This window comes from Coregonus clupeaformis, unplaced genomic scaffold, assembly GCF_020615455.1.
Source record: "Coregonus clupeaformis isolate EN_2021a unplaced genomic scaffold, ASM2061545v1 scaf0336, whole genome shotgun sequence".
Lineage (NCBI taxonomy): Eukaryota > Metazoa > Chordata > Actinopteri > Salmoniformes > Salmonidae > Coregonus > Coregonus clupeaformis.
The window spans coordinates 99,577-230,000 of record NW_025533791.1 but is presented as its reverse complement, the minus strand read 5'-3'; the positions used below and the strand labels follow the sequence as shown (position 1 = coordinate 230,000).

The 130,424-nt window shown below is 42.7% G+C and overlaps 6 protein-coding genes across 8 annotated transcripts; 4 read left to right on the top strand and 2 right to left on the bottom strand.

Moving 5' to 3' along the window:
- Positions 1-19,947: 19,947 nt before the first annotated feature.
- On the top strand, positions 19,948-70,894 carry LOC121574684 (chromodomain Y-like protein 2). Its single transcript, XM_045214912.1, has 7 exons — positions 19,948-20,657; positions 33,790-34,468; positions 43,661-43,878; positions 65,001-65,173; positions 66,632-66,842; positions 66,984-67,127; positions 69,576-70,894. Exons 1-7 carry the CDS (start codon positions 20,634-20,636, stop codon positions 69,732-69,734), a joined length of 1,608 nt encoding a protein of 535 aa, XP_045070847.1. The 5' UTR covers positions 19,948-20,633; the 3' UTR covers positions 69,735-70,894.
- A 3,342-nt stretch (positions 70,895-74,236) lies between these two features.
- Positions 74,237-79,248, bottom strand: LOC121575682 (COX assembly mitochondrial protein 2 homolog). Of its 2 annotated transcripts, XM_041888946.2 has the most exons (5): positions 78,898-79,248; positions 78,256-78,322; positions 78,044-78,114; positions 74,883-74,954; positions 74,237-74,749 (listed from the first exon to the last, which is right to left on the bottom strand). In XM_041888946.2, exons 2-5 carry the CDS (start codon positions 78,290-78,292, stop codon positions 74,666-74,668), a joined length of 264 nt encoding a protein of 87 aa, XP_041744880.1. In that variant the 5' UTR covers positions 78,293-78,322; positions 78,898-79,248; the 3' UTR covers positions 74,237-74,665. The 2 variants fall into 2 exon arrangements, with proteins under 2 accessions (XP_041744880.1, XP_041744881.1); XM_041888947.2 differs by lacking the exon at positions 78,256-78,322 and having other exon boundaries at positions 78,044-78,155; positions 78,898-79,245.
- A 480-nt stretch (positions 79,249-79,728) lies between these two features.
- On the top strand, positions 79,729-83,986 carry LOC121575681 (centromere protein N-like). 2 transcript variants are annotated; one of them, XM_041888945.1, is made up of 10 exons: positions 79,729-79,991; positions 80,798-80,843; positions 80,947-81,006; positions 81,174-81,247; positions 81,402-81,575; positions 81,692-81,793; positions 81,933-81,987; positions 82,127-82,236; positions 82,327-82,450; positions 83,746-83,986. In XM_041888945.1, exons 1-10 carry the CDS (start codon positions 79,821-79,823, stop codon positions 83,832-83,834), a joined length of 1,005 nt encoding a protein of 334 aa, XP_041744879.1. In that variant the 5' UTR covers positions 79,729-79,820; the 3' UTR covers positions 83,835-83,986. The 2 variants fall into 2 exon arrangements, with proteins under 2 accessions (XP_041744879.1, XP_041744877.1); XM_041888943.1 differs by having other exon boundaries at positions 79,729-79,997.
- A 335-nt stretch (positions 83,987-84,321) lies between these two features.
- On the top strand, positions 84,322-93,726 carry LOC121575679 (ATM interactor-like). Its single transcript, XM_041888941.2, has 4 exons — positions 84,322-84,698; positions 89,261-89,389; positions 89,733-89,932; positions 90,948-93,726. The coding sequence occupies exons 1-4, from the start codon at positions 84,468-84,470 to the stop codon at positions 92,731-92,733; spliced, it is 2,346 nt and encodes a 781-aa protein (XP_041744875.1). The 5' UTR covers positions 84,322-84,467; the 3' UTR covers positions 92,734-93,726.
- A 3,598-nt stretch (positions 93,727-97,324) lies between these two features.
- On the bottom strand, positions 97,325-99,614 carry si:ch73-103b9.2 (uncharacterized protein LOC100150067 homolog). The gene is made up of 3 exons (XM_045214913.1): positions 99,333-99,614; positions 98,729-98,959; positions 97,325-98,457 (listed from the first exon to the last, which is right to left on the bottom strand). The coding sequence occupies exons 2-3, from the start codon at positions 98,930-98,932 to the stop codon at positions 97,477-97,479; spliced, it is 1,185 nt and encodes a 394-aa protein (XP_045070848.1). The 5' UTR covers positions 98,933-98,959; positions 99,333-99,614; the 3' UTR covers positions 97,325-97,476.
- Positions 99,615-100,978: 1,364 nt separating this feature from the next.
- LOC121574683 (protein phosphatase 1 regulatory subunit 3E) lies at positions 100,979-101,902 on the top strand. Its single transcript, XM_041887221.2, has one exon. It carries the CDS (start codon positions 100,979-100,981, stop codon positions 101,900-101,902), a length of 924 nt encoding a protein of 307 aa, XP_041743155.2.
- The last annotated feature ends 28,522 nt before the right edge of the window (positions 101,903-130,424 follow it).

Here is a 130,424-nt window from a genome sequence, read left to right as displayed (position 1 = left end):
TCGCACCCTTTTCAGGAAACAGGTAGTACCCGCTCTACATAAGCAAGATAAAGCCGAAGTTGTCAATGAATTGCCCAATGCATCCTGTGTTGTGCTTACTACAGATATAGTTATCCAGGGCTACAGAGAGCTACTTAACAGTGACAGCTCATCACATCACCCCGGAGTGGGAAATTAGATGTACCACGCTACTGACACGCCCCATTTTAGAGAGTCACACAAGCGCACATCTTTTTCTCTTTGTAAGAAAACATTATAGAATAGGCCTATACAATGTCTGAGCCATGTTTACATATTGATTTCACACGGATATTGCATTTTATCTTAGTGTTGTTGTTGATGAGTCATTGTGTGTTTTCATGTATGAAAATCCAAAGTGTTGTTATCCCCGATTGTGCTCTCATCAGGCATTATATGACTCATGATCATATATGGAATCAGGAATACCAACACTTAGAATGTTCTTAAATAAACAAAAATTAACTACAGTAACCTTTAAAAGGATTTGTCTTGCATTCAATATGAAATAAAGAGCATTATAGAAGGTTACATGAGTCTATTATGGTAAGGCCTAGCCCTCTTCCATAAAGCCATATCAGACAAGTGGATCATGTTCTTATATAATACGTCTTTAAAGAAGACGTCTCTCCAGTGCCAGGGTCTGGACACTCTTGGATCTCAGGGAGGAAATGGAACTTTACAAAAAAAAATACTGAATGGCCGCAGCAGAACAGGTCCAAAGCCAGACTCTCCACAACACAATGAGCTGAAACCCAACCTATCACACCACAGGATGGAGAGAAGGAGTGATGGAGAGTTCCACTATATGTAAGGGAAACATCAGTACATCATGGTAAGTTTTTATTCGGCCTCAACATTTGTTCTCTACATGCTATATTTTGAGGGAGACAACATTAACCAATGGGAGCTTCATATTCCATCCCATGACACTGAAGTTACCCCAGTTGAATTGGAGTTCATGGTGTTGTCATGAGAAATTGAGACCTATGGTTTGTAATCAGCAGAGTCTACAAAGGCCCTGTCCCCTTCAGAGGTGAACTCTAGTCCCACTCCTCCTCCTGTTCTCTCCATCCTCCTCTCCTCCTTAGGCTTCACAACCTCCACCCTTTATCTACCACGTCCTCTCTCTTTCTCTCTAACTCACACACACACACACACACACACCTGCCATCCTGTGTAGTTTTCCACCCCACTGCTCTGATTACTGGTTACACTGTCTAGCCTATTTCTACTTACAGCACCTTGTCTTCCCTTCTCTTTATGATATTATTAGATCTCTTTATCACCGCCATCAATACTCCTCCACCACCCAGTGTGTGTGTGTGTGTGTGTGTGTGTGTGTGTGTGTGTGTGTTGTGTTACACCATATGATAGTGCTAGTTGGACAAAGCCCTAAAGCGTTATTTAGGATTGTGTAAATACAGCATATGTTACAATCCAGCTTGTAGTTTATGTATTCTCTATCCCACATCGTCACCACTTCAGTTATGTGGAGAAGATAATCAGTATTGATCACTGGGCTTGGATGTAATTTTCTTGCATGTTAATACTGGTTGGCTGCTCAGTGCTGTCCTCTGCGGAACGCAGACTAACCAAGCATGTGGAGGGTTTGTTATAGGCCTGATAAACAAATTAATCAAAAGGAGATTAAATAGACATCATCGAGAAACCCAACTCCATTTCTCAAACTGTTACCTTACACAGACAAGACAGGGACAGGAATAATGACAGGGAATCACAAGAAGAAGAGATGAAAGAAGAAACCAGGAAGAAAGAAAGGGAAAATGTGTTCCATCATTTCCATACCACTCCTCTCACACAGTATGTGTGTAAATCATATCACATGTTTTACACACATTTAAAAGCGGACACTTTAGAAACACACATCTCTCCTCTAGTCATTTAATATCGTCACCACAAATCAATCTGCCATTTCCTTCCTCTTAGTCCAAGTCAGTCTTTCCAAGTCCAGACCCAGAGTTTTCAACCAAATACAAAACCCATATTGAATGCAGATCATGTTTTTGGAGTCTGGAACATTTCCAGGTGTCGGCCAAAGGGGAGTGGGCCGATGAGGGATGGAGGAGGGGTAAGAGGGGATGGGGGGTGTCCTGAAAAAATTCCAATTAAATCTTGAATAAATCAAACCGGCACACAACCTAGCAAATAACTCAAATAGTACAGAGATGTTCACAGGCAATACTGTATACTGGGTCTCAGTGCTGAGTCTATGAACATTGTTTCGAAATGGTTTACAAAGACGTTCAATATCAATTGATATGGTAAAGCTATATTGTCAAAATAAACCTTTTATTATTGATATTTTATTGCTTATCTATTTCAAACACTTCTAAAACATGTGACTGAAATGGGTAAAAAGTGGGAGAATATTTTCACTATAATGATGGTTATCTGACCAGGAGCGTGGAGACACCAGTAGGTTGCCTGTTGAGGCATCAAACCACAGGAGATGAGGCTGTTGTCCATGACAGAGGGACAAAGTAGAACAAATGAGCTCCTATTCTGGACTACCTTAACAGACAGAGATCGATTGAGGTGAGGAGATAAATAGAGCTGGTTTATAAATACACACAGGCCTACCATGAAATGGAATAGTCACATGTACATACGCAGAGGTCATCATACATCATACTGTTGGCTGTGTTGCACACACAGAGGCACATTCAGTGGAAGCTCAAACACAACTTTAACTTCACACACCATGCAGTACATGTGTAAGTCTAAAGTCTGTGTACAAAAGGCATAATTCAAGTACATAGTTCCATAGTCTTATCAAACCAAGGTCTCTCAGTAGCAGACACTACTCCATCCTTATCATACAGAACATTATGAGGAAAACCACAGCGCAGGCCCAGGCTTCCAGCTCTGTAAATAACAGTTAGGCCAATGGAAGGGAATTATGGACGAAGGGACGACAGAGGCAGGTAAGTAACAGTCACTTAGGCCAATGTAAAGGAATTAGGGGTGAGGAGAAGACACAGGATCACTAATGGGGATGAATGGTAGACATCAGCCAGAGAGAGAGAGAGAGAGAGAGAGAGCGAGAGAGAGAGAGAGAGAGAGAGAGAGAGAGAGAGAGAGAGAGAGAGAGAGAGAGAGAGAGAGAGAGAGAGAGAGAGAGAGAGAGAGAGAGAGAGAGAGAGAGAGAGAGAGAGAGAGAGAGAGAGAAAGGGCTGGATCTGCCAGTAAACTGCAGAAGAAGCGGGTAGGGGTGGAACTGCCAGTAAATACCACAGAAGAAATAATGCAGCAGGAAATGCTTCCTTGGATTATTTCCCTGTTAGATAATGTTAGATTTTTTCTATCTTTCATCTAATACTGTAGATCTGCTTGTTCTCTCACAAATGCAGTGTGGGCGTGCAGGGCGTGCATGCGTTGTGTGTCTGTCTGTCTCTCTTTCTGTGTGTGTGTGTGTCTGTCTGTCCCTCTTTCTGTGTGTGTCTGTCTGTCTCTCTTTCTCTCTCTCTGTGTGTGTGTGTGTGTGTATGTGTGTGTGTGTGTGTGTGTGTGTGTGTGTGTGTGTGTGTGTGTGTGTGTGTGTGTGTGTGTAAATCCCCAAACGTCCCCACAAGGATAGTAAAACAAAGAACATTCTCCCTCGTGGGGATATTTCCCATGTCCTTACGAGGACAAAGGCTATTTTAAGCTTAGGGGTCAGGTTTAGGGTTACAATTAGGGTTAGGGTTAGAATTAGAGTTAGGGGTTAGGTTTAGGGTTAGGCATTAGGGTTAGGGTTAGGTTTAGGGTAAGGGTTAGGCATTAGGGAAAATAGGATCTTGAATGGAAATCAATTTTAGGTCCCCACGAGGATAGAAAAACAAGTGTGTGTGTACACAGTAGCGTGCCTTGATTAAAACCGGGTGAGATTAGCATGTGCGAAGCGTAAGCACGGTTTCACAATAATGCCGTTTGAATGTCAGAGGAGCAGTGCACTCGTGGCAATTACTATTGACATCTTGCTAATTGTAGCTGAATAATTAATATTTAGTGTTGTGGAGAGGAGGGGCCAGGAAAGGTGAGGTGGATACAGCAGCCCTGAACCCTGGTGCAATAGCAGTGACGCCAGTCGCTAATTGGAAATAGAATGATAATATTGTTTTATTGTATTATTTTACTGTTCCCCAACTCAGTTCAGGTCGTAGTTCATGGTTAAGGAGGCGAGACATTATCCACATTTAAATCAGGAGGCTGTTGCTGCTGCATACAGATGACCAACAAATACAGAATGTGTTCAAATTATTCAAATATTCCCATGCTCTTAAGTGCTCGTAAACAAATTCACCAGTCACAATGTACTAAATTCCTTAGATGGAAACAGTGTGTGTACAGTATGTTAGCACGGATGTAGATATAGTGACACATTTTTCTCCATAAATTATTTGTGAAGGACTTGTCTGCCCTCTGCAGGGTGAGAAGAGACACAGTCATCTCATTCATCAAACTCCTATGATGATGGGACCACCAAACACCTCATTTTTACTACGTTATGAAATAGAAAAAAAATTGTTACATTCTAATATCTAGATGTCATTGCATTGCAAGTTTAGCTACAAGTTTAATTACAAGCTGAAAAGGGATTTTCATCTTCATAACAGATTAGAGTGGCTTGTGAGAGGAGTGACTGGAAAAACACACATCACTCTTTAGGTCTAATTTCTCCTATCTACAAGCTAATTCACACAACTGCAAATAAGATGTAATGGGATTTCCAATTCGAACATGACACTGCCAATCATTCAGTCAAATGTGGTGGAGGGGATGCATCTGTCTAAAGACCATTAGATGAGAAGCATGTGATGATGCTATCTGTTCTGATGAACAATGACATCACCTGATTCAGCTGGGCTAATGACGCTCTATTCATTCCTGGTACTGCATTAACATGTCATTAAGAATGTTGAGCATCCATCATTGAAATGCTGATCTGTGAGAGAAATGATTGAGAGCGTATAGTAGTAGGATGGAGTTGTACTTCTTCACTGATCTAAGGTTACATTTCTACCCCCTATAGTTATGGTTAAGATTGGGGATGGCTAGCTGATCCTAAATCTGTGCATGAAGCCAAGGCAACATCTACCAACAGTTTTATGTGGTGGTCTGTAGGAGAAGTAGCAGTGTAGCAACGTTTTTTTCTATGATACAACATCGCCATCTAGTGAGTGATCAACTGAACTGTGCCGTGCTGTTCCGTCTCAGTCAATCTGTCCTCAAATAAACAGATCATGTAGAGTAGACTACATTAAGACCAGGGACTGGTTAACAATTAGAGGTGATTTTGTTCTTTACCTTGATGTATTCAGGTGGTTCCTTGATGTCCTCCTCTCATTCCCCTCCTGTACGGCCTCAGTTCTTCATGTAGAGCCAAGCAATACAGCTCTGCTCCCTCTCTCTCTCTGAAAGTCCTGTTGTGGGATTTGCATGTTTGCATAGTGTTAGACTTTACAGCACCGAGGACGAAAATATAGCCAAGAACAGTGGTGGGAAAAGTACCCAATTATCGTACTTGAGTAAAAGTAAAGAAACAGTACCTTAATAGAAAATGGCTCAAGTAAAAGTGAAAGTCACACAGTAAAATACTACTTGAGTAAAAGTCTAAAAGTATCTGGTTTTAAATATACTTAAGTATCAAAGTAAATGTAATTGCTAAAATATACTTAAGTATCAAAATTAAAAGTAGAAATCATTTCACATTACTTATATTAAGCAAACCACACGGCACCATTTTCTTGTTTTTAAAGTTTACAGATAGCCAGGGGCACACTCCAACACTTAGAGATCATTTACAAACAAAGCATTTTTGTTTAGTGTCTGCCAGATCAGAGGCAGTAGGGATGACCAGGGATATTCTCTTGAGAAGTGTGTGAATTGGACCATTGTCATGTCCTGCTAAGCATTTGAAATGTAATGAGTAATTTTGGGTGACAGGGAAAATGTATGAAGTAAAAGTACATTATTGTCTTTAGGAACAAAGTGAAGTAAAAATAAAAGTAGTCAAAAATGTAAATAGTAAAGTAAAATACAGATACCCAAAGAAATCACTTAAGTAGTACTTTAAAGTATTTTTACACCACTGTCCAAGAACATAAATATTCAAATGAATATAAAAGTTGTAGACTCTCAGACATAATATAATTATTATTAAATCGAAATTGTACATCCTACTCATATGTTTAATAACCCTTTCAACCAGGTGTACTTAGAGTATATCTTTTTAAGGCTGTACAACAGCTAAGTACCATGATTTAACATATACAGATATTGATGATGAATTGGTTTAGTGTGGCAGTGCTAGACTGGGACAAAAGCCCACACACACTGCAGCTCTCCATGATCAGGAGTGAAGCACACTGGCCTCGATAATTCAAACAAGCCTGGAGGTAGAAAGTCCTGCGGTTTAAGTTGGTTATTACTGCGTCTATGTGTTATTCCTGTCAGACCAGGGAAAAGTGTTTGGTAAGGCCTTGTTACGGCTGTGTTTGGTAACACTGTTGCTAGGGGAAATTGTTTGGTAAGGCCTTTTTACGGCTGTGTTTGGTAACACTGTTGCCAGGGGAAAATGTTTGAGGTGATGTGTTTATGGGGGTTCATTTTCTTAGCCTCAGCACTGGAGATGAATAAGAAATGGCCCTGGCTGGCAGGACCTCTGCACTACAGAATATATGAAAGACATTATTGGCCTTAAATTAATTACACGCCTACATAACTTTTCGTTGACCTGCAGCTTTTGGCAGACATCTGGAGACATTTGCATACAAAATGTATTTTGGCAGAAATGTGCTACCTGGATCAGCAGGTGATTAAAGCTTGATTGGGAATATACTGTATGGTTCTGATTGGAACAGCCGCTCAATCCGTTTGTTGCCTTCTATTATTTGAGTGCTGGCTGATTTAGTACCAGAACAAAAACCTGCAGGCCCATGACACCTCTCGGCCAATCAGATTGCATGACCGGAACTAACTGTTTTATAAGCTTTTTGGGTGAAACCTTTTTATATGAAAAGTACAGACCATTAAACAGTTGATTCACTATTAAAATATGTATTATTATCATAATGATACAATCTTAATTAATTAATTGGGTTATGTGCATCACAGCACCAGGGTTTTGTAAGATATCTCCTACAATGAAAAGCTTGTGAAAAGTTAGGTGAGTACTGGTATAATGTGGCCAGTCTGTTTTATTTACTGGTCAATGGAGTCTGTAAAGTCCTTTTATTTGAAGCGCTAGATGAGGACTCTGACAGGGAATTCATGCATCATGTACTGGCCATTCATTGCCTTCTAGATGAACTAGAGATGAAGACAAACAGCCGTAAAACCCTGAATGTTTCATGACATCTAAGGTTTCCTGCCCTCCTCTCCTCCTCTTATATGTCCTCTCTTCCTCCTTACTTCCCTATCCTCTCTCTCTTCTCTCAAACTATCCTCTCCCTTAGTGTTGTCAGGCTTCTCTAGCCTCCATCCAACCTTTCAAATCGTATTTTCCGTCTGTGCTCTAGGATCCTCTCATCTCCTCTAGGTATCCTCCCCTCCCCTCTCCTCTCCATCTGTATATCCATATCTATCCTCTCCTCTCATCTATTGCCACAGGCCCTCTTTAAATACCTAAAATATAAAGAGGGGGTTCTTATGTTTTTGAACAGGGCCCATGTTTTGAAAGCACCACCGAAGAGAACACCCAGTGAGATTTCTCAGGGCATAGATGTTTTTATCTAAGGTGATGTGTGATATTGTTCATGGACATGAATAGCAAAATTAGATTAGGAGTTTAATCAGCCATGCAAATGTTTACACAATTAAATGCAAATCAGGCACACATTTGAGATGAAGGACATTGTCTGCCTAAAGTCACATTCTATTCAGCAAGTAGTATCCTTGGGGTAAAATGAATGTTCACTGGTATTGCTTAAATATTTTATATTGTCCAAAGATAGAACACGGGGTGCAAAACGTTGATTGCAGCATGTCTAAAAGTGATATGGCCTGCATTTGACCAGCACTGCAGGACAAGCCCTCTCTTACAATTGCCTCTGCTAACATTAGCCCTAACTATAGGCCTTCTCATGAGTCATTCCACATCCCTTTTGATTAGCTGAGATGATTTGGTCAAGTGTGAAATGCATATCTAGAAAGAATTGATCCTTGATTGCGATTGGAAACCTTGAACACTCAACTTAATTTTCATCCAAAAATAAATGTACAAATACAAAATATACACTTATTGTTTTTTCCAGAGTTTTTTTTTTTGTAACAGCTTCGAGCCAAAGTATTTTTTACAATGCAAAACACCTCAGTGGGAATATGTGTTAAAACAGTACACAGTAAGTGCATCTTTTGTATTTATAAAATTATTTGGGGGTGATATGAAAGTAGAGGTTCTAAGGTTTCCAAAACCATATATATTAAGTGATCAGGGCCAGTCCTAGCCTTTTGGGGGCCCTAAGCAACATTTTGTTGGAGGGGGCCCCCACCTCCAGGGCAAAACATTTTAGTGGCCCCTTTCTTGATGGTGGATACTTGATGGTGGATACTTTGCTGCAATTCTACACATTTCACCATGGGACGGAAATAAGATTTTGCAATTGTATAACAGATTTCAGGCAATTCTACACATTTTGTCATGGGCGGAAATATATTTTTTTGCAGTTTTAAAGCTAATTACCTGCAATTCTACACATTTTGTCATGACTTATGCCATGTTAATATGATATGAGTGACTAACGAAATCTATGTGGGCCCCCTGGAGGTCAGGGCCCCTGGGCAAGTGCTCTGCGTGCCCGGCCGGTAATTCGACCATGATTATGTTGACAAGTTTAGATAGCTGGCTAGACTAACTTACCAACCTACAAAAAATTTATAACATGTTTACATAACATAACAAGAGAAAAAGTAATGATGCACAACCTCATTTTTAAATAGCACATTGTGTATTCTAGTATTCTAACTCTCAACATTAAAGTTAAGACATTCAATTATATTATTGGGGTGGGGGGCCCCTTAGCGACCACGGGGCCCTAAGCGGTCGCTTATGTCATATAGTGGCTAGCAGCTAGATAGAGGACTCAAAAGCCAGTTTTATCATGGGCAGCGCCATTGGGGACTTTCACCATTTTTAAGTAGTATTCTGGGTGGGACTTCCTATGGGTTAAGGAAGGCTCAAATAATTCCTTCCAGGTCATCAGGAGGAATCAGCCAATGAATTATGCTCATGAGCAAACATTCAATAACTGCATGTGGCATTAAATCGCCAACCTTGGCTTTATTCCTGTTCAAAAACACACTCCAGGTGGCATTATATTTCCCACGGGGGTCCAGTATGAAAATGTATGCACTCACTAACTGTAAGTCGCTCTGGATGACTAAAATGTAAATGTAATGTATGCACCCTTTCAGTTAATTTACCAACTCATAGAAGTAGTAGAAGAAGAGATGGCCTCAATAGCGCTGCCTGTCCAGGGAAAGAGAGCGTGAACAGGACGGGACTAAAGTTGGGGAAAGCTGTACTTCATGCAAATGCACAGCAATATCGCGGCGTGATTGACCAATCAAAGCTCACCATAGCTTCCAGATCCTACTGGATTGGCTGTTGATACCTAGCACGACGTGCCATGCTGTCGGCGTGCTAGCACCCACATGACGGGCGAAACTAGTGTGGCTAGGCGAGGTATCGCTGTATAGGGTTCTCCAGAGCTACCTTAACTACAGCAGAGCAACCATACAGAAGTCATGAAGCCAGTCCGCTTACATATCAAGGTGAAGACACGAGCAATAAAATAAATAAATAAGGAGATTAATTATTGATTTCGTATTTATTCAGTTAAAGGGAGAATATTCTTTCTATTTTGTATTCAGCAATATACTGTGTTTGTTAAAGGGCAGACATGCCAAGTCTCTATCTGTGTCTTATTGTGGCCAAGCCATTGAACAGCTGCCGATGACAGTGTGTAGGCCGATGTCAGAGAACTCAAAATACAAAGACAATATTTTCTACGTTTCTACTCTGACGTAGTCATTCAATTGGTTTTGGCGCCAAACATTTGTTTGTTGCTCCGCTAGGTTAATTTCTCTTATCATGCATTTTGTTAATTTAAATGTTATCACCACATGATTTGGGGTAATGAGATCACGATTTTTATATTGAGAAGTGTTTAGAACTTAGGCCTACCTGCCTTCTTCGTAGCTGAAGTGGTGAAATTTGGGGAATTTCTTTCTGTCTTGTTTGTGGGTAGGTGAATCAAACAGAGCGGCGTTCAGAATTGTTCAGAAGCTCCAATTATCACGTGGTTTGTGTGATAATAGGCCTTGTTGCTAACCCTAGGGGAGAGTGTAATGTGTCGCAGGCAGGTGCACAGATAGGGCTCTATGCACATGCCCTTTTCCCTTCCAGTCTCCAAAGTGCCCTTTTAGGTGGCTTTTGGGTAGTGGTATAATTCCACCCCCCCCCCCCACACACAACTATTATTGTTTTTATAAACATTTTGTCATTGTTGTTCGGAACCAACTACCCGCATGGCATCATCAAGTTTGTCACTCCCACCCTTCTGTTGGTTCCACCTGTTGACCTGCCCTGTAGCCTACAGAGCTTGTGTGCGCCCAGTTGCGCCTTTTTCCAAGTCTGGAAAACATGCGACTGGTATCCAAACATGCATGGCTTGAGAGATGTGGTTACCGGTCGAGTGTGTGTAGCTAGCTAGCTACCTAGTTTAAATATCAACAATACTGCCACAGCAGCATAACATTTCATTAACAATTGACAACACTTGATTTAGCCTATACCATCATCAATGTTCGGTCTGGTTGGCTGATACGCAGCAGAGAGAGGCAAAAAGACAGAGAGGTAGGCCTAAATCACAATCAGTAAAATAAATGGCACTAGCTAACTAGCAGATTTACATCAATTATCATCATCAATGATCAGCTGATAGCCCACCCTCTTTTCCTTATGTCAATCATGTCTTTAGGAGGCACTCTTACTAGCTTGCTTACAATTTGTGATTATGAGTGAGTGTGTTGTTGCAGAAATAAATAGGCCTATGCAACAAACAAACAAAAAATATGTTATGAATTTCGAGATATGATTTATGAAAGTATTTCATTTTTATTTTGAGGACCTGTCCCCTGAAAGGTCTGCACAGCCCTGTACCCCTGTCACGCCCTGGCCTTGAGAGACCGGTTTTCTTTAGTTGGTTTGGTCAGGGTGTGTATTTCTATGTGTACATTCTATGTTTGTAGATCTATGTTGGCCGGGTGTGGTTCCCAATCAGAGGCAGCTGTCAATCGTTGTCTCTGATTGGGGATCATACTTAGGCAGCCATGTTGCCTACCTATGTTGTGGGATCTTGACTCTTGTTTGGCTTGTTTGTGTGTAGCCATTGTGAGCTTCACGTTACGTTGCTTTTGTTGTTTTGTCGTGTGTTAACTTAGTTAATAAACATGTATACGTTCTACGCTGCACCTTGGTCCAATCCTGTACTCAACAAACATGACAGAAGATCCCACCACCAACGGACCAAGCAGCGTGCCCAGGAGGAGCAAACTCCCTGGACACAGGTGGGGAAGATGTGGTCTTGGGAGGAGATCTTTGCGGGTAAAGGACCCTGGGCGAAGGTAGAAGCCCAGGTAGGAGAGGATCAATGGCGACGCCAACGGTGCCGACGACGAATGAAGCCCGAGAGACAGCCCCAAGAAAATGTTGGGGGGGGGCACACAGGGTGGTTGGCTAAGCAGCCGGAGGCTCGGAGAGACCTGCAGATTAGCACTCTGAAAGAAGAGGCAACCACCTTACGGGGGCTGCTCGCTAAGATTGAGCAGGAGAGCTCCCTTCAAGAGGAGGCGCTGCAGGAGGCCCTTAGGGAGAGGGAGTCAATGGTTGCACGGAGAGAGGAGCTGGCCAGGCAACAAGAGAAGCTGAGAGAGGAAATAACCCTCCAGCAGCAGAGAGCTTAGTCGTTAGAGCAGAGGTTAGCAGAGCCAGCTACCCGCACTCGCTGTAAGGAGCGTGTGTTCATTGTGGAACCAGGTTATGCGGAGTGTCGCCAGTACGCCTTCGTCCTGAAAGTGGGCATCCAGCCAGGACGGGTTGTGCCAGATTTACACTCCAGACTTCCAGTGCGCCTCCACGGTCCAGTACGGCCCGTACCTGCTCCCCGCACCAAACCAGTGGTGCGTGTATCCAGTCCGGTACAGCCCATACCTGCTCCCCACACCAAACCAGTGGTGCGTGTCGCCAGCCCGGTACGCCCCGTACCTGCTCTCCGCACCAAACCAGTGGTGCATGTATCCAGTCCGGTACGGCCTGTACCTGCTCTCCGCACCAAACCAGTGGTGCGTGTATCCAGTCCGGTACGGCCCGTACCTGCCCCTCGCACCAAACCAGTGGTGCGTGTCTCCAGTCCGGCACGCCCCGTACCTGCTCCCCGCACCAAAGCAGTGGTGTGTGTCTCCAGTCCGGCACGGCCCGTGCCTGTTCCTCGCACCAAACCAGTGGTGTGTGTCTCCAGTCCGGCCCGTGCCTGTTCCTCGCACCAAACCAGTGGTGCGTGTCTCCAGTCCGGTACGGCCCGTGCCCGCTCCTCACACCAAACCAGTGGTGCGTGTCTCCAGTCCGGTGCGGCCCGTGCCTGCTCCTCGCACCAGACCAGTGGTGCGTGACTCCAGTCCGGCGCGGCTCGTGCCTGCTCCTCGCACCAGACCAGTGGTGCGTGTCCCCAGCCCGGTATGGCTGGTGCCAGAGCAATCCACTCTAGCGGTGCCTAGTCCAGCTCCGGTCAGCTGCTCCACTCCAGTGCCAGAGCAGTCCGTTCCACCGGTGCCCAGTCCAGCTCCGGTCAGCTGCTCTACTCCAGTGCCAGAGCAGTCCGCACCACTGGTGCCTAGTCCAGCTCCGGTCAGCTGCTCCACTCCAGTGCCAGAGCAGTCCGCTCCACCGGTGTCCAGTCCAGCTCTGGTCAGCTGCTCCAGTCCAGAGCCAGAGCAGTCCGCTCCACCGGTGCCCAGTCCAGCTCTGGTCAGCTGCTCCAGTCCAGAGCCAGAGCAGTCCGCTCCACCGGGGTCCAGTTCAGCTCCGGTCAGCGGCTCCACTCCAGTGCCAGAGAAGTCCGCTCTACCGGTGCCTAGTCCAGTCCCGGTCGGCTGCTCCAGTCCAGAGCCAGAGTAGTCCGATCCACCGGGGTCCAGTTCAGCTCCGGTCGGCGGCTCCACTCCAGAACCAGACGTCAACCCATCTCCAGGGTCGGGGCCTCCCACACCAGGGTCCAGACAAGGCTTGGTGCATCGCGGGGGGATTGCCGGTCCAGGCCCAGACGTCAGCCCCTCTCCAGGGTCGGGGCCTCCCACACATTTCCTACCATACATCTATACACATTTCAAATAGATTCTGGAGTTCCTCTGAACGCCTTAGAACTGATGTAATATTTTTCTAATGGTCCATCCAGCTAGATGCTCTTGTGGTCTCTTTCTGTTCCTGCACATGATCCTCCCCTGGCTAAAGATCACAGCATCAGCTCCAGAGTGTGCAGTGCTGAGTGTGTTGTGCTCTGGGCTGTGATAAATATTGTATTTCTGCACCAAGGGGACCAAAGGGGTTGTATTTCTATGTTGCACAATAGGATCAATACGTTAGCCATCTAACCATTATCAACTTTGAATAGAGACTCTCCACAAAGGCTGGGGTTTTTTTTGTCCAGGTGTTGGCTTCATCTGGGTCCATGAAACTGGATTTTAATTCCCAGATAATTGTTGAATAAAAGGTTGGATAAAAAGGTTTGAATATGGGACATTTAGAGAATCTAGATAATCAGATATATAAAGTTGTTAAAGCTGGCTAATCCATTGATGCTGCTTTGTGACACCCCCTATACTGTTCAGAGCCTGTGTGTACACAGCACACACCCCTGCACTCAATGAGGAAGTGGGCATTTCCTGGTAGTGTTTACATAACTCCAGCTAGATGTTGCCCTTAGGAACTGATGTAGTATCTAGTTCAGCTTACACTCTTTGAATCGTAACCTTTGAGGAAAGGGGAAAATACAAACACTGACCTAAGATCAGTGTTAGGGACTAGTTTATCCTATTGTGGTTACATGGTGTTGTAGGGCTCCTGTCATGACTCCAGCTAACCTGATCCTAAACACACAGAGCATATTTGGCAATGCTAACAAGAATGTGTGTGACCATCTAGGTTTGAAACCATGTTGTATATTTACCATATGACTGTGTTAGCATGCTAGCTAAAGTCTGGGCATTTGCTAATGCAAGTCTGCAGGTCTCAAACAAGGGTGATCACTATGCGAGCGTTGCTCACCCAATCCAGTTCATTTTGCCCTCCCAATGCATTGCTTTAGAGAACATGAGAACATGCCTACCCCAGACAATGGCAATGATGAATAAAAGTAATTCACTTTTTCCCCAGCAAAGGCTGCTCCAGAACGAACAGCCACTTGAGGAGCAAAATAAATCAAAGTTCTGGGGAGTCTCACAGAAGGCGATAAAGCCTGAAGTTGTGTATTACTTTTGTCTGATGCCTAATGGCTGTTTTTGACTGAATCCTTTGTGGGCCACCAGGAGAGAAATTGATAAGCTATGTGGAGCATGGGGCTGCTGTGAAGAGGAATGGCTGCTGTGATAGACTGGGATGGTTCCTGTTTCCTTGGTTAAGGATTCACAAACTGTTACTGTGTGACCGCATTCTGCCTGTTCCGTGATGCAGAGAGGAATATTCAGCTCTCTAGAAAACATTTGGTGTGGTGCATGTTCCATTTCTCACACAATTGATGATATCGACTCACCATCAGGATGTTGTTTAACCCCAATTCTGGAACACTGCTCATGGCAGCAATTTTTCATTTGTGCTCAAATTATTTTTCTCACTCTTTCTGTCTTTCTCCGTCTATTTCTTTCTATTTCTCCCTAACTATCTGTCATTGTCTCTATTGCTTACTCTCTCTGTCTTTCTCTTCTCCTCACTATCTCTGTTGTTTCTCTTCTCCTCACTAACTCACACTCTTCCTCTCTCTCTAGAAGGCTTTATTTATTCATATGCAGTGCTCCCTGCTTCTCTCTCCTGGCTACCTGCCACATGATTATGGTTTAACCCTGTTTGAGCTGAAACACATTACCCCGTGTCAGGGCCGGCCCTAGCCATAAGAAACTGCTTAGGGCCCCGTGGCCGCTAGAGAGCCCCCGACCTCAAAAAATTAATCATTTTTTAGGAACTCAGTCTGGGTCTCCACTTACTGTTGGGAGTTAGAATAGTAGAATACTCCAGGTGCAATTTCAAAATGTGGTTGTGCATCAGCAGTTTTTCTCTTGTTATGTCAGTTACTGACAGTCACTCAATTATCCCTTGTCAGCTATTTTTGGGGGGATTGGTAAATTAGTCTACCCAGCTGTCTAAACCTGTAGTAATCATGGTCAAATTACCGACCGGGCACGCAGGGCACGTGCCCAGGGGCCCTGACATCCAGGGGGCCCCCAATGATTTTGTTAGTCACTCTCACTCAGATATCATATTAACATGGCATAAGTCTTGGAAAAATCTTTAGAATTGCATGAAATTAGCTTTAAAACTGCAATATCTTCTCTCCGCCCGATGGAAAAATGTGTAGAATTGCAGCAAACTTGCTTTTAACCCTTTCCACTTGTGGGAATTGGGCTATATGTATAGGGCTAAATGTAAATGTTTCTTACAGAATAAATATGAAAAGCAAATGCATAAGCATGGTAGCAATTGAAAGGGAACCGTTTGGAGATGATGGGAATATTATTAGACCAAAGTTGAGAACACAACAGTTCACCTGACACAAGACCGAATCCCAACATTACACTGTTGATTACATTGTGCATTTTACATTTACTGTACAATTTTTTTTTGTGCCACATTTGTATGATAACGAAATCTGAAAATACTCTGGATACATTCAGTAACATGATAAGAATATTCTTGAAAAATGTGGCGTAGGTGCAACATAAGACAAAAAAGTGACAAGGGTTTGAGTAAGAAGACACTGGTGTCTCCAAGTGGCCACACACCTCTCCAAAGTGTTGACAGTTCCTAAGTCATTTCAATGCACTTTTATGACTCAAAGAAGAGTCTTCAAGGTGGTTTTTTGAGCTCTCCTAGCTGTGCCATTGAGGAACTAGAGCAAGTACACTTGTAGTTATTTTGTTTGGAACACAGCCTTGCATCCCCGCCAAGACACAATTTCTGTTGTTTACGCAATCCAAAAACAGTCCATCATAAATCATAATCTGGGTCAGGTGGGCATCAATTGAAAGCTTGTTCTATTGCCAACATGACTAGCTGAGTTATAAAATATGATCTTACAACGTTAGGCTTTCACAAGGCAATTTAGAGAAACAGATTGTAATTTTGGTGCGCATAGAAAGGAGTTATGCGTGCTATGTTTGTCTATTTTCTTCACAATCGACAAACATAGGCTCATTCTGTTCAGAACAACCCAGGGTATGACGCTATGTCATCTTGTAACTGTACATCAAACATAGTAATTATAAATGTTGACACTGTATATGACATGAGTTTTATGATGACGAAATGTGAAGTGCACATTTGGCTTGCTTGTATGACATCAAAGCGGGATTTATTATAATCTTCAATGTCTCATGTTTCAAAATACATTGAGTCCTCTTAATATACAGCATTTCCCTCACTCAGACAACAGAACATTTGCAAAAGTAGCCCAATTACCGGGAAGGATGGGGGCAACTTCTTAACGCATGCTGTGTGCAAGTTCAGAACAGCTGTCAGTCAAAACCCATACAGCACTGTGAAGCACAGAGCCTGAGCTCTGACGTAGTATATAGCATGTTACTGTGCAGCCACTATGTTCCAATTTAGCCGCTTAACAGTGCCCAAATCTGCCATTTTCCACCTGTCTACGGATGTGAGTGTAAAGAGTTAAACTGCAACATTATCTCTACTTCCCATGGAAAAATGTGTAGAATTGCAGGAAAATAAATCTAAACCTTACATGTTTTCTCTCCGCAGCCCCCAAACAAAATGTTGCTTAGGACACCCAAAAGGCTAGGGCCAGCCCTGTCCCCTGCTTCAAAGCTGAGGTATCAGGGATGGAATGGTGCATACCCCCTGCTTCTCTACCTTGGTTGAAGAGCCTGGAGCAGAATGTAATAAAAGTAGAGTGGACAATCTCCCAGTTCGTGTGATTGTAGGTCAATGTTGGGATTCTGCCCAATCATTCTCTGGCCTATAGGGTTGATAGGATATCATACTTGATAGGATATCACACACACACAAACACACACACACAGACACACACACACCATCCCAATAAGTCCTCCAAACCCTCTCAAGGGTTCTATGCAGTGCACCTTTCTCAAACACCTCAGCATGTGTGTCACAGGATAACAGGTGTGCCATCATAGAGTTGAGTCTCTCAGTGACTTCAGATTATTCTGAGATATTTATCATGTGCCATATGTTTACTGCTCTGGGCAAGTGTTATGCACACATCAGTTGTCTATGAAAGGCATCCACGATAGTGCTGATAAATGTGTTGCGTAGAGGTGACACTATCTTTCTGATGGAATGGAACAACAGTGGATTTAAGAAACTGCCTGACATTGTTGATAAAAGACACAAATCAAACAATTACCTGAGTGAAGTCTGTTGGGATGACAGATTGTTTGAGAAAGACAATCTCTTCCATATCACCAAATAATGAGTCATCACTCCCAACTGATACAAGGTCAAATATATCTGTGAGGACTCTGTGGCTCAAACACAAAATAATATTGGTTTATAATGGCTTCAAGGACTGTAAAAGACAGACTGAACTTTGATGTGTAAACTACAGGGGGATTAAATGAGATAGATGTTTTAGCAGATGTTTTGATTGTATGAACAAAAAGGCAAAAAGCATAGTTCAAACCTAGCTCTGTCAAAGGAGTAAGCCACATAGGCACCCTGACTTTAAAGGCTTGATGGCAAAACATACAAGTACAGATTTTCTAGAATAGATGTAGTGTAAAATGGGGTTTTAAAATCTAAATAGACTATGGAAAATGACCATTGCTGGGGATTCACACTGGTTGTTTTTTCATTAGACAAACGCTGGTATGTATGACATTTAGAAATTAATCACAAACCGCACACACCCACTACTTTCCTGCTGAGTTTGTCTGAAAACATATAGAAGGTTGGACACAGAGGCTTAAATTCACCGCTGTACAATCAAAGTCATCATTGCAGTTATGTCCCTCCCTCTTTTTTCCTTTCGGTGACAAATGATTTGGGTGTAAGGTATGAGGTGAAAGTGCAAACAGAGAGCTGACATCATGTGTTCAAAAGGGCACACCTTCCGTTGTGCCTGATAATTGTGTTGTCATTCTAACAGTGAAGGGCATAAACCCTTTGTCATGGTCTGTAAATAGCCATGGCTAAACATGTGCGTTTGCCAAAGCAGCAGTAACATGTTACTTAAGGTCAAAAGGTACGATGGGTTATTATGCAGTCATAAGGCATTGTAGCACTTATCAGGAGCACTTATAAGTTATAACCCCATTATATCTTAGTAGTACTGTACATGATAGGCCTACAGCGGTTTTGTAGAAGGTAGATGTTTGTGTCCATCATACCAATAACATATAGTGGTTTCACAACTAGAAATACAGATAATTAAACTTTTACAGGGGTGTAATTTCTTATTATTCCCTCTCCCTCTCTCAGTTTTGGCCTTGCTTTAAAACCTGTCATATAACACTTTGCCTAGTCATGCCAAATAAAATGAAATGCAGAGCCGCTGGCAGCATATGATAGACTTGGTGTTGGTGTACCTCCGGCTAAACAGTCCAACCAGTTTGGTTTTCAGCAAATGGAAAAGGTAACTTATCCTCAGAGGGATCTCATACAGCAAACTGGAATCTATTTAGACTACACTTCCTCCTCTGTCATTTCCTCATTCCCTTAATGCTAGAGATGTCCTTAATTTTAAAGGCAAAACATGTCTGAGGTCAATGTTTTAACATGCCAGTAACATCCCTACAAATCATTCTCACACATTTTCAGCACTTGTTTCATACTCCAAGAGGGTTTGTTATACAGTTATAAATGGTGTCATCCTCTGACCACATTGAGGAAACTCCAGGGTCTATTTGGCCTGTCATTTAAAATAAATGTGGTCATAAAATGGCCACGGAAAACCCATGATTCAGAATGAGGCTGTATGAACTGCAGTAGGAGAGAGAGACACAGACAGCGGACAGTAAATGGGGCACAGGAAGAACCACAAGCCCTAATTTCCCATAAACCGTGCTGCTGTGCTGGCTTAGAGGCCATTGTTGCGGGTGGGGTTGAAGGGTATGGTTTGTGGTCAGCCACACACAGCCCTACTGGAACACAAATAACCCTATGGTCTGTCTCTGTGGAGAGAAACCAAGTATCTCTAAATATCTGGTGAGTAGGGGCTAAATGTGTGTTGAGCATTTAATAAGAGTTTAATATGAAACAAACCACAGCCAGTTAAATGGGTATCACAGGACACCAAGTTGTAAGGAGTACCTAAAGTGCTCTCTGATTATAATCAATATAGAGCAATAATATCAAAATGATCTATCTATTTCCCTCATACACTTTCCACTAAACTGTAAACTGTCAATAATTGCATTGTGGCTATTGCCCATTTATCAAGTCAAGGCTGAGCAACCCTGGATGTGGAAAGCAACAGGTTCTGCAGGATTCTGCTTTGAAATAAAAACAAACAAATGTGAGTCCACACTATGTCAGTATCAAAAAAGCAATAATAATCGTATTCTTAATTAAATTAATAACCAGTTGAGTTTAGGCACCAACTAAAACACGAAGGTATTCAGAGGAGCAGGCCTATTTTATTCAGCATATCATTTACACCTAATGAGTAAAGGTAACCCATTCAGTATTGGAAAAGTAGGCCTATCTCATTTAGGGTAAATAAATGTTAACAACTATGTTATTACATGGAGAACATTCATTACAGTGAGTGTCAGGGTCAACATGTCATTTTAACATGGCAGTAAAATGGAAGAGGACAATATGTCTACTATAATGAGCAATGACAGTTCTCTAATCAAATGTACTACTTCGCATTACTCACAATAACAAATGTGCTAGGTGAAATTGATTATAAAACCAATTAGATCTTCAAATGATCATGTCAATCCAACTGGACAGACAGGAAAGGAAAGCAAATTGGACTCATCATTTGGTGTCCCTCAACTGAAGACGTCTCTTCATCATCCATTTGGTTCATGGAGATTGGGCTACCTCTACAGCGCAGGGGACTGGAGCGCATTTCACACATGATTACGTTCATACGTTGACTAATTTCAGTCATCCACTCCGCACTGAATAAACAACACCGCCCCAATCTCCCCTTGGTTGTTTGTTTTAAGTGAAGAGCGATCCATCGCAGAGCGCCGGGCTCGATTGACACTGTCTGATGATCTGCTACTGCGGCTGGCTCAGAATAACAAGGCTGTTCGCTAATACCAGTCTATCGGCCAAAACACCGAGCGAATAGGATCCAAAAAAGCCAACAAGGCAAGCAAGAACGCCGCGCCGCCGAAGTCCGCACCGCAGGATGGCTTCCGGAGACCTTTACGAGGTACTGTGAAACCATGTCTAAGCGAAATACTCTGTAATATCGACGAATACTGGAATTAGGAAGTAAGGGGAGGTCCTCGTTTATAGAGAAAAAACGATGTCCTAAACCTTTTAACAGGCGAAACTAACCAACCCTCTCGAGAAGATGAGGCTCGTCTTTTTTTCAATGTGCCTCGGCGACTTTTGTATCGGGTGAATTGTATAGAGTTTTGAGTGTTCGAGTTCGCGATAAGATCATAAAATATAAACTCCATGTCGGTCGCGCGAGTTGAAAGTCATGATAAAGTGACAGGAGCACTAAACGGACACGGTGAATAGCTCCAGACGGGTGATGGTTAGGAAGGTGCGCATGCCAGAGGATAGACAATTTATGATTAGCCTAGCAAACATTTAGTGGAGGTGACAACAATGTAGTGGAGAAGCTTCGATGGAGTTATTGTGGTTTAACTAGATGATGAATTTGGCGTGCCAGAATGTGCTCCTCAACAATTCCGGGGCTCAAAGTTAGCTAAATGTTGGGTGATGGATGGATGGAATAGCCTAGAAGGTCTCGATGATTACGCGCACATCCCACTGGTCACAGACTTAAGTTCAACGTCTAGTTTTGATTTAGGCCTACATTTGGTTGAGTTTTCAACTAACGTGAATTCAACGTGAAATCAATGACATGGTGCCTTTTTTTGTTGGATTTAGGTTAAAAGTTGGGTGGGGAAAAAATGCCCTTATGTTGATGACTTTTTGCAAATCCAATCAGTTTTCCACGTTGATTCAACGTCATCACATTGATTTCTTTGGGGGGTTGAAATGATGTGGAAACAAAGTTGATTCAACCAGTTTTGATCCAATGGGATGGCATGACTTTTATGGTGATAGATTGGACTTATTGCTGCCAACAACTTGGTCAGTCTTCCATGCTAGTCTTGTGCTTATTGTGGGCCTATTGTTGACAATGTTGCTGACTCCAACTCTAATTTATTGGAGGAGTGATGTCATGCGATCATGTTTTAGTTTATTTTCACCGGTAGCCGATACCAGTTGCATTACAAGGTCATAAACTAGTCGGATTGCCTGATCATCACCAGATACAGTTGAAGTCAGAAGTTTACATACACTTAGGTTGGAGTCATTAACACTCGTTTTTCAACCACTCCACACATTTCTTGTTAACAAACTATAGTTTTGGCAAGTCGGTTAGGACATCTACTTTGTGCATGACACAAGTAATTTTTCCAACAATTGTTTACAGACAGATTATTTCACTTATAATTCACTGTATCACAATTCCAGTGGGTCAGAAGTACACTAAGTTGACTGTGCCTTTAAACAGCTTGGAAAATTCCAGAAAATGATGTTTTGGCTTTAGAAGCTTCTGATAGGCTAATTGACATAATTTGAGTCAATTGGAGGTGTACCTGTGGATGTATTTCAAGGCCTACCTTCAAACTCAGTGCCTCTTTGCTTGACATTATGGGAAAATCTAAATATATCAACCAAGACCTCAGAAAAGAAATTGTAGACCTCCACAAGTCTGGTTCATCATTGGGAGCAATTTCCAAACGCCTGAAGGTACCACGTTCATCTGTACAAACAATAGTACGCAAGTATAAACACCATGGGACCACGCAGCCGTCATACCGCTCAGGAAGGAGACGCGTTCTGTCTCCTAGAGATGAACGTACTTTGGTGCGAAAAGTGCCAATCAATCCCAGAACAACAGCAAAGGACCTTGTGAAGATGCTGGAGGAAACAGGTACAAAAGTATCTATATCCACAGTAAAACAAGTCCTATATCGACATAACCTGAAAGGCCGCTCAACAAGAAAGAAGCCACTGCTCCAAAACCGCCATAAAAAAGCCAGACTACGGTTTGCAACTGCATATGGGGACAAAGATCGTACTTTTTGGAGAAAAGTCCTCTGGTCTGATGAAACAAAAATAGAACTGTTTGGCCATAATGACCATCGTTATGTTTGGAGGAAAAAGGGGAACGCTTGCAAGCCGAAGAACACCATCCCAACCGTGAAGCATGGGGGTGGCAGCATCATGCTGTGGGGGTGCTTTGCTGCAGGAGGGACTGGTGCACTTCACAAAATAGATGGCATCATGAGGAAGGAAAATTATGTGGATATATTGAAGCAACATCTCAAGGAAGTTAAAGCTTGGTCGCAAATGGGTCTTCCAAATGGACAATGAACCCAAGCATACTTCCAACGTTGTGGCAAAATGGTTAAGGACAACAAAGTCAAGGTATTGGAGTGGCCATCACAAAGCCCTGACCTCAATCCTATAGAAAATTTGTCGGCAGAACTGAAAAAGCGTGTGCGAGCAAGGAGGCCTACAAACCTGACTCAGTTACACCAGCTCTGTCAGGAGGAATTGGCCAAAATTCACCCAATTTATTGTGGGAAGCTTGTGGAAGGCTACCGAAACGGTTTGACCCAAGTTAAACAATTTAAAGGCAATGCTACCAAATACTAATTGAATGTATGTAAACTTCTGACCCACTGGGAATGTGATGAAAGAAATAAAAGCTGAAATAAATCATTCTCTCTACTATTATTCTGAAATTTCACAACTTAAAATAAAGTGGTGATCCTAACTGACCTAAGACAGGGCATTTTTACTAGGATTAAATGTCACGAATTGTGAAAAACTGAGTTTAAATGTATTTGGCTAAGGTGTATGTAAACTTCTGACTTCAACTGTAGGTAAATAAGTTGCCTTGCACTTGACCTACTGTGTGGCATGTCACCATCAACTGTTGGCCAGGTTGACATCAGTGCTTGTTCTCAGCTGTGAGCTATTTCCTGTTGTTTGTTGTCATAACTAAAATGTGTGCTTTCCTCTGATTTATTGGCTAGGAATTCTCTGTTACATTGTTTCACTATTGCTTTGAGAAATGGTTGAGTCAATTTAAATGGCTTCTGAAATGATCACCATTTGACTGTTTTCCTTAGGCTGTAGAGATTGATTATAATTCTTATTCATTACATTTTAGGCATTTAGCAGATGCTCTTATCCAGAGCAACTTACAGTATTGAGTGCACACATTTTCGTACTTTTTCCATACTGGCCCCCTGTGGGAATCGAACCCACAACCCTGGCATTGCAACCCCCATGCTCTACCAACTGAGCCATTAGTAATAATGAGTAATTTTTTGTCATGAATAATAACATTGTCATAAGGCCTACATTTCCTTTTTGCTGACATAGTTGGAAAATGTGCATGTCCACTTTCCACGAAATACTCCTCTTCAGGAGTTTGAATCTATATTCAACCATTTAAATCATTGCACAGTAAAAGGTTGACCTTTAAAAAAACGATTTAGTCATGAGAAATGCACTTAAATGATGGGAGGTCTGTTGCTCTATATACAGTGGGGGAAAAAAGTATTTAGTCAGCCACCAATTTTGCAAGTTCTCCCACTTAAAAAGACGAGAGAGGCCTGTAATTTTCATCATAGGTACACGTCAACTATGACAGACAAATTGAGAAAAAGAAATCCAGAAAATCACATTGTAGGATTTTTAATGAATTTATTTGCAAATTATGGTGGAAAATAAGTATTTGGTCACCTACAAACAAACAAGATTTCTGGCTCTCACAGACCTGTAACTTCTTCTTTAAGAGGCTCCTCTGTCCTCCACTCGTTACCTGTATTAATGGCACCTGTTTGAACTTGTTATCAGTATAAAAGACACCTGTCCACAACCTCAAACAGTCACACTCCAAACTCCACTATGGCCAAGACCAAAGAGCTGTCAAAGGACACCAGAAACACAATTGTAGACCTGCACCAGCCTGGGAAGACTGAATCTGCAATAGGTAAGCAGCTTGGTTTGAAGAAATCAACTGTGGGAGCAATTATTAGGAAATGAAAGACATACAAGACCACTGATAATCTCCCTCGATCTGGGGCTCCACGCAAGATCTCACCCCGTGGGGTCAAAATGATCACAAGAACGGTGAGCAAAAATCCCAGAACCACACAGGGGGACCTAGTGAATGACCTGCAGAGAGCTGGGACCAAAGTAACAAAGCCTACCATCAGTAACACACTACACCGCCAGGGACTCAAATCCTGCAGTGCCAGACGTGTCCCCCTGCTTAAGCCAGTACATGTCCAGGCCCGTCTGAAGTTTGCTAGATTGCATTTGGATGATCCAGAAGAGGATTGGGAGAATGTCATATGGTCAGATGAAACCAAAATAGAACTTTTTGGTAAAAACTCCTCGTCGTGTTTGGAGGACAAAGAATGCTGAGTTGCATCCAAAGAACACCATACCTACTGTGAAGCATGGGGGTGGAAACATCATGCTTTGGGGCTGTTTTTCTGCAAAGGGACCAGGACGACTGATCCGTGTAAAGGAAAGAATGAATGGGGCCATGTATCGTGAGATTTTGAGTGAAAACCTCCTTCCATCAGCAAGGGCATTGAAGATGAAACGTGGCTGGGTCTTTCAGCATGACAATGATCCCAAACACACCGCCCAGGCAACGAAGGAGTGGCTTCGTAAGAAGCATTTCAAGGTCCTGGAGTGGCCTAGCCAGTCTCCAGATCTCAACCCCATAGAAAATCTTTGGAGGGAGTTGAAAGTCCGTGTTGCCCAGCGACAGCCCCAAAACATCACTGCTCTAGAGGAGATCTGCATGGAGGAATGGGCCAAAATACCAGCAACAGTGTGTGAAAACCTTGTGAAGACTTACAGAAAACGTTTGACCTGTGTCATTGCCAACAAAGGGTATATAACAAAGTATTGAGAAACTTTTGTTATTGACCAAATACTTATTTTCCCCTATAATTTGCAAATAAATTCATAAAAAATCCTACAATGTGATTTTCTGGAATTATTTTTCTCATTTTGTCTGTCATAGTTGACGTGTACCTATGATGAAAATTACAGGCCTCTCTCATCTTTTTAAGTGGGAGAACTTGCACAATTGGTGGCTGACTAAATACTTTTTTCCCCACTGTAACCTAACAAGCCCTGGTCACATTTCGTATGGCATATTAATTGGCTACAACGTAAATGTGCAATTTCTGACGGTCAAAACGATGACGATCACTTATTGAAATTGACAGTTAGCACAGGTTCCTTCTAGACGTGCCTTTTTTGCACATAGATCTGTGTATTCCAGTAAGCGAGGTGAGGTGAGCTGGTTAAACCTCATGGTAATAAAAGCATGAGAGGAAGACTTCACTATCAATAGTGTCCTTCTGTATGGCTCATGAATTTGATTCAGGAAATGTAGGTCTGTAAGTGTGTTACATATGAAGGTGTGTTAGGCTACCTAACAAACTATAGGCCTATGATACACTTAGTTTAGAATAACTAAGAAGCTATGATGTGCAGAAGAGGAATTTGAACTATAGTTTTTGTACTTTCCAATTAGGAACTGAAACATCTAGGCCTATACACCCAGTTAAATGCCATGCATGTTGAATCAAAATGGTGTGCATCGAATTTGAAACATTGAAGAGCTTAGAATTATTGATATTTCAAGATCATGTCTCAACTTAATTTCACAAAGATTTCAGAGGAATATCTTTGAAATATGATAGGCCTATGATTGTACAATTATGCTACTTTCTTACGCACCATCACTCAAACATTAATCTCTCTGCTTCTCTCTCTCTCTCTCTCTGCTTCTCTTTCTGCTTCTCTCTGATACACAGCACTTAATGGGCCGCCAAATACACTGAAGCTGTCTCAGAGACCGTATACTCACAATGTGTTCAAGCCCATTGCTTAATTTGAGATTTGGCTTCTTTCATGAATTCTGTGTTCACCACAAACAAACACAAATTTAATTTAGAAGGACTAAATTAACCCCTATGACACCTTTTCAATTGCAGTACTCGGCCCTGGCAGGCCTCAGTGTGTTCCTGCTATACCCAGGCTCTGGGTACTGTGAACTGGAGGCTCAGAGGCTTTTGGCAGCTCAGGATAGGCATCTCCACCCCCACTGATGCCCTGCCAGCTCATAGTCATGTATTGTTTGTTGTTGAACCCCTCTCCAACCCACTCCCCTTGTCTGTTTTACTAACCTGAGGAAGGAGAGTGTTTTCCCCCTCCTCTCTCTCTCTCTCTCTGAAGTCTGCTTTGATCTGGTTAGTGTGACCGCTGGGCAGTAAGCATCGTAATGGTCTCTTCATGACACCCCTGCTGCTCGCCCATCTTAGGTTGTTTAGTCATACTAATGTGCACAGCACCTCGGGAGGCAGGAGCATTCGTCACTGCCGGAGCTCAACAGCTCCACATCCACACCTAAAACCTTCAACATTAAATATTAGCCTGATAGCCTAGTTGGAATGCAAAGGGAATGGAAGAGGTGTGTGTGTGTGTGTGTTTCTTTTTGTTTCTCGTGTTTATGTCCACTTGTCTGCAAATGTACATGTAATCAGTGTTCTTGGCTTGTGGTTCCTATTGAATAGTTGGCCAACAGGCATACAGAAAGAATCAATTTGGAAGTAAGAACCCAGCAGGGTGACATGTCAGGTCCGGCCACTAACAATGGCCCTTAACGTCAGAGTGAGAAAGAGGATGTTACGGTCTCATTACACCAGCCCAACTGTGTGTGTGTGTGTGTGTGTGTGTCTGTATGTCTGTGTGCATGCGTGTGTATGTGCATGCACACGTGTGTGTGTGTGTGTGCTACTGAGATTGAACGTCTGCCCCCTGCTGATTGTCCCCCTTGGGGGTGGTCATTGTCAGAAGGAGCAGACTGGCCAGGGCCACCATGGCGCTGTAAGAAGCAGCTGGCTTCAGGGAATGAGGTGAAGACTCTCCACAGCACATGTCTCTTTAATATCACTCCTCTCTCTGGTAATGATCAAGCTGGGCACAGACCACCATTCAGGCTTAATATGATACACTGTGTACAGTGCATTCAGAAAGTATTCAGACCCCTTCACTTTTTCCACATATTGTTATGTTACAGCCTTATTTTAAAATGGATTAAATACAAAAAAATCCTCATCAATCTACACACAATTCCCCATAATGACAAAGCTTTTATTAGAACTTTTTGCTAATTTATTAAAAATAAAAAACAGAAATACCTTATTTACATAAGTATTCAGACCATTTGCTATGAGACTCGAAATTGAGCTCAGGTTCATCGTGTTTCCATTGATCATCCTTGAGATGTTTCTACAACTTGATTGGAGTCCACCTGTGGTAAATTCAATTGATTGGACATGATTTGGAAAGGTCCCACAGTTGACAGTGCATGTCAGAGCAAAAACCAAGCCATGAGGTCGAAGGAATTGTCCGTTGAGCTCCGAGACAGAATTGTGTCGAGGCACAGATCTGGGGAAGGGTACCAAAAAAATTCTGCAGCATTGAAGGTCCCCAAGAACACAGTGGCCTCCTTCATTCTTAAATGGAAGAAGTTTGGAACCACCAAGACTCTTCCTAGAGCTGGCCGCCACTGAGCAATTGGAGGAGAAGGGCCTTGGTCAGGGACGTGACCAAGAACTCGATGGTCACTCTGACAGAGCTCCTCTGTGGAGATGGTAGAACCTTCCAGAAGGACAACCATCTCTGCAGCACTCCACCAATCAGGCCTTTATGGTAGAGTGGCCAGGCGGAAGCCACTCCTCAGTAAAAGACACATGACAGCCCACTTGGAATTTTCCAAAAGGCACCTAAAGGACTCTCAGACCATGAGAAACAAGATTCTCTGGTCTGATTAAACCAAGATTGAACTCTTTGGCCTGAATGCCAAGCATCACGTCTGGAAGAAACCAGGCACCGCTCATCACCTGGCCAATACCATCCCTACGGTAAAGCATGGTGGTGGCAGCATCATGCTGTGGGGATGTTTTTCAGCGGCAGGGACTGGGAGACTAGTCAGGATCGAGGGAAAGATGCAAAGTACAGAGAGATCCTTGATGAAAACCTGCTCCAGAGCACTCAGGACCTCAGACTGTGGTGAAGGTTCACCTTCCAACAGGACAACGACCATAAGCACAGAGCCAAGATAATGCAGGAGTGGCTTCGGGACAAGTCTCTGAATGTCCTTGAGTGGCCCAGCCAGAGCCCGGACTTGAACCTGATCGAACATCTCTGGAGAGACCTGAAAATAGATGTGCAGAGTTTGAGAGGATCTGCAGAGAAGAATGAGAGAAACTCCCCAAATACAAGTGTGCCAAGCTTCTAGCGTTATACCCAAGAATCGAGGCTGTAATCGCTGCCAAAGGTGCTTCAACAAAGTACTGAGTAAATGGTCTGAATACTTATGTAAATGTGATATTTCCATTTTTTTTTTTTTTTATAAATGTGCAAACATTTCTAAAAACCTGTTTTTGCTTTGTCATTATGGGGTATTGTGTGTAGATTGATGAGGGGAAAAAAAGAAACAATCATCAATTTTAGAATAAGGCTGCAACGTAACAAATTGTGGAAAAAGTGAAGGGGTCTGAATACTTTCTGAATGCACTGTAACTGTTATACACAGGCCAGCATAGTATCAATGTGGAGCGGCTCTGTATTTATGTCCCGGTAATGGGCAGGTAATGGGCAGATGGCCATTTGGGCTCAGTGTCCTACTATGTGTTAATGGACTTGCTGGGAGACAGACGGCCATTCCGGCTTGCTGTGTGTGTTACACAGATGTTAATGTCGTGTGGAGCTCTGTGCTGCTCGCGCTCTCCTGTGTAGGAGCAAATCACTACTTTGTTACTCATTTTTTTCTTTTAAACACTGGACATGCATTTCATTAAACTCTCCTGTGTACACACACAGGCACACACACACACCAACACACACACATGCTGCCCCTCCCACCTTCGATGCTAGGGCTAAATCAAGCTCCATTGAAGTCATGTGGGTGGGAGGATGTTTTCTAAAGGAAAGGAGAAAAGCATTTGAACTGGAGGCAGGCAGCTACATAGCTAGTGGGGAGGGTAAAGTATAGTAGCCAGACTGATGTCTGCATGCTCCTTAGTGTGGGAGTCTGCTTGTCTTCCCACAGCATGTCATCCGCAGCATTGTGTATGAGACCACTAAACACCAAGGAAATGCTGGGGATAAATGTCAGGGCACTTCCATCTGATACAAGGTTAACTGCTGAAGAAAAACAACTATTGGCAAGATGCGAGGTTGTGTAATGAATGGAGGACTGGATCAAGAAATGGATTACAGTATAAACAGACTCTGTTCTCTATAAAACGCCAATACTCATTTTGTTTCTATCTTAAATGTTGTATTGTCAAAGAACAACATAGGTAATCAATTAAAGTTAGTAGCTGACAATCTATAGAGAACTGTATATTCATTTGCAATCTAAGAGCCCGTCACAAATTATTGAAAGAGGACACCATAGATATCGAGTTATGTCTATTGACATACTTAAATTCTACAGTGTGTGGCTTCCTAAAGGAAGCAATGTGATAATAAAGATTGAATGAGCCTATTATTACTTTTCTGCAGCATGTAATGATGATTATTGGAATAAAGCGTGAATGGCTACAGAGAACCTGAAGCGTCAAGGTCTGCAGCTAGTTTCTCCAGTGCCATTATCAACTGCCTCCATGAGAACAGCAGATCTAGGAGGAACTAGGAACTAGGGGGAAGGTCCCTCCTGAGATAATGTGCTGGAGGGCGTGAGAGCTGCTGCCAACCAATTAGGCTTGTTTCTTTTTGTTTGTCTCTGGGGGTGGACATGCAACAGGTAAACAGGAGAGCACCTGTACCATACGCACATATATACACACACACATAAACATACTACGAAAACAGAATGTTATACAGAATGATATAGGCTACTGAAAGGGTCATAACTCATGATCCATAGAACATAACCTTTTATTATTCATATGGGTGTCTGTGTGTACAATGGAGAAAGCTCCCCCTTGACTCTTTGTAATGGCTCTGTCAAATGTCATGCTCAACCAGTGTGTGTGTGTGTGTGTGTGTGTGTGACCATGAATATCCACAGTCATGTTTAAGGGTTCTCCATGATAGCAGCCTACATGTCAGCCTATGGGTTCTTATCTCCTTCCCACAGTGCAGCGGGTCCTACTGTATCTCCCACCAGCAACACGTTACAAATGTACTTTTAGGAATCAACTCTCCCCAGAAGCCGAGAGACATACACTACATGACCAAAAGTATGTAGACACCTGCTCGTCGAATATCTCATTCCAAAATCATGGGCATTAAAATGGAGTTGGTCCCTCCTTTGCTGCTATAATACTCTCTAGTCTTCTGGGAAGGCTTTCCACTAGATGTTGGAACTTTGCTGCGAGGACTTCCATTCAGCCAGAAGAGCATTAGTGAGGTCGGCACTGATGTTGGGCGATTAGGCCTGGCTCGCAGTCTGCGTTCCAATTCATCCCAAAGGTGTTCGATGGGGTTGAGGTCAGGGCTCTGTGCAGGCCAGTCAAGTTCTTCCACACCGATCTCGACAAACCATTTTTATATGGACCACGCTTTGTGCACGGGGGCATTGTCATGCTGAAACAAGAAAAGGCCTTCCCCGAACTGTTGCCACAAATGTGGAAGCACGGAATCGTCTAGAATGTCATTGTATGCTGTAGCATTAAGATTTCCCTTCACTGGAACTAAGGGGCCTAGCCCGAACCATGAAAAACAACCCAAGACCATTATTCCTCCTCCACCAAACTTTACAGTTGGCACTATGCATTGAGACAGGTAGTGTTTTCCTGGTATCGGCCAAACCCAGATTCGTCCGTCGGACTGCCAGATGGTGAAGCTGCCCCAGAGTCCAATGCTGGCTAGCTTTACACCACTCCAGCCAACACTTGGCATTGCGCATAGTGATCATAGGCTTGTGTGTGGCTGCTCGGCCATGGAAACCCATTTCATGAAGCTCCCGATGAACAGCTCTTGTGCTGACGTTGGTTCCAGAGGCAGTTTGGAACTCGGTAGTGAGTGTTGCAACCGAGGACAGACGATTTTTGCGCGCTAAGCACTTCAGCACTCGGCAGTCCCATTCTGTGAGCTTGTGTGGCCTACCACTTCACGGCTGAGCCGTTGTTGCTCTTAAACATTTCCACTTCACAATAACAGCACTTACAGTTGACAGGGGCAGCTCTAGCAGGGCAGAAATGTGACGAACTGACTTGTTGGAAAGGTGGCATCCTATGACGGTGCTACATTGAAAGTCACTGAGCTCTTCAGCAAGGCCATTTTTATGCCAATGTTTGTCTATGGAGATTGCATGGCTGTGTGCTAGATTTTATACACCTGTCAGCAACGGGTGTGGCTGAAATAGCCGAATCCACTAATCTGAAGGGGTGTCCACATACATTTGTATGTATAGTGTAAGTAATTCATGAAGTTTGTATATACAGTGTGTCTTAATCTGTGCTAGAATAGTCTGAGATGTTAGGTTTTGCTCTATTTTTGAATTGAGATGGGATATGCTGCCCTGAAGTTCCCAGCTCTCTGGAGTTGGTACTATTGGCCGGCTTGAGTAGTGTTAATATAGAGTTTAGGAAGAAGAAGTGCTTTGTGCTTCTGTCTGTGGCTCCCGAGTGGTGCAACGGTCTAAGGCAATGCATCTCAGTGCTTGAGGTGTCACTACAGATCCCCTGGTTCGATTCCAGGCTGTATCACAACCGGCCGTGATTGGGAGTCCCATAGGGCGGTCCACAATTGGCCCAGCATCGTCTGGGTTTGGCCGGTGTAGGCCGTCATTGTAAATAAGAATTTGTTCTTAACTGACTTGACTAGTAAAATAAAAAATAACAATACTGTAAGTGTCTATAGGGCAAAACCAAATGATTTGGTCAGTTTTGAAACAGATTCTTCCCCCTCAGAGATCCTTCTGTTTAGTCAGGGAAGTATGTGTGTGTGTATACTATTCCACTGACATCTACTCTTTATCAGTACATTTGCGTTCCTGTGCCAGTCCTTCTGTGTTGGAGCCAGGATGGAATTGCTTCTATTGTCAGTCTTTCTGTTTATTTGTGTGCTGTTCTTGTTGAGTCTGTGCGTGTCAGTCTACACTTTAAGGTTTGTGATTTGTATTATTTATGTATTCCAGATATAGCCGCTGAACATTTGAATGCTTCCTCATTGGTAATGGACTTGTTCAGTGCTGCCAAACATTGTTTCCATCATTACCAGCTCTCCTGAGTCTAATTATTGTACATTTGAGAATATGTCAAAAACACCCTGCCTGTCTGTTACACAATGGACAGACTAGACTGTAGTGTAGGCACTATAATCACCAATTTCATTTCATGTTTCTAAAACAATGAAATCTCTTGAGTGAATGAGAAAGTGCCCATTGCTTTCAGACAGCAGTTTGGAGTCACGCTTCTCACTTGTTTATAGCCACAACATGGCTTTCACCTCTAAAAGTGATTATAAAATAGTTTGACAACCCTGTTTGTAAGCTTTCAAATGATATCAAACCCAACTGTTTATCTTTTCCAGTGATGAAAACATGGATGTCTCATGGTAGGGTGGGTATGCAAAATGGGTCAACTCTGAGCACCTTTATCTCCTGAATGTTTTGGCAAGTCACTTTCTGACCACTTCTACCATGGGCAAACATTCATGGAAGGTTTCGTTCAGTCAGAAAGTGATTGAATTCATATATAACTACCCTTATGCCAAAAATGCTCAGTGTGTCAGCTCCACATTTTACATTATTGAAGTTAGATAACTTTGTTGAAATGTCCCACTCTGACTTGCTGATCAATCCTATATCATCATCCACAAAACAGATATCTGGTTCATCTGTAATGGTGTGATCACAGTGCTGCTTCCATCATTCCTCTCCTAGAGCCTATCTCCCATAACAGCTCTCTCTAACGCATGACGAGAGCTTGCCTATAAGCACAGCAATTCCAGAACAGATTCACTGATAGACTGGTAATGTTAACATTAAAGAGGAGAGATTCAAAGTGGAGCTCTATCCTGGTCACACTTTATTTTACATCCCTATTACACATGCTTACTAGAGAATGACATGGTAACAGGTGGTACCTTTTGGCTCTGATTTGAAATCATTACAAATGGTATCATGTGCAAATGTTTTGAATGAATGGCGAAGGAACTGATAGGTATTTATTAGGCAAGGATAATGTCATTGAATTGTGATCATGTCATTTGAAATTCTGACTATCTCTTTCTTGATTTTCTCCCTCTAGGTGGAGCGGATCATGGACAAGCGGCGCAACAAGAAGGGCAAGTGGGAGTACCTGATCCGGTGGAAGGGTTACGGCAGCAAGGAGGACACCTGGGAGCCTGAGCACCACCTGCTGCACTGTGAGGAGTTCATCGACAGCCTGCGTCTACACACCCAACACAAGCAACCCAAACCCCCCAAGCTGCCCCCTGGAGCGGCAGGGGGACCAGGGAGGCCGGGAGGGGCCCCAGGGGGGGTTGGACCACACCTCCTCACCGCCTGTCCTCCAGCCCCAGACACCCCGAGAGCACGAGCAGAGGCACGCAAGAAGAAAAGGACTAGTGGTAGTACAGGGGCCGGGGTTAATCCTGGGGCAGGAGTAAGGGTGGACATGGGTTTGGGGGTTGGCACTGGAGCTTCTCAGAAGCAGAAGAAGGTGAGCGGAGGAGGAGCTGGAGGAGGAGGGGGAGGGAAGCATGTCTCTCCACACAGGATGACCAAAGCTATGCCGTACAAGGCTCCTCCGGGGGGACTGCAGTTTGTGCCCCCAGTAAGGGGCCCTCATAACGGACTACAGAACGGAGAGGTGGACCCTGACCTGTACAGGGCAGCAGCCAGGACACACAGACTGCCCCAGGACACGGTAGAGATGGTGATGGGGGGCGTGGAGACCACCGGGACACCACTGGTCAATGAACTAGGTAAGTGATGCGCTCTGAATGGAATATATACCTTATTATAGATAGTAGGGCCATGAGTTTGTCCTGGCCAAGTGACCTGGCCAGAAAACATTCAGAGCCCTAGCTATTGATTGAATGAACATGTGCAGTGAACTATAGGATTTCTAGTAGGATTGATAGACAGAGGGAGAGATAGACGGAACATTTACATCACAGCTTGAGGTGATGCTGGTTTGTTCTGTCAGCTTGCTATCTTGCCAATATGCCAGCCAAAGCTAGCTTACATAATAGCCCAGTGGAAATGACATTGTTATATTGTTGTTGTCATTTTGGTTTTCACTCAATTCCGATTCAATGTAGTTTTGTTCTCTATTGAATTACAGTGATTCCAGTGGGATGGGAATATTCATTTGAAATGGAAACGCATTGTATCCTGGACAGTTAGCTACATGCCATGGTGGATTTGGTAAACCAGGTTGTATCTCTGCAGAGTACCAGATGTATAAGATGTAGATGAGACTGCCAGAGGATGCCTCTGTGACCTACAGTTGAATACATGCTCTGTGAGGTCCTTATGGCTCAGTATTGTACTACTGAGAGTGGTGATAAGGACAGTGAATTCCACTCCTGGGTCACAGTCCAAGACTAGCCTCATTGAGTTAATGATTATATTTATAAAGTCCTTTCCACCTCTGCCAGGGTCAAATCACAATGTGTGGGGGCTGTTTGTCATCACATTGATAGTTAGATTATTTTACAAATGTCTGGATAGACTGGATGTTTGTCAGTGGTAGTATTTTGCCCTCTTATTATGATTTTGTTTTAGTCCAACCTCATACCCAAGCAAATCAGTACCATGTGGTAAATTGAACAAATTACAGCATACTGATGATCTACTGAAGGCAGTTAATTGCCACATTACAACAGTGTGTTACACTATACAACTTGAAACACAGTACTATTGTACACCTCATATTTATGTTAGGTGTGAATCATGTTCAGTAATGCATTTTATTGTTACTGTTAGTTCTCTATTAGCACTCAGGATAAGCTGGAGCCCTAGGCCACGGGAGAGCTTTGAAGATGTTGAACAATGTTTGGTTATCTGACTAGAACAAGAGATGGGAAGTCACTGCATTTATTTGCGTCAAACTACGAAGACAAGCCAAAAGCAGGCATGCTTGTATTACACTTGCACAGTGATTTTCGCAGAGCACACATTTGTCTCAAACCCTTGTAAAAAGCATAACAAATCTGTGCGTTTCCACAGAAACCCTTTGTGTGTTTCCACAGACAATACGCTGTATGGCGTGACTCATTTTACACCTATTGTTTTCCTCTCCAGAGTCACTAGACCCCAGCTGAAAGACACAGCACTGGGCTCACAACTATCTACCTTTGCTTTGCAGCTGAAAGGCACAGCAATGGGCTCATAAATGTGACCCGTTCAGGAAGCTAGGCGTATGTCATACGTCACTACTTCACAGGAGAGGCATTTGAACGTAATCGTTTTATTTTGATCAAAATATGTGTTGGGGCAGAAATGCCTTCTGGAATATGTGAACTTTCATGTGTCTTAAATACAAATAAAATTGTTAAATTACGAGCCTAGTTGGTTTAGCCATGGAAAAAGACAGGAACCTTCCTGCTAGCCATGATTGGCTGAGATAATGGATGGGCTGGACATGCCAAGAGATGAGTTCGGATTGGTCTGCCATGTAGCATGTTTCTGTCAATAACATGAGCTAATCAGTAAGTGTAAATAATCCTTCCTACCGCAGATTTTTTGAAAGATAAAACATTAGCCACAGAGAACTGCAAAAGTATTGCTACTGCTCTCAACAACATTGCTGCCCTGAATTGAGCAGATCAGTGGGGAAAAGTTGTAATGGACTACTTTCTGCACACGGTCAGTGTGAACCGGAGTGACTTGACACAACACGGGCCAAACAAGTTGTACAAACAAAACGGTCAGCTAAAGGGGTTCCAGACTGCTATGAAGCATTCATCCATGTTTACGGGTAAGAGTTAGCTACATTTTCAGATATTATATGTTTCTAATTTTGTCAGAAAGTCATTTTCATTGCAAGTTAAAGCGTACTGTTAGCTAGCTAACGAACGTTAACTTGCTGGCTTGCTAGCTAATGTTGTGTGTATGATCTGTGTAGTAATATTATTTGTATCTCAGAAAGCCTTTTGCATTGGTAGTTGTAGCATAATGTTAGCTAGCTAGCTAACATTGAACCTAGTTGGTTAGCTTTAGCTACCTGCAGATTCATACTACAGCATTTCATGCATGGTGGCTAGCTATGTCAATCAGTTTGTATTGCTAGTAGTATGGGTTGGGATTATGGTTCATTGTTTAGCTAGCTACCTACATGTCTAAACAAAAGACTCCATGTGGTAAGGTCCTCTGTAGCTCAATTGGTAGAGCATGGCGCTTGTAACGCCAGGGTAGTGGGTTCGATCCCCGGGACCACCCATACTTAAAAATGTATGCGCACATGACTGTAAGTCGCTTTGGATAAAAGCGTCTGCTAAATGGCATATTATTTATTATTATTATTACATGTCTAGACAATAGTGACCCATCCACTTAGCTAGATGTGGCTGGGGGGTGGTTATAGCATTTCTTTCACATGACCCATCAATTTAGACAAGTGTGTCTCGGAAGCATCATCTAATAATTCTAAAATATTTATACAACATTTTTATTTGGACATGTTCTATTTTTGATATTGCTACTATGCAATTATGCAAGTAACCATTTCACTGTACCGTTTACAGCTTTGTATCCTGTGCATGTGACAAATAAACTTTAATTTTGTTTGATATAGTGTGTGTTTACCAGAGACGGTAATGTGAACAACAACATGACCTGCACCAAAGTCAGATTAGGATATAGGCAAAGGACTAGATAGTGTATTGTTACCTGGAGTTTTTCCTTATTGTAGGCTACTACATTCACCATTTTTAATCTTGAAATCTTTGGTTGTTTACTACAATACCTTACTCACTCTGTTTAGCACATGGCCTCACATGTGAATACCTAAAGAGATGGGTGGGGCTAAGGCTTAAGAGGGTGTGAACGACGATGAATAGGTGTAGACAAAGAAGAGCTCTCCAGTAGGTGTACCAAAACATTCAAGGGCCATTTCCTCAAAAGTGGGTTTACAAGTTTATCAACTTTCAAAGCAGAATTACTTTCCCATTGTTCTTCAACTGCAGTGTATGATATACCATTTGGTAGCTCTGAATCACTACTTTTATCCAATGTAAAAAACACAATTTCAAATTTTGCAACATAAGAACGAATCGAGGACAGGGTTGAGACTTTAATGTCGTCAATCTATTTAAATCCACTATACGGATCCATTAGTGTCACTTAGCCTTTATTAAAACATTTGCCTCAATATGGTCCCATCGCAATGAGTGTAATAGTTTATTGGTCGGGTGATAACATTGTGACCTATGATGTCTAATGTCACGAGATGACAGAGGAGAAATGTCTGTCACGCTTACAGCTGGCCTTGCATTATAACATCTGGCTGGGGTCTGGGGACTCTGAAAGGTCTACCCCTGAGGGATCAAACCAAGGTTTGAACACGGTTTACCAGCATTTACGCTCTAGCTCTTTTTCTCATGGTCAAATCAGATCATAGAATACTTGTGCTGATAAATTTGTTGTTATAAAATATATTTGTAGAAATAGAATAAATGATCATTGTAGTTGGTAATTTCTCAATGGGTCAAGTTATGTTTGCCTTGGTCAGTAGCTGAATGTTGGTCCCTGTTTGGTCCTCTGTGCTCAGTAGTGCTCAGCCGTGCTCAGTAGTTTTTTATTTTTTTATTTTTTTATTTTATTTCACCTTTATTTAACCAGGTAAACCAGTTGAGAACAAGTTCTCATTTACAACTGTGACCTGGCCAAGATAAAGCAAAGCAGTGCGATAAAAACAACAACAGAGAGTTACATATGGGGTAAAACAAAACAAAGTAAAAAATACAACAGAAATACATATAATATACAGTGTGTGCAAATTTAGCAAGTTATGGAGGTAAGGCAATAAAATAGGCTATAGTGCAAAATAATTACAATTAGTATTAACACTGGAATGATAGATGTGCAAGAGATGATGTGCAAATAGAGATACTGGGGTACAAATGAGCAAAATAAATAACAATATAGGGATGAGGTAGTTGGGCGGGCTAATTTCAGATGGGCTGTGTACAGGTGCAGTGATCGGTAAGGTGCTCTGACAACTGATGCTTAAAGTTAGTGAGGGAGATAAGTGTCTCCAGCTTCAGAGATTTTTGCAATTTGTTCCAGTCATTGGCAGCAGAGAACTGGAAGGAATTGCGGCCAAAGGAGGTGTTGGCTTTGGGGATGACCAGTGAGATATACCCGCTGGAGCGCAGACTACGGGTGGGTGTTGCTATGGTGACCAATGAGCTAAGATAAGGCGGGGATTTGCCTAGCAGTGATTTATAGATGGCCTGGAGCCAGTGGGTTTGGCGACGAATATGTAGTGAGGACCAGCCAACAAGAGCGTACAGGTCACAGTGGTGGGTATTATATGGGGCTTTGGAGACAAAACGGATGGCACTGTGATAGACTACATCCAATTTGCTGAGTAGAGTGTTGGAGGCTATTTTGTAAATGACATCGCCGAAGTCAAGGATCGGTAGGATAGTCAGTTTTACGAGGGCATGTTTGGCAGCATGAGTGAAGGAGGCTTTGTTGCGAAATAGGAAACCGATTCTAGATTTAACTTTGGATTGGAGATTCTTAATGTGAGTCTGGAAGGAGAGTTTACAGTCTAACCAGACACCTAGATATTTGTAGTTGTCCACATACTCTAGGTCAGACCCGTCGAGAGTAGTGATTCTAGTCGGGTGGGCGGGTGCAAGCAGCGTTCGGTTGAAGAGCATGCATTTAGTTTTACTAGTGTTTAAGAGCAGTTGGAGGCTACTGAAGGAGTGTTGTATGGAATTGAAGCTCGTTTGGAGGTTTGTTAACACAGTGTCCAATGAAGGGCCAGATGTATACAAAATGGTGTTGTCTGCGTAGAGGTGGATCTGAGAGTCACCAGCAGCAAGAGCGACGTCATTGATATACACAGAGAAAAGAGTCGGCCCAAGAATTGAACCCTGTGGCACCCCCCATAGAGACTGCCATAGGTCCAGACAACAGGCCCTCCGATTTGACACATTGAACTCTATCTGAGAAGTAGTTGGTGAACCAGGCGAGGCAGTCATTTGAGAAACCAAGGCTATTTAGTCTGCCAATAAGAATGCGGTGGTTGACAGAGTCGAAAGCCTTGGCCAGGTCAATGAAAACGGCTGCACAGTACTGTCTATTATCGATCGCGGTTATAATATCGTTTAGGACCTTGAGCGTGGCTGAAGTGCACCCATGACCAGCTCGGAAACCGGATTGCATAGCGGAGAAGGTACGTGGGATTCGAAATGGTCGGTGATCTGTTTGTTGACTTGGCTTTCAAAAACTTTTTGAAAGGCAGGGCAGGATGGATATGGGTCTGTAACAGTTTGGATCTAGAGTGTCACCCCCTTTGAAGAGGGGGATGACCGCGGCAGCTTTCCAATCTCTGGGGATCTCAGACGTTACGAAAGGTTGAACAGGCTAGTAATAGGGGTTGCGACAATTTCGGCGGCTAGTTTTAGAAAGAAAGGGTCCAGATTGTCTAGCCCAGATGATTTGTAGGGGTCCAGATTTTGCAGCTCTTTTAGAACATCAGCTGTCTGGATTTGTGTGAAGGAGAAGCGGGGGCATGGGCAAGTTGCAGCGGAGGGTGCAGAGCTGGTGGCCGGGGTAGTGGTAGCCAGGTGGAAAGCATGGCCAGCCGTAGCAAAATGCTTGTTGAAATTCTCGATTATTGTAGATTTATCGGTGGTGATAGTGTTTCCTAGCCTCAGTGCAGTGGGCAGCTGGGAGGAAGTGCTCTTATTTTCCATGGACTTTACAGTGTCCCAAAACTTTTTGGAGTTAGTGCTACAGGATGCAAATTTCTGTTTGAAAAAGTTAGCCTTTGCTTTCCTAACTGCTTGTGTATATTGGTTCCTAACTTCCCTGAAAAGTTGCATATCGCGGGGGCTATTTGATGCTAATGCAGTACGCCACAGGATGTTTTTGTGCTGGTCAAGGGCAGTCAAGTCTGAGGAGAACCAGGGGCTATATCTGTTCTTAGTTCTGTATTTTTGAATGGGGCATGTCTATTTAAGATTGAGAGGAAATTACTTTTAAAGAACAACCAGGCATCCTCTACTGACGGAATGAGATCTATATCCATCCAGGATACCTGGGCCAGGTCAAATAGGAAGGCCTGCTCGCTGAAGTGTTTTTGGGAGCGTTTGACAGTGATGAGGGGTGGTCGTTTGACCGCGGACCCGTTACGGACGCAGGCAATAAGGCAGTGATCGCTGAGATCCTGGTTGAAGACAGCGGAGGTGTATTTAGAGGGTAAGTTAGTCAGGATGATATCTATGAGGGTACCCATGTTTACGGATTTAGGGTTGTACCTGGTAGGTTCGTTGATAATTTGTGTGAGATTGAGGGCATCTAGTTTAGATTGTAGGATGGCCGAGGTGTTAAGCATATCCCAATTTAGGTCACCAAGCAGTACGAACTCTGAGGATAGATGGGGGGCAATCAATTCACATATGGTGTCCAGGGCACAGCTGGGGGCTGAGGGGGGTCTGTAGCAAGCGGCAACAGTGAGAGATGTATTTCTGGAAAGGTGGATTTTAGAAGTAGAAGCTCAAACTGTTTGGGCACAGACCTGGATAGTATGATGGAGCTCTGCAGGCTATCTCTACAGTAGATTGCAACTCCACCCCCTTTGGCAGTTCTATCTAGACGGAAAATGTTATAGTTGGGGATGGAGATTTCAGAATTTTTGGTGGCCTTCCTAAGCCAGGATTCAGACACTGCTAGAACATCAGGGTTGGCGGAGTGTGCTAACGCAGTGAATAACTCAAACTTAGGAAGGAGGCTTCTGATATTTATGTGCAGAAAACCAAGACTTTTACGGTTACAGAAGTCAACAAATGATAGCTCCTGGGGAGTAGGAGTGATACTGGGGGCTGCAGGGCCTGGGTTAGCCTCTACATCACCAGAGGAACAGAGGAGGACTAGAATAAGGATACGACTAAAGGCTTTAAGAACTGGTCTTCTAGTGCGTTGGGTACATAGAATAAAGGGGGCAGTTCTCCGGGCGTTGTAGAAAAGATTCAGGGCATTATGTACAGAAAAGGATATGGAAGGATATGAGTACAGTTCAGGTAACCCTAAGCGTTGGGTAACAATGAAAGAGATAGCGTCATTGGAGGCATCGATTGAGCCGGTCTCGGCGTGTATGGGGGGTGGAACAAAGGAACTATATGAGGCAGTTTGAGAGGGACTAGGGGTTCTACAGTGAAATTGTATAATAAGAACTAACCCAAACAGCAATAGGCAAGGCATAATTGACATGGGAGAGAGGCATAAAGCAGTCACAGGTGTTATTAGAGAGAGCTAAGACACAACTGGAAATAGCGATAACGTTTGGGCTAAGACTTAACAGAATAAACAGGACAGGGTACCGTGTAAAGGAACAGTCCAGCAGGCATCAGCTGTGCAGCTGAGTGATCATAAGGTCCAGTGAACAGCAATATGTGAGTCCGAGAGCAGTTCAAATTGGTGCTTCAGCACAGCTAGCAGGGAGCACAGTTGTAGTTTGCGTGTGCTAGCGGGCCGGGGCTGGCAGATGGATCTTCGTGGTCGTCACAACGGGAAGCCTGTTGAAACCACATCAGACTATTTCGTCGGCAAACCAGTCGTGTTGGATCGGCGGGGCTCAGTGGCAACACTAGGAGGTCCCGTCCGGTTGACAGAGCGGTAGATAGCCGGGAGATGGGCCTGAGGCTAGCTCAAGGCTAACTGGTGCTTGCTATAGGGCAATGGTAATCAGCCAACAACAGGTTGCAGCTAGCTAGCTGGTTGTGATGATCCGGCGCTAGGGTCCAGTGATTCCGGCAGAAAGTCCAATAAGCTCTGGGTCGATAGCACGCTGGGTCGATAGCACGCTGTGCAGACTGGCCGACGAATTGTCCAGGCTAGAGCTAGAGCTGGCTGGTGGATAGTGTAGGCCACGGACAGTGGTGAAAGACGCTAACGGTGACTAATAGCAGGTAGCCATTCAGATTTCGGCTACACTCGTTTCAGCTTACGGTTCTTGATGAAAGTTATAAAGAAATAATAGAATCCTTTCCACGTTGGGCGAGGCGGGTTGCAGGAAAGTATATTTAGTTAAAGAATGAAAGTAAAAATTGAGAAATATATACAAAATAGACAAAAAAAACAAGAAACGGGATATTTACACAGGACGATGTAATAAAAGCGACCGCACTGCTACGCCACCTACTGAGCCGTGCTCAGTAGTGCTCAGTAGCTGTTTTATGTTGTCCTGTAAACAAGATGAGTCGCCTTGTCTCTCTCTGAGGATCATGGTCTTGCATTTGAATGTTGTCACATCCATAGTTTACCCCAGACTGGGGCCTTGGTGTGAATCCATTCTCTCTGCTCATTTGCAGTCATGCCTCTTTCATTGTCTGAGAGACTAATAGAATCAAGATGGGGTTTGATTCAATAGTTATGATACGCTGACAGGAGCAGCATGCAAAATGAGGATGATGTTACCCGATGACAAAGAAAATTGATATAGCCTTCTCACTCTTTCAAGGGAGTATTTTAAGAAAGAGTCTGAATAGACAACTATTGACATGCAAACAGAGCAATATAGGTGACCATGTTTTTTTGGATATCAGTAATGCACATCCCAGCTCCACAGCAGTTGTTAAAATATTATTTGCATGTCTATTGTGTCACTAGCTGAGCTGGCACTTACAGTACTACTGTATGCACAAAAGCTGTCTCTGAATAAGTCTTCCAGTGAAGAGGCTCAAGTACACCCCTTGAGATGCACCATGTCGTTTTCCAGGAAAGTCTCTCTAAAGTAGGGTACACTGCTCTGACTCCTAATGGATCCTCAGCTCATCATTCACTCTGCTCATCATTCACTCAGCTCATCATTCACTCAGCTCATCATTCACTCAGCTCATCATTCACTCAGCTCATCATTCACTCAGCTCATCATTCACTCAGCTCATCATTCACTCAGCTCATCATTCACTCTGCTCCATATGTTCCAACAGGCTCCACACTCTCCAACGGTGAGATGAATCTGCACAGTTCTGTGAAGAGGAAGCTTGGAGAGGACAAAGGCTACGTGTTCGACAAGCGGCTTAGGTACAACGTGCGGCAGAACGAGTCCAACTGTCGATTCCGTGACATTGTTGTCAGGAAGGAGGAGGGTTTCACGCACGTACTGCTCTCCAGCCAGACATCTGACAACAACGCACTAACACCAGAGGTAGGGGATACGATACACAATCACTCATGAATGTACGCACACACAACAACAACAAACATAGGTAACAGCTTTGACACACAGAAATAGGACTCATAAGCTGTGCATTGCCTTTTTGAATAAGTTAGTACCTAGTGTTTTCTTCACATGTATGTACTGTTGGACAGGAGAGCTACATAATTTACAGTGGGGAAAAAAAGTATTTAGTCAGCCACCAATTGTGCAAGTTCTCCCACTTAAAAAGATCAGAGAGGCCTGTAATTTTCATCATAGGTACATGTCAACTATAACAGACAGTTTTTACCAAAAAGTTCTATTTTGGTTTCATCTGACCATATGACATTCTCCCAATCCTCTTCTGGATCATCCAAATGCAATCTAGCAAACTTCAGACGGGCCTGGACATGTACTGGCTTAAGCAGGGGGACACGTCTGGCACTGCAGGATTTGAGTCCCTGGTGTTACTGATGGTAGGCTTTGTTACTTTGGTCCCAGCTCTCTGCAGGTCATTCACTAGGTCCCCCCGTGTGGTTCTGGGATTTTTGCTCACCGTTCTTGTGATCATTTTGACCCCACGGGGTGAGATCTTGCGTGGAGCCCCAGATCGAGGGAGATTATCAGTGGTCTTGTATGTCTTCCATTTCCTAATAATTGCTCCCACAGTTGATTTCTTCAAACCAAGCTGCTTACCTATTGCAGATTCAGTCTTCCCAGCCTGGTGCAGGTCTACAATTTTGTTTCTGGTGTCCTTTGACAGCTCTTTGGTCTTGGCCATAGTGGAGTTTGGAGTGTGACTGTTTGACAAGTTCAAACAGGTGCCATTAATACAGGTAATGAGTGGAGGACAGAGGAGCCTATTAAAGAAGAAGTTACAGTTCTGTGAGAGCCAGAAATCTTGCTTGTTTGTAGGTGACCAAATACTAATTTTCCACCATAATTTGCAAATAAATTCATTAAAAATCCTACAATGTGATTTTCTGGAGAAAAAAAATCTCAATTTGTCTGTCATAGTTGACGTGTACCTATGATGAAAATTACAGGCCTCTCTCATCTTTTTAAGTGGGAGAACTTGCACAATTGGTGGCTGACTAAATACTTTTTTCCCCCACTCTATATGTCACTATGCATTGCCTCACATTTTAAATGAGTAACAATGTGACTCGACTGAATTATGGCCCATCACAGACTATTGTGTGATGTGATTTCTATGGATATCTCAATAGGAAGATTCGGACAGAAAAATTACAGCCTTTTATTGCCTTGACATAAAACTCAGCATAGAACCGTTTTTTCTATTTGTCTTACACACTGAGAATGGGTTTGGATTGTCATTGTGTAAAATATGACTATTGTCAAAGCATGCCTTTACAGTTGTTCTCAGCAGTACTTTCTTCACTTCAAACAACTGTACTGATTGATTCAAATACCTATCCATTACATAGCGTTAGTGGTGGTGAAAAATGTTGAGAGAGTCGATACGGGAGAAAACCCACTGCCTCTCCAATGACTCTAGTACCCACTGCCCAGTTATCAGCGGGTCCTTAACTGATCATTACCATTGCTGAAAAGCTGGTATTAATTGGCCAGTTAGATCAAATCAAATCAAATGCTTTACAGTGAAATGCTTACTTACAAGCCCTTAACCAACAATGCAGTTTTAAGAAAATTAAAAAATAGATAAGTAAAAAAATTAAAATAGCAAATAATTAAAGAGCAGCAGTAAAATAAAATAACAGTAGGGAGGTAATATACGGGGGTACCGGTACAGAGTCAATTTGCAGGGACACCGGTTAGTCGAGGTATTTAAGGTACAGTGGCTTGCGAAAGTATTCACCACCCTTGGCATTTTTACTATTTTGTTGCCTTACAACCTGGAATTAAAATGGATTTTTGGGGAGTTTGTATCATTTGATTTACACAACATGCCTACCACTTTTTGAAGATGCAAAATATTTTTTATTGTGAAACAAACAAGAAATAAGACAAAAAAATAACTATTCACTCAGTCAATACTTTGTAGAGCCACCTTTTGCAGCAATTACAGCTGCAAGTCTCTTGGGGTATGTCTCTATAAGCTTGACACATCTAGCCACTGGGATTTTTTCCCATTCTTCAAGGCAAAACTGCTCCAGCTCCTTCAAGTTGGATGGGTTCCGCTGGTGTACAGCAATTTTTAAGTCATAACACAGATTCTCAATTGGATTGAGGTCTGGGCTTTGACTAGGCCATTCCAATACATTTAAATGTTTCCCCTTAAGCCACTTGAGTGTTGCTTTAGCAGTATGGTTAGGGTAATTGTCCTGCTGGAAGGTGAACCTCCATCCCAGTCTCAAATCTCAGAAAGACTCAAGAATTTCCCTGTATTTAGCGCCATCCATCATTCCTTCCATTCTTACCTGTTTCCCAGTCCCTGCCGATGAAAAACATCCCCACAGCATGATGCTGCCCCCACCATGCTTCACTGTGGGGATGGTGTTCTTGGGGGGATGAGAGGTGTTGGGTATGCGCCAGACATTGTGTTTTCCTTGATGGCCAAAAAGCTAAATTTTTGTTTCATCTGACCAGAGTACCTTCTTCCATATGTTTGGGGAGTCTCCCACATGCCTTTTGGCGAACACCAAACATGTTTGCTTATTTTTTTCTTTAAGCAATGGCTTTTTTTCTGGCCACTCTTCCGTGAAGCCCAGCTCTGTGGAGTGTACGGCTTAAAGTGGTCCTGTGGACAGATACTCAAATCTCCGCTGTGGAGCTTTGCAGCTCCTTCAGAGTTATCTTTGGTCTCTTTGTTGCCTCTGATTAATGACTTCCTTGCCTGGGCCGTGAGTTTTGGTGGGCAGCCCACTCTTGGCAGGTTTGTTGTGGTGCCATATTCTTTCCATTTTTTAATAATGGATTTAATGGTGCTCCGTGTGATGTTCAAAGTTTTGGATATTTTTTTACAACCCAACCCTGATCTGTACTTCTCCACAACTTTGTCCCTGACCTGTTTGGAGAGCTCCTTGGTCTTCATGGTGCCGCTTGCTTGGTGGTGCCCCTTGCTTAGTGGTGTTGCAGACTCTGGGGCCGTTCAGAACAGGTGTATATTTTCTGAGATCATGTGACAGATCATGTGACACTTAGATTGCACACAGGTGGACATTTTATTTAACTAATTATGTGACTTCTGAAGGTAATTGGTTGCACCAGATCTTATTTAGGGGTGGTTATCCTGGCACCACACAGCCAGGTCTCTGACCTCCTCCCTATAGGCTGTCTCATTGTTGTCTGTGATCAGGCCTACCACTGTTGTGTCGTCGGCAAACGTAATGATGGTGTTGGAGTCGTACCTGGCCATGCAGTCATGGATGAACAGGGAGTACAGGAGGGAACTGAGCACGCACCCCTGAGGGTCCCCCGTGTTGAGGATCAGCGTGGCAGATATGTCGTTACCTACCCTTACCACCTGGGGGCGGCCCGTCAGGAAGTCCAGGATCCAGTTGCAGAGGGAGGTGTTTAGTCCCAGGATCCTTAGCTTAGTGATGAGCTTTGAGGGCACTATGGTGTTGAATGCTGAGCTGTAGTTAATGAATAGCATTCTCACATAGGTGTTCCTCTTGTCCAGGTGGGAAAGGGCAGTGTGGAGTGCAATAGAGATTGCATCATCTGTGGATCTGTTGGGGCGGTATGCAAATGTTGTGGGTCTAGTGTTTCTGGGATAATGGTGTTGATGTGAGTCATGACCAGCCTTTCAAAGCACTTCATGGCTACAGACGTGAGTGCTATGGGTCGGTAGTCATCTAGGCAGGTTATCTTAGTGTTCTTGGGCACAGGGAATATGGTGGTCTGCTAGAAACATGTTGGTATTACAGACTCAGTCAGGGACATGTGGAAAATGTCAGTGAAGACACTTGCCAGTTGGTCAGCGCGTGCTCGGAGTACACGTCCTGGTAATCCATCTGACCCTGCGGCCTTGTGAATGATGACCTGCTTAAAAGTCTTGCTCACATCGGCTACGGAGAGCGTGATCACAGTCATCCGGAACAGCTGATGCTCTCATGCATGCTTCAGTGTTGCTTGCCTCGAAGAGAGCATAGAAGTGATTTAGCTCGTCTGGTAGGCTTGTGTCACTGGGCAGCTTGCGGCTGTACTTCCCTTTGTAGTCTGTAGTAGTTTTCAAGCCCTGCCACATCCGACGAGCGTCGGCGCCGGTGTAGTACGATTAAATCTTAGTCCTGTATTGACTGCCTGTTTGATGGTTCGTCTGAGAGCATAGCGGGATTTCTTGTAAGCGTCCGGGTTAGAGTCCCGCTCCTTGAAAGCGGCAGCTCTACCCTTTAGCTCAGTGCGGCTGTTGCCTGTAATCCATGGCTTCTGGTTGGGGTATGTACGTACGGTCACTGTGGGGGACGACATCATCGATACACTTATTGATGAAGCCAGTGACTGATGTGGTGTACTCCTCACTGCTATCAGAAGAATCCCGGAACAAATTCCAGTCTGTGCTAGCAAAACAGTCCTGTAGCTTAGCTTCTGCGTCATCTGACCACTTCCTTTTTAACCGAGTCACTGGTGCTTCTTGCTTTAGTTTTTGCTTATAAGCAGGTATCAGGAGGATAGAGTTATGGTCAGATTTGCCAAATAGAGGACGAGGGAGAGCTTTGTACGCGTCTCTGTGTGTGGAGTAAAGGTGGTCTAGAGTTTATTTTTCCTCTGGTTGCACATTTTAACATGCTGGAAGAAATTAGGTAGAACGGATTTAAGTTTCCTTTCATTAAAGTCCCCAGCCACTAGGAGCGCCGCCTCTGGATGAGAGTTTTCCTGTTTGCTTATGGCCTTATACAGCTCATTGAGTGCAATCTTGGTGCCAGCATCGGTTTGTGGTGGTAAATAGACAGTTACGAAAAATATAGATGAAAACTCTCTTGGTAAATAGTGTGGTCTACAGCTTATCATGAGATACTCTACCTCAGGCGAGCAAAACCTTGAGACTTCCTTAGTATTAGATTTACGCACCAGCTGTTGTTTACAAATATACACAGACCGCCACCCCATGTCTTACCGGAGTCAGCTCTAGTGATATGCAAGATTCCCTTGCACAAAATCCTTCTGCTTAAGTGTGCAATAAGGCTTACTCATCCACTCTCAAGTGCTGTATTTCCATACTGCTCTTCTGTGATATAATTCCATATATTTCCAGGCTGAGTGGTCCTCCTTTAGAAAATCTTCTCTTGGGAGATGTCTATCTGTCTATTTTTGTGTTTGACGGACAGCTGATTGCTAATTCCCCCAGGCATCAAGCTATTAATGGCAAGCAGTTGAATGCTGTCATGTATGAGTCATGTATGAGTCTATGACACATCCCTGTGCGTCCCAGTAGGCCATGACATAATGATATGTTCGTATTGTATGATCTCGCCCTATGTGTCATACCATACAGAAGCCATCCTAAGGCCAGCAACTGATGACCTCAGCCTTGACGTCAATGTGTAATTTGTCCTGTATAGCATGTCCATATGGAAGACCAAAGCAAGACCTGATTGTGTGTCTCCCCCATAGGAGAAGGATAAAGAGGTTCCTTCTCTTATGTTTTCAAACAACAGGTCTCTATAGTGTCAGTCATTCACCAAACATCCACTGATCTGCGTTGAACATGAAAGGGGCGATGAAGCCGTTGATTTTCAATGGAGGGAAGCGAAGTGGGTGAGGGGACTCTTTATGCGATATTGCGGCGAGGATGACCAATCAAAGCTCACTACAGATTCCAGCCCCTACTGGATTGACTGTTGATACCTAGCACTATCTAGCATGCTTGCTAGCACCCACATGATTGCGACGCTAGCGTGGTTATCCAAATGATCACGGATAGTGGAAAACCCCTGTTACCTGGCATGCGTGTAGCGTGCATGTAGCGCAAACGATCTATCTGTCACAGTAAGCCTGTTAGCTGAGGGCTCAAATGGTTCTGTTACTCTGCCTCAGTCTAACAAGATACGTTCAGCTGAGGATAACTCTATCTTTCCCTCTCTCTTTCTCTCTCTCAGAAGAGAGGGATCTTCCTGAGCCGTTAACCAGTACTTGTACGGTTACCTCCCACGCTGAGGCAGGTTGACCATTTCGTTCCTTCGCTCCACTACTTAGCAACAGCGGTCTCACTCTTACCACCTCTCTTCTTCTCCATATTAATGTGCTCTCTCCCTCAATCACTCTCTTACCCTCTTTCCACGTTTGGACCTTTCTTTCCTTTTACCAAGCCTGTAGATGTCCATTACCCTGTATGTGGAAATGCATCTTTAACTGGCTCTGGAGTGGAAGTTTACATACACCTTAGCCAAATACATTTAAACTCAGTTTTTCACAATTCCTGACATTTAATCCTAGTAAAAATGCCCTGTCTTAGGTCAGTTAGGATCACCACTTTATTTTAAGAATGTGAAATGTCAGAATAATAGTAGAGAGAATGATTTATTTCAGCTTTTATTTCTTTCATCACATTCCCAGTGGGTCAGAAGTTTACATGCACTCAATTAGTATTTGGTAGCGTTTAAATAGTTTAACTTGGGTCAAACATTTCGGGTAGCCTTCCACAAGCTTCCCACAATAAGTTGGGTGAATTTAGGCCCATTCCTCCTGACAGAGCTGGTGTAACTGAGTCAGGTTTGTAGGCCTCCTTGCTCGCACACACTTTTTCAGTTCTGCCCACACTTTTTCTATAGGATTGAGGTCAGGGCTTTGTGATGGCCACTCCAATACCTTGACTTTGTTGTCCTTAAGCCATTTTGCCACAACTTTGGAAGTATGCTTGGGGTCATTGTCCATTTGGAAGACCCATTTGTGACCAAAATGTAACTTCCTGACTGATATCTTGAGATGTTGCTTCAATATATCCACATAATTTTCCTTCCTCATGATGCCATCTATTTTGTGAAGTGCACCAGTCCCTCCTGCAGCAAAGCACCCCCACAGCATGATGCTGCCACCCCCGTGCTTCACATTTGGGATAGTGTTCTTCGGCTTGCAAGCGTCCCTCTTTTTCCTCCAAACATAACGATGGTCATTATGGCCAAACAGTTCTAGTTTTGTTTCATCAGACCAGATGACACTTCTCCAAAAAGTACAATCTTTGTCCCCAAGTGCAGTTGCAAACCGTAGTGTGGCTTTATATTGGCGGTTTTGGAGCAGTGGTTTCTTACTTGCTGAGCGGCCTTTCAAGTTATGTCGATATAGGCCTCGTTTTATTGTGGATATAGATACTTTTGTACCTGTTTCCTCCAGCATCTTCACAAGGTCCTTTGCTGTTATTCTGGGATTGATTGGCACTTTTTGCACCAAAGTACGTTCATCTCTAGGAGACAGAACGAGTCTCCTTCCTGAGCGGTATGACGGCTGCGTGGTCCCATGGTGTTTATACTTGTGTACTATTGTTTGTACTGATGAACGTGGTACCTTCAGGCATTTGGAAATTGCTCCCAAGGATGAACCAGACTTGTGGAGGTCTACAATTTATTTTCTGAGATCTTGGCTGATTTCTTTTCATTTTCCCATGATGTCAAGCAAAGTGGCACTGATTTTGAAGGTAGGCCTTGAAATACATCCACAGGTACACCTCCAATTGACTCAAAAGATGTCAATTAGCCTATCAGAAGCTTCTAAAGCCATGACATCCTTTTCTGGAATTTTCCAAGCTGTTTAAAGGCACAGTCAACTTAGTGTATATAAACTTCTGACCCACTGGAATTGTGATACAGTGAATTATATGTGAAAAATCTGTCTGTAAACAATTGTTGAAAAAATTACTTGTGTCATGCACAAAGTAGATGTCCTAACCGACTGCTCCTCCAGTTGTGCCAGATAAATTAGGGATCATTGGGGGTGAACACCTTCAGTCTGGGGAATCAGTCATGCTTTGTGTGTTTTTTTTCCGTAATATTATGTCTATCTCCGATAAGGTACCCAGGAAAGGGCAAAAAATAGCCCCTATTAATATATTTAGCCTTAGAAATAAGGTTTATGAAATCAATAACTTGCTAAAATTAGATAACATTCAAACAGTGCCTTCAGAAAGTATTCACACCCCTTGACCTGATTAAATTGAGATTTTTTGGTCACTGGCCTACACACAATACCCCATAATGTCAACGTGGAATTATGTTTTTTAAATGTATTTTTTATTTTACAAGTCAATAAGTATTCATCTCCTTTGTTATGGCAATCCTAAATAAGTTCAGGAGTAAAAATGTGCTTAACAAGTCACATAATAAGTTGCCAGGACTCACTCTGTGTGCAATAATAGCGTTTAACATGATTTGTGAATGACTACCTCATCTCTGTACCCCACACATACAATTATCTCAGTCGAGCAGTGAATTTCAAACACAGATTCAACCACAAAAGACCAGGGAGGATTTCCAACGCCTCGCAAAGAATTGCACCTATTGGTAGCTGGGTAAAAAAACAAAAAAAAACATTGAATATCCCTTTCAGCATGGTGAAGTTATTAATTAGTATAGTGTATCAATACACCCAGCCACTACAAAGATACAGGCGTCCTTCCTAACTCAGTTGCCGGAGAGGAAGGAAACCGCTCAGGGATTACACCATGAGGCCAATGGTAACTTTAAAACAGTCTGAGTTTAATGGCTGTGATAGGAGAAAACTGAGGATGGATCAACAACATTGTAGTTACAATACTGAACTAAATGACAGAGTGAAAAGACATAAAGCCTGTACAGAATAAAAGTATTCCAAAACATGCATCCAGTTTGCAATAAGGCATTAACGTAAAACTGCAAAAAAATTGTCAAAGAAATTAACTTTATGTCCTGAATACAAAGCATTATGTTTGGGGCAAATACAACGCAACACATTACTGAGTACGACTCTTCATATTTTCAAGCATGGTGGTGTCTGCATCATGTTATGGGTATGCTTGACATCGGCATGGACTACAGAGTTTTTTAGGATAAAAAGAAACGGAATAGTGCTAAACACAGGCAACATCCTAGAGGAAAACCTGGTTCAGTCTGCTTTCCAACAGACACTGGGAGATGAATTCACCTTTCAGCAGGACAAAAACCTAAAACACAAGGGCAAATATACAATCGAGTTGCATACCAAGATGACATGGAATGTTCCTGAGTGGCGTAGTTATAGTTTTGAATTATATCGGCTTGAAAGTCTATGGCAAGACTTGAAAATGTCTGTCTAGCAATGATCAACAACCAAGTTGACAGAGCTTGAGGAATTTAAAAAATAATAATGTGCGAATATTGTACAATCCAGATGTGCAAAGCTCTTAGAGATTCAGGGGTGTGAATACTTATGTAAATGAGATATTTATGTATTTCATTTTCAATAAATGTAATAACATTTCTAAAAACATGTTTTCACTTTGTCATTATGGGGTATTCTGTGTAGATGGGTGAGAAACAAACATCTATTTAATCCATTTTTAATTCAGGCTGTAACATAAATTAATGTGGAATAAGTCCAGGGGTACAGTGGCTTGCGAAAGTATTCACCCCCCATGGCATTTTTCCTATTTTGTTGCCTTACAACCTGGAATTAAAATAGATTTTTTTGGGGGGGGTTGTATCATTTGATTTACACAACATGCCTACTACTTTGAAGATGCAAAATATTTTTTTTGGTGAAACAAACAAGAAATAAGACAAAAAAACAGAACTTGAGCATGCATAACTATTCACTCAGTCAATACTTTGTAGAGCCACCTTTTGCAGCAATTACAGCTGCAAGTCTCTTGGGGTATGTCTCTATAGGCTTGGCACATCTAGCCACTGGGATTTTTCTTCAAGGCAAAACTGCTCCAGCTCCTTCAAGTTGGATGGGTTCCGCTGGTGTACAGCAATTTTTAAGTCATAACACAGATTCTCAATTGGATTGAGGTCTGGGCTTTGACTAGGCCATTCGAAGACATTTAAATGTTTCCCCTTAAACCACTCGAGTGTTGCTTTAACAGTATGGTTAGGGTAATTGTCCTGCTGGAAGGTGAACCTCCGTCCCAGTCTCAAATCTCTGGAAGACTGAAACAGATTTCCCTCAAGAATTTCCCTGTATCTAGAGCCATCCATCATTCCTTCAATTCTGACCTGTTTCCCAGTCCCTGCCGATGAAAAACATCCCCACAGCATGATGCTGCCACCACCATCCTTCACTGTGGGGATGGTGTTCTTGGGGTGATGAGAGGTGTTGCATTTGCGCCAGACATAGCGTTTTCCTTGATGGCCAAAAAGCTCAATTCTCACCTTCTTCCATATGTTTGGGGAGTCTCCCACATGCCTTTTGGCTAACACCAAACATGTTTGCTTATTTTTTTCTTTAAGCAATGGCTTTTTTCTGGCCACTCTTCCATCAAGCCCAGCTCTGTGGAGTGTACGGCTTAAAGTGATCCTATGGACAGATACTCCAATCTCCGCTGTGGAGCTTTGCAGCTCCTTCAGGGTTATCTTTGGTCTCTTTGTTGCCTCTCTGATTAATGCCCTCCGTGCCTGGGCCGTGAGTTATGGTGGACAGCCCTCTCTTGGCAGGTTTGTTGTGGTGCCATATTCTTTCCATTTTTTAATTATGGATTTAAATGGTGCTTCGTGGGATGTTCAAAGTTTCGGATATTCTTTTATAACCCAACCCTGATCTGTACTTCTCCAGGTCCCTGACCTGTTTGGAGAGCTCCTTGGTCTTCATGGTGCTGCTTGCTTGGTGGTGCCCCTTGCTTAGTGGTGTTGCAGACTCTGGGGCCTTTCAGAACATGTGAGGGGAAAAAAGTATTTGATCCCCTGCTGATTTTGTGCGTTTGCCCACTGACAAAGAAATGATCAGTCTATAATTTTAATGGTAGGTTTATTTGAACAGTGAGAGACAGAATAACAACAAAAAAATCCAGAAAAACACATGTCAAAAATGTTATAAATTGATTTGCATTTTAATGAGGGAAATAAGTATTTGACCCCCTCTCAATCAGAAAGATTTCTGGCTCCCAGGTGTCTTTTATACAGGTAACGAGCTGAGATTAGGAGCACACTCTTAAAGGGAGTGCTCTAAATCTCAGCTTGTTACCTGTATAAAAGACACCTGTCCACAGAAGCAATCAATCAATCAGATTCCAAACTCTCCACCATGGCTAAGACCAAAGAGCTCTCCAAGGATGTCAGGGACAAGATTGTAGACCTACACAAGGCTGGAATGGGCTACAAGACCATCGCCAAGCAGCTTGGTGAGAAGGTGACAACAGTTGGTGCGATTATTCGCAAATGGAAGAAACACAAAATAACTGTCAATGTCCCTCGGCCTGGGGCTCCATGCAAGATCTCACCTCGTGGAGTTGCAATGATCATGAGAACGGTGAGGAATCAGCCCAGAACTACACGGGAGGATCTTGTCAATGATCTCAAGGCAGCTGGGACCATAGTCACCAAGAAAACAATTGGTAACACACTACGCCGTGAAGGACTGAAATCCTGCAGCGCCCGCAAGGTCCCCCTGCTCAAGAAAGCACATATACATGCCCGTCTGAAGTTTGCCAATGAACATCTGAATGATTCAGAGGAGAACTGGGTGAAAGTGTTGTGGTCAGATGGGACCAAAATGGAGCTCTTTGACGTCAACTCAACTCGCCGTGTTTGGAGGAGGAGGAATGCTGCCTATGACCCCAAGAACACCATCCCCGCCGTCAAACATGGAGGTGGAAACATTATGCTTTGGGGGGGTTTTTCTGCTAAGGGGACAGGACAACTTCACTGCATCAAAGGGACGATGGACGGGGCCATGTACCGTCAAATCTTGGGTGAGAAACTCCTTCCCTCAGCCAGGGCATTGAAAATGGGTCGTGGATGGGTATTCCAGCATGACAATGACCCAAAACACACGGCCAAGGCAACAAAGGAGTGGCTCAAGAAGAAGTACATTAAGGTCCTGGAGTGGCCTAGCCAGTCTCCAGACCTTAATCCCATAGAAAATCTGTGGAGGGAGCTTAAGGTTCGAGTTGCCAAACGTCAGCCTCGAAACCTTAATGACTTGGAGAAGATCTGCAAAGAGGAGTGGGACAAAATCCCTCCTGAGATGTGTGCAAACCTGGTGGCCAACTACAAGAAACGTCTGACCTCTGTGATTGCCAACAAGGGTTTTGCCACTAAGTAATGTTTTGCAGAGGGGTCAAATACTTATTTCCCTCATTAAAATGCAAATCAATTTATAACATTTTTGACCTGCGTTTTTCTGAATTTTGTTGTTGTTATTCTGTCTCTCACTGTTCAAATAAACCTACCATTAAAATTATAGACTGATCATTTCTTTGTCAGTGGGCAAACGTACAAAATCAGCAGGGGATCAAATACTTTTTTCCCTCACTGTATATACTGAGATCATGTGACAGATCATGTGACACTTAGATTGCACACAGGTGGACTTTATTTAACTAATTATGTGACTTCTGAAGGTAATTGGTTGCACCAGATCTTATTTAGGGGCTTCATATGAAAGGGGGTGAATACATATGCACACACCACTTTTCCATTATATATATATATATTTTTTTTTAACAAGTTATATTTTAAATTTCACTTCACCAATTTGGACCATTTTGTGTATGTCCATTACATGAAATCCAAATAAAAATCAATTTAAATTACAGGTTATAATGCAAAAAAATAGGAAAAGCGCCAAGGGGGATGAATACTTTTGCAAGGCACTGTATGAAAACTTCTGAAGGCATCTCTGAAACTCACTTAGATAATTCCTTTTAATGATACAGCAGTAGCAATACAGGGATCTTATGACCGAAAAGAGCTTCTGGATATCAGAACAGCAATTACTCACCTCTAACTGGACTAAGATTTTTTCTTTAACAAGTCGGCCGCGAAGGATTTACTCCAGATACCGGACCAGGCCCAAATCCCCGTCATTGCATGAAGAAAATATGCTGATACAGGGGACGCAGGTCCGGGTGCCTTGTGAGAATTTGTTGGCGAGTGGGTACCCCGCCTCTAACATCCGTCCAAATTGGACAACGTTTAATCATTGGAGAATAAACTGTATAAACTCCGTTCAAGACTATCCTACCAACGGGACATTAAAAACTGTAATATCTTATGTTTCACGAGTTGTGGCTGAACGACGACATGGATAATATACAGTTGGCTGGTTTTTCCATGCATCGGCAAGACAGAATAGCTGCCTCCGGTAAGACAAGGGGTGGCGGTCTGTGTTTATTTGCCAATAACAACTGGTGCGCGAAATCAAATATTAAGGAAGTCTCAAGGTTTTGCTCGCCTGAGGTAGAGTATCTCATGATAAGCTGTAGACCACACTATTTACCAAGAGAGTTTTCATCTATATTATTCGTAGCTGTCTATTTACCACCACAAACCGATGCTGGCACTAAGAACGCACTCAACGAGCTGTATAAGGCCATAAGCAAACAGGAAAATGCTCATCTAGAGGCGGCGCTCCTAGTGGCCGGGGACTTTAATGAAGGGAAACTTAAATCCATTTCTACCAGCAGATTTTTTAAAAACTCTAGAAAACCTTTACTCCACACACAGAGAAGCGTACAAAGCTCTCTCTCGCCCTCCATTTGGCAAATCTGACCATAATTCTAATTCCTGCTTACAAGCAAAAACTAAAGCAGGAAGTACCAGTGACTCGCTCAATACGGAAGTGGTCAAATCAAATCAAATGTTATTTGTCACATACACGTGCTTAGCAGATGTTATTGCGGGTGTAGCGAAATGCTTGTGCTTCTAGCTCCGACAGTGCAGTAATATCTAACAAGTAATATCTAACAATTTCACAACATATACACAATACACACAAATCTAAGTAAGGAATGGAATTAAGAATATATACATATACACTACCGTTCAAAAGTTTGGGGTCACTTAGAAATGTCCTTGTTTTCCATGAAATTAGTTTGAATAGGAAATATAGCAAAATGAATAGGAAATGTAGTCATTGACAAGGTTAGAAATAATGATTTTTAATTGAAATAGTAATTGTGTCCTTCAAACTTTGCTTTCGTCAAAGAATCCTCCATGTGCAGCTATTACAGCCTTGTAGACCTTTGGCATTATAGTTGTCAATTTGTTGAGGTAGTCTGAAGAGATTTCACCCCATGCTTCCTGAAGCGCCTCCCACAAGTTGGATTGGCTTGATGGGCACTTCTTACGAACCATACGGTCAAGCTGCTCCCACAACAGCTCAATAGGGTTGAGATCCAGTGACTGTGCTGGCCACTCTATAATAGACAGAATACCAGCTGACTGCTTCTTCCCTAAATAGTTATTGCATAGTTTGGAGCTGTGCTTTGGGTCATTGTCCTGTTGTAGGAGGAAATTGGCTCCAATCAAGCGCCGTCCACAGGGTATGGCATGGCGTTGCAAAATGGAGTGATAGCCTTCCTTCTTCAAGATCCCTTTTACCCTGTACAAATCTCCCACTTTACCACCACCAAAGCACCCCCAGACCATCACATTGCCTCCACCATGCTTGACAGATGGCATCAAGCACTCCACCACCAGCATCTTTTCAGTTGGTCTGTGTCTCACAAATGTTCTTCTTTGTGATCCGAACACCTCAAACTTCGATTCGTCTGTCCATAACACTTTTTTCCAATCTTCCTCTGTCCAGTGTCTGTGTTCTTTTGTCCATCTTAATCTTTTATTTTTATTGGCCAGTCTGAAATATGGCTTTTTCTTTGCAACTCTGTCTAGAAGGTCAGCATCCCGGAGTCGCCTCTTCACTGTTGACGTTGAGACTGGTGTTTTGCGGGTACTATTTAATGAAGCTGCCAGTTGAGGACCTGTGAGGCGTCTGTTTCTCAAACTAGACACTCTAATGTATTTGTCATCTTGCTCAGTTGTGCACTGGGGCCTCCCACTCCTCTTTCTATTCTGGTTAGAGCCGTTCTGCGCTGTTCTGTGAAGGGAGTAGTACACAGCGTTGTACGAGATCTTCAGTTTCTAGGCAATTTCTCGCATGGAATATCCTTCATTTCTCAGAACAAGAATAGACTGACGAGTTTCAGAAGAAAGTTATTTGTTTCTAGCCATTTTGAGCCTGTAATCAAACCCACAATTGCTGATGCTCCAGATACTCAAATAGTCTCAAGAAGGCCAGTTTTATTACTTCTTTAATCAGCACAACAGCTTTCAGCTGTGCTAACATAATTACAAAAGGGTTTTCTAATGATCAATTAGCCTTTTAAAATGATAAACTTGGATTAGCAAACACAATGTGCCATTGGAACACAGGACTGATGGTTGCTGAAAATGGGCCTCTGTACGCCTATGTAGATATTCCATAAAAAATCAGCCGTTTCCATCTACAATAGCCATTTACAACATTAACAATGTCTACACTGTATTTCTGATCAGTTTGATGTTATTTTAATGGACAAAAAATTGCTTTTCTTTCGAAAACAAGGACATTTCTAACTGACCCCAAACTTTTGGAAGGTAGTGTATGGGCGAGCAATGACAGAGCGGCATGGACTAAGATACAGTAGAATATTATAGAATACAGTATATACATATGAGATGAGTAATGCAAGATATGTAAACATTATTAAAATGACTACTGTTCCATTTCTTAAAGTGGCCAGTGATTTCAGTAGGCAGTAGCAGCCTCTAATGTGCTATTTAACAGTCTGATGGCCTTGAGATAGAAGCCGTTTTTCAGTCTCTCGGTCCCAGCTTTGATGCACCTGTACTGACCTCGCCTTCTGGATGATCCAGGCTCGTAGCCGGCCGCGACCGGGAGACCCATGGGGCGGCGCATAATTGGCCCTGCGTCGTCCAGGGTAGGGGAGGGAATGGCCGGCAGGGATGTAGCTCAGTTGGTAGAGCATGGCGTTTGCAACGCCAGGGTTGTGGGTTCAATTCCCACGGGGGGCCAGTATGAAAAATAAAATGTATGCACTCACTAACTGTAAGTCGCTCTGGATAAGAGCGTCTGCTAAATGACTAAAATGTAAATGTAAAATGAACAGGCAGTGGCTCGGGTGGTTGATGTCCTTGATGATCTTTTTGGGCTTCCTGTGACATTGGGTGCTGTAGATGTCCTGGAGGGCGGGTAGTTTGCCCCCGGTAATGCGTTGGGCAGACCGCACCACCCTCTGAAAAGCCCTGCGGTTGTGGGCGGTGCATTTGCCATACCAGGCAGTGATACAGTCCGACAGGATGCTCTCAATTGTGTATCTGTAAAAGTTTGTGAGGGTTTTAGTTGTCAAGCCAAATTTCTTCAGCCTCCTGAGGTTGAAGAGGCTCTGTTGCGCCTTCTTCACCACACTGTCTGTGTGGGTGGACCATTTCAGTTTGTCAGTGATATGTAGCTACAGATACTAAGCTACAGGACTGTTTTCCTAGCACAGATTGGAATATGTTCTGGGAATCATCTGATGGCATTGAGGAGTATACCACATCAGTCACCGGCTTCATCATGCTGTGGGGATGTTTTTCAGTGGCAGGGACTGGGAGACTAGTCAGGATCGAGGTAAAGATGAACGGAGCAAAGTACAGAAAGATCCTTGATGAAAACCTCTAGAGCGCTCAGGACCTCAGACTGGGGCGAAGGTTCACCTTCCAACAGGACAACGACCCTAAGCACACAGCCAAGACAACACAGGAGTGGCTTCGGGACAAGTCTCTGAATGTCTCTGGCCTAGCCAGAGCCCGGACTTGAACCCGATCGACCATATCTGGAGAGACCTGAAAATAGCTGTGCAGCAACGCTCCCCATCCAACCTGACAGAGTTTGAGAGGATCTACAGAGAAGAATGGGAGAAACTCCCCAAATACAGGTGTGCCAAGCTTGTAGCGTCATACTCAAGAAGACTCGAGGCTGTAAAGGTGCTTCAACAATGTACTGAGTAAAGGGTCTGAATACTTATGTAAATGTGATATTTCCGTTTTGTAATTTTTTATAAATTAGCTAAAAATTCTAAAAACAAGTTTTTGCTTTGTCATTATGGGGTATTGCGTGTGTAAATTGATGAGGAGAAAAACAAAACAATTTAATCCATTTTAGAATAAGGCTGTAACGTAACAAAATATGGGAAAAGTCAAGGGGTCTGAATACTTACCAAATGCACTGTATGTATGATGATGAATCAACCCTATATGCGTCAGCAACCACAGCTAGTGAAATCACTGCAATTCTAAACAAAGAGTTGCAGTCCGCTTTAGAATGGGTGGCCAGTAAAAAACTATTCCTGAACATCTCTAAAACTAAGAGCATTGTATTTGGTACAAATCATTCCCTAAGATCTAGACCTCAGGTGAATTTGATACTGAATAATGTGGCTGGTGAGCAAGTTGAGGAGACTAAATTACTTGGTTTTACCTTGGATTGTAAAATGTAATTGTCAAAACATTTTTGATTCAATGGTTGTAAAGATGGGGAAAGGTCTGTCCGTGATAAAGAGATGCTCTGCATTTTTTGACACCACACTCCACAATGCTAGTCCTGCAGGCTCTAGTTTTATCGTATCTTCATTATTGCCCAGTCATATGGATAGGTGCTGCAAAGAATGACCTAGAAAAACTGCAGCTGCCCAGAACAGAGCGGCACGTCTTGTTCTTCACTGTAATCAGAGGACTAATATCAATAATATGCATGCCACTCTCTCTTGGCTAAAAGTAGAGGAGAGACTGACTGCATCACTTCTTCTTTTTATAAGAAACACTGTGTTTAAAAATTCAAAATAGTTTGCATAGTCAACCTACACACTGCTCTGACACACACACTTACCCCACCAGACATGCCACCAGGGGTCATTTCACAGTCCCCAAATCCAGAACAAATTCAAGAAAACATACAGTATTATATAGAGCCATGATTGCATGGAACTCCCTTCCATCTCAGATTGCTCAAGTGAACAGCAAACCTGGTTTTAAAAAACTGATAAAGAAACACTTCACGGCACAATGCCTCTCCCATGTTTGACCTAGATATTTTGTGTGTATATACTGATATGTAGGCTATGTGTGATGTTTTGAATGTATGTAGTTGGACTGTTCTTGTCTATTAATGTTCAGTATTATGTCATGTTTTATGTGGACCCCAGGAAGAGTAGCTGCTGCTTTCGCAACAGCTAATGGGGATCCTAATAAAATACAAAAGAAGTAGTTAGCCTTATGAAGAGTTGAGGTTGGGCTGAAAGGGAGTTGTCACAAACAGAAATCATAAAAAAGACTGCTTCATTAGATGTCAAAGGGGTTTCCTTTGTAGCAGCTATAGTGAGTTTCCCTTTCTAGTATTATTTCTTTCAGAATTCCCTCAGAGGGATATAGGATTTAAGTTGTACTAGCAGGAGTGATACCTGCCTTTAGCGTGCTAACGCTGTTTCCCCTGGTGGATAGCTCTCTGTGGAGAGATGCTTAGCTCGCTGACCTCAATCCACACACGCTGCATGGAGCGGAAAGACACACGGCCCAGAGGCCAAGCCTAGAGCAGCACACACACAGCGAGTGTTGTGCCAACACACAGGCACACTGTGCACACACGGACGCACACAGACACACACACGCTGACACATGAACACAAGCACAGTACGAACACACATGCACACAGCGCACACACGGATGTGTATACATGCACACACTCACACACGCAAAGCGTGCACAAGCACACGCTGACAAATGAACACATGTATTTTGGGTTTTACAATCTATATGCATGGCTCACCTTTACACTATTCATTCTACACTATACACACACACACAGTCTGCTTTTGGCTGTCTGTCCCTGATGTGGTGTAGTTTTCATTCTCAGGGAACTGACACATAATATGGTTCCAGTCCAATTTGTTGTGGATGCCCCCCACTGCTTCCCACAAATGGCTCCCAGGCAGGGCCTGTGTACAGGGCTGGCTTCTGAATGACACTGTTTGGCTGCAGTGTCTTCACCACCACTACATATTGCTTGCCATGCCAGCCCCACCCCCTTCCAGTTGTGTCAGTATCACTCTCCTGCCCTGTCTATCTTTCCTCAGGTTTAATTGAGCACCGGCACACACACAGGAGCAGGCAGGCACGCACACACAAACACACACACCACATCCAGCTGATGTTCAGGAGGGATTATGCAATGTGTAGGAGATGTTGAATTGAGTTGACTGGGAGACCTGGGTCAGGGGGTAATCAGTAGGCCCGGACGATACCAGTATCGTGATACTCGTTAGTGTCGTGGCAAGGAAACAAAACACGAAGCGGATTTAACTTCTTTATGAAAACAGGCCTGATATTGGAACCAAACATTATTATATTGTCATCCAGAGTCACATTTATTTTCCAAACTATAGCACATCATATTTTATATACAGCAGGTTTTTAAAATACCAAACACTTCGGTCTGCTTCGTGTTAAAATTTTTGCCATGGAAATAAATATTGCGATACTGCTATCGTCCCGACCCTAGTAATCAGATTACATGGGTTAGGGTTAGGGTCAGTGAGTGGGGTGATGGAGGGGTTATGGAGGCTCCAGATGACCTCGGGGTTCAGGGAATAATGGTCTCACCCAGTGGGGGTTCCACATAAATACAGCATAGACCAAGAGTAAAGTAAACACAATACAGAATGACTGATTGACTGCTGCTCTATGACATCAATACATGCATGATATGAATGCACCAATTTTTTTATGTCGCTCTGGATAAGAGCGTCTGCTAAATGATGTAAATGTAAATATAGAGGAGGTTAAATTGCTGCTGCTATGTCAAGTTAGGATTCTGCCTTCTCTGTCATTAAGGGGAAGATTTATGCTGGAATCTAGAGCCATGTGCACTGGTTTGATGGCTCGGTCTCTAGACTCAGTTTCATTGGACAGGTGTGAAGAACTACACTGAACAAAAATAAATGCAACATGTAAAGTGTTGGTCCCATGTTTCATGAGCTGAAATAAAATATCCCTGAAATGTTCCAAATCCACAAAACGCTTATTTCTCTTAAATTTTGTGCACACATTTTTTTCATTCCTGTTAGTGAGCATTTCTCCTTTGCCAAGATAATCCATCCACCTGACAGGTGTTACATATCAAGAAGCTGATTAAACAGAATAATCATTACATAGGTGCACCTTGTTCTGGGGATAATAAAAGGCCACCAAAGCTGTTGTGCAGTTTTGTCACACAACACAGTGCCACAGATGTCAAGTTGAGGCAGTGTGCAATTGGCATGCTGACTGCAGGAATGTCCACCAAAGCTGTTGCCAGAGAATTGAATGTTCCTTTATCTACCATAAGCCACCTCCAACGTCATTTTAGAGAAACCGGCCTCACAACTTCAGACCACGGCGACTTGTGGGCGAGCGGTTTGCTGATTTCAACGTTGTGAACAGAGTGTCCCATGGTGGCGGTGGGGTTATGGTATGGGCAGGCATAAGCTACGGACAACAAACATCATTGCATTTTATCCCGATAGCGTGATGAGATCCTGAGGCACATTGTCGTGCCATTCATCCACCACCATCACCTCATGTTTCAGCATGATAATGCACGGCCCCATGTCGCAAGGATCTGTACACAATTCCTGGAAGCTGTAAATGTCCCAGTTCTTCCATGGCCTGCATACTCAACAGACATGTCACCCATTGAGCATGTTTGGGATGCTCTGGATTGACGTGTACGACAGCATGTTCCAGTTCCCGCCAATATCCAGCAACATCGCACAGCCCACACAGAGGAGTGGGGCAACTTTCCACAGCAAATGGTGGTCATACCAGATATTGACTGGTTTTCTGATCAACGCCCCTACTTTTTTTTTTTAAGGTGTCTTTGATCAACGGATGCATATCTGTATTCTCAGTCATGTAAAATCCATAGATTAGGGCCTAATGAATTGATTTCAATTGACTGATTTCCTTATATGAAATGTAACTCAGTAAAATCGTTGAAATAGTTGCATGTTGCGTTTTATATTTTTGTTCAGTATATATTGATCTGATTGCTCAGTTAGATATAACCTGTCTTACCTGTCTCTAGCTATAGATAAAGAAGGTATCCTACAGCTACACTCTTATCTTGTCTGTAGATCATTGGGGTGATGTACAGCAGGGCTATGATCTGGTAGTTCAATCTTCTCTCTCCCTCCCCACCCTACCTCCTCTCACTCTCTCTCCTCCCGCTCTCTCTCTGTGTAGATAATGAAGGAGGTGTGTCGGGCTCTGGGCAACGCAGCAGCTGATGACAGTAAGCTGTTGCTGCTCAGTGCTGTGGGGAGTGTCTTCTGCAGTGGCCTGGACCCATCCTACCTGATAGGACGCCTCTCCACAGACCGCAGGAAAGAGAGCAGCCGCATTGCTGACGCTGTACGGTAAGAGAGGAACAAAGGCTATAGACACAAACACAGAAACAACACATGATTGCCATTATACAACGGGTGGGTCTAATCCTGAATGCTGATTGGTTAAAACCGCATTCCAGCCGGTGTCTATTCCACAAGTTGCCAGCAGCTAAATCAATGAAGTTAAAATGCCTATTTACACTGTTCCACCTGACTGCGCAATCCACTGTCTCATCAACCTAGTCAGGCACTTTATAAACTTGATCTCCACTATAAAAAGCATCTAGACATTATCTCACATTTCTTTTAGACTAACATTTAGTTTTCAACAGCGGAGATTTGTATAAACCTTGCTGTCTGTCTCCGACATTTGCAACATTGTTTCAATATTCAAATTCGATCTCCTGCTGTCCCATAGTATTGAACTTGTCGGGACGAGACAGACAGGCAGGCAGCGTTTCTCAGCCAGTCGAAATCATGAATCAACTGGCATCATTTTTATGGATATATACGAAAAAAGGTCCACTGAAAAAAGGTCAAATGAAACGCAGCTAATTTGCAGTCTTTCCAGCTTCAGTTTGAAGTGATTGTGTTAGCTGTGTTGTTGGCTAGCTCCTCTGACTGAACAACAGTGTGCTGTCGAGTGAGCACATTCTCTATGCCAGGCGAAATCGTTCCTCATTAGCTCATTGTTATGGATGTATCCAAATAAATGTCACAAGAAAACAGCTTAAACAAATGCAAATGCAGCTACTTTGCTGTTATTCTGGCGGAACCTTTTGACGTGACTGTAAATTAGCCGTAGTTGGCTAGCTAGCAAGCAAGGGATAAGAACGTTGCCAGCCAGTATGGCATTGGAACGTTTAGAATGAACGACTGGGTCGCGTCCAGAGATACAGAACAAAAAGAACGAACGACTGGGTCGCGTCTATATCTTGTGGAAGGATGAAATAGTAAGAATAAATTATATGTCAATCATTATTTGAATATGTTGGTAACCCGTTGTATAAAAGTGATAATGCCCTCGAAGCCGGTGTTTGTTGGATATATTGGCACGGTTTGTCTGCCCTCAACGAATATATCCAAAAAACACTGGCTTCTCGTCATTATCACTTAATTATCCACCTAAACAAGGCTACAGCAGGAACAGGGAACACGGCACACATACACACACACGCTTACCTAGATATCTCTTACCATTAGAATGCATTGACCAAGATACATTATCTTAGCGCACTGGAAGATAATTTTGCTTATTTTAACGGGAAAAAAAGGCTTGATACAAGTGGGGTAAGATAAATGATCTTATTTCAAGATATTTGATCTTAATAAGACATCTTACCAAGATAAATTATCTTAGTGCACTGGCAGATCATTTTGCTTACTTTAAACTGCTTGCCCTGATTCGCCTAAAGCAGAATAAGCTCAAAGACACACTCATATTATACTGTATAGTTTATACTCACTGTTTTGTGTCTCCTCTCCCAGGGACTTTGTGCTTGCGTTTATCCACTTTAAGAAGCCCATCGTGGTGGCCATCAACGGGCCTGCCCTGGGCCTGGGGGCCTCTATCCTGCCCCTATGTGACGTGGTGTGGGCCAGCGAGCGGGCCTGGTTCCAAACGCCCTGTGCCGCTCTCCGCCTCACCCCCTCCGGCTGCTCCTCCTACACCTTCCCCCAGATCCTTGGAGTGGCTCTGGTGAGTCTGGTTGCCTGGTCCCCTGTGCAGGTTTTTTTTCCCAGCTCTGCAGTAAAACACGATTCAATGTTTTACATTTACATTACCTTGTTGTACATAAAACAATTGATTCCTCCCTGTCTCCGCCTCTCACCCTGACAGACCAATGAGATGCTGTTCTGCGGGAGGAAGCTTACGGCACAGGAAGCCTGCAGCCGGGGCCTGGTGTCACAGGTCTTCTGGCCAACCACGTTCAACCAGGAAGTGATGCTGCGCGTAAAGGAGATGGCCACCTGCAGTGCTATGGTAGGCTTTTCTGACATAGAGATAGTCATGTAGAGCGGGCATTCTATATCCCAAGCCTTGCGCTAGGAACTTGCCTGGAGCATTGGTCTGTAAATTGAATAAAACTCTTAGATAATATTATCTAACCACAAACAGAAACCACATATAAGTGAAAAGTGCAATATACAGTGGGGAGAAAAAGTATTTGATACACTGCTGATTTTGCAGGTTTTCCTACTTACAAAGCATGTAGAGGTCTGTAATTTTTATCATAGGTACACTTCAACTGTGAGAGACGGAATCTAAAACAAAAATCCAGAAAATCACATTGTATGATTTTAAAGTAATTCATTTGCATTTTATTGCATGACATAAGTATTTGATACATCAGAAAAGCAGAACTTAATATTTGGTACAGAAACCTTTGTTTGCAATTAAAGAGATCATACGTTTCCTGTAGGTCTTGACCAGGTTTGCACACACTGCAGCAGGGATTTTGGCCCACTCCTCCATACAGACCTTCTCCAGATCCTTCAGGTTTCGGGGCTGTCGCTGGGCAATACGGACTTTCAGCTCCCTCCAAAGATTTTCTATTGGGTTCAGGTCTGGAGACTGGCTAGGCCACTCCAGGACCTTGAGATGCTTCTTACGGAGGCACTCCTTAGTTGCCTTGGCTGTGTGTTTCGGGTTGTTGTCATGCTGGAAGACCCAGCCACGACCCATCTTCAATGCTCTTACTGAGGGAAGGAGGTTGTTGGCCAAGATCTCGCGATACATGGCCCCATCCATCTTCCCCTCAATACGGTGCAGTTGTCCTGTCCCCTTTACAGAAAAGCATCCCCAAAGAATGATGTTTCCACCTCCATGCTTCACGGTTGGGATGGTGTTCTTGGGGTTGTACTCATCCTTCTTCTTCCTCCAAACACGGCGAGTGGAGTTTAGACCAAAAAGCTCTATTTTTGTCTCATCAGACCACATGACCTTCTCCCATTCCTCCTCTGGATCATCCAGATGGTCATTGGCAAACTTCAGACGGGCCTGGACATGCGCTGGCTTGAGCAGGGGGACCTTGCGTGCGCTGCAGGATTTTAATCCATGACGGCGTAGTGTGTTACTAGTGGTTTTCTTTGAGACTGTGGTCCCAGCTCTCTTCAGGTCATTGACCAGGTCCTGCCGTGTAGTTCTGGGCTGATCCCTCACCTTCCTCATGATCATTGATGCCCCACGAGGTGAGATCTTGCATGGAGCCCCAGACCGAGGGTGATTGACCGTCATCTTGAACTTCTTCCATTTTCTAATAATTGCGCCAACAGTTGTTGCCTTCTCACCAAGCTGCTTGCCTATTGTCCTGTAGCCCATCCCAGCCTTGTGCAGGTCTACAATTTTATCCCTGATGTCCTTACACAGCTCTCTGGTCTTGGCCATTGTGGAGAGGTTGGAGTCTGTTTGATTGAGTGTGTGGACAGGTGTCTTTTATACAGGTAACGAGTTCAAACAGGTGCAGTTAATACAGGTAATGAGTGGAGAACAGGAGGGCTTCTTAAAGAAAAACTAACAGGTCTGTGAGAGCCGGAATTCTTACTGGTTGGTAGGTGATCAAATACTTATGTCATGCAAGAAAATGCAAATTAATTACTTAAAAATCATACAATGTGATTTTCTGGATTTTTGTTTTAGATTCCGCCTCTCACGTTTGAAGTGTACCTATGATAAAAAATGACAGACCTCTACATGCTTTGTAAGTAGGAAAACCTGCAAAATTGGCAGTGTAACAAATACTTGTTCTCCCCACTGTATATACACAGTGCTATGAAAAAGTATTTGCCACCTTTCTAATTTTCTCTACTTTTGCATATTTGTGGTACTGAATGTTATCAGATCTTCAACCAAAACCTAATATTAGATAAAGGGAACATAAGTGAACAAATAACACAACAATTAAATGTTTATTTCATTTATTTCATGAACAAAGTTATGCAACACCCAATTCCCCTGTGTGAAAAAGTAATTGTCCCCTTAACTAATTGCCCCCCATAACTGATTGTGCCACCTTTAGCTGCAATGACTCCAACCAAATGCTTCCTGTAGTTGTTGATCAGTCTCTCACGTCGCTGTGGAGGAATTTTGGCCCACTCTTCCATGCAGAACTGCTTTAACTCAGTGACGTGTGGGTTTTCAAGCATGAACTGCTCATTTCAAGTCCTGCCACAACATCTCAATTGGGATTAGGTCTGGACATTGACTAGGCCATTCCAAAACTTCCAATTTGTTGCTTTTTAGCAATTTTCATGTAGACTTGATTGTGTGTTTTGGATGATATACTTTTTCATAGCACTGTATATATATGTATGTGCATGGGTTCTGTAACTAATACAGTACAATGCTGCCAGATCAAGGGTGTGAAAATGAAGGGCCTCGATCTATGAAGCAGGCCACCTCTTACTCTCTGTTTGTCCCTGTGTGTGGAAGGTTCTGGAAGAGTCTAAATGCCTGGTGCGGAGCATCTTGAAGTCGGTCCTGGAGGAGGTGAACGAGAAAGAGTGTCAGATGCTCAAACAGCTGTGGTGCTCCACCAAGGGACTGGATGCGCTCTTCAGCTACCTGCAGAACAAGGTGTATGATAACTGACCTCTGACCTGTGACCTCTCACTTCCACGCACCTGCAGAACTGGGCCACGAGATCTGGTCTTCAGTTACCTACTGAGCAACATCCCTGAAGATATAGGGCTTTGGTCTTCAGTTACCAACAGTCTTCTTTAACAACCAGCAGAGCGCAGTTTGCCAGTCTCCGAGGCCTTAGCTCCGCTCGTCAACATCTGGGCCTGCAGAGCACCATCATCAATGGGTTTTTTACTTTGGTCATCCCTCAACTTCCCTGCCTGTAAGAGGGGATCCACAAGGCCTACTGTTTTCTCTCCTGTGGGTCAAGCATCACCTTCTGGAGAGGATTAATGTGTAGGATTCATTCTGCATTCATATTGGCTGGCTGGGAGTCTAGTCAACCCCTTCCTGAGGAAGCATTGACCTGGAACAGGAAGCCATGACACTGAACAAGGCTCTTCAGGAAATGGAGGCACAGCGCCAGAATGTTGTGTGAGTGCTGGAGGCAAAAGAGCTCATCTGATGGCTAATGTCATTGTTCAATTATTTATTTGAAAATGTATTTAGATTTTATCCTAAATGCAAAAAAAGGATACCAAGTGTATATATTTTCCATTAGTCTGCTGTTTTTTTTTGTATCTTGCTCTAGTCTTTCTGTTTTGAGGTGGTGGGTCCACCTGGGCTCTGAGGTGTAGTGAAAATCAAAGCTATGCTTGAGATCAGAGTAGAACACAGATTTTCTCACCTTACATTCCATCCTCTCGTTATGGACAGAGTTGGACAGTGCAGTAACCCTGGCCAAAGATCCATTGAATTAGGTGTGGTGTAACTGGAGTGCCACTGGGGAAGAGTTAGAGGTAATGCCCAATGATACACACCCATAAGTGGGAAGTCACTGTGAATGGGCAGTGTTGACAGTGAACTCTTTATGGATTTATAAAGACCGTTTTGTGATGCTCTCTTGGAAGTGTTTATTCAATTGCTTGTATTTGGTTTGTCAGTAAGGGTGTGTTTGACCTCTGATTGATTGTGGATGTGTAGAAGGGCCCTCTTTGACCACGACCAGCACTCTCATAGAGAACCAGAGCTGTCTGATTGCATCTTTTCATTTGAATGTGGACACTGTTGATAGATCAACAGGAGACCTCTCCCTGGCAAATGAGAGAGAGAGAGAGAGAGAGAGAGAGGAGAGAGAGAGATAGAGAGAGAGAGAGAGAGAGAGAGAGAGAGAGAGAGAGAGAGAGAGAGAGAGAGAGAGAGAGAGAGAATCATAATCATATCAGCAGCAACATGTGCACCGTCATCATTATCATCAAGGTACATATATGACATGTATTACAGTGCAAAGGTGTATCGGGGGTGGTTCGCTGAACTACTCTTCTGTGTTGACTAACCTTGCCTGAGACCTGAAGACTTATTTTGGCTCCCAGAGCTAATGCCCTGCCTTTAGCTCAGTGGGCTACTGCAGTATTGAATCGTGAAGACGACCAGGGTTTGTATCCATTGATTATAAAGGCATGTATATTACATTGTAAAGAGTGTGGTTATGATATTTGGACAGATAATTATTTTGATATTACCTTGCAATCGGTTATTAGTGAGACATTGTGTATTTTTGTAAAGCACAGAAAGATTATGTTTTGTCCCAAAGTAATCACTGCACTTTTTGTCTGTTGGCTGTCTGTGTTGTGAAGATGCAGTAGTAGTGCAGCTGAAGCAGATAATACCTGCATGTGATGATGGCTTCAGGAAATGGGAAATATATATCTACATATATTGTATGTATGGATATCTATTTTTGGTTTACCCAATAATGAAATGTAGTTTTGTGGAAATTGTTTTGTATAATTCAGGAAATTGTCCATTTTTTGCAGTCGTACACATATATGAACCATGTAGCTGGTATATTGTGTAACTAACTATATGTAACTATATGCATGTACAATATTGTAGATACATGTCTTGCCTGTCAAAATACTTTACATTTCAGGGTATGTTTTGTGTTGCCATAGTAAGCAATGTTAGAAATCTTGCACAATTATTATTTGTATTTATTTAAAGTTAGTGCTCAAGTTCCCCTTCGGGCTGCAGTGGCATAATATTTCCCTTTCCCCAGAGGCACCTCTTTCCCTCTTATCTTCTGTTCCAGATTTTCTCAGTAAATGGCTTTTTTCCCTAGATCTGCCCTGTGTGATAATAGTGACACAACAAACACACACAAAAATGGTTACATGTAGCATAATTATTTTTAAAGGCTGTTGATAACCACTTTATGCAAAACTTTGAAACATTTAAAGTAATATTGCTATTAACAGCTCTGACAAATCAAAGCTCTATCAATTTCTAATCAACCATTCCCGATTATATTTGAGTAACAATTTACCTGAATTTCCCTAATTGATTTGTTTGTGTGTTGATCAGTGTATTGTTAAAGTATAGTGTAAGATAAAATGTATATTAATATATTCAAGATTTGAGTTTTGCCTGTACATCTCCCCAACCTGGTCTCAGAGCATTTCGTATAATTCTTTATGTAAATGTATACACTTCATTTAGTATGATATGTTACTTTCGTATGGTATGTATTCATTTGTGGATGTCCATCACCCATTTCGTATGATATGTTACGGAATTGCTCAACTTAATATATGTTATGAATTCTAGCTAGGTGGCTAGGTTGTTAACATTAGCTAGCTGGCTAACATTAGCCTGGGTTAGTATTAGGGGTTAAGGTAAGGGTTGAGTGTAGGAGTTATTTTAAAGGGTTAAGGCCAGGGTTAGGATTAGGGGAAGGCTTAGCTAAAAGGGTTAGGGGAAGGGTTAGCTAACATGCTAAGTAGAGCAAAGTAGCTCAAAAGTAGTAATTAGATGCTAAACTTTACCTTGATGAGATTCAAACTCGCAACCTTGGGGTTGCTAGACATTCGCATTATACACCAACCCATCCACCCCGACCAACCACCCTACTTTCATTTTTGCCTTAAGTAACCATCTGTCTTATCTAACCATACCAAACGTAACATATCATACTAATTTGTACCTTGGTTTACATTTACTATGTTACGTATAGTCTGAGACCAGGCTGCTCTCCCAGGACCCAAATACAGTAATAATATAATATAATATGCCATTTAGCAGACACTTTTATCCAAAGCGACTTACAGTCATGCGTGCATAAATTTTTTGTGTGTATGGGTGGTCCCGGGGATCGAACCCACTACCTTGGCGTTATAAGCGCCGTGCTCTACCAGCTGAGCTACAGAGGACCACAACATTGTGTTTGAATTATGCATTTAAACATTTGAAGTAAAACATTTATATTTATAATTAATTTGTGGAGGACTTACCCTTGAATATTATGTGTTTAGGTTTGGTTTGTAAACTCCTATCATCTCCATATTATGTTTCGATGCATCTTCCAAGCATTTACAAACCTATAGCATGTTGAGTTTCTACTCCTTTCTCTAGTCTAAAATCACACCTCGGGGTGCCTTAGAAGTTGTATATTTTGTCTGTAGGATGCTGTATCCATACGTTGTGAGAGTTTGGAGGTCGAGCTGCTTTGAATAAACTATGACATTAATTTAAACATGGTGTTTTTGTTGTGTATTTAAAAACAGTTTTGTCATCATGTCCTACTTACTTGCTTTTTGTTTGCTGAATTTGTATAGTATCAATGTCCTTGTTTGGATAAAAGCACACATAATTTGGCTCAGATAAATATATTGTAGGCAAAACTAAAAGAGCATCCATCTGTCCTTAGACTCCTCTCCATTGAAACACACCACATAAAATAAACATGAATGGGTTACTCCTCTATGGCACTCTCACGTATAACCCTCTTCAGCATTTTTTTCAGTCACTCTGCTTTCCAGAAATGACTGGGGGCCTAATGCTAAACCGCTGTGAGTCATCCAGACAGGAAGAGCAGGGGTGGATGTTTGCTCTGAATGAAATATTACAATGTTCCACACAATTACCTAGTGGCATTCATTCAACATTTAGGCAATACCAACCATGGCTTTGTCTCTGTAGCATTTAATTATGCATAATTAAGATCTAATGATCAATTAACATTTACAAAGTGCATGGTATTCCTAGTGCTAACTGCTGTATAGATGGTCATTGTAGTATGTTTCTCTGGAAGATCCACTGAGCTTATGGATGTCCAGATGCTTCCCCTCTGTGTTCGGACACACACACACTGGGTGGGAGCCAGACTGTTCGTTTGACTGAAGTGCCAGACCAATAACAATCGACCACAGCAGAGAATAGCCCTCAGGTGAGTCAAAACGGCCTGCTTTGAAAAGGCCTTATTTACTGTGATAACACATGCAGTAGATTGTTCAGGCTGAATGGAAGCTGGATATGAACAACCCTCTTAAGCGTCCGTTGAGGACTTGGGTGAATAAGACTGTGAGTATGACACTGATACATTTGTAAATGAATGAAATGTCCTGTGAGCTTGGAGCTTTCACCTATAAGTAAAGCATCTGTTGACTACCCATATGAAAATAACATCAAGGCAATTCTGTGTTTTGGTACACTTTATTCAATAGGAATACAGTGTTCATTCTACATTGTCATCCCCCAGACAGAAACGCAGACAATTTAAAACAATTATTTTGTTAACCACTTTCAATATGCAATCAACCATGATTGCATGGGGATGGGGTAGCAGTCCTCGAAACAGACCCCCCATATGAGCTCTGAACACTGAGTAGCGAAATGATCACAGGACCCTTTCTCTCTCCATCATCCACCACTGTCTATGACAATCCACCCCACCCAACACTATTCAACACACATACTGAAACTGACATTATGAGAGATCTCTTGTGGCCAGATGTCCAGGCAGTAAGGTAGGCTTCCATTGGTAGGCCCCCGTAAGTCCCCAGTCATCCAATACCCAGTCCCTGTGCCCCTTCCTGGAGCATTGGCTCAGCCAGTTCTGCAACTCAGAAGTCCTCCTTAGGGCCGTCTTTCAGCCTCTGTCTCATCTCTTTAGCATGCTGTTTGCTTGTCTCCCTCTTTGCAATTCGCTGTTGATCAGAAAGAGAAACACACACACATTGTCGAAAATACCAAAGTGCTCCCATCAATGAAATATGACAATAGTAGTCATCTGGTGAGGCATCCCTTTTGAATTAAAACCAAATTGCTGGTAGTCCTCACCTCGTCCTTCAAACAAGCCCTCATGGCACGGTCCATATCATTGCAATGGCCAAAGAACTTCTTGACATTGTGCTGAGGATGAGACATTAATGTTTTTGACAGATAAGAGTGTAGCTATACTTGACTGCTCCTACACATTAGTTCAGAACAGCTACAGTGTAGAGCAATACAGTAGATCTTTCAGATGGAGGTCTATGTGGGACATGTTCTTAGACGCAGTTGAGAAATTCCACCTCAAAAAGCACAAGAAAGAGGATTGACACCCACCATCTCAGATTGTTCTGAAGTCGTTTCTGTAGTTAGAAACAGGTTAGATTAGCACTCCTGAAACATGACTTTGTTGAAATATAATTTGATCTCTGAGAAATTAAGCTAATTGATTCCACCCTAATTGGCCATTTTAATTTATAGGATTAATATATTCTTCAGTAAATGTATACTGAACAAAAATATACACGCAACATGTAAAGTGTTGGTCCCATGTTTCATGAGGTGAAATAAAAGATCACAGAAATGTGTTTTGCTCCTTTGCCAAGATAATCCATCCACCTGACAGGTGTGGCATTTCAAGAAGCTGATTAAACGGCATGATCATTACACAGGTGCACCTTGTGCTGGGGACAATAAAAGGCCACTCTAAAATGTGCAGTTTTGTCACACAACACAATGCCATAGATGTCAAGTTTTGAGGGTGTGTGCAATTGGCATGCTGAGTGCAGGAATGTCCACCAAAGCTGTTGCCAGAGAATTTAATGTTCATTTCTCTACCATAAGCCGCTTCCAATGTCGTTTTAGAGAATTTGGCAGTACTTCCAACCAGCCTCACAACCGCAGACCACGTGTAACCATGCCAGCCCAGGACCTCCACATCCGGCTTCTTGACCTGCGGCATCGTCTGAGACCAGCCACCCGGACAGCTGATGAAACGGATAAGTATTTCTGTCTGTAATAAAGCCCTTTTGTGGTGAAAAACTCATTCTGATTGGCTGGTCCTGGCTCCCCAGTGGGAGGGCCTATGCCCTCCCAGGCCCACCCATGGCTGTGCCCCTGCCCATTCATGTGAAATCCATAGATTAGGGCCTAATGAATTTATTTCAATTGAATGATTTCCTTATAAATTATGAACTGTAACTCAGTAAAATCAATGAAATTGTTGCATGTTGTGTTTATATTTTTGTTCAGTATAGTACCTAACATCCGATTTGGACCATAACTCTTCCTAGCAATGAGTAAGACATGAGAAATCCAATACCATTATCAAAAGACACCCACGGACCCCCCACGTCAATTCCACCCCAACAACCAGTATACAGTATCAGTTCTCTATGTCTGACAAGTAGTATGGAGCTGATGCTTGGAGTATTGCTTCTTCAACCTTTGTAATGTATTCCCTGTAATGTTTTTTTTTTCCTCATTCAGAGAAATTAGCCATTGAAGTCGCTTGCATTATTTAACATAAATTAGTGTGAAAATACCAGCTTTTGCCCACTAGATGCCGCTGTTCCTGCTACTGTCACCACACCCTTTTATCCATTTTGCTGGTCTCATGTGTTTATTAAATCGATCACAACATGTTCTTTGCAACTTTGGGTAGAAAACCAATATATTTTGCTCATGTTGAAAATAAATTGTATGGTCATCCTCACAATTCAAGCCAGTCCTCCATGAAAGCAATTCCGTTTGTCCTTCTCTTAGGCTTAATTTGTGTCCAGGAAACGGCCCCTCTGTGTGTGATTTATTCCCTTCAAAAAAGGTCTGGGTTAGTTAGACCATTCCTGGAGAACAAGCAAACCATTAGGCTACAGCAGATCTAATTGTTTAAATGTTATGGTCTCATGGTCTTCAATGGTAAAAGTCCCAAACACACACTGTATAGTGGTTTACCCAAACACATTTTACATTTACATTACATTTTAGTCATTTAGCAGACGCTCTTATCCAGAGCGACTTACAGTTAGTGCATACATTATTTTCTTATTTTTCATACTGGCCACCCGTGGGAATCGAACCCACAACCTTGGCGTTGCAAACGCCATGCTCTACCAACTGAGCTACATCCCTCCCTCCCCTACCATGAGCAAAAGCTATTGGTTTTCAACCCTAAATTCTAAAGAAAATGTTGTGATCCATTTAAAGGTCAAATGCAGCTGTTTTTATATCAATATCAAATAATTTCTGGGTACCAATTAAGTACCTTACTGTGGTTGTTTTCCATTCAAATGGTCAAAATGAAACAAGAATAGCTTCTTAGCAAAGAGCACTTTCTCAAGCCAGAATTTAGCTAGGATTGTCTGGGAGTGGTCTGAGTGGGGAGGGGAAAACTAGCTGTTATTGGCAGAGAGGTTTGGAACTCTTTCTTAAAACTCCATCCCACCAAAACAAGCTGAAATATCAGGCGGTCTTTTCAAACAGCTCTTACACTAAAAGGGCATTATCATTTGTTTCACAATTTCACAGTATTATTCCAACCTCAGTGTGGAAATATATATAAAACACAGGAAAATCACATCTTTGACTGCACTGGGCCTTTGATTAGAACCACAAGAGACCAGCAAAAACGGATAAAAGGGTGTGGTGGCAGTAGCAGGAACAGCGGCATCTAGTGGGCAAAACCTGGTACTTTGACACGAATTTATGCTAAATAATGCAAGCGACTTCAATGGATAACTTCTCTAAACGGGGAAAAACTATCACCAAATTCACAGGGAATACAATACAAAGGGTGAAGTAGCAATACTCCAAGCCACAGCTCCATACTACTTGTGAGACACAGAAATCTGATAGTGTATACTGGTTGTTGGGGTGGGGTTGGCCTGGGGTGTGGTGGGTCCGTGGGTGGCTTTTGACCACTTTCTTGGATTCCTTATGCCTTAAGCAATGGTAGGAGAAGTTTGATCCAAATTGGATGTTGGGTACTATATTTGTTGAATATTATGTGAATCCTATAAATTAAAAGGGCCTATTTAGGAGCAATCAATTAGCTTAATTTCTCAGAGATCAAATTAAATTTCAACAAAATAATGTTTCAGGAATGCTAATCGTATCTGATTCTAACTACAGAAGCAATTTCAGAACTATCTGAGACGGTGGGTGTCATGGCTTGCTGAAATGACATGGAATGACCCAGTCTATGGTTCTCAGGTAAGTATACAATATCTTACCTCCATGTGGCACTGCTTCAGCAGGTTTATCAGTATGTTGCACTCGTCCGTGTGCAGGTGAGGCGACAGATCAGGGTGCATTCTGAGTTAAGGGCTTACCACTCAAACAATACTGGAAAGACAAACAAACAATACAAACCATGTTTGTGACTACAATGTATGCTTAAAATTACTATTTGGGTTTCTGTAATGAGTGTCTACTCTAAGGATACTCCATCCACCCAGTCCCTCTCCATCCTGCAAACTCATGTTGATGATCCGTTTTCTGTTTACACTTACCTGTAATGAGAGAGAAGACAGGTGTAAAACACAGGTGGGCAGTTTAAAACTAATACAAGCCCAGGTAAAGACATGGATAGTATTGCCTGTGTGGGTGTATGAAGGACAGACAGAGTACCAGGCACAATGAGGAGTGGCTATTGTCATAAGAGCCCATCCTTTCATCCAGATGAATCTCAAATCTGTGATTGCCAAAATGTATGCACTCACTAACTGTAAGTCGCTCTGGATAAGAGCGTCTGCTAAAATGACAAAAAATAAAATGGTATTTCAGCCTCTACTTTAACAAATAGGCTAGTAGTTGGCAGCGTTGTTGTTAACAGTCATAAAGTTGTGGTTGTTTAGAGATGGACTTTGTTACATATTCGGTTGAAATAGACTAAAATGTGTTTGCGGCAAAGGGGCCAAGGAAACAAAAATGGTTAAATTGAATGATACTAGCTAGTTAGATACAGACTGTTCTAGCTACAGTACAACTCACACACTGGTAGCTAGTACAGTAGCTACCAAAATAGACTGGAATTACCTTAAAAGCTGTGAATAGAATAAGGTAGCTAGTTGAATAAAGATATTACCAGTTCAGTTGGGATATCATTAGGATATCAATCTTCCAGGAGTAGAATATCTCGTTGATAGCAAGTTGACCAAATGTAGCTAGCTGCCAATGGCTAGCGAGATATACCACTTAAGGGCAAATGTAACGTTATTTCAACCCCTTGTTTAACTCCTATTACTGCCAGGTTACTGTCGATGTATTTACATCTAGCTAGCTACAGTACAAATCTTTGAAAATGTGTTTAACATTTCAGACATAGCATTCAATTGTAAACCTAGTTATGTATTGATAAAGGGAGGACATTCTGATAGCACGCTAGCTAGCTACACTTATCTCACCCTATCGTAACAGCAAAGACAGTACACTCTGTGGGAAATGATAACCTGATTGACATTACAGCAGCAAATCAACACTTGCTCCCGTTGGATGGTGGTCCAATCACATTAATTGTTGATTACATGTGGGCGGGTACTCCCTCAACGTGCACACAGCAAATAAATCCAGTCATTGCACAACTGGAACATAAAACACATTTTATTTACATATCTCAACGTATGCATCATAGCTACATCATTATATGTAATTAATCCTAAACACTGTGCATCTATGCCGCTCCAGCAGACGGCGCCATCGCATCGGGCAGTGGAAAGACAATACATTTACAAAATCCCAGATCTTAGTTTCTATTTATTTAGTTTTTGAACGTTTTTGGTTTAATTTAGGCCGATCTTAAACCCCATTTAATAACCTCTAAACATCTCTAAAGCATGTGAATATATGGAAAACGTTATTTTAAGAGGAAATGACGAAACAGGAAGTCTGACACACTAAATGATTCCGATAGGTTGACTCTTGTTCGGCGGTTTTTTTGGATTTGTGTGTCTGTTGTTAGCTTGCTAATGCGTTTTAAGAGTTGTATTTGTTAAAGCATATATTTTAAGCATGGATGACTCTACAAAGCGTATATTACAACGTCTAATACGACGAATCCCTTCTCAAATGCTCCAGACAATGCTTAGCAAGTGGGCTCATCTATCAAGGGAGGACCTGCATTCGCTGGACTTCACACAACCAAAATGGGTGTTGACGGAACATCTACTGGCTCTCTGTGAGGTAGATGTAGGTACTTAACTATTTAGTTATCTATCTAACGATGTGATGTTCTCTTTAGCTAACTTGTTAGCAGTAGTGGAAAAAGTACCCTATTGTCATACTTGAGTAAAAGTAAAGATACCTTAATAGAAAATGACTCAAATAAAAGTGAAAGTCATCCAGTAAAATACTACTTGAAAAGTAAAAGTCTAAAAGTATTTGGTTTTAAATATACTTAAGTATCAAAAATAAATGTAATTGCTAAAATATACTTAAGTATCAAAAGTAAATATACATAATTTCAAATTCCTTATATTAAGCAAACCAGACGGCACCATTTTCTTGTTTTTGTTATTTATGGATAGCCAGGGGATACTCCAACACTCAGACATCATTTACAAAGGAAGCACTTGTGTTTAGTGAGTCCGTCAGATCAGAGGCAGTAGAGATGACAGGGAGGTTCTCTTGATAAGTGCGTGAATTAGACCATCTTCCTGTCCTGCTAAGCATTCAAAATGTAACTAGTACTTTTGGGTGTCAGCGAAAATGTATGGAGTAAAAAGTACATTATTTTCTTTAGGAATGTAGTGAAGGAAATGTAAAAGTTGTCAAAAATATAAATAGTAAAGTACAGATACCCCAAAAACGACTTAAGTAGTACTTTAAAGTATTTCTACTTAAGTACTTTACACCACTGCTTGTTAGTTTAATCTAACTCTCCTTAACAGTTCATCGTGTGCTAAGTTTAATCATGCCTATCATATTGGGAAATTTTTTGTTGTTATACAATCAACCTTTCTGATACATTCTACTTTTATGTTTCCCAGGAGAAGGGCTTGACAGTGAAACACATCACAGAACTTGAAATGATCTGTAAGTGTTATCTGACAGCGTGAATTAACTAATTTACCCCTCAGTAGCTAATGGTCTACTTAGTTGTCAGTAATAGATAATACATTTCACCAATGCTTTCCAGATATCATTGAGAATCCGAACCAGGGAATGTGGCATGGCTTCCAGCTCCTTGATGCAGAGGGTAAATGAAAGTCTCTAATACCTTGCTGTACATTTAGTATCTGGTGCTTTTACTGACACTCACAAAGTTGCCATTTAAAAATGTACCCTAATCAATATTAGAGTTCCAAGGTATTAGAGGTAGCCTAATCAGCACTACTGTTCATTTCATTATATTTTTCTTCACAGAGGATGCACCATCCATTGAGCTGACACAGTTCAAAGAACAATTCAAGGCCAACCTCACAGAGCTCATCAGCCATGTATGTATGTTTTCCAGCTTTTATATGCTTGGTAGAAAAGACAGAAAACTAACTAACATTCCTTAAAATGGACATTGGCTTGTAATGTCCCTCAATTGCTGTGCTTGCGTGTGCCATCTCTTAGTCAATGCCTGTATTTGTCTTTCCTTCAAAGGTGTCTATTAAAATAAAGAAACACACAGATGAGGCCATATGGATACGTATTGCCTGGGGGGACAACTTCACAAAGCCTAACCACCTTAAACCCACATACGTTGTCCACCATCTTCAGACCCCTTATGTCTTTGTGACCGGCTTAACTTCGAAGCATAAGCCTCTTTTTAACCAGGCAAGGATGCTTTCTGAATTGCCCCCGAGGGGATTCATAACGTCATATTGCAATGCTTTGAAATCTGTTTCTATGGTCTGTATCGCCTGTTTAACAGACTGAGTTCTGTCCTACAGGCCTTGGTTCTGGCCACCAGATATGGCTCTATAAAGGATGCTCAACTCAGTGGACGGAACCTCACCGCCATCAGAGATCTACTGATGAGGCAGTACCAACAGGTAGGCCTTGGCGCTGTGAAGGGACACGGGCCATATAAAAGCCTTTATCATGACCATCCCACTGCTTACTGCTAACAAGGAAAGCCTATAGAACTAACTAACGAGATTCTGTGTTCTGCACCTCTTCCTTCATTCGTAGGTGTTCCCCACCAAACATCCAAAACCTCTCCAGGAAAAGAATCCTGTCCCTAGAAGTATGTTTTGTTGTCTGCTTATAAAATACAATTGTAATGTATACATGAACATAATCATGGTGACAACCACAACTAATTAGATATCAATAGAATATTGACTTAGTTTATGTTTCACTGACATTCTATTTTCTCATATTAGACCCCAATATAGAGAAAGAACAGGCTGAGAATACAGAGAACCGACTTCAGATGGCCTGTGAGGCCTTCGGCGATGGGACACTGCCTCAACTGCAAAAAGCTGTCTACAAGGTGCAAGAAGTTGAACTATGGTTGTTTACGAAAAGCTTTCTTCTCATGTGCCTGCTGTGCTGTGCGTGACAATGTATTCTGCTCTCTTAGCTGGAGACCAAGTTCCGAGATAACTCTAACAAGATGTTGACAGGCAGAGAAGAGCCCTTCAGAGGAGTGGTGGAGTTTGCCAGCACCAACCTCCTAGAGTCACTCAGGCACTGTGTGTCCTCAGGTACAGTATCTATATGTCTGGGGCTGGGCTTTGTTTAATATCCCCTTTCATCTCTGTCAATATGGAAGAGCCACATCTTCTAGTTAGAGCTGCAGAAACACCAAATGATGAACAATAGCTCTCTCTCTCTGCAGTCTGTTCCATACCCTCAGGTTGAGAAGTCAAGTCTTCCAGGTGAATGCTCAGCATTAGAACGTTTTATTTGATGTGGTTTTATAATAATAATAATAATATGCCATTTAGCAGACACTTTTATCCAAAGCGACTTACAGTCATGTGCGCATACATGTTTACGTATGGGTGGTCCCGGGGATCGAACCCACAACCCTGGCGTTACAAGCACCATGCTCTACCAATTGAGCTACAGAGGACCACAAAGCCAGTTTTAGTTAGTTAACTGCTCATATGTAGCTCCACTTCTTTATTCAATTATGTCCATGGCCACAAGGGGGCAGAGGAACCATGACATACTTTCACTGTGTCCATCTCATTCTCCAGACAGATGTGCTGAGTTGTTTGATGCTTTTCATCCAAAGACTATTTGATTCGGAGGGTCTGCTATTAAGTGAGTGGATTCGATTAGACTGAACCGGGGTGAACTAGGCTATGGCCAGTCACATGACCGGCTAAAACCGGTGAGGGCGGAACACCCTGCTCAAATCAAATCAAATTTTATTTGCCACATGCACCGAATACAACAGGTGCAGATATTACAGTGAAATGCTTACTTACAGCCCTTAACCAACAGTGCATTTATTTTTTATAAAAAAGTAGAATAAAACAACAAAAAAGTGTTGAGAAAACATAGATCACATAGTCATCCGGAACAGCTGGTGCTCTCATGTATGCTTCAGTGTTGCTTGCCTCGAAGCGAGCATAGAAGTGGTTTAGCTCGTCTGGAAGTCTTGTGTCACTGGGCAGCTCGCGGCTGTGCTTCCCTTTGTAGTCTGTAATAGTTTAATAATCGAACAGTAATATGTGCAACCTGGTCAAATTGTCAACATGGCAGCATGATGGATCATTCAGACATTTTCAAACTAGCGTTCTTTGCAAAGGTAGATAGTGATTTATGTGTTTTTATCAATAGCAAACACTTTTGCATGTGAACATGAAATCCTAACTCATTACTCCACGTGTTACATCACTTTTGTTTCATGCAGGGAACCCGGCTCATGCTGCCCAGTTAAAAAAAATGAATGCAATCACTTTTAACCCTGTGCAAACTCAGCCTACCCCGTGAACAGGGCTGGCAAAAACGAATCCCCTCAGTAATTGCTTGTGCTTGTGTTTGACAGGTATGGCGTCAACCCCAGTCACCCCTCTTCTCTCATCCATCACACAGAAAGGGAGAAACTATTTTTTTATCACAGACAAAGGAGTTTAAATCAAGTTCAACTCTAAGTAGTGTATATTTGTATTGAATGTGTTAACATTGTATGTGGTTTAACATAATTTTTTTAGAACACCTTGTTTACCCCATGCACTCTGTTTCAGATTAAATAAATTGACAGATGTAATCTGTTTTATTTTGTTTTATTTAATGTAATTTGTTTCACTTATTTTGTATGAACAAAAAAACATTTTCTGCAATTATGTTGATGAATTTAGAGTGCAGTTCTGCATTTCGCAGTTTCAAACTCAATTCTTCCCCCATAAGAATAATCGTTATTGTTTCTCAATTCATATACTACAATCTGTACTCTAATAAATGTTATTGGATTAATTTACTTTGTGTTACTTGAGTAGTGTACAGCAAAGGGTCATGGGTGGCTTGTTTACATTTTTGCACATGTAATGTATCATAGAAGTAGCTACAATATTGCCACTTGCCACCCCTCTGATGTTGCCAGGACGCTTGTGTGGGAGTGGCTGTCTGTTGCTACGAAAGGTCTCCAGGAAGTCGACGCGTCGGAAGTGGATGCGTCCTTGTATTTTCCGGACCATTTTTCCTGGCTTGTTTGCAGCAGCGTTTCTGCTGCTTGAGGAGCGTTTGGATTGGTAACTTGTCAACAGAAACATGGCTGCCTCTGCGTCGGGGAAAGCAAACCGAAACGATAACGCTTCCATGGGCAGTCAAAAATGCATCGAAGAGCACCCCGCACAGACGCGGGAGATTATCAAACCGTCTATCATGGAGCTCACCAAAGAAGTGCGGACCAATATCCTCTGCACCGTGGAAGGATGTGGCAAGATTCTACCGAACACGCCAGCCCTGAACATGCATCTGGTGAAGTCCCACAGAGTAAAGGTAGCTAGCTTGTTAGCCTCTTTGCAAGCTAACCTAAGGGGCTACTGATGTATTTCAATACGTAGTCTTTCTATTTTTCAATTCATGATACTAGGATCGCTAACTAGTTGCGCTAGCTATTTAGCGGCATGCTTATTGGAAAAACGACAAGTCATCGTGCACTGTTTGAGGCCAGTACATTGAAGTTGTCTACCTATAACTATATTGCGGATAACGTTACTTTGTAACTATTGTGTTACAATGCTTTAAGCAATGTTTCAATCATCCTAGGCTAGGATCATAGCTGTATGAGACTGATTATCCTGGCTGTTAAATTAACTAGCTTTCTTGTACTGCCTTTACATGTCTGACATACAAATATATTCTCTGTTCAAACCCACACGGTTAGATGTGCACAATAATACGATTATTGTGGATAGTCAGATTAATATAATAGTTCGTTTAAAACGTTTACATGCTTTGTAAGAACAACGTCGATTTCACTAATAATCCTGTTTACATGGACATCTGAAATTACTGTACCCCCGCACATTGACTCGGTACCGGTACAACCTGTATGTCTCATTATTGTTATTTTATTGTAACTTTTATTTTTTATTTTTTTAACTTTCGTTTATTTAGTAAATATTTTCTTAACTCTATTTCCTTAACTGCATTGTTGGTTAAGGGCTTGTAAGTAAGCATTTCACGGTAAAGTGTACATCTGTTGTATTAGGTGCATGTGACAAATAACATTATTTGATTTTGATGGGACTTTTGATAAATGCAGAAAATCGACAATCAAAATAAACGTTTACCACATTGACCATGTTATTTTAACGAATACTATTTGATTCTGAGTTAGGACATATAACGTTTGTATGTGAAAAGATGCATACTTTAAGATCTTCCTAACTCGCTTCACCAACGCATGAGGTAGGTTTGCGCTAGGGGTGCTGGCACATGCGCAGATCAAATACACCGCTGGAACGCGGATTAAACCGTTTTCATGCCTTAATTCGAAGATTGCTTAGAAAACCAGGTGTTTTAATCAGCGTATGTTTACTTCGATTAAGACCTTACGCCGATTAAGATAAGCAGAGTAAGGTGTTTACATGATTAATGACTTACTCGGCCTTCTGCCATAATCAGTTTAATATCGAATTATTAGTGTGCATGTAAACATACTTGTCTCCATGCCCGCATAGCCTAATTTTGTGTCGTATTATTGACAGAAGTGTCTGGAAATTCGAGCAATTAAAATAACTTTTAGTGAATTAATGTTTAAATGGCTGAAGAAGATGGCCTAAGCCTAGATGTGCAATGAAATCAGTCTCATCATACAACTAACCGCTAATGTCACACTGTCTTTAGCCTAAATATGAATATTGACTATAGTAAGGGAAAGTCTTGTAGACAAAGGTCCTCCTCTTGAACAGAAATGTATGCAATGTCCTCGCCAAGTCTTGCTGCCCCCGTGGGAGTCCTAGTGATTCCAGTTTCCCCCAAATGAATGCTGTTCTCTGCTGGGATCTAGCTGTCTTTTGTCTTGCTACAGACTGAGCTCTTTGTAAGAAAAGAAAAGGTGAATGTTTGAATTTGAATTAGGTCTGAAAAGCACTTCATGCTCCTCATTTCCCCACATAAGTACTAACTGTTCTCAATACTGAACCAATTCAAATGGGCCTAATGCAGGAGAATGAGAGATGGAGGAGAAAATGCATGGTGCAGCAGTTCATGAAGGAAACACAATGTCAATCTGAACAAAATGGTGTGGAGTGAGCATAGTCTTAGATGTCCATGACTGTGTGGAAGGACTGACAGTAGAGGTAACGCTACCCTTGCTTTCGAGAACCCAAGGCATTAACAAGGCATTCTGCCTTATCACCAAGGTTCTCAGCTATAAGCACCGCTTACCGGTGGGACCATGTGACTACAATCCCGACGCTCTGTTTTAACGTTTAGAAACGTCAATAATCATCACTTGTTTTCAAAACATATGGAACTTATCTTTCATATGAATGAGAAATAATCTTTCAATAAAATACATTTACTATAGCAGGTTTGCACAGATCCATACGTCTGTGTGCCTCCAGTGACGAACTACACTTCCTCTACACTTCCTCCCCAGTTACGCTTACACACAGGTGTTCGAGCACGCTAGATAGCTAGTTAGCACAGGTGGTCGCCTGTCTTCCGTAAACAGGCACTGTAACATGGAGATATGGCCGCGTGGGAACACTAACCATTTAAAGGTGTGTAGTAATTTAACCGTTTTTGTTTTTTGAAAATGATTTCTCACTGATATGAAAGATATGTTACTTATGTTTCCAAAACCGTATCGGAAGCGATGCGTGTTAACATTCAGAATGAGTGTCTGGGCTCTTAACAAAACTCCCCCGGCCAGAAGATACCTTCATAAATAGACACTAAATGTAGTTATGGGCTGACGCTACCCTACCGGAGTCATCAGGGCAGGACAGCACAGGCTGCTTTCTGTCCCTCCGCTGTTACTCACACACTGGTCAGGCATGTTCTTTTTTATTCCTCAACGCAGAAAGAGATATGATTTGGGTTATAACACTGTTGTCGCTGGACACTCACTGTGCCTTAGCTCTGCTGAACTGCCATATCACATTTGCTGGCCAACTGCTGTAACACAACAATCAATTTAATTTCACACACTTCTGAACATTACAACGCACGCTCAAATATTAGCCTATGCACTGTACTAGGCAGGCTGTAGTGTAGACTAGTCACACTTCCTGTGTAATGGCTGTGTGGAGGGTGTTAGTGAGTCACTCAACATGTTAAACTCGCAAGTTAAATACTTTTGATGACCTGACTCCTTGATGTAGCACACTGACATATTTTCAGTTTGCATTTCCTAGCTGCGATGCTGCCCAGCAGACCCTACCCAAGCTGTCTTGTAGCAGACAGAAACAAAGCTATCTCTGCCCTGCCTGCCTGTATCACCGTCTGTCAATGCACTGTGCCTGGTCTGTCTGCAGGGAAGGGACATAATAGTGTCATGGAGAGCAGCTCAGGGACTGTGCTCTGGCCTAGAACAGACAGTCTGAATGCTGCTGCAAGACGCCAGTTAGTCCATCTGCTGCTGCAAGACGCCTATGCAGAACTGTATGCCTCTGACATCGCCTGTACAATAGTATAAGAAACTGTGTCTATGTTCACTGTGAAGACAGATCATTTTAGCACTATGCATGATGTTTATGTATATTAGCCTAACTTACATCAAAATGTCTCTTTTTATAAGTACTGTACCAATGACACAGTAGATGTAGCCTACTAGGTGACCTTGGGCAGGGAAATACTGCAATGCTAATAATGATGGTTAGAAATACACAGGGGTCGATGCTGAGGTCTATCGGGGGCTTGTGAGGCCTACCAAGCTATGTCAGTGCTGTACTCTTACATAAGCATCATGCTGTTGTTCATTGAATTAATGCAATGTGCTGCTGACAGCTGCTTCGGCACGGCTATCTGGAGACTGCCAGGAGTGTGGAGTGACGAATCACACACTGTGGAAAGCACAAGCTCAATGTGCTGTTAAGCTAATTACTTTAATCTGAACCTCTTTAAAGTCATATACACTACCAATCAAAAGTTTGGACACACCTACTCATTCAAGGGTTTTTCTTTATTTTTACAATTTTTTACATTGTAGAATAATAGTGAAGACATCAAAACTATGAAATAACACATGGAATCATGTAGTAACCAAAAAAGTGTTAAACAAATCAAAATAGAGTTCAAGTCACAGACACATCTCAACATCAACTGTTCAGAAGGGACTGTGTGAATCTGGCCTTCATGGTCGAATTGCTGCAAAGAAACCACTACTAAAGGACACTAATAAGAGACCTGCTTGGGCCAAGAAACACGAACAATGGACGTTAGACCGGTGGAAATGTGTCCTTTGGTCTTGAGTCCAAATTGGTGATTTTTGGTTCCAACCGCCGTGTCTTTGTGAGACGTGGTGTGGTTGAACGGATGATCTCCGCATGTATAGTTCCCACTGTAAAGCGTGGAGGTGTTATGGTGTGGGGGTGCTTTGCTGGTGACACTGTATGTGATTTATTTAGAATTCAAGGCACACTTAACCACCATGGCTACCACAGAATGATTCTGTATGTGTTATTTCATAGTTTTGATGTCTTCACTATTATTCTACAATGTAGAAAATAGTAAAAATAAAGAAAAACCCTTGAATGAGTAGGTGTGTCCAAACTTTTGACTGATACTGTAGATGTGGACCTACCATCTGGAACACCTTTGTCTGTGTATTTGCCATTCGCATGTTTTTCTACAAAGGATAATTGGCGTGTCCATCCGCTGGAAGTTTTCATTGTAATGGTACTCTGAGAGAGAGAGAGGCTAAAATCATCACTAACTAAAGTATAACTAATGCTTAGCCTTTAGCTCTCAACGGTCTTGAGTTGTGCTGATGGCCTACCTTCCTACATGCGGTTGGTTAGCCTACTTTATATTTTAGTGCTGATAGATTACACTAAATCCTAAACCTATAGTATCACAATCTAATCATTCATCCTCTCTCTCCATAGGACGGTCTTGTCAACCCCACCATCAGGAAGGACATGAAGGGCTCCCAGAAGCTGCTCTACTGTTGTCCCATAGAGGGCTGTCCACGAGGCCCCAACAGACCCTTCTCTCAGTTCTCCCTGGTTAAACAGGTACCACATCACTACAGTCAGTTTAAGATCTGTATAATGCCAGAGAGAGCCTGACTGAAACCACCTGAGTCAGACTCATGAGGATTGTCTAATGAATTGAAAGACTGAGTCAGACATTTCCTCCTGGGTTTTCCTGCTTTGGAGCTCCCCTGAGATCCTGATGGTGGATGGGAATTGTAAATGATTGGAAAGTGTGTCTTATAATTATATCTCAATAGAGAGGCTTTTGAAGTGTAACTAGGAAATTGGAATAAGGGAATTGTACATTCCTTTACAGCTTTCTTCCAGTTCATGTAACGAGTAACTTCCTCTCATAGCCCTATGCATATTCTGTTCTTTCCAGCACTTTATGAAGATGCATGCAGAGAAGAAGCACAGGTGTTCCAAGTGCAACAACGGCTACAGCACAGAGTGGGACCTGAGGCGCCACATAGAGGACTGTGGGAGGACCTACCGCTGCACATGTGGCTGCCCTTACGCCAGCAGAGCGGCGCTACTGTCACATATCTACAGGACCGGCCACGAGGTCCCCACAGAACACAGGTATACACTCAGTGTACGAAACATAAGGAACACGTGCTCTTTCCATGACATAGACTGAGCAGGTGAATCCAAGTGAAAGCTATGATCCCTTATTGATGTCACCTGTTAAATCCACTTCAATCAGTGTAGATGAAGGGAAGGAGACAGGTTAAAGAAGGATTTGTAAGCCTTGAGACAGTTGAGACATGGATTGTGTATGTGTGCCATTCAGAGGGTGATGGGCAACACAAAATATTTAAGTGCTTTTGAACGGGGTATGGTGGTAGGTGCCAGACACACTGGTTTGTGTCAAGAACTGCAACGTTGCTGGGTTTTTCATGCTCAACAGTTTCCCATGTGTATCAAGAATGGTCCACTACCCAAAGGACATCCAGCCAACTTGACACAACTGTGCGAAGCATTGGAATCAACATGGGCCAACATCCCTGTGGAATGCTTTTGACACCTTGCCCTGACGAATTGAGGCTGTGCAACTCAATATTGGGAAGGTGTTCTAGACACTGAAACAGAGGATTTTTACAAGCCAGATGGACAGATTGAGACATGCATTGTGCAAGGAGCCAACGTTCACTTGGTAGGCTATCCTTCCTCCTTGCATATTGCAGTCACTTCCATGTGGTGTCAATGAACCGTCAGTGGGTGCTCCTAAAAGCAATAGTCTACACATGGCATTCAAATGGGTTTCTATTAGGTAAGTCTCACATTTGGGTGGACATGCTGGTGGAGGGGATTTAAAGATATTGTGGACACATGGTGGCAGAGGGGCTCAAAGTCTTCAAGTGTCATGCAGTTTATCCAGTCAACCATCATGTAATTATTCAATAACGGATCATGTTGGGACTAACACCTGCGTGCACAACGTGGCTTGAGAACAGACCTTGAATATGAAAACACAACGATTAAGTGAGAATGCTGGCACTGCACTTTGCTTTTATTAGTATTTGTCAAAGCTTTATAACTACCTACTGCTGTTTGGTCTGCTTGACATATTCTCTCCTCTGCCCTGTGTTTGCAGGTATCCACCAGTGAAAAAGCGGAAGATGGAGAGACAGATAAGTGGAGCAGAAAAAGTCAAGCCCAGTGAATTAATGTGTCAGATCATAAAAACTGACAGAGAACTTTCAGAGGGCTCCCTCCCTTCAGACAGGGTCTGCCACAACAACCCCCCAAAACACCTCCAGAAACTCCTCCTACCCAAGCCCAAAGTGGCACTGGTGAATTTCCCTGTGATGCAGCTGGCCCATCTCCCCGTCCTCCTCCCCTCCACAGAGAGCGGGGTTCTGAGGTCTGTGGTGCTGGCCGTGGACAGCCAGGGCTCCTTCAGCACCCTCCACTTCATGCCCCAGTCCATGGTGCCCCACCTGGACCCTAAGACCCTGGGCTTCAGGGGCAGCATGCCTGCCTCCCGCTCCAGTCTGGGGCCTGTCAGCATGGGGGTGCAGGTGAGTCTGGAGTCAGTGGGCTCTGGCAATGACCCAGGAGGAGTCAGGGGGAGACGTACCTCCACCAACATCCAGACAGACATCTCATACTTGTCCAGGATGCCTTTGGGGGACGGTGTGGGGATGGAGGTGTGCCCCATTGGTGAGTCATCGGTCTCATCGTGTTCTCAGACAGATATTAGTGTGAGTGCTCAGGTCCTGCTGCCGGTCAGTGTAGAGACCCAGACATTTCCCTCTAAGGCCAAAGCCACCACCACCATCGGGGCGCAGACCGACACCCATACCCACACCCTCAGCCAGCTGTCCTGCCCCTATTCCTCCCCATCCCAGTCCCCCTACATCACCAAGCAGACCCAGACCAGCCTCCCCCTGGCTGGGTCAGAAGAGAGGGCTCAGATGGACCAGGCCATCATGTGCTCAGACCTCTTCGACAGCTACTCCCTCAGCGTCTCCACACAGACGGCACTGACAGACGGACACTTCAGAACCCACGGTGTAGACGACCCCCTCTCCGGCGCCAGTAATGGTCTCTATGACGACGACAAGTCAGCAGGAGGCATGTGTTTTGGCATGCAGACAGACGATCTCCAGTCGGGCAGCATGGCGGACAACCAAACCCAGACCACCTTGGCTCTGTTCAATGACCTGGAGAACATCTTGTCGGGTCACTCTCTGTCTGGTCACCAGACGCAGACGGATTCTTCAACAGGCTGTGGATCAGGTCTGGGCTCTGTTCAGGAACAGCACACGGGCATCGACTTTGACATTGAGGAATTCCTGAACGCGGCCCACATCCAGACTCAGACGGAGGAGAGCGGGCTGGGGGCCGACACACCCCTGGAGGTCCTGGACATCCAGACCCAGACAGACTTCCTCCTTCTGGAGGGCCTGGGAAACAGTGAGGGGCCGGGCCGGAGCCAGGCCAGCGACCTGGAACTGGAGATGTTTGACACCCAGACCCAGACAGACCTCAACTTCCTGCTGAAAGCCGGAGGCCACATGCCCCTGGGCAACATTCTGCGCCAGTCCAGCTTCTCCATGAGCACAGAGTCCTCTGACACTGAGACACAGACCGACCTCCGCCAACCGCTGACACCAAACTCCAACATCCTTCCCTCTGTCTCCCAGGGCGATCAGGCCAGGCTCTTGAGCAGCACAGAGACTCAGACGGTGACCGACGCATCTTCTGAGGGCCTCGGAAACCTCTTCCTGACCAGCAACGAGACCCAGACAGTCATGGATGACTTCCTGTCAGCTGACATGGCTTGGAACATGGAGTCCCACTTCAGCTCGGTGGAGACGCAGACGTGTGAGGAGCTATTTGCTCTCTTTCAGCACTCCGAGAAGGCCAACAGCTGAATACTCCCCCACCACCTTCTCAGCCCACACAATGGGTTTCTGGTTTCCATCCAGGAGGGCCTGTCCTGGGCTCATCATCCTCTACAGTCTATGTCCCTCTACTAATGGAGGTTTAGGTGTAGAAGTGAGCCGCCTTAGAAGTCTTACAACATTCTACGGGGCATGTCTAGGATAGCATGTCCAGACATCTCCCCCCTGCTAGTTCAAAAGCACTTTATTATCAGTTCATGGATATGATTTCCCATCCTTGTTTACATGTTTATTTGCACATGTCTTACTACTTAAATATATATTTGGTCTGAAAAGCCAATTTAGTCAGTTTACAACGTTTTAAAAGTTTGAGCACTAATGTTTGCTGTAAGAGAGTATGTAATGCCTGTTGAGCCTTTCCTTAATCATATTGCTATTGAATGGCTTCCGGCAGATTTGATGTGGCATAAACGTACTAGTGAAATTCTAAGTTAGTTGCCGCACTCCCATTGTTGACATGTGATTGTGAAGTGCAGTCTTGTAGAATTGCCCTATTGTTACAGGGCCACCCACCTATAAGCTGGGTCACCGCGTTAGCAGACTAGCCTGTCATTGTCTTTGACTTATTCATTAGCTGGCTGTAAGTGTATAGCAGCACAGTGTGCTGAAGTGATACAACACTGTAGAGAAACACTATGAGGATCTAGCTACTCTCTAGTCACTGTGATTACATTGTGGTTGTGTATGTCCACCACCGCCATATACAGTGCCTTCAAAAAGTATTCACACCCCTTGACTTTTTGCACATTTTGTTGTTACAAAGTGGGATTCAATTTGATTTAATTATCATTTTTGTTGTCAGCGATCTACAAAAAATACTCTGTCAAAGTGGAACAAAAAAAATGGTATTCATGGAAAATATAACAAATATATCTTCATTAAATAAGTGTTCAACCCCTTGAGTCAATACATGTTATAATCACCTTCGATTACAACTGTGAGTCTTTCTGGATTGTGCAACATTTGTCCATTATTCTTTTCAGAATTCTTCAAGCTCTGTCAAATTGGTTGTTGATCATTGCTAGACAACCTTTTTCAGGTCTTTCCATAGATTTTCAAGTAGATTTAAGTCAAAACTGTAACTAGTCCATGCAGGAACATTCACTGTCTTCTTGGTAAGCAACTCCAGTGTAGATTTGGCCTTGTGCTTTAGGTTATTGTCCTGCTGACAGGTGAATTCATCTCCCAGTGTCTGGTGGAAAGCAGACTGAACCAGGTTTTCCTCTAGGATTATGGCTGTGCTTAGCTCCATTCCGTTTCTTTTTTTATTCTGAAAAACTCCCCAGTCCTTAATGATTACAAGCATACCCATAACATGATGCAGCCACCACTATGCTTGAATGTTTTGGAATATTTTTATTCTGTTCAGGCTTCCTTCTTTTCACTCTGTCAATTAGGTTAATATTGTGGAGTAACTACAATGTTGTTGATCCATCCTCAGTTTTCTCCTATCACAGCCATTAAACTCTAACTGTTTTAAAGTCACCATTGGCCTCATGGTGAAATACCTGTGCGGTTAGGAAGGACGCCTGTATCTTTGGAGTGACTGGGTGTATTGATACACCATCCAAAGTGTAATTAACTTCACCATGCTCAAAGAGAGATTCAATATCTGCTTTTTTTTTTTTTTTACCCATCTACCAATAGGTGCACTTTTTTGCGAGGCATTGGAAAACCTCCCTGGTCTTTGTGGTTGAATCTGTGTTTGAAATTCACTGCTCAACTGAGGGACCTTACAGATAATTTTGTGTGTGGGGGTACAGAGAATGATGTAAATGTAGTCATACAAAAAAAATCATGTTAAACACTATTGCACACAGAGTGAGTCCATGCAACTTATTATTTGACTTGTTAAGCACATTTTTACTCCTGAACTTATTTAGGCTTGCCATAACAAAGGCGTTGAATACTTACTGACTTAAAACATTTCAGCTTTTCATTTTATATGAATTTGTAAAAATGTCCTAAAACATAATTCCACTTTGACATTATGGGGTATTGTGTATAGACCGGTGACAAACAAAATTGAATCAATTTAAAATTCAGGTTGTAACACAACATTTGTTTGGGGAAAAGGGCAATGGGTGTGAATACTTTCTGAAGGCACTGTATAACAACCCCACTAAACGTTAGGGAACATTAACTGACGAAATATTACAATTTCTATCAAACTTTTCTTGAACTATCTACTCTAAAGCCTACTGTATTGGTCATAGCTAGCTTTTGTTATCATTACAATATTTTACCTCATTTGCACATGCACCCCATTCAGATTTCAAGAAACAGGCATTTGTTGTGACATTTTCACGGAATGTGAACTTTACATGAGCTCTCCAAGTTGTGAGTATTTCCCCATGTTCGATTTTGTTACGTTGGTGCCTTAAAGTATTTTTCATTATGTATTTTTTTGTTTTCATTGGGCAGTGATGCACTAAGCAGCTTTTAAGAGGTAGGAAGAAGTTCAGGATCAAAATGTATTTAACATTTAAATTATATTTATTTGTGGAGGGTGTATTGGAAGAATACTTCAAATACTTGAGTATCTTTAATTTGCATGTTGAGTACATTTTCTGTACCACTACTTTCAAAAACATTTGGTTGCATGATGTTAGAATGCCTTCTATGAGTTGTATTTGGAAAAAGCTGTTTTGTGTTACGCATCTAGGTTCTAAGAATGCTATGCAGTATTTTGTCCAAGGCAGCATTCGCCCTACTGTGGTACACTATCAATATGTATAGAATTGTACCCAGAAACTGCAGATTGTAGCCTACATGACACTGTGCCCATACTACACAACATGGCTTAGTTTTTGCACCTTAAAGTAATCGAAACAGGACCGTTTCATTCCAGTTTATAACAGACTTTCATACTCGACCACTACATTTCATAACAATGTATTGTACTGTACTATGCTGTACTGAATACACTACTATTTAATTTATCGTTCTTGAACTTGATTATAATAGCGCTGAGGGAAAAACTGCCTTGCTTAAAAAACTACATGGCAGGGTTGGAGTCAATTCCATTTTAATTCTAGGCAATTGAGAAAGTAAACCAAATTACAATTACAATCTTTCCTCATTGAAGATAATTGGAATTTCAGTGTACTTCCTGAATTGAAATGGAATTGACCCCAACCCATGGTACATGGGGGTGTCAACTTCAGCGCTTCGGTTTTTCTCAGTAGGGAGTGCATGCAGTCTTTGGTGCCAAGATAATCGATTTCAGTTGCATTTCTGTTTGTAGCCTTATCTGTTGTATTTCAGTTGCCTGAATGTATAGAGGGTTAAAGGTTGCCTCTCGCTGTTTGTTTTGTTGTTGATGATATGCAGCAGACGCTCATAATAAACTCTTCAAAAAGGGTTGAGGTAGTAGCTGGTTGTTTGTACTAGCTTAGTCTTAGTTCACTTCAAATCAAAGGACAGGAATGCAGTGCTGTATAAAGCCAAGTCAAATATTTTATTAATGATTAAAGCACAGGCTACTTTTGACTTACAACACCATCCTCTACATTGCACACTCAACGTGCAATTTTTTTGGTAAACGTCAGTCAGTTTTCACCTGGGTTGTATGGCAGTACAAGTTAGTTTACTATGTACGTGTATTATGCTCAGTCCGTTTGAATACAATATTGTAATTTGGACTATGATACTAATTCCTCCCCCAACACACCTATGCTGTCACAGACCCTCAGAATCACAGTGTGGGTCACATCTAGCATGTAATTCAATAGGCTACCAATGACATCTTCGCATGGGTTGGTACACTACAATCACTGACTGCTCATTCCATTAGAGTGCAATAGCACTAGCATGCTTTGGCAATGGCTCAGAGCATGTTTTGTCATACTGAGGAGCACCGAGGGGTTGTGACAAGAATAATGTCTGCAGTGTAACATTCAGGAATCCAAGAAACCGACCTAGAGCTCAGCATTGTAGAGGAGGAGCACAATTGCTGGGAAACTAAAAGCTCAAGCGTGAGCACCACAATAAAAGCACATGCAAAATGTAGAACTAAACGCTGCCATCACGCATACATATTCATTCATAGTCCCCTGTAGCTCAGTTGGTAGAGCATGGCGCTTGCAACGCCAGGGTTGTGGGTTCGTTTCCCACGGGGGGCCAGTATGAAAATGTATGCACTCACTAACTGTAAGTCGCTCTGGATAAGAGCGTCTGCTAAATGACAAAAAATGTCAAATGTAAATTCATCACTCCATTTAAAATTATTAACTTCATATGTCCAGGTGCGTGGAGTGTTTGTAATTAAGGCATGCTCATGTAACAGTTAATGGATTTCACTCTGAATAATCAGTGGTAAGAAATTAGCATAACATGTCTGCACAATGTATTCTAGTAATCTGGACTACTTTGCATTGCTGATGTTAGATTGCATATTATCACAGTGATGATGGACCAAATCCTACCTTTTGATACGCATGTAACACATGAATAAACTGGTTATACAATGAGACTGAGTTGGTATAGCCTATAAATCACATAGAACTAACAGCAATCTGTAAACTCATATGTCAATTCCATGTAGTGTAAAACAACCAAGTTGAATTCATCACAGCTTTTTTTAATACAGTCATCGGTGTCATGTAAAAGATATGAAGATATCTCACAGAAAGCTTCCTTTTAATCACAAACCCACAAAGACTGAGCATTTGGGATGGGAAAGAGTATGGAGTGCAAAGTAACAGTCTCTGTTCAGAGTAGTCTCTGTGCAGAGGCTGGGATGGGCACCCTGGTTCCAAACAGAATGGGCAGCTGGGGCTCTGCCCGTTTCAGGCTCTTGGTCTTCCGTCCAAAGTAGAGTCTATGAGCACTGCTGGTCCGGGGATCCTGTCTGAGGTGTCTGCCCAGGGGGTAGGTGGCGCGGGCTAGAGGCTCTGCCAGTGTGCTGAGGGGCATGTCACATCTCTTGGGGACGGGGATGCTGAAAGCAGACAACAGGTGGTGGCTCTGCTTAGACGGCCAGTACTTAGAGGTGAGGGATCCCTGGTAGGTGTCCTTGGGCAGCCTGTCTTTGTCTGGGACAGCGTCTGCTGCTCTCGTTTCCTCTACTCTCTCCACACTTCCGCTCTCCCCGGCAGGTGTGACACCATCTGACCCAGCCTCTGCCGTCTCCCCGTCTGAGGCGCTGCGTCCCGGGCCGGCCTCCCCCCTCCGGAGCTGGCTGGTGACCCTAGGGTGTCCGGGCTGGGAGGCCTTCACGGGCGGTAGGACGGCAAAGCTGTTGATGATCAGCGTCATGGGACACTCTGAAGCTGAGTGGTGGTGGCCCTGGGAGGGGGCCGATCCCAGCAGTGAGTCACTGATCTCACACACCTCAGCCTTGTCCTCCACCATCTTGTCTCGGAGTGTCAGTTGCTGTGTGGCTTTCTGAAGGTCCCTGAAGGACTCTGGTGGGGACTCCTCTGAAGAGACGCTAGAGGTATGACTGTAGGGTCTGTTCAGGAAGTCTCCCAGGGTTGTGGGGGGGGGTTTCTCCCATTGGTCCAGGGAGGAATCACAGAAGGACTCAGGGGAGTGGGTTAAGCTGGACTCTGAGTAAGGGGGGTCCGAGAGCTTCACGAGGTCCACACACAGGTGGCGGTGGTGGTCTGTGTCTCCAGACTTGACCCTCTTTCCTCTCCTCTGGGTCTGAACCAGGCAGCCAAGTGGAGTAGTTCTGCCCCAGCCCTGGATCTGTCTCAACAACAAACACAACAGCATTAAGGGAAACGTAATTATATTTTAATCAGTGTATCGCAATTTAGAGAAAATTAGGTTTCACCTTTTAAGATGATTTCTGAGATTAAATGTAGTTATAAACAGTGAATAAACATACTGACACTGTTTCACTTTTTCTTAACTCACATGAAATGGAAGTGTGTATCTGGTGCCTATGCAATAACTTGACACTGGCTGAATATCACTCACAATCTAGCCAAAAATAAAACCGCAGTGTATTACTCACAGCTTCCTCCCATCCGGAGAGACAGAGAAACTCAAATGGCTCCTGCTCTTTGGATGAGGTATCCTCGCTGATATCCAAAAGGGCATCGACATGGCCTCTGTTGGGTAGTTGGCAGCTCTGGTCCCATCCTGTGTACTCGACTGCCACACTTCTGTCTTCAGCCACTTCTACAGGCGCCTGGTCCCATTCCTTGAATATGTCCATTCTAAGACGAGCCTTTCAGGGTGAAATCTGTTGAGAGTGAAAAAAGGATCTCTAATTAGACACTCATTATTACTGTCCATTTTTAGGCTCGCTGATAAGAGAGGAGATGCATGTACACAAACAGCAAGCAAGCTATACGTCATTGTAAGCATTGTAAAACTATTTGTAAGATATCTGAAGACCTGTAACCTTTAACGTTAACTTTATGACATGTTAACTCAGTTTACAAACCCTGTCCATAAAATTTATTATTGAACATTTTAGCTAGCTAGCAAGAGAACCTCGCATTTCTGCCTAGCTAGCTACTAACGGTAATGTTAGGTAAACTAGCAACGTAAGTAGGAAGCTTGTTCTAACGTTAGCTGAAGCCAGAAGCAAGGCTGTAAAAGAGACAACTTACCATTAAAGGGGGTCGAGTTCGACATTGGCTCCTTGATGTTTTTACATTCAACTTAATAGGCAGTAACATAGAATAGTCATCAAATATTTATTACAGTTTTGCAGCTCACAGGAGACGACCCCAAACAAAGTCAAAGATGTGCTAGGCACACGAAGTGTTTGGAGTGGAGATAGAACGCCGTTGCCATGACAACTCCGCTACAATAGGGCGCCCATAAGTGACGTATGGAAAAAAGAGGGAAAATGGGAGGGGGGCTTGAGAAAGCAAGTTGCAGTTGATGTAACAATTTCTACACCTGGATTTGTTGCTTGTTACAATTCGTGATTTGCATCATGGTGTCCACTATGTTGCTGACTATTTCATTCAATAGCTATAATTAGGACTAACCCTATAATTTCTGTAATCTATAGTAATATATCCTATACAATATGATTTAAAATAGCCCAGAATAACATTATTATAATATGAATAGTATAACATAAGGCTATAAGATAGTTGGCAGGGGCACATATGAATTTGATCAGTACTTGACTTGGACTGAAATAGGTTCCAGTACTCATTTTGGGATATAGGATTTGATACCAGCAACCCTCCTTTTGCCAGCTCACTTCGCACCAGATTTTTTTGCCAGGTCAGACCCGGGATTCGAACTCCCCCTCAACTCTCCGATTGCGGGCACTCCTCTCTAACCACTAGGCTACCTGGCGCCCCTCATGGACAGAGCTATAGATTAAACGACTGACCATCCATGATATCAATGTTATAGTTTTAACCATGTTTTGAGGCTATACAGTGTTTGTTTACATTTGCATTGTTTACAAACATTGGAGTAAACCAACCTTATATTTTGGGTTCTGATCGGGTACGACAGTTGAACTAAGCTCATGAGGCATTTATAAGTTATATTCTTCAAGAATCAATTGGTATATATTATTAATTAAGTCCCAAAATGTATATAACAACTTAAAGATTATAGCTTTAAAAAACAGCTGATTTAATAGGTTACTCTTGATATCTATTTTAGAAGAAATGTTTATGACAGTTATCTGCTTATTGCTTCTAAAAGAGGAAGCTGTGCGTTTTTTGCTCATGGTTGAAATGAGATTGCCACATCGCTCCGGCCAAACGCCACGCCCACTAACGTTTCTTCTCCATGAAGCAATCCATACAGCAGCGGAATAAAATTCAGGATGAGTCGTTAGGCAAGAAATGAGACGTGCTATTCGGCACGTTGTGGTCCAGCCAGGGACAAACCTTGTGACTATAATTTCATGCCTCTCACTGGGTCCACCTAGCTCTGTGCAGTTTTATGTGCACTGTAATCTCAGCCCTTGACTGGGGCATGCTGCTGGAAAATGTGCACAGTGATAAGGGAATCCCATATTTCATATTCTTTAATAATGAACGAATTTGTATGCCTGTGAATGAAATATAAAGTGACGTTAGGGAGGCATGTTTGGTATTTGTTGTTCTAGCTGCACTTGCAGCAGCTTGGCTTATTGGTTCAGAAATGCGCAGTGTCACAGTCTGACGTGGTACCACGGCGTTTATCCGTGTGTTTTTCTCTTACACCTAACGGCGTGTTCCTTTTCTCCGTGCCTCTGATCACGACGACTTCGACTGAAGACCAGCGACTCTCCCGCTTTATGGAAACCGAGGCTGTGCGTTCTGTCGTGGTCATGCTGCCTCCCAAGAACTGCCTCCCGAGGAACTACAGCTGCATAGCTGGATTGTTCGGGAGCTTGGCAGCAGACCCGAGACTAGAAGACGTGGAGGGGATGGAGCTGAACGGAACATGCGAGCCCATCGAGATGCACCATGTGGTGGATGAGAGACCAAGAGGCCGGGAATCCTTCCTCAAACCCCCGCAGAGTCCGAACCTGCGCCGGAGGTGCACGTCTCTGCCGACCCCCATAGAGAGAGCGAAACTTGAGATCTCCCGCAGCCGGAGTCCCTGCAGCCAGAAAAAGGTCCGTTTCGCCGACTCTCTGGGTCTGGAGCTCACCTCTGTGAAGCACTTCAATGACACAGACATGCCCAATGTGCCGGAGCGCATAATGGCCACATTCGACAGGGGTCCCCTCCATCTGAATCCCTTTGATAAGTTCCCCAGGGCACCTACCACCCAGTCAATTTTTATGGAGATGCAATTCAAGAACCCCGGGACCCTACCAGGCTTTACTGAGAAAGTGAAAGAAGTGAAAGTGTTGTTGGAGTGTGCTGAAGCCGACGAGTTCAGTCTGTCTGGCGTCGTGCGGGTTTTGAACATGGCTTTCGAGAAAAGTGTCTATTTGAGGTTCTCAATCAACAACTGGATAACCTTCATGGACAGTCTGGCATCATATATCCCAGAATCAAGCGACGGCGTGACAGACAAATTCTCCTTTAAGATAATCACCCCAACGACATTTCTGGAGAGTGGAGGCACATTGCAGTTTGCCATTAGATACTGCGTTGGTGGAGATGAGTATTGGGACAATAATAACGGGGTCAACTACAAAGTGCGACGCCACAGGTTTAAGATTTCCCCACCCCGTGAGTGGGAGGATGGCTGGATTCACTTCATCTAACCTGCATGCGCCCTTTGGCGTTCTCACCAGCGCACTGTGTGTATAAAGCGCGCAATCTCTCCACGGGCACCGCTTTACCATAATGAAGAATAGCCCTAGCCTAGGCTATAGCCTCTACACATTGTGTTAATGATCCAACTGCCGTGTCCAGCTGTACACTCAGTCATTCTTGACATTGTTTGGGATATGTTTTTTTTTCTTCACCACTGTCACATTGCTTTTGTTTCATGTCATTATGTTTGACAGGGATTAAGAAAGACAAGCCCTTTATTAGGAGGTGAATCTGCTATATGATCATTTGCCTTGGTGTGGGGGCTTTGTACAGTCCTGTGCCCTTTGGTGGGGCACGACCATACCCTTATGTAATGCAGGGACACGTGCCATTGAAAACGTGCCAGGAATATAACCCGTTTAAGCATCACTGTCCCTCACTAAAACGCAGCGATGTTCGCCACTTTTGACTATTTTATTTAACATCTTGTGCGATGTCTTAACTGTCAACGAATGCTTTTAAGACACTGGGGGAAATGGTTATGAAAAATACAAAGACAGCCCATCTTCTCTTTGTTAATTTCAGATAGCAAGGGACTGTGCTCACGTCGCCTGTGCACCTAATCATACCGTCTTTCAGTCCAATTCTCTCTCATCTGAAAACTCCACCGGATGGGACAGCTCAGAGGCTCAGTAACACCAATATTCGCGCTGGATAAACAAAGGAAATATCAAATTGCCATTTGTTTGACCAATTCCTCATCTTTTCATCTTCTTGGATATGCCTTATAATAACCCTTAGAAGTAACGGGGACCGCTGCTGTGCTTTTATCCTGATCAATATTGGGTGTATTCAGTTTTATAGCTATTACAACACGAATATTTCAATGTTGGGAAATAATTAATACTCTCTATAGCAATGCTCAACGAGATGATGTTTGACAAAGGAAATCATCCCACGAGCCTTGTTCGCTGGTTATAAATGCATCAGAAAACGATTTTCCAGAGGAGGCAAACCAATAGCAGTAGAGTAGACTGTGGAGCCATACAGTCTAGCAGTAGGCTAGTAGGATGATCTGGTATGACCCCCAAACATATAACATAATACTATGTGGATCTTTACCACTCTCAAATGCCAAATAATGCATATACTATATGCATTAGGTTAAACACGCGGGCAAAGAAAAACTATTATACAGAAAAACTATTATACAGAAAAACTATTATACAGAATATTTTGTACAGGATCTTATGATAGATTTTTCTCTGCAGTGCAGTCTGCATGTGTCTAATTGATTTCCAGCACCACTAATCACAGATCTGCCTAAACTTAATGGCATGACAGTTTATATTTTACAGCATTCCTGTTGTGACACTCTTGATCTCAACCAGTCACAATAATTCACCAGGTGTCTTGTTGTAAACAATAGTTGAGGATAGCTCCAGTCCTAAGGTCCACTGCAGAGTCAGTCACCCTGCCTCATCTACCTTCTTCAAGTTGAGCTATAATGACAAAATCCACACAGATATCACTCCATTTTATAACTGTTATTACACAATGACAACTTACAGAGACAGATACTGCTGGACTTTTGTTTATGTTCCTTGTTGGACTTGAAATGCAACGGTTGCTGTTGAAAATTATATATTTACCTCAGATCGTTTCTAGAGTGCGGACCTGACGATCTTCCAAAAAATCCAGGTTTTTCTCCTTTTATTCAGGTTGAACAAAACAAAACATTATTTTTTTATGAAATACACTAGAACCAAAATAGTCAAACTCATGGCATTTTTAAAACACATCCAGTCCAGTAAAACAGTAGCGTTTCATTGTCAGTATTTTGTAAATAACTTCCACTGTGCAGTGTTGTCTTTTGAGGTAGTACTATTACACTGGTGATCTAAACTGCTTTTACTGATTTCAAAGCTGCAATGTTAGACTTGGCTGATGATATAGAAAAGAACAGTGTTTGTTTGGTAGGACTACATATTGTACAGTTGATACTATAGCACTGGTGCTTCATGCTGAACTCGTTTGTTGGCACATTGGCATCACAAACAGTGCCTTTGGAAAGTATTCAGACCACTTTACTTTTTCCACATTTTGTTACGTTACAGCCTTAATCTAAAATGGATTAAATAAAAACATTTCCTCAGCAATCTACACACAATACCTCATAATGACAAAGTGAAAACAGGTTTTTCGAAACATATAGACATTTATTAAAACAAAAAACAGAAGTACCTTATTACATAAGTATTCAGACCCTTTGCTATGAGACTCGAAATTGAGCTCAGGTGCATCCTGTTTCCATTGATCATCCTTGATTGGAGTCCACCTGTGGTAAATTCAATTGATTGGACATGATTTGGAAAGGCACACACCAGTCTATATAAGGTTCCACAGTTGACAGTGCATGTCAGAGCAAAAACCAAGCTATGAGGTCGAAGGAATTGTCCGTAGAGCTCTGAGACAGGATTGTGTCGGGGCACAGATCTGGGGAAGGGTACCAAAACATTTCTGCAGCTTTGAAGGTCCCCAAGAACACAGTGGCCTCCATCATTCTAAATGGATGAAGTTTGGAACCACCAAGACTCTTCCTAGAGCTCGCCTTACGGCCAAACTGAGCAATCGGTGGAGAAGGGCCTTGGTCAGGGAGGTGACCAAGAACCCGATGGTCACTCTGACAGAGCTCTAGAGTTCCTCTGTGGAGATGGGAGACCCTTCCAGAAGGACAACCATCTCTGCAGCACTCCACCAATCAGGCCTTTATGGTAGAGTGGCCAGACTGAAGCCACTCCTCAGTAAAAGGCACATGACAGGCCGCTTGGAGTTTGCCAAAAGTCACCTAAAGACTCTCAGACGATGAGAAACACGATTCTCTGGTCTGATGAAACCAAGATTAAACTCTTTGGCATGAATGCCAAGCGTCACGTCTAGAGGAAACCTAGCACCATCCCTACGGTGAAGCATGCTGGTGGCAGTATCATGCTGTGGGGATGTTTTTCAGCGGCAGGGACAGGGAGACTAGTCAGCAACGCTCCCCATCCAACCTGACAGAGCTTGAGAGGATCTGCAGAGAAGAATGGGAGAAACTCCCAAATACAGGTGTGCCAACCTTGTAGCGTCATACCCAAGAAGACTCGAGGCTGTAATCGCTGCCAAAGGTGCTTCAACAAAGTACTGAGTAAAGGGTCTGCATAATTATATAAATGTGATATTTCTGTTTAATTAATTTTTGTTATTAGCAAACATTTATAAAAACCTGTTTTTGCTTTGACATTATGGGGTATTGTGTGTAGATTGATGAGGGAAAAAAAACTATTTAATCGATTTTAGAATAAGGCTGTGACCTAACAAAATTTGGAAAAAGTCAAGGGGTCTGAATACTTTCCGAAGGCACTGTAATGCACATGTGTCAAACTCATTCCACTGAGGGCCGAGTGTCGGCTGGTTTTTCGATCCACCCTTGTACTTGATTGATGAATTAAGGTCACTAATTAGTAAGGAACTCCTCTCACCTGGTTGTCTAGGTCTTAATTGAAAGGAATAAACTAAAACCTGCAGACACTCAGCCCTCAGTGGAATGAGTTTAACACCCCTGACATGAGGTGAGGGAGCTCATTATGGATGGATGGCAAACTAAACTTAGGTTATGGAAATCAACAGCCCACATTACACAAACTGTTTGTCTACAGGTGTACTGGATGTACAGCATGTTTAAATTCAAGTTTGAATTTATTTGGGTTGTTATAATTTGTGGGCGTTTTCTATAACATGAATGCTTGGAATGTATCAATATTTTGTTTTGTTGAGGAAGCCTCTGAGAGGTCATCAACTTGGAGATGTATCTGTTTAGAAAATGGAATGCATCTCTGAGAATAACATGTAGTTATATAATATAGTTAGTTACTGTTGACTGACTATAATGTCAACATGGTTCAGTAAGAAAAGCCTGTGTTTACATGATCCAGGACCTGGAGGGAGCTTGGCCAGACTATTCAACCCTCGAGATTGAAAATGGAAAAAGACTACTCATGTGACCACTGAGCATGTCCAAATGACTCAAACAATTTAGCAGAGTTGTTTGGCTTATCATAGCTGTTTGGTTTCCAGAGTCCAGTGGTTGGCTCTTTCTAATATCTAAATCTGTAGAACCTGGTTGGACCAAAATAACCTCACTTATGGTCTCATGTCCACCATGACATTAACCGACCTCTAGGGCTGCACAATATGGGCAAAACATCTAAAAGCGATTTTTTAAAACCAAATATGGCTATTGCGATTTGACGTGCAATAAAGATCAAACTATTTGGGTGAACTGTTGGAATCAAATAAATAGATGTAATTATATTAAGAAGCAAAGTGGAAAGCAGCATCGTTCTTGTTTGGAACTATTTGTTGACTGCATTGACCTAACGGAACAACATGCAAATCTATAGTCAATCAAACAGCGAGGGGGAGGAACTGCGCTGCTTGAGTGACAGGGGGCGAGGCTTAGTGTGTGTGTGGGAAGCAGCCGCAAGAGGAGAAAGAAACGGAGAAAGCTATAAAACCTCAAGTTACTCACAGCTGAGATGCGTTTCAAAATATTGCATGTGATATGGATCTCTTGCGTTATGGATATTGCACATGTCAATATATGATTTTGATGTGAATTCGATTAATTGTGCAGCCCACTCTTGAGTTGAGACATGACCATTGGTTGACAGCTGGTTGGCCTCACTGTGTTCAAAAGCATGCTAGTCTGTGCAGTCAGTGAGTTCCACACATTGCAGCTGTATCTCCACATAGACTACTGTGGTTAACAAGATGTCACGCCTTGTCAGAGATTGTTTTATGTTTCCTAGGTCAGTGATTAAATGTAATGGTTATGTTTCAACATGTAGCTTTTGCTTATGATTTCTATTAGTTGTAAATATTCTCTCAATAAGTGTACATGCAGTAAAGTATGATTTCAATCATGAATTTTTTCCATCATTACATTTCACTTTGTGAATATGCCATGGAGGTTAGGGTGTAATGTTTTATAGGGGAAGGATGAAGGGCTTCCAGAAACAGACAGTATAGTGTTTGTCAACACAATGTAACCACATTTTATGAACACTCGATAATGTTTATTTGTTTTTATGTGTTGCATATTGAATGTCTTTCTGCTACCAAATTATGTAGTGTAATAGCGTTTCAAAAACAGGATTGCAAGCAGTGGATGGATATGAGGTGTAGGCCTACAGTTTATTTTGTGTATTATTATTTATTTAAAATTGTCAAAACTACAAAGTAACTCCAAGTAAACATTTAAAATAGCAATCAAATCTAAAAACGATGTAAACATTATGTAAACATTATCACTGGCGTACCACACACCCCCGCAGGCCCCGGGGGTCACTTTGTAGTAAAACATTTTTTGGGGGAGGTTGGGGGCCCCCTGGAGGTTGCAACCCCCCCACCCCCCCTCCACAGATAGCATATGAACACATCATAAAAATAGAATTTCAGGAAATTTGCTTTAAAACTGCGGTACGCAACTGAACCTTATGGCAAAATGTGGGCTTGGGTCTCAGAAATGATAGGGTTATTGTATAAGGTGTAACTTAAGATGGTTCCATTGCCTTATGTTTAGAGTTCATACTGAAATGAACACATAAGAGGTCTAAGCTGTGAAGGGATGTTATGGTAGGTTGATCAACATGTGCTAATAGGTCGAGCAGTCAAAGCATACTGGACAGTATGTACTGGGGCTAAGCTCAGGGGATCTTTAGGCTAAAGTTAAGTTGCATGCATGCCACTATAGACGACATGCACTTTGGAGTATCTGAAACGTCTGAAAGGAGTGACTAATGATTGTAATATTGAGCTACTCAAAGTGCATAGCGCACTTTGAGTAGGAAAGTAGGAAAGCTAGGAAAAGAGGCATGGTTTGGTTTGGTATGCCTCTCCCGACTTGACACGTATTCCTGTGAATTGCTACTAACCAATATGTTCTCCATCCCCAGTCATGTGTTTGATACACAGCTTTCTCTCTCACTGTGAAATGTTATACATCTGAAATAGTTTCAATCAAGTTCACTTTACTCACACTCATTCAAGGGTTTTTCTTTATTTTTACTATTTTCTACATTGTAGAATAATAGTGAAGACATCAAAACTATGAAATAACACATATGGAATCATGTAGTAACCCAAAAAATGTTATACAAATCAAAATGTATTTTATATTTGAGATTCTTCAAATAGCCACCCTTTTCCTTGATGTTTGCTTTGCACACTCTTGGCATTCTCTCAACCAGCTTCACCTGGAATGCTTTTCCAACGGTCTTGAAGGAGTTCCCACATATGCTGAGTACTTGTTGGCTGCTTTTCCTTCACTCTGCGGTCCGACTCATCCCAAACCTTCTAAATTTGGTTGAGGTCGGGGGATTGTGGAGGCCAGGTCATCTGATGCAGCACTCCATCACCCAGCCTAGAGGTGTGTTGGGTCATTGTCCTGTTGAAAAACAAAATATAGTCCCACTAAGCCCAAACCAGATGCTCGTGTTTCTTGGCCCAAGCAAGTCTCTTCTTATTATTGGTGTCCTTTAGTAGTGGTTTCTTTGCAGCAATTCGACCATGAAGGCCTGATTCACACAGTCTCCTCTGAACAGTTGATGTTGAGACGTGTCTGTTACTTGAACTCTGTGAAGCATTTATTTGGGCTGCAATTTCTGAGGCTGGTAACTCTAATGAACTTATCCTCTGCAGCAGAGGTATCTCTGTGTCTTCCATTCCTGTGGCGGTCCTCATGAGAGCCAATTTCATCATAGCGCTTGATGGTTTTTGCGACTGCCCTTGAATAAACTTTTCCGGATTGTCTGACCTTCATGTCTTAAAGTAATGATGGACTGTCATTTCTCTTTGCTTATTTGAGCAGTTTTTGCCATAATATAGACTTGGTCTTTTACCAAATAGGGCTATCTTCTGTATCCCCCCCCCCACACACACACACCTTGTCACAACACAACTGATTGGCTCAAACGCAGTAAGAAGGAAATAAATTCCACAAATTAACTTTTAACAAGGCACACCTGTTAATTGAAATGCATTCCAGTTGACTACCTCATGAAGTTGTTTGAGAGAATGCCAAGAATGTGCAAAGCAAACATCAAGGCAAAGGGTGGCTATTTGAAGAATCTCAAATATAAAATATATTTTGATTTGTTTAACACTTTTTTGGTTACTACATGATTCCATGTGTGTTATTTCATAGTTTTGATGTCGTCACTATTATTCTACAATGTAGAAAATAGTAAAAAATAAAGAAAAACCCTTGAATGAGTAGGTTTTCTAAAACTTTTGACCGGTAGTGTATGTGGAGTGGAGGAAGTGAATTTCCCTTGGTTTGACCTATAAGATTATCAATCTTCCTCTTTTGAACCTATGCAAACCTTAGTACTGCAGTCCATCATCTGTCTGTGTTGATGTGTCTTGGTGTCTGACGTATTGTTTGGAGCTAATGTTTAACACTGTATTTTGGCTGTTTGCATGCACAGCTGAAGTACCCTATTCTTTTTATGGTGAGTTTGTAATGTAGCCTATATTTTATTAAAACAATGGCAATAAAGGCCTTTGTGATGGGAAATTAAAACGTGTTGTAGTTTTTTCAATTTCCTTTGTCACACTACAGTCAGCAGCATGGAATAATAACCTTTACCTTAACCTTTCATTACAATAGCTTTATTAACTCAACTAGAATCAATGTCACAGCATCTTCTGAGATGACACAGGTTTAAAACAAAGCTCTACAGATTAATTTCCCTGCAGGGTGTGATTTTGATTTTATATTATGAGAGACCTCATTTTTTCCTCTGAATGCTCCACTGCTGTCTGTCTGCTTTGAGATGACTGGCTCATTTATCAGACGACCGTCTAATCCACACAGGGCTCTAGTTCTGTAGGTCATCAAATGTATTGCTGCGCTGCGGTGGTCAGCCACCCAGCCCCTCACCGCAGTCATGACGAGACACGTGTCCTTGAATTGATCAGCTTTGTCGGCACGCCCCTCAGTGTTCTCGGTGGGAGTGGGGTTGCATGGGTGGTTTTGGGGGGCATGAGGACAGGCTGAGGGATCTCTTGTGATCAGGAGGGTTGGCTTCAGTCACAATTTTGTCTCTGACATGTAGGCTATATAACAGAGAACAGGTACTCTTGGTGTCCTTGACTTTTCCCATTCTGATGGATGGGCATATTCTTATAATGTCATCATGGTATAGGGTATCTATTTTATATGCAAGGGCACACAGAGTGTCAGTTACAGCCATATGATTTACCATGACATTTCATTAGCTAGTCATTGATCTATTCAATAGATTGCATTTAGCGCTCCATTGACTAGTTTCCTCTTCTCAAAAGATTGATTGCTCTGATGCACACCTCTATAGGACGGAATCTTAATAGTGAAAGACTCTATAGGACGGAATCTTAATAGTGAAAGACTTTATAGGCTAAGTCCAATCTTTACTGTAGTTAATACAGTAGTAATTATGCTATAAAATAAGGCACCATATCCATCCTTGATTCCCTTGACTCTGACCCAGTTAGATATGAATGAGGACATATTGAGCTGAGGCCTGAGCCCCTGTCATTTTTGCTAATCACAAACCAATGATGAGGGCAGAGGGAGGATGAGAGAGAAGGGAGGGAGAAGGGTGGTAGAAGGGGTTTACCCTGAGGAAACAGTCAAGCTGTTTTGCTTCTCGCCAGACGACAACTCTACCTGTGTGTGTGTGTGTGTGTGTGTGTGTGTGTGTGTGTGTGTGTGTGTGTGTGTGTGTGTGTGTGTGTGCAAGCGTGCAGTTGCCTCTCAGTTGCCTCTTGGCTAAATATAAAGTGGCAGTTAGAAAAGCTCAGTTCTGATTCTAGATGACATCTAAGAGTCTGTGTGGAATGGGTGGCGAGGTTGTTTTGGATACATAGTCCTTTTTGAAATAGTTTCTGGGTATAAAAACACAACACAATTAGTTTAATTTGTCACAGGTAACCTCTAGCTCACCCCTTTGAGTTGATGTGATTAAACTAAGTTTAGACCGTTGTTTTATGGCAATCGTTTCACCAAGCCAAACAGTCATCACTAGTGAATATGAGTGATAATGTTATTATACTCCAACCTAGCCTGCTGTGACTCAGTGTGTATCAGTCAGCAGTGTCTGGTGGACCGCATCAGAACACAAGTAGCCAGAGATCCAGACAAACAGAGCAGCCAAACAATTGGGGCTACATTAACAACCTTGAATAAAGCGACAGAGGATGGTAGCGGACTACTGTATATTGCCACTTCTATTTGCCACATCTTTAATCTGAATCTGGAGAGTGTTTTTCCACAGACCTGGAGGGAAGCAAAAGTCATTTTGCTACCCAAAAATGGTAAAGCTCCCTTTGCTGGTTCTAACAGCCGACCAATCAGCTTGCTGCCAGTATTTTTTTAATTTTTTATTTTTTAGGGGGAAGATCAGCTTTAATGTTGCAGATAGATTTCCATCAATGTAATTGTCTGCATCACTTCCAATCCCCCATATGTTTTTTTCTCTCTCAAATATATATATATATACGTACACATACATATACACATACATGCATATATATATACACATACGTCACATACAGTGGGGAAAAAAAGTATTTAGTCAGCCACCAATTGTGCAAGTTCTCCCACTTAAAAAGATGAGAGAGGCCTGTAATTTTCATCATAGGTACACGTCAACTATGACAGACAAAATGAGATTTTTTTTCTTCCAGAGAATCACATTGTAGGATTTTTTATGAATTTATTTGCAAATTATGGTGGAAAATAAGTATTTGGTCAATAACAAAAGTTTCTCAATACTTTGTTATATACCCTTTGTTGGCAATGACACAGGTCAAACGTTTTCTGTAAGTCTTCACAAGGTTTTCACACACTGTTGCTGGTATTTTGGCCCATTCCTCCATGCAGATCTCCTCTAGAGCAGTTATGTTTTGGGGCTGTCGCTGGGCAACACGGACTTTCAACTCCCTCCAAAGATTTTCTATGGAGTTGAGATCGGGAGACTGGCTAGGCCATTCCAGGACCTTGAAATGCTTCTTACGAAGCCACTCCTTCGTTGCCCGGGCGTTGTGTTTGGGATCATTGTCATGCTGAAAGACCCAGCCACGTTTCATCTTCAATGCCCTTGCTGATGGAAGAAGGTTTTCACTCAAAATCTCACGATACATGGCCCCATTCATTCTTTCCTTTGCACGGATCAGTCGTCCTGGTCCCTTTGCAGAAAAACAGCCCCAAAGCATGATGTTTCCACCCCCATGCTTCACAGTAGGTATGGTGTTCTTTGGATGCAACTCAGCATTCTTTGTCCTCCAAACACGACGAGTTGAGTTTTACCAAAAAGTTATATTTTGGTTTCATCTGACCATATGACATTCTCCCAATCCTCTTCTGGATCATCCAAATGCAATCTAGCAAACTTCAGACGGGCCTGGACATGTACTGGCTTAAGCAGGGGGACACGTCTGGCACTGCAGGATTTGAGTCCCTGGCGGCGTAGTGTGTTACTGATGGTAGGCTTTGTTACTTTGGTCCCAGCTCTCTGCAGGTCATTCACTAGGTCCCCCCGTGTGGTTCTGGGATTTTTGCTCACCGTTCTTGTGATCATTTTGACCCCACGGGGTGAGATCTTGCGTGGAGCCCCAGATCGAGGGAGATTATCAGATTGTATGTCTTCCATTTCCTAATAATTGCTCCCACAGTTGATTTCTTCAAACCAAGCTGCTTACCTATTGCAGATTCAGTCTTCCCAGCCTGGTGCAGGTCTACAATTTTGTTTCTGGTGTCCTTTGACAGCTCTTTGGTCTTGGCCATAGTGGAGTTTGGAGTGTGACTGTTTGAGGTTGTGGACAGGTGTCTTTTATACTGATAACAAGTTCAAACAGGTGCCATTAATACAGGTAACAAGTGGAGGACAGAGGAGCCTCTTAAAGAAGAAGTTACAGGTCTGTGAGAGCCAGAAATCTTGCTTGTTTGTTGGTGACCAAATACTTATTTTCCACCATAATTTGCAAATAAATTCATAAAAAATCCTACAATGTGATTTTGTGGATTTTTTTTTCTAAATTTGTCTGTCATAGTTGATGTGTACCTATGATGAAAATTACAGGCCTCTCTCATCCTTTTAAGTGGGAGAACTTGCACAATTGGTGGCTGACTAAATACTTTTTCCCCCACTGTATATATACATATCATTTAAAAATATATATTTCCCTTTATTACTTTCCAACCCCACCACCCCTTCCCTAATTGGAGTAAACTAGTGAACAACAATGCATAGGCCTCTACTTCCAGCTTATAAATACTATGTACACTCTATGGACACAGTCAATTTTACAATAATTATATTTTGTTTGTTTTTACTCCTTAACTTCCTCTACCCTCAACCTCTCCGATCATTTTCATGATGTCCATCCGGTTTGCTTCTATATGCCATATCTTTCTAACTGTACTCTTTCACAAAAGCTCTCAACCTATAACCTATATACTTATTATGGACACAGTATGCTTTACATTATTATCTTGTTGTTATTAGTTGTTGTTAGTTCTTATTAGTCCCATCCTTCAACTCCATTCAACACCTCCCATCTATATCTTAACACCATCCATATTGGATTTCTATTTGCCATATATTTTAAACTGTACTGTGATGTTTTACAAAAGTTCTGAACCTTTCTATTCTCATTGTTTCTATAGATTGTAAATTGAAAATAATTGTTTTTGCTAAAAGTATTATTATATTATTGATTGATTGACTATGACTTTTCAGATCACCCAGTAGTGCTATCTGCAGGGTTAGCTCCATGTAAATATTGTAATCCTTTAGCCATTCCTGGACCTGTGTCCAACAACAAGCTACAAATGGACAGTACCAAAACAAATGATTCTGTCTCTTCACAGCAAAATAACATTCTATTGGTAGCAAGAATTTTGTATAATCATTTAAATTGAAAAATTCTAAGTTTTGAATCCGGCGTCGTTTTGCGTATCAGTTCATAAACACTATGCCATGGAATCGGTACATCAAAAATCTCTTACCAACTATTTTGCAATCTATATAGGACGACTGTCAATCCTTTGGTCCTTAAATGAAACTGGTATACTTTTTTATTTATCACAATTTTCTTTAACCAATTATGGTCTTTAATGCAGGTCCGACAGACAAGTTCCTTACTTTTTCCCCCTTCCACTTTCCTCTTCGATTTTTGCGGTAATGCTGCAATTATTTGGTTGTAATTTTGGGTAGAGCAGACATTTCCATATGTTTTTGTTAACTGCATGTGCGACATAACTCCAGCAGTCCTACCTATGATATCATTTACGAAGATTATACCTTTTATAAACATAATAAAATATATATATATGTTTTTTATCAATTAGTTTAACCACAATATTTGTTGCATTATTTGTTCTGTCGTTTCTGGAGGATTAAATCTTTCTATGGCTTGTTTTAGAAATAGTGATATTTGGGAGATGATTTCCTTTTCAATCTATAAAAAAAATCTATACAAAAATACAATAAAACAACACCTCAAGGAACAACGAGGACTGTGAAGAGACACACACACACACACACATATTATTCTTTGGTTGTATTCTTTAGCTACAACAGCCTAAAAGTGTCTACATGGCAAAGCACTTGATGGTTTAAGATTAGTATTATTAATTTATTTATTTGTATTTATTTTATCCTTCTTTAAAACAATTGTTGCATTCTTTACTCGTAGTGTTCTTAGTTTAAATATGTGTTGCTGCTCTTGTCCATTAGTGTTCTGTATTTTGTCATGGTCTATGTTTTGTGTGGACCCCAGGAAGAATAGCTGCTGCTTCTTCAACATCTAATGGGGATCCGAATAGAAATCACGAAAAATCACATTGAGTCAGCAGCAGGGATATCAACAGAGAGTCTGCCATCCAAAATCACCGATTCACTTTATGGGCACTATGTCATTACAGATTCAACTTCTTCTTTCTAACATCTTGGCAACAAGGTTTTTAGAGAGCTGATATAGAACCAGAGCATGAAGTATAGTAAGGTCTTTCCACTATATGGATATCAGAAAATGAGTTGATCCTAACCCTACCTCTAACCCTGGCAGTGTTGCAGTCATAGTTCTGTGGTTAATCACATCAGGGGTCTCAGAAGGAGATGGGATCAATAAAAGGATTTCATTAAAACAATTGAACCATTAATTGACAATATTGGTTCAACCCAATACCTCAATATGTCAACATCTATCATTCTTAATTAAACATACCTAATTGAATTTGTGAATGTGCACTATTGGATTAGAATGTGTTGGTATATACTGTATAGTGACTGTTGTTATTGTACCTTCAGGGTGTCAGATGAACAAGATAATCCTGTGTAATCCTACAGTATGACACATTATCTAGGCCTAGTCTGTAACGTTACTGTATGTTAGTGTATCATGTATGTGTCACGTTCGTGTCACGTTCCACTGTGCTTCCCCCCATGCTTGGTTAGGCTGTGCTTCTCCCCAGAGTGGCGAGTGACCTGTGCTGGCTCACAGTTAGATGGGAAGGGGAGTGTGGAGTGGAGTGGTGCTTAGGCATGTTCATGTTGATGGGATTCTTATAGTTTATAGCTGTACAAAAGGCCCAACAGGTCACTATGTATACCTTATTCCAGGGCTTTTCAATCCGGTTCTGGTGTGTGACATTAATTAATGTTACATTTATTTTTCATACATTTTAAAAGGCTCTGGAAATTATATAGCTTCATTTATAAAACATTGCACATCGGTGGGGACGGTATATGGGTGTGTGACGCATATGTGTGTGTGTGGTTGTGTGACGCATGTGTGTGTGCTTGTGTGTGTACGTTCATGCTTGCATGCGTGTGCACTCATTTATCAGTCTCTCATCATGGGGTGGTAATCAGACGTACAGTAATGTGTTGTGTGACAATGGCCTCTTACATAACCACTGTGTTAATGTGATGATGCCCATCTGATGATTGTGCCTCCCTGCGCTGTGACGTTATCACACCATCACAGCCTCAGTGCTATATTTAGATGCTAGACAGTTGAATAGACAGATATGTTAAAAGATATGATCATCAAACTCATACACATTTTACTCGCAGGCCTTTACTGCTAAAACATGAATATAACACATATGCATATACAGTGGGGTCCGAAATTATTGACACACTTGATAAAGATGAGAAAAAAAGACTGAGCTACTGTATATTGTATGCACATTTTTTAAAATTAATTTATACTAATACTAATTAACCATTTCTTTGTGGATTTTGATGTGTGCTTTGGGTTATTGTCTTGCTGGAGGATCCACTTGTGGCCAAGTTTCAGCCTTCTGGCAGAAGTCAACCAGGTTTTTGGCTAAAAGGTCCTGGTACTGCATAAAGTTCATGATGCCGTTGACCTTAACAAGGGCCCCAGGACCAGTGAAGCAAAATAGCCCCATAACATCAAAGATCCACCACCATATTTTACAGTAGGTATGGGGTTCTTTTCTGCTCATGCATTCTCATTTCGATGCCAAACCCACCACTGGTGTGCATGGCCAAAGAGCTCTATTTTCATGTCATCCAACAAATGCAAATGCCTGGTTTGCTAAACGGCATTGGCACTTGGACTGGACGCGATGCTTTGGTCATGTCACGTCTCCTCCCGTTGCTCCCCTCCGGCGCTCTGATTCGCCGATCTACTGAGCCACCGGTCTGAGCGCACCACCTCGGCAACCTCGGAATGGAAACCCAACGCACCCTAATCACCTCTAGCGCACTTGCACCTCATCATCTCATCACTACCCCTATTTAGCCCTGGACTGTTCTGTAGGATGTTGTGTGTGATTGTTTTTGCTTCGTGTCATGTACTCTATCTTTGTTAATTCTCTTTGTCATTGTTTGAGTAAACCTTGACCTTGTTAATTCCTGCCTCTTCGTATCCTCAGTACTCGTCACAGGTCAGATTACTTGAAAATAGAGCTCTTTGGCCACACACACACCAGTGGTGGGTTTGGCATCAATTGATTAAAAAATATTACTTGTTAAAAAATATATTCCTCTGAGGAATTGTATTAGTATAAAATAATATAGTTTCCCTTTTTTTTGTTGCATACAATATAGCTCAGTATTTGAATGATGTATTTTACACTGTAGTTTATCCTCATCTTTAACAACGGTGTCAATACATTGTAATATGCATAGATCCCCCCAGCCACCTGAATAGGAGCGATTTTCTGCAGAAAGAGGTGTTTTTTATCCGTGTGAATGTTTAATGATCCTGCCAAGCCAGGCCCATGGCAACACACATCTATTGGTCTCATGACGCCTGGTTGAATTATTCATACTTAGCATGTATTGGGGTCCCATGTTATTATGGCTGACTCAGCACTAGCATCAGTACCACTGCTGCCTACAGCAGACTCATCCCCATGCACACTGGACCAACCCACTACAGCTAGATCAAGAGTGTACCACTATCGCTAATGCAGTCCTGGTCCTGGGGACCCAAATGGGTGCACATTATAGTTTTTGCCCTAGCACTACACGCCTGATTCAAATAATCAACTCATCATCAAGCCTTAGGGACTGCATCACAAGAGACATTTACTACCCAGTCAAGATTCACTACCGAGTCAAGATTCACTCCACGTCAAGATTCACTACCAAGTCAAGATTCCCTACCAAGTCAAGATTCCTCCCATGCTCCAGAAGTTAGGTGGTCTTAGTACTCTACATGACCAAAAGTTGGACTTGGTCCCCCCTTTGCTGCTATAACAGCCTCCACTCTTCTGGGAAGCCTTTCCACTAGATGTTGGAACATTGCTGCGGGCACTTGCTTCCATTCAGCCACAAGAGTATTAGTGAGGTCGGCCACTGATGTTGTGTGGTTAGGCCTGACTCGCAGTCGGCGTTCCAATTCATCCCAAAAGGTGTTCGATGCGGTTGAGGTCAGGGCTCTGTGCAGGCCAGTCAAGTTCTTCCACACTGATCTCGACAAACAATTTCTGTATGGACCTCTGTATGGACCCTAGACCATTATTCCTCCTCCACCAAACATTACAGTTGGCACTATGAATTCGGGCAGGTAGCGTTGTCCTGGCATCTGCCAAACCCAGTTTAATCTGTCGGACTGCCAGATGGTGAAGCGTGATTCATCACTCCAGAGAACTCATTTCCACTGCTCCAGAGTCCAATGGTGGCGAGCTTTACACCACTCCAGCCAACGCTTGGCATTGTGCATGGTGATCTTAGGCTTGTGTTAATGTGCTGACGTTGCTTCCAGAGGCAGTTTGGAACTCGGTAGTGAGTGTTGCAACCGAGGACAGAAGATTTTTATGCCCTACGCGCTTCAGCACTCACCGGTTCCGTTCTGTGAGCTTGTGTGGCCTACCACTTGGTGGCTGAGCCGTTGTTGCTCCTAGACATTTCCACTTCACAATAATAGCACTTACAGTTGACCGGGGCAGCTCTAGCAGGGCAGAAACTTGTTGGAAAGGTGGCGTCCTATGACAGTGCCACGTTGAGCTCTTCAGTAAGGCCATTCTACAGCCAATGTTTGTCTATGGAGATTGCATGGCTGTGTGCTCGATTTTATACACCTGTCAGCAACGGGTGTGGCTGAAATAGCCTGATCCACTCATTTGAAGGGGTGTCCACATACCTTTGTATATATAGTGTATGTTGGCAGTCTGCTGTTCAAGACATGATTTGGACACACAGTATTGTCTAGATAATCTAGTGTAGTGTGTATCATTTTGGTTATGTATGTGTCATGCAAGCTTGTCAGGCACAGTGAATGGTGCATATGGTGGCTACTCTAGCAGATGTTCATTCATGTGTTAGTTGGTCCGTAGAGGACCTTGGTAGCACATGTTGATTTACAGAGTGCTTGTTGAGCTAGCTGACCATCTTTAAATAGACTGAAATGTATGTTCTGTATGTCTCATTCAACCTCTTCTTGCTCAGTATCTCTCAATATCTTTGCATGTCTGTCTCCTGATTCAGATGGGTTGGGTTAAATGTGGAAGACACATTTCAGTTGAATGCATTCAGTTGTACAACTGACTAGGTATTCCCCTTTCCCTTTCCTTTCCTTACCTCTCTTTCCATCCCTCTCTCTCTCCCTCTCTCTCTCTCCCCTCTCTCTCCATCCCTCTCTCTCTCCCTCTCTCTCCATCCCTCTCTCTCTCCCTCTCTCTCCATCCCTCTCTCCCTCTGCTTTAGACCTCAGCTGTTCTCTTACCATTCTTAATGATGCCCCCTCTCTGTCTCGCCATCTCGCCACACACAGACACACACACACACACACACACACAGACACAGACACACACACACACAGACACACACACACACACATACACACACACACACACACACACACACACACACACACACACTGATGGGTATAAGGAGTGACGGCAGTCAAACTGAATCATTCTCACACCCTCTCTCCGACTGGTCTCGTCATCCCTCCTCTGCATCGCTCCCCTCTCTCTTGGTAATTGTGATCGGTTGTGCTATTGCTCAGCCTCTGACATCTCATTTAATTATTCTCCTTCATTGGTAAATGTATATGTTTTTTGAATACCCCAAAGTGTTCACAGTAAACCTCTGCCTACAGCAGTTTACCACAGTTATTCAAAGTGCAAGAGGTGACTCACTCTCTTTAGTTTCATAGCTACCGAATGTGAAAAAGCAAACTCTTTATTTATGAATGTCAGCTAAGCAATACGTAGAATGGTGCTGAAAGTAATTGTGTATTCATATAATTCTACTGTAAAGGCAAGTGTATCACGAGGAGTGAGTCAGAGTGTTCATTTGGGGGAGTGGGAGTGTCTGCCTGCCTTCTGTGTGGAGCTCCATTATTGACCCAAACACTTCCACTCACACACACACACAGGTAACTCCCTCGGCTGCAGCACAGGCTCTGTTACATAACATGGCACTCAGACATAATGCTTGCGCACACACACACACTTATTCAGTGAGGAGGGGAGCCCACGTGCCTCCTGTTCCCATGATACTCTAAGCCTTTAGTGATTCCAGCCATGCTCCCCTAAACAGGATTCAACTCCAGTACTCTATTTATGGAAAGGCCCAGTTCTGAAGCCAGTGGAAACTCCCCTGTAATGAGAACAACAAGACATGAGGAAGCAGGCTTGTCATTGCAATCATCAATGGTTTCTCATCTTGGGGTCATTTAGATGTTTTTAATCTGAAGTAACAGTGGCCCATGTGGGAATCAAAAAATATATATATTGTAAAGTGGTTGTCCCACTGGCTATCATAAGGTGAATGCACCAATTTGTAAGTCGCTCTGGATAAGAGCGTCTGCTAAATGACGAAAATGTAAATGTAAAAATGTGTTGTCAACACCACATTCAGAGGTCAAAAGGACAGGATGTCCGTTAGTATGAAATTCAGGGTCAGCATTGTGAGATAGAAAGGAAATGGTTTCATACCAGAGGAAATGCCTTCAATAACTGTCCTTGTGTGTATTTGTGTGTTTCAGTAATACTCTCTCATTCAAGCAATAACAACGAGACACAATTCTACTAATATAATGCAAGCACTTGCAAAGTCAGGACACGTAACAGGTCCAATCATATTAGGTCTGTGGTGTGGCTATGAATCCTCTGTCTTCTGCTGGGGACCAAGTTCGCTTGTTACTGTGTGTAGACAGTTAACTATGTAGACTGTTGTCGTGGACAACTGGATTAGGGCAGTAGGCAATGTGGTACCCTAGCTTTACCACTACTTGGTATTCCTCCTGTCTCGACCAACATGCACACACGTATGGACGCACGTACACACACACACACACATAGCTCACTGCGACAGTCTGGGACCTGTTTAGCCTCCAGAAATAAACAGTATTATGCTGACTTCACCTCTCACCCCAGCAGCCTGGCTGTAAATATTGCACCAGGATATATTGCACTGACTATCTCCCCCTCCCTCTCCCTCTCACTCGTCAGTAAATAATGGCACAAGTCATGTTTATCTCTATCCCGCTTTCTTTTTAATCGGCCGCGTGTTGTTTTTATCTCTCTATTTCTCTATTTGTGACTCCCACCCTCTCCCCCCTCTCTCTCTCTCTCTCTCTCTCTCTCTCTCTCTCTCTCTCTCTCTCTCTCTCTCTCTCTCTCTCTCTCAATTCAATTCAATTCAATTCAATTCAATTTAATTCAATTCAAGGGGCTTTATTGGCATGGGAAACATATGTTTACATTGCCAAAGCAAGTGAAATGGATAAACAAAAGTGAAATAAACAATAAAAAGTGTTGTCACACAAGTTCCAAAAGAATAAAGAAATTTCAAATGTCATATTATGTCTACATACAGTGTTGTAATGATGTGCAAATAGTTAAAGTACGAAAGGGAAAATAAATAAACATAAATATGGGTTGTATTTACAGTGGTGTTTGTTCTTCACTGGTTGCCCATTTCTTGTGGCAACAGGTCACAAATCTTGCTGCTGTGATGGCCCACTGTGGTATTTCACCCAATAGATATGGGAGTATCAAAATTCGATTTGTTTTCGAATTCTTTGTTGGTCTGTGTAATCTGAGGGAAATATGTGTCTCTAATATGGTCATACATTTGGCAGGAGGTTAGGAAGTGCAGCTCAGTTTCCACCTCATTTTGTAGGCAGTGTGCAAATGCTATGCTCACTGAGTCTGTACATGGTCAAAGCTTTCCTTAATTTTGGCTCAGTCACAGTGGTCAGGTATTCTACTACTGCGTACTCTCTGTTTAGTGCCAAATAGCATTCTAGTTTGCTCAGTTTTTTTCTTAATTCTTTCCAATGTGTCAAGTAATTATCTTTTTGATTTCTCATGATTTGGTTGGGTCTAATTGTGTTGCTGTCCTGGGGCTCTGTTGGGTCTGTTTGTGTTCGTGAACAGAGCCCCAGGACCAGCTTGCTTAGGGGACTCTTCTCCAGGTTCATCTCTCTGTAGGTGATGGCTTTGTTATGGAAGGTTTGGGAATTACTTCCTTTTAGGTGGTTGTAGAATTTAACGGCTCTTTTCTGGATTTTGATAATTTGCGCGTATCGGCCTAATTCTGCTCTGCATGCATTATTTGGTGTTTTACGTTGTACACTGAGGATATTTTTGCAGAATTCTGCACGCAGAATCTCAATTTGGTGTTTGTCCCATTTTGTAAATTCTTGGTTGGTGAGGGGACCCCAGACCTCACAACCATAAAGGGCAATGGGTTCTATAACTGAATCAAGTATTTTTAGCCAGATCCTAATTTTTATGTCAAATTTAATGTTCCTTTTGATGGCATAGAAGGCCCTTCTTGCCTTGTCTCTAAGATCGTTCACAGCTTTGTGGAAGTTACCTGTGGCGCTGATGTTTAGGCAGAGGGATGTATCGTTTTTTGTGTGCTCTAGGGCAACGGTGTCTAGATGGAATTTGTATTTGTGGTCCTGGCAACTGGACCTGTTTTGGAACACCATTATTTTTGTCTTACTGAGATTTACTGTTAGGGCCCAGATCTGACATAATCTGTGCAGAAGATCTAGGTGCTGCTGTAGGCCATCCTTGATTGGGGACAGAAGCACCAGATCATCAGCAAACAGTAGACATTTCACTTCATATTCTAGTAGGGTGAGGCCGGGTGCTGCAGACTGTTCTAGTGCCCTCAACAATTCATTGAAATATAAGTTGAAGAGGGTGGGGCTTAAGCTCATCCCTGTCTCACCCCATGGCCCTGTGGAAAGAAATGTGTGTGTCTTTTGCCAATTTTAACCGCACACTTGTTGTTTGTGTACATGGATTTTGTAATGTCGTATTTATTTCCCCCAACACCACTTCCATCAATTTGTATAGCAGACCCTCATGCCAAATTGAGTCAAAATATTTTTTGAAGTCAACAAAGCATGAGAAGACTTTGCCTTTGTTTGGTTTTGTTTGTTTGTCAATTAGGGTGTGCAGTGTGAATACGTGGTCTGTCGTACGATAATTTGGTAAAAAGCCAATTTGGCATTTGCTCAGTACATTGTTTCCACTGAGGAAATGTACAAGTCTGCTGATAATGATAATGCAGAGGATTTTCTCAAGGTTGCTGTTGACGCATATCCCAAGGTAGTTATTGGTGTCAGATTTGTCTCCACTTTTGTGGATTGGGGTTATCAGTCCTTGGTTTCAAATATTGGGGAAGCTGCCAGAGCTGAGGATGATGTTAAAGAGTTTAAGTATAGCCAATTGGAATTTGTGGTCTGTATATTTTATAATTTCATGTAGGATACCATCAACAACACAGGCCTTTTTGGGTTAGAGGGTGTGCATTTTGTCCTGTAGTTCATTCAATGTAATTGGAGAATCCAGTGGGTTCTGGTGTCTTTAGTAGCTGATTCTAAGATTTGTAATTTTTGCTCTCTTTCACTCTCTCTCTCTCTCTCTCTCTCTCTCTCTCTCTCTCTCTCTCTCTCTCTCTCTCTCTCTCTCTCTCTCTCTCTCTCTCTCTCTCTCTCTCTCTCTCTCTCTCTCTCTCTCTCTCTCTCTCTCTCTCTCTCTCTCTCTCTCTCTCTCGCTCTCTCTTTCTCTCTCTGTCCCTCAGTGTTGGTAGAACTCTCCAGTGCGGCTGTGTATCCAGGCATCAGCAGACGTTGTAAATAACTGGTCGTGGCACACTGCACTGGAGGAACAGTGCTGGAGCCACACTCATAAATAATTAACTGATCCAGACCATTCTCACATCCTCTTGGTCCTTCCAGACACATGTACGCCTGCACATAGGTATGTAGTTGAGTGCACGTATACATGAGTGCATGATGCATGCACGTACATGCACTTATGACTGTACACACACACAAACACACACTCCTATCCAGAGCGAGGCCATGAGGAGTTCAATCAGAGGAGAGATCAGTGACGTCATCATCCCTCACCCAGGCTGGCAAAGGTTCTCTCTATACTTAGAATGATCCTTCATCCACAGACACCCCAATGGAATACCCCAAGGAGAATACATTACTCATTAAGATAGAATGTGAAGACCAGCACTTTCTTAGACTGCCAAAAGGCTGACATAATGGCGCCGGAGGGGATGGCTGCCGCTTTACAGGCTCCTAACCAACTGTGCTATTTTGTAAGTTTGTAACTTATTTTGTATATAATGTTGCTGCTACCGTCTCTTATGACTGAAAAGAGCTTCTGGATATCAGAATAGCGATTACTCACCTCGAACTGGACAAAGATTTTTTATTTAATGAGTCCGATGCAAAGGATATACTACTTCTCCGAGACTAGGCCCAAATCCCTGTCATTCGCGTGAAGAAAAGACGGAAATACAGGGGGCGGAGATCGGGGTGCCTTGTTAGAATTGGTCGGCGAGTGGGTAACCCGCCTCTGCCATCCGTTCTATTGGCCAACGTGCAATCACTGGAGAATAAACTGGATGATCTCCGTTCGAGACTATCCTACCAACGGGACATTAAAAACCGTAATATCTTATGTTTCACCGAGTTGTGGCTGAACAACGACACGGATAATATACATTTGGCTGGGTTTTCCGTGCATCGGCAGGACAGAACAGCTACGTCTGGTAAGACAGGGGTGGGTGTGTGTGTCTATTTGTCAATAACAGCTGGTATGCGATGTCTAATATTAAGGAAGTCTCGAGTTATTGCTCGCCTGAGGTAGAGTACCTCATGATAAGCTGTAGACCACACTATCTACCAAGAGAGTTTTCATCTATATTTTTCGTAGCCGTCTATTTACCACCACAAACCGATGCTGGCACTAAGACCGCACTCAACGAGCTGTATAAGGCCACAAGCAAACAAGAAAATGCTCATCCAGAAGCGGCGCTCCTAGTGGCCGGGGACTTTAATGCAGGCAAACTGAAATCCTCATTTCTACCAGCATGTCACATGTGCAACTAGAGGAAAACAAATCTAGACCACCTTTACTCCACACACAGAGACACATACAAAGCTCTCCATCGCCCTCCATTTGGCAAATCTGACCATAATTCTATCCTCCTGATTCCTGTTTACGAGCAAAAACTAAAGGAAGCACCAGTGACTCGCTCAATACAGAAGTGGTCAGATGACGCGGATGCTACGCTACAGGACTGTTTTGCTAGCACAGATTGGAATGTGTTCCGGGATTCATCCAATGGCATTGAGGAGTATACAACCTCAGTCACCGGCTTCATCAATAAGTGCATCGACGACGTCATCCCCACAGTGATCGTACAAACATATCCCAACCAGAAGCCATGGATTACAAGCAACATCCGCACCGAGCTAAAGGCTAGAGCTGCCGCTTTCAAGGAGCAGGACACTAATCCGGACTCTTATAACAAATCCCAGCTATGCCCTCAGACGAACCATCAAACAGACAAAGCGTCAATACAGGACTAAGATTGAATCCACTACACCGGCTCTGATGCTCGTCGGATGTTGCAGGGCTTGCAAACTATTACAGACTACAAAGGGAAAACCAGCTGCGAGCTGCCCAGTGACGCAAGCCTACCAGACGATCTAAATGCCTTTTATGCTCGCTTCGAGGCAAGCAACACTGAAGCACGCATGAGAGCACCAGCTGTTCTGGACGACTCTGTGATCACGCTCTCCATAGCCGATGTGAGCAAGACCTTTAAACAGGTCAACATTCACAAGGCCACGGGTCCAGACGGATTACCAGGACGTGTACTCAGAGCATGCGTGGACCAACTGACATTTTTAACCTCTCCCTGACCGAGTCTGTAATACCTACATGTTTCAAGCAGACCACCATAGTCCCTGTGCCCAAGAAAGTGAAAGTAACCTTCCTAAATGACTACCGCCCCGTAGCACTCACATTGGTAGCCATGAAGTGCTTTGAAAGACTGGTCATGGCTCACATCAACACCAAAATCCCGGAAATTCTAGACTCACTCCAATTCGCATACCGCCCCAACAGATTCACAGATGACGCAATCTCCATCGCACTCCACACTGACCTTTCCCACCTGGACAAAAGGAACACCTATGTCAGAATGCTGTTCATTGACTACAGCTCAGCGTTCAACACCATAGTGCCCTCAAAGCTCATCACTAAGCTAAGGACCCTAGGACTAAACACCTCCCTCTGCAACTGGATCCTGGACTTCCTGACGGGCCGCCCAACACATCTGCCACGCTGATCCTCAACACGGGGGCCCCTCAGGGGTGCAAGCTTAGTCCCGTCCTGTACTCCCTGTTCATCCATGACTGCATGGCCAAGCAAGACTTCAACACCATCATTAAGTTTGCTGATGACACAACAGTGGTAGGCCTGATCACCGACAAAGATGAGACAGTCTATAGAAAGGAGGTCAGAGACCTGGCAGTGTGGTGACAGGACAACAACCTCTCCCTCAACGTGAGCAAGACAAAGGAGCTGATCGTGGACTACAGGAAAAGGAGGGCCGAACATGCCCCCATTCACATCGACGGGGCTGTAGTGGAGCGGGTCGAGAGTTTCAGGTAGCTTAGTGGTTAAGAGCGTTGTGCCAGTAACCGAAAGGTCGCTGGTTCTAATCCCCGAGCCAACTAGGTGAAAAATATGTCGATGTGCCCTTAAGCAAGGCACTTAACCCTAATTGCTCCTGTAAGTCGCTCTGGATAAGAGCGTCTGCTAAATGACAAAAAAATAAAAAAATTGTTCACATCACCAACAAACTATCATGGTCCAAACACAGCAAGATAGTCATGAAGAGGGCACGACAACACCTTTTCCCGCTCAGGAGACTGAAAACATTTGGCATGGGTCCCCAGATCCTCAAAAAGTTCTACAGCTGCTCCATTGAGAGCATCCTGACCGGTTGCATCACCGACTGGTATGGCAACTGCTCGGCACCCGACCGTAAGGCGCTACAGAGGGTAGTGCGTATGGCCCAGTACATCACTGGGGCCAAGCTTCCTGCCATCCAGGACCTATATACTAGGCGGTGTCAGAGGAAGGCCCAGAAAATTGTCAAAGACTCCATTCACCCAAGTCATAGACTGTTCTCTCTGGTACCGCACAGCAAGCGGTACCGGAGCGCCAAGTCAAGGTTCAAAAGGCTCCTTAACAGATTCTAAACCCAAGCCATAAGACTGCTGAACAATTAATCAAATGGCCACCCGGACTATTTATATTGACCCCCCCCCCCTTTGTTTTTACACTACTGCTACTCACTGTTTATTATCTAAGCATAATCACTTTACCCCTACCTACATGTACAAAAAATTACCTTGACTAACCTGTACCCCCGCACATTTACTCGGTACCGGTACCCCAATGTATATAGCCTCGTTATTGTTATTTTATTATGTTTTTTTTGTTTTTTTTTGTTTTGTTTACTAAATATTTTCTTAACACTATTTCTTGAACTGAATTGTTGGTTAAGGGCTAGTAAGTAAGCATTTCACAGTAAGATTTACACCTGTTGTATTCGGCGCATTTGACAAATACAATTTGATTTGATTGATTTGATTTGAAAGTGTACAACAACAACGGTTCATCATCGTGTATGTTTCTCTGACTCCTCAGTTGCTGTGCTCTGATGAAATGTCACATAGGTGTGTGTTGGTGTGAAGGTGAGACAGTGTGACCATGTTTGTCTGAGTGTGTGAGTATTATGGATCACACACATAACCTTGCTCTCCCTCTCTGTGCTGATGTTGCAGACTAGGCATTGGGCTCTGGTGTGTTCCAGTTCTCTGTAGTTCTCTGCTTGCTGTGTTGGCGTTGCCTGCTGTATTCTGCATACTGTAACAGAGCACACCATCTGGCCTGACGCTATATGTCCCCTGTGGTGTTTGTGTGTTTGTGCGCCGTGCTCGTGGGTGTGTGCGCGCATGCTTGTGTGTGTGTGCGAGTCTAAGACGTCTGCTTTAGTCTAGATCTTGTTGATGACATAATCTCCAGTGCACTTTCGCTCCCCCATTCATCATGCACTGATCACCAACAGTGCGTAAAGAACATGACTTAGCGTGTGAGAATGTTTGACGTTGCGTGTGTGAGTGTGCTTGTGTATGCATGCATTTCATTGTGTGTGTGTGTGTTGTGTGTTTGTGTGTTTGCATGTGTTATTGGTATCACTCCTATGCTGGAAGGCAGTGCTCTGTGAGACCCATGTTGCCTTGAGGTCCAGAGCACTCAGAACAGTTCTCATTAAATAGTAATGAAACAGCTACCAGCTTTCACAGTCTCACGTCAGAATGAGACGTTCATCCTTGTTTCACAAATGTAACATTTTGAAGTTATTCCAAACGTCAACTTTCTATCGCTGCATTCAAACTTGCAACCTTTGGAATCAGAGGCAGATGCTAACTCACATCCACCATCCCCGTCCACAATGCCCTACCAAACCCGAATCCTACTTGAAGGTAACAGCGCTCACTGTTGCCCCTAGTGGCCGGTTTCCACATAATCTCCCGACGTCCTCAGAAATGGATGGACGTCGAATACTGACTTGTATCACGGTTGACCTGGCTGCAGATATACAGTACACCACTCCATCTCTTTTCTCGATACCCCCCGTCCTCTCTCCCCTGTTCTGTCTCCCTCACTCCCCCTCCCCCATGTTTGTGAGAGAGTGAGCGAGAGAGAGAGTGTGCACACGTGCGTGTGTCCATTAGCTCTGATGTGACGGAGGGCACTGCTGCCTATTCAGATGGTTAACCTGATACCATCTGTTCAGGTAAAGGATGTGATCTATTAAAATGGACAGAGCGACTCATTGGTGCAGGTCTGCGTGAGTATGAGAGGCATGTCTATGTTAGTGTGTGTTCCTGCATGTGTCTGTCACAGTATTCTCGAGGGTGAGCATGCTGATGTTGACTCTCTGCTGCCCATCTCCTGGTAAAATCTGTTTATTCACAATCCATTCCGTTCACTAGGGTTCAATGTGAATGGCTAGTAGATGTTGTTTACCTGATTCAAAGACAAACCAAAGATGCAGTATAAGAGTGGCAAACAACTTCAACTTCTTTCTTTTTAATGTGTCAAATGTAATTCGGATGTAGACCCTGTCCTTCTAAGGTTCCTGTGATGACTCCAGTGGAGGCTGCTGAAGGGAGGACGGCTCATAATAATGGCTGGAACGGAGCAAATGGAATGGCATTAAACATTGAAAAAACATGTGTTTGATGTATTTGATACCATTTCACTTATTCCGCTACAGCCATTACCACGAGCCCGTCCTCCCCAATTAAGGTGCCACCAAACTCATGTGGATGACTCTTGAAGAATGTTAGCCTGAGAATGCTAGCATATTTCACCCTTGTCCATACAGTGCCTTCAGAAAGTATTCATACCCCTTGACTTATTCCACATTTTGTTGTGTTAAAGCCTGAATTCAAAATGGATTAAATAGTTTTTCTCACCCATCTACAGCCCATAATGACCAAGTGAAAACATGTTTTTAGACATGTTTGCACATTTATTTAAAAATGAAATACATAAATATTTCATTTACATAAGTATTCACACCCCTGAGTCAATACATGTTAGAATCACCTTTAGCAGCGATTACAGCTGTGAGTATTTCTGGGAATGTCTTTAGGAGCTTTGCACACTTGGTTTGTACAACATTTGCACATTATTATTTTCAAAATTCTTCAAGCTCTGTCAACTTGGTTGTCAATCATTGCTAGACAACCATTTTCAAGTCTTGCCATAGATTTTCAAGTAGATTTAAGTCAAACTTGGAACTCGGACACACAGGAACACTCACTATCTTCATTGTAAGCAACTCCAGTGTATATTTGACCTTGTGTTTTAGGTTATTGTCCTGCTGAAAGGTGAATTCATCTCTTAGTCCTTAACAATTTCAAGCATACCCATAACGTGATGCAGCCACCACTATGCTTGAAAATATGGAGAGTGGTCCTCAGTAATGTGTTGTATTTGGATTTGCCCCAAACATAACACTTTGTATTCAGGACAAATAGCTTTGCCACATTTTTTGCAGTATTACTTTAGTGCCTTGTTGCAAACTGGATGCATGTTTTGGAATATTTTTTATTCTGCACAGGCTCTCTTTTCACTCTGTCAATTAGGTTAGTATTGTGGAGTAACTGCAATGGTGTTGATCCCATCCTCAGTTTTCTCCTATCACAGCCATTAAACTCTGTAACTGTTTCATGGTGAAATCCCTCAGCAGTTCAAATCAAATCAAATCATTGGTCACATACACATATTTAGCAGATGTTATTGCAGGTGTAGCGGGTGTAGTTCCAACAGTGCAGTAGTATCTAACAATTCACAACAATACACACAAATCTAAAAGTAAAGGAATGGAATTAAGAAATATATCAATATTAGGATTGAGCAATGTCGGAGTGGCATTGACTAAAATAAAGTAGAATAGAATACAGTATATACATATGAGATGAGTAAAGCAGTATGTAAACATTATTGAAGTGACTAGTGTTCCATTATTAAAGCGACCAGTGATTCCATGTCTATGTATATAGGGCAGCAGCTTCTAAGGTGCAGGGTTGAGTAACCGG

What these genes read in the sequence shown, in the direction of transcription:
- LOC121575679 (XM_041888941.2), top strand. Translation starts at nt 84,468, where the DNA reads ATGGCTGCCTCTGCGTCGGGGAAAGCAAACCGAAACGATAACGCTTCC. An exon ending in TGAAGTCCCACAGAGTAAAG is followed by an intron (nt 84,699 to 89,260) that starts GTAGCTAGCTTG and finishes CTCTCTCCATAG; the next exon opens with GACGGTCTTGTCAACCCCAC. An exon ending in AGTTCTCCCTGGTTAAACAG is followed by an intron (nt 89,390 to 89,732) that starts GTACCACATCAC and finishes TGTTCTTTCCAG; the next exon opens with CACTTTATGAAGATGCATGC.
- LOC121574684 (XM_045214912.1), top strand. Translation starts at nt 20,634, where the DNA reads ATGGCTTCCGGAGACCTTTACGAG. An exon ending in CTTCCGGAGACCTTTACGAG is followed by an intron (nt 20,658 to 33,789) that starts GTACTGTGAAAC and finishes TTCTCCCTCTAG; the next exon opens with GTGGAGCGGATCATGGACAA. An exon ending in TGGCCACCTGCAGTGCTATG is followed by an intron (nt 67,128 to 69,575) that starts GTAGGCTTTTCT and finishes TGTGTGTGGAAG; the next exon opens with GTTCTGGAAGAGTCTAAATG.
- si:ch73-103b9.2 (XM_045214913.1), bottom strand. Translation starts at nt 98,932, where the DNA reads ATGGACATATTCAAGGAATGGGACCAGGCGCCTGTAGAAGTGGCTGAA. An exon ending in TCTCCGGATGGGAGGAAGCT is followed by an intron (nt 98,458 to 98,728) that starts GTGAGTAATACA and finishes TTGTTGAGACAG; the next exon opens with ATCCAGGGCTGGGGCAGAAC.
- LOC121574683 (XM_041887221.2), top strand. Translation starts at nt 100,979, where the DNA reads ATGGAAACCGAGGCTGTGCGTTCTGTCGTGGTCATGCTGCCTCCCAAG.
- LOC121575682 (XM_041888946.2), bottom strand. Translation starts at nt 78,292, where the DNA reads ATGAGTTTGCAGGATGGAGAGGGACTGGGTGGATGGA. An exon ending in TGAAGCAGTGCCACATGGAG is followed by an intron (nt 74,955 to 78,043) that starts GTAAGATATTGT and finishes TCTCATCCTCAG; the next exon opens with CACAATGTCAAGAAGTTCTT. An exon ending in GGGCTTGTTTGAAGGACGAG is followed by an intron (nt 74,750 to 74,882) that starts GTGAGGACTACC and finishes TCTGATCAACAG; the next exon opens with CGAATTGCAAAGAGGGAGAC.
- LOC121575681 (XM_041888943.1), top strand. Translation starts at nt 79,821, where the DNA reads ATGGATGACTCTACAAAGCGTATATTACAACGTCTAATACGACGAATC. An exon ending in CCAGCTCCTTGATGCAGAGG is followed by an intron (nt 81,007 to 81,173) that starts GTAAATGAAAGT and finishes TTTTCTTCACAG; the next exon opens with AGGATGCACCATCCATTGAG. An exon ending in TGATGAGGCAGTACCAACAG is followed by an intron (nt 81,794 to 81,932) that starts GTAGGCCTTGGC and finishes CTTCATTCGTAG; the next exon opens with GTGTTCCCCACCAAACATCC.